The 113,251-nt window shown below is 45.3% G+C and overlaps 1 protein-coding gene across 4 annotated transcripts; it reads left to right on the forward strand.

Moving 5' to 3' along the window:
- The first annotated feature begins 14,497 nt into the window (after nucleotides 1–14,497).
- LOC147103430 (sestrin-2-like) lies at nucleotides 14,498–88,580 on the forward strand. Of its 4 annotated transcripts, none has more exons than XM_085963014.1 (11): nucleotides 14,498–14,520; nucleotides 14,892–15,227; nucleotides 70,354–70,419; nucleotides 74,226–74,423; nucleotides 75,476–75,658; nucleotides 76,110–76,328; nucleotides 82,276–82,423; nucleotides 82,499–82,617; nucleotides 84,315–84,505; nucleotides 84,600–84,744; nucleotides 85,278–88,580. In XM_085963014.1, the coding sequence occupies exons 2-11, from the start codon at nucleotides 14,925–14,927 to the stop codon at nucleotides 85,362–85,364; spliced, it is 1,659 nt and encodes a 552-aa protein (XP_085819140.1). In that variant the 5' UTR covers nucleotides 14,498–14,520; nucleotides 14,892–14,924; the 3' UTR covers nucleotides 85,365–88,580. The 4 variants fall into 4 exon arrangements, with proteins under 4 accessions (XP_085819140.1, XP_085819138.1, XP_085819139.1 ...); XM_085963012.1 differs by having other exon boundaries at nucleotides 14,511–14,554; XM_085963013.1 differs by having other exon boundaries at nucleotides 14,511–14,554; nucleotides 82,502–82,617.
- The last annotated feature ends 24,671 nt before the right edge of the window (nucleotides 88,581–113,251 follow it).

The following is a 113,251-nucleotide window of genomic DNA, read 5'->3' on the forward strand; positions in this document are numbered from 1 at the left end:
AAAAAAAGGGCAAAAGCAGGAACTAAGTGTCACAAAACATCTTTGAAAGTTCTCTATCTGAATGCACGTAGCATTCGTAACAAAATAGATGAGTTAATGGCACAAATAACTACATATGGGTATGATCTTGTGGCCATTACAGAAACACGGCTGCAGGGTGACAATGCCTGGGAATTAAACATACCAGGTTATTTAACGATCTGGAAGGACAGGCAGGAAGGAAGGGGAGGTGGGGTGGCTATGTTAATAAAGGAAGGAATCACTGTAATACAGAGAAATGATATTGGGTCATAAGATCAGGATAATGAAACAGTTTGGGTGGAGGTAAGGAATAATAAGGGGAAAAAAACACTAGTGGGCGTAGTCTATAGGCCTCCGAACAATTGCAACTATGTTGGACGGAGTATCAATCAGGAAATAGTTGAGGCTTGTAATAAGGGAACATCTATAATTATGGGGGATTTTAACTATCATATTAATTGGACAAATCAAATTGGGCAGGGCTGCCTTGAGGATGAGTTCATTGAGTGTATTAGGGATCGGTTTCTTGAGCAGTATGTAACTGAACCGACCAGGGGGCAAGCAACTTTAGATCTGGTCCTGTGTAACGAGACAGGATTATTTAAAAATGTCCTAGTAAAGGATCCCCTTGGAATGAGTGACCATAACATGGTTGAATTCCATATTCAATTAGAGGGTGAGAAGGTTGGATCTCAAACAAGCGTGCTAAGCTTGAATAAAGGAGACTATGAAGGTATGAGAGCAGAATTGAGTAGAGTGGATTGGGAAAATAGATTAAAGGGTAAGACGATACATGATCAGTGGTGTACATTTAAGGAGTTATTTTACAACTTCCAAAAAATATATATTCCACTGAGAAGAAAAGGGTGTAAAAGAAAAGACAGCCATCCGTGGCTAAGTAAAGAAATTAAGGATAGTATTCGACTAAAAACAAGGGCATATAAGGTAGCCAAATCTAGTGGGAGGATAGAGGATTGGGAAAACTTTAAAAGACAGCAAAAAATAACAAAAAGATTGATTAAGAAAGGGAAGATAGATTATGAAAGTAAATTAGCAAAAAATATAAAAACAGATAGTAAGAGTTTTTATAGTTATATAAAAACAAAAAGGGTGGCTAAAGTAAATGTTGGTCCCTTAGAGGATGGGACTGGGAAATTAATGGTGGGAAATATGGAGATGGCAAAAACACTGAATGAATATTTTGTATCAGTCTTTACAGTAGAGGACACTAAGAATATCCCAACACTGGACAAACAGGGGGCTATGGGGGGGAGGAGCTAAACACGATCAAAATCACTAAGAAAGTGATACTCGGTAAAATAATGGGACTCAAGGCGGATAAATCACCTGGACCTGATGGCTTACATCCTAGGGTCTTGAGGGAAGTGGCGGTAGGGATTGTGGATGCATTGGTAATAATTTTCCAAAACTCCCTGGACTCAGCAAAGGTCCCGGCAGACTGGAAAACAGCTAACGTAACACCCTTATTTAAAAAGGGCAGTAGACAGAAGGCTGGAAACTATAGCCTAACATCTGTGGTAGGTAAAATTTTGGAGTCCATTATTAAGGAGACAGTAACAGGACATTTGGATAATCATATTTAATAGGACAAAGTCAGCATGGTTTTATGAAGGGGAAGTCATGTTTGACAAATTTGCTGGAGTTCTTTGAGGAAGTAACATATAGGGTGGATAAAGGGGAACCAGTGGACGTAGTGTATTTAGACTTCCAAAAGGCATTTGACAAGGTGCCACACAAAAGATTATTGCTTAAGATAAAAAATCACAGGATTGGGGGTAATATTCTGGCATGGATAGAGGATTGGCTATCTAACAGAAGGCAGAGAGTTGGGATAAATGGTTCATTCTCAGACTGGCAATCAGTAACTAGTGGTGTTCCGCAGGGGTCAGTGCTGGGTCCCCAACTCTTTACAATCTATATTAACGATTTGGAGGAGGGGACCGAGTGTAACATATCAAAGTTTGCAGATGATACTAAGATGGGAGGGAAAGTAGTGAGTGAGGAGGACATAAAAAACCTGCAAGGGGACATCGACAGGCTAAGTAAGTGGGCAGAGATTTGGCAGATGGAATACAATACTGGAAAGTGTGAGGTTATGCACTTTGGCAGGAAAAATCGTAGAGCAAGTTATTATCTTAATGGCAAGAAACTGGAAAGTACTGAAGTACAAAGGGATCTGGGGGTCCTGGTGCACGAAACTCAAAAGGTTAGTATGCAGGTGCAGCAAGTGATTAAGAAGGCCAATGGAATGTTGGCTTTCATTGCTAGGGGGATAGAATATAAAAATAGGGAGGTATTGCTTCAGTTGTACAAGATATTGGTGAGACCGCACCTGGAATACTGCATACAGTTTTGGTGTCCATACTTAAGAAAAGACATACTTGCTCTCGAGTCAGTACAAAAAGGTTCACTCGATTAATCCCGGGGATGAGGGGATGGACATATGAGGAGAGGTTGAGTAGATTGGGACTCTACTCATTGGAGTTCAGAAGAATGAGAGGCGATCTTATTGAAACATATAAGATTGTGAAGGGGTTGGATCGGGTGGATGCGGGGAGGATGTTCCCGATGATGGGTGAAACTAGAACTAGGGGGCATAATCTTAGAATAAGGGGCTGCTCTTTCAAAACTGAGATGAGGAGGAACTACTTCACTCAGAGGGTGGTAGGTCCATGGAATATGCTGCCCCAAAAAGCTGTAGAAGCTACATCATTACATAAATTTAAAACAGAAATAGACAGTTTCCTAGAAGTAAAGGGAATTAAGGGTTACGGGGAGCGGGCAGGAATTTGGACATGAGTCTAGGTTCGGATTGGACATGGCCCTGTGGGTAGCGGAGCGGGCCCAGGGGCCGTGTAGCCTGATCCTGCTCCTATTTCATGTGTCTAATTCTGTTAGATTCAGGAGATGGTTCTGTGATAGTAGATTGGCGGTTAGGATCAGATCAGCCATGATCTTATTGAATGGCGGAGCAGGCTCGAGGGGCCGATTGGCCTACTCCTGCTCCTATTTCTTATGTTCTTATGTTCTTATTAGCCATCTCAACGCAGGTCAAGGATGAAAGCAGGGATCTTCCTCGTCTTTGACCCAGTACCACAGAACATGATCAATTGATCTACAGCTGTTGGGGGAAGCTAGTAGTTCCAAATGTTTCTAATTCAATTCTGAAACTCCTTGCCCTCAGAAGTTTGCAGAATTTTAGTATTTCTGATATTGCATGAAACAGGAGGAGGGTGGTTTGAAAGCAATTCGCTCCTCACAAGTCTTTTTCTTGTGAAAATGCATTACAAAAGACAATGGCCTGGAATTTGTGGTCCGCAGCGTCCGTCGTCATTCTCACTTTGAACCTGACCCGCAACTTCGGGATTTGGCGCACGTACAGGCAGAAATCTTGAAGTTGCAGTCTGTCATTCACAGCTCCGACACAGGCTGTGCTGTGCAGCCACTACCCCCCTCCCCCCACCCCGCACCCCCCCCCCCTCCGCCACCCACAGAACTGGCAATCAGTGAAATCTCTCAAATCAGGGAAACTGGTGAAAACTTTGGCTCTTCTGCAGTAGTTACACTGTTAAAATCCCCATTAAAGGTTAGACACAAGGGGATTAGGTATAACTGGGGTTTTAACAGTGTATTGACTGCTAAACAAATGTTCAGGGCCTGGAAATCTAATTTAAATTTTGTACAGTTTCAAATTTATCCATTTTAATAAAAATGAAATTTTTTACATAACCTTGTCCATCTTTATTTCAGGTTTGCCTTTTCCCCATGTGAGAGCCCCAATCTTTGTTTTGCTCTCTCTAACATTTTTAAAAAGTTGGAATTTTAAGAGCTTACTCACTTCCTGGTTTGCTGTCGGTGAGAATTCTCCCCTTTGATTGGCTGCTTAGACAGCCTATTGAGATCGCAGCAGCTCGCGCTAGGGGATCCCCACTACACTCCGTTCATTTCAACTACGCGTCGTCGGAAAACCTGAAATGCTCGACACAGAAATCGCGAGATCTTTGTGCGAAGCTTACTTCGGGGCCAATGGTGAGCGCCTTCGCTTCGCCGCTGACTGCAAATTCCGGGCCAATGTCCAAAGCAAGTGCAACAAAGACAGAAGTCTCAGGAATTTGACCCTTTTTAGGTGGCTGAAGCACAGAAAGAATTTCCCACCGCCTATTGCAAGGGTCAGCAATGACACTTCAAGTCATGGTTAACTCTAAATGATTACTTGTGCTTATTTAATGCAATCACACTAGATGTGCAAACTCATCTCTTTTTTGGCTGACACTCCAGTGCAGTGCTGAGGGAGTGCTGCACTGTCGGAGGTGCCGTCTTTCGGATGAGACGTTAAACCGAGGCCCCGTCTGCTCTCTCAGGTGGATGTAAAAGATCCCATGACACTATTTCAAAGAAGAGCAGGGGAGTTCTCCCCGGTGTCCTGGGCCAATATTTATCCCTCAATTAACATCACTAAAAACAGATTATTTGGCCATTTATCACATTGCTGTTTGTGGGAGCTTGCTGTGCGCAAATTGGCTGCCGCGTTTCCTAAATTACAACAGTGACTGCACTTCAAAAAGTACCTCATTGGCTGTAAAGCACTTTGGGACATCCTGAGGTCATTAATAGGTGCTATATAAATGCAAGTCTTTCTTTCTTTTCTCAACCAGTCTTGTCCATTTCCCTGTTCCATGCTCTCCAATCCGAAAATTTTGGGAATAAGGTGTTATTTTTCTGTCACGGGTTTCCTTTACCTCCACTGATAAACAGTCACCTGATGTAAATTCACCATCCTCAGTCCCAGAAGGAAGAATAACCCAGAAGGTATTATCTATATGGGAACACATGATACATCCTTGACACCTCCAGGGGTGTAAGGGTCAGCAATTAGCCTTCAAGTGCTGGTTAAAATCATAGAATCATAGAATGGTTACAGCACGGAAGGAGGCCATTTGGCCCATCGAGTCCATGCCGGCTCTCTGCAGGAGCATTTCAGCTAGTCCCACTCCCCGCCCTTTCCCCATAGACCTGCAACTTTTTTCCCCTCAGGTATTTATCCAATTCCCTTTTGAAAGCCACGATTGAATCTGCCTCCACCATCCTCTCAGGCAGCACATTCCAGATCCTAACCACTCGCTGCGTAAAAAGTTTTTCCTCATGTCGCCATTGGTTCTTCTGCCAATCACCTTAAATCTGTGTCCTCTGGTTCTCGACCCTTCTGCCAATGGGAACAGTTTCTCTCTCTCTACACTGTCCAGACCCCTCGTGATTTTGAACACCTCCATCAAATCTCTTCTCAACCTTCTCTGCTCTAAGGAGAACAACCCCAGCTTCTCCAGTCTATCCACATCACTGAAGTCCCTCATCTCTGGAACCATTCTTGTAAATCTTTTCTGCACCCTCCCTAAGGCCTTTACATCCTTCCTAAAGTGTGGTGCCCAGAATTGGACACAATACTCCAGTTGAGGCCGAACCAGTATTTTATACAGGTTCATCATAACTTCCTTGCTTTTGTACTCCATGCCTCTATTTATGAAGCCCAGGATTCCGTAAGCTTTTTTAACTGCTTTCTCAACCTGCCCTGCCACCTTCAACGATTTGTGGCCAGAACACAGCGCAGACCTGAGCGGAGGCGGCGGCGGCACAAAGAGAGCTGAGAGGAGACTTAAAAAAACCCCAAAAAACAAGGAGTGACATCACAGGACAGCAGGAGGCGGAGGATAAATCGAGCAGGAGGCCCAGAGAGAGCGCGGACTGGAGCAGCAGCAGCAGCGAGGAGGCGGAGGATAAATCGAGCAGGGGCCCAGAGAGAGCACAGACTGGAGCAGCGGCGGCAGCGAGGAGGCGGAGGATAAATCGAGCAGGGGCCCAGAGAGAGAACAGACTGGAGCAGCGGCAGTGAGGAGGCAGAGTATAAATCGAGCGGGAGGCCCAGAGAGAGCGCAGACTGGAGCAGCGGCGGCAGCGATGAGGCGGAGGATAAATCGAGCAGGGGCCCAGAGAGAGCGCAGACTGGAGCAGCGGCAATGAGGAGGCGCAGGATAAATCGAGCGGGAGGCCCAGAGAGAGCACAGACTGGAGCAGCGGCGGCAGCGATGAGGCGGAGGATAAATCGAGCAGGGGCCCAGAGAGAGCGCAGACTGGAGCAGCGGCAATGAGGAGGCGGAGGATAAATCGAGCGGGGCCCAGAGAGAGCACAGACTGGAGCAGCGGCGGCAGCGATGAGGCGGAGGATAAATCGAGCAGGGGCCCAGAGAGAGCGCAGACTGGAGCAGCGGCAGTGAGGAGGCGGAGTATAAATCGAGCAGGAGGCCCAGAGAGAGTGCGGGCTGGAGTAGCGGCGGCAGCGAGGAGGCGGAGGATAAATCGAGCAGGGGCCCAGAGAGAGCGCAGACTGGAGCAGCGGCAGTGAGGAGGCAGAGGATAAATCGAGCAGGGGCCCAGAGAGAGCGCAGACTGGAGCAGCGGCAGTGAGGAGGAGGAGGATAAATCGAGCAGGAGGCCCAGAGAGAGCGCGGACTGGAGTAGCGGCGGCAGCGAGGAGGCGGAGGATAAATCGAGCAGGGGCCCAGAGAGAGCGCAGACTGGAGCAGCGGCGGCAGTGAGGAGGCGGAGTATAAATCAAGCAGGAGGCCAAGAGAGAGCATGGACTGGAGCAGCGGCGGCAGCGAGGAGGCGGAGGATAAATCGAGCGGGGCCCAGAGAGAGCACAGACTGGAGCAGCGGCAGTGAGGAGGAGGAGGAGGACCTCCCACGAAAACAAAAAAAGCAACAACTGCAAAACAGCTAAAGTGACATCACAACCAAGGAAGGAGCTGATTGGTGAGTAGCTGGTAAGATCTAGTTAATAGTCTATTCCGGTTCCCGTGTGCAGGAAGTGTCGTCAGCTGGAGGAGCTCGAGCTCTGGGTTTTGGAGCTTGAGCAGCAGCTGGCGTCACTGCGGTGTATCCGTGAGGCTGAGAGCTTCGTGGATAGCACGTTTCAGGAGGTGGTGACCCTGTAGATAAAGAGTGTGCCGGCAGAAGATGGGAATGAGTGACGACCAGACAAGAGGAGGACCAGTCAAGTAGTGCAGGAGTCCCTTAAGTCCATCTCGCTCTCGGTAGTTCGGGGAGCAGACAGGCGTTTCTGCGACTGCAGACGTGACTCCAGGATGGTATGTTGCCTCCCTGGTGCCAGATTCAAGAATGTCACTGAGCGGCTGCAGAACAGTCTGAGGCGGGAGGTTGAACAGCCAGAGACCGTGGTCCAAATTGGTACCAACGACATAGGTAGAAAGAGGGATGGGGTCCTGCTGGCAGATTTCAGGGAGCTAGGAAAGAGATTACAAAGCAGGACCTCAAAGATAGTAATCTCTGGATTACTCCCAGTGCCATGCGCTAGTGAGTATAGAAATAGGAGGATAGAGCAAATGAATGCCTGGCTGGAGAGATGGTGCAGGAGGGAGGGCTTTAGATTCCTGGGGCTTTGGGACCGGTTCTGGGGGAGGTGGGACCTGTACAGAATGGACAGGTTGCACCTCAACAGGGCCGGAACCAATATCCTCGCGGGGAGGTTTGCTGGTGCTGTTGGGGAGGGTTTAACCTAATTTGGCAGGGGGGTGGGCACCAGGATGTAACATTAGAAAGGGGAAATAAAGTGCTCAAATGATTGGGAGAGGCAGAGAGCACTAAAGTAAGGAATGGTAAGGTATTAGGTCAAACTAAGAGAGAATACAGGATGGTCTAAGATGGGTTTACAGTGTATGTATGTGAACGCACGAAGCGTAGTGAACAAGGTCAGTGAGCTGCAGGCACAAATAGCCACATGGGAATATGATGTTGTGGCAATAACTGAGACCTGGCTCAAAAAAGGGCAAGATTGGGTATTAAATATTCCTGGTTATAAGGTGTTCAGGAAAGATAGGGAAGGAAAGATAGGAGGTGGGGTGGCAGTATTGGTCAAGGAGAATGTTACCGTGCTGGAGAGGGAGGATGTCCTGGAGGGGTCAAGGACAGAATCTATGTGGCTAGAGTTAAGAAATAACAGAGGTGCCATTACACTACTAGGTGTGTTCTATAGACCACCAACTAGTGGGAAAGATATGGAGGAGAAAATTTGCAGAGAAATTACAGAGAGGTGCAAGAACTATAGAGTAATAATGGGGGACTTCAACTATCCTAATATAGACTGGGATTGTAATAGTGTAAAGGGCAGAGAAGGGGAAGAATTTCTGAAGTGTGTCCAGGAGAACTTTCTTGATCAGTATGTTTCCGGCCCGACGAGGGAGGAGGCATTGCTGGATCTGGTTCTGGGGAAAGAGGTGGGTCAAGTGTCAGTAGGTGAACATTTAGGGAACAGTGATCATAGTATCATAAGGTTTAGATTAGCTATGGAAAAGGACAGGGAGCAATCTAGAGTAAAAATGTTTAACTGGGGGAGGGATCGGGCCCAGGTACATTGTAATAAGAACATAAGCAATAGGAGCAGGAGTCGATCATTTGGCCCTTCGCACCTGCTCCGCCATTCAATAAAATCATGGCTGATCATCGACCTCATCTCCACTTTCCCACACTATCCCCATATCCCTTGATTCCCCTAGAATCCAAAAATCTATCGATCTCAGCCTTGAATATACTCAACCACTGAGCCCCCACAGCCCTCTGGGGTAGAGAATTCCAAAGATTCACAACCCTCTGAGTGAAGAAATTTCTTCTCATCTCAGTCCCAAATGGCCGACCCCTTAGCCTGAGACTGTGACCCCTGGTTCTAGACTCCCCAGCCAGGAGAAAGAACCTCCCTGCATCTACCCGTCAATCCCTGTAAGAATTTTGTAAGTTGAATCAAAGATTGGCAGGCAAAACTGTAATGGAACAATGAGCTGCCTTTAAAGAGGAAATAGTTCAGGTACAGTTGAGGTACTTTCCCACTAAGGGGAAAGGCAGGGCAACTAAGGTCAGGGCTCCCTGGATGACGAAAGAGATTGAGAATATGATGAAGCAGAAAAAGAGCGCGTATGACAGATGTCAGGTTGCAAATACATCTGAGAATCAGGCTAAATATAGAAAGGTCAGAGGAGAAGTGAAAAAGTAAATAAAAGGGGCAAAGAGAGGGTATGAGAATAGAATGGCAGGCAACATAAAAGGTAATCCAAAAGTCTTTTATAGGCATATAAATAGTAAAAGGGTAGTAAGAGGAGGGGTGGGGCCGATTAGGGACCAAAAAGGAGACCTATGCATGGAGGCAGAGGGTATGGCTGAGGTACTAAATGAGTACTTTGCATCTGTCTTCACCAAGGAAGAAGATGCTGCCATAGACATAGTGAAGGAGGGGGAGGTAGTGGAGACACTTGATAGGATAAAAATTGATAAAGAGGAGGTATTAGAAAGGCTGGCTGTACTTAAAGTAGATAACTCACCAAGAGCGGATGGGATGCACCCTAGGATGCTGAGGGAATTGAGGGAGGAGATCGCGGAGTTACTGGCCATAATATTCCAATCCTCCTTAGATACGGGGGTGGTGCCAGAGGACTGGAGAATTGCAAATGTTACACCATTGTTCAAAAAAGCGTGTAAAGATAAACCCAGCAGCTACAGTCCAGCCAGTTTGACCTCGGTAGTGGGGAAGCTTTTAGAAACAGTAATCAAGGACAAAATTAACAGTTACTTGCACAAGCACGGATGAATTAAGGAAAGCCAGCACGGATTTGTTAAAGGCAAATCGTGTTTAACTAACTTGATTGAGTTTTTTGATGAGGTAACAGAGAGGGTCGATAAGGGTAATGCAGTTGGTGTATTGTACATGGATTTCCAAAAGGTGTTCGACAAAGCACCACATAATAGGCTTGCCAGCAAAGTTGAAGCCCATGGAATAAAAGGGACAGTGGCAGCATGGATACTGAATTGGCTAAGTGACAGGAAACAGAGAGAAGTGGTGAACGGTTGTTTTTTGGACTGGAGGAAGGCATACATAAGAACATAAGAAATAGGAGCAGGAGTCGGCCATTCGGCCCCTCGAGCCTGCTCCGCCATTCAATAAGATCATGGCTGATCTGATCTTGGCCTCAACTCCACTTTCCTGCCCGCTCCCCATAACCCTCGACGCCCCTGCAGTTCAAATATCTGTCAATCTCAGCCTTGAATATATTCAATGACTCCGCCTCCACAGCTCTCTGGGGTAGAGAATTCCAAAGAGTCACGACCCTCTGAGAGGAGAAATTCCTCCTCAAATCCGTCTTAAATGGGTGCCCCCTTATTCTGAAACTATGCCCCCTAGTTCTAGATTCCCCCACGAGGGGAAACATCCTCTCAGCATCTACCCTGTCGAGCCCCCTCAGAATCTTATATGTTTCAATACGATCAGCTCTCATTCTTCTAAACTCCAATGAGTATAAGCTCAACCTGCTCAACCTTTCCTCATAGGACAACCCCATCATCCTAGGAATCAACCTCGTGAACCTTCTCTGAACTGCCTCCAATGCAAGTATATCCTTCCTTAAATAAGGAAACCAAAACTGTACGCAGTACTCCAGGTGTGGTCTCACCAACGTCCTGTACAGTTGTAGCAGGACTTCCCTACTTTTATACTCCATCCCCCTTGCAATAAAGGCCAACATTCCATTTGCCTTCCTAATTACTTGCTGTACCTGCATGCTAACTTTTTAAGAACATAAGAAATAGGAGCAGGAGTAGGCCAATCGGCCCCTCGAGCCTGCTTCACCATTCAATAAGATCATGGTTGATCTGATCCTAACCTCAAATCTTCTATCACTCTCCATCCACCCGAACCCATGTGATCTCCCGGGAGAGGCGAAAAACCAGATAAAAGACCCAATTTTTGTGCTTCATGTACGAAGACACCCAGATCCCTCTGTGCCGCAGCATTCTGTAGTCTCTCTCCATTTAAATAATATTTTGTTTTTCTATTCTTCCTACCAAAGTGGATAATCTCACATTTTCCCATATTATACTCCATCGCCAAATACAGTGGTGTTCCCCAGGGGTCGGTTCTAGGACCGCTGCTTTTCTTGATATATATTAATGACTTGGACGTGGGTGTACAGGGCACAATTTCACTCGTTCTTCCTACCAAAATGTTTCGCTTCGCACTTTTCTGCGTTAAATTTCATCTGCCACGTGTCCGCCCATTCCACCAGCCTGTCTTATGTCTTAGAAACATAGAAAAATAGGAGCAGGAGTAGGCCATTCGGCCCTTCGAGCCTGCTCCGCCATTCAATATGATCATGGCTGATCCTCTATCTCAATACCATATTCCCGCTCTCTCCCCATGCCCCTTGGTGCCTTTTGGGTCTAGAAATCTATCTATCTCCTTCTTAAATATATTCAGTGACTTGGCCTCCACAGCCTTCTGTGGTAGAGAATTCCACAGGTTCACCACCCTCTGAGTGAAGGAATTTCTCCTCATCTCAGTCCTAAATGTCCTACCCCATATCCTGAGACTGTGACTCCTCATTCTAGACCCCCCCCAGCTAGGGGAAACATCCTCCCTGTGTCCAGTCTGTCTAGCCCTGTCAGAATTTTATACATTTCAATGAGATCCCCTCTCATTCTTCTAAACTCCAGTGAATACAGGCCTAGTCGACCCAATCTCTCCTCATACGACAGTCCTGCCATCCCAGGAATAAGTCTGGTGAACCTTCGCTGCACTCCCTCTATGGCAAGTATATCCTTTCTTAGGTAAGGAGACCAAAACTGCACACAGTACTCCAGGTGTGGTCTCACCAAGGCCCTGTATAACTGTAGTAAGACATCCTTGCTCCTGTACTCAAATCCTCTTGCAATGAAGGCCAACATACCATTTGCCTTCCTAACTGCTTGCTGCACCTGCATGTTTGGTTTCAGTGACTGGTATACAAGGACACCCAGGTCCTTTTGTACATCAACATTTCCCAATCTATCACCATTTAAATAATACTCTACCTTTCTGTTTTTCCTATCGAAGTGGATAACTTCACATCTACCCACGTTATACTGCATCTGCCATGTATTTGCCCACTCATTCATCTTGTGTAAATCGCCTTGAAGCCTCTTTGCATCCACCTCACAACTCACAATCCCACCTAGTTTTGTGTCATCAGCAAACTTGGAAATATTACATTTGGTTCCCTCATCCAAATCACTGATATATATTGTGAATAGCTGGGGCCCAAGCACTGATCCCCCACTAGTCACCGCCTGCCACCCCGAAAAAGACCCATTTATTCCTACTCTCTGTTTCCTGTCTGTTAACCAATTTTCAATCTATGCCAGTATATTGTCCCCAATCCCATGTGCTTTAATTTTGCACACTAGCTCTTATGTGGGGCTTTATCAAAGGCTTTCTAAAAATCCAAATACACCACATCCACTGGTTCTCCCTTATCTATTCTACCAGTTACATCCTCAAAAAACTCCAGTAGGTTTGTCAAACACGATTTCCCTTTCATAAATCCATGTTGACTTTGTCTAATCCCGTTGATATTTTCTAAGTGTTTTATCATCACATCCTTTATAATAGTCTCTAGCATTTCCTGAAGACTATTACTCTCCTCCTTGCTCCCAAGTTTTGTATCATAGAAAACAAAAAAAAAAACTATAGCACCTTTCACGACACCGGATGTCATACGTCACCGGATGACGTCTGAGGAGAGATTGGGTCGATTGGGCTTATACTCGCTGGAGTTTAGAAGAATGGGAGGGGATCTCATTGAAACTTATAAAATTCTAACAGGACTAGACAGACTAGATGCAGGAAGGATGTTCCTGATGGCCGGGGAGTCCAGAACCAGGGGTCACAGTCTAAGGATAAGGAGTAAGCCATTTAGGACAGAGATGAGGAGGAATTTCTTCACCCAGAGAGTGGTGAACCTGTGGAATTCTCTACCACAGAAGGCAGTTGAGGCCAATTCATTAAATATATTCAAGAAGAAGTTAGATATATTTCTTAAGGCTAAAGGGATCAAGGGATATGGAGAGAAAGCAGGGACCGGGTACTGAGTTTGGATGATCAGCCATGATCTCATTAAATGGTGGAGCAGGCTCGAGGGGCCGAATGGCCTACTCCTGCTCCTATCTTCTATGTTTCTATGTTTCAATGCCCTTCACAGCCAATTAACTAATTTTGAAGTGTAGTCACTGTTGTAATGTGGGAAACGCAGCAGCCAATTTGCGCACAGCAAGCTCCCACAAATAGCAATGTGCCAATGACCAGATAATCTGATTTAGTGATGTTGGTTGAGGGATAAATATTGGCCCCAGGACACCGGGGAGAACTCCCCTGCTCTTCTTCGAAATAGTGCCATGGGATCTTTTACACCCACCTGAGAGAGCAGAAGGGGTCTCGGTTTAATGTCTCATTCGAAAGACGGCACCGCCGACATTGCAGTGCTCCCTCAGCACTGCAGTGGAGTGTCAGCTGAGCTTTCTGTGCTCAAGTCTCTGGAGTGGGACTTGAACCCACAACCTCTGACTCAGAGATGAGAGAGAGCGACCAACTGAACCACAGCTGACACTGCAAATTCTGTTAACTCTAAATATAGAAACATAGAAGATAGGAGCAGGAGTCGGCCATTCAGCCCCTCGAGCCTGCTCCGCCATTCAATGCGATCATGGCTGATCATCCAAATTCAGTACCCTGTCCCTGCCTTCTCCCCATATCCCTTGATCCCTTTAGCCTTAAGAAATATATCTAACTCCTTCTTGAATATATTTAATGAATTGGCCTCTACTGCCTTCTGTGGTAGAGAATTCCACAGGTTCACCACTCTCTGGGTGAAGAAATTCCTCCTCATCTCTGTCCTAAATGGCTTACCCCTTATCCTTAGACTGTGACCCCTGGTTCTGGACTCCCCGACCATTGGGAACATCCTTCCTGCATCTAGTCTGTCTAGTCCTGTTAGAATTTTATAAGTTTCAATGAGATCCCCTCTCATTCTTCTAAACTCCAGTGAGTATAAGCCTAATCGACCCAATCTCTCCTCATACGTCATTCCTGCCATCCCAGGTATCAGTCTGGTGAATCTTCGCTGCACTCCTTCCATGGCAAGAACATCCTTCCTCAGATAAGGCGACCAAAACTGCACACAATACTCACTGATTGCTTGTGCTTATTTAATGCAATCAGACTGGATGTGCAGAAGATATTTTTTTGTGCAATCTCATCCCTTTTATTTTGTCTGATGAGGGGGTGGTTGCTCTGACCTGCCTCTATCTTTAATCCCAGCAAAATAGACTGGGGGCGAAGGGGGCGGGGCGCAACCACCAGCTTCCTTGATTGCCGGAAGGGCGCTGATTGGTCGCTCGGGCGGCCGGTGGGCGGGGCGGCCAGGTAGCGCGGCGCGGTGCGCGCCGGGGGCTGTAGTTCGGCGCGGCGGCCGGAGGCTGGAGCCGGGCGGCGGCGCAAACTACAACTCCCAGCGGGCGCCGCGCCCCGCCGGGCATGCGCAGCACCGACCGTCCAGGCTTTATTAGATTCAGGCTCAAACAAAGTTGCATCAGCTGGGCTGAATAATTCTGGTGAATGAATGCTTTTTGTTTAATGCAAAAAAAAGTAGGAGAATTAGTGAAGCGTATTATATGAAGATGCAGATAGATAATTGTTTTTAAATGTTGTTTATTCTAAAACAAGTGGGAACATTAGTGCAGCATTTAATATATAATTGTTTTTATGCAGTTTTTGTTCCAAACAAGTGGGGAAAGTTTAAGATATATAATTGTTTTTAAATGTTGTCTTAATGCACTTTGGTTGTTGTAGACAGTGCTTACATATTAGAGGATTTGCAGTGTTTATAGTTGTGTTTAAGGGTGCAGGCACTGCTACTGAAGGGGAAGTAATGTCATTTTAAGCCTAAATGCAAAATTCAAAAGTGTTGATGTTTCCGCCGCAGTTCGCCGATGAAGCAGTGACTGAGCGACTCGCAATGTCGCTGGGGCAGGGGGCTGCGCCCGTGGAACAGAGCCAGGGTTGCTGTGACATCCGCAAGTGGAGCGATCTGATGCGGAGCCGGGAGCAGCGGAGCCGGGCGGCGGCGATGGAGGGCTCCGCCTGCGCTGTCCACGGCTGCCTGGATAAGCACCGGCTGGACAGTGGCCAGGAGCCGCCGGCCCTGCAGGAGCCGCCGGCCGAGGTTCGTCACTTGCTGCTGCTTCTCCTCCGGCTCTCGGAAAGCTGCCCCTTTGAAGACATCCGCGAGAAAAGCGCTCAGGTCCTCCAAACTGTGCTGGTAAGTGGCAAAACCTTGGCTCTCCTGTGTGTTTTGTGTGTGTGTGTGTCTCTCGCTGGCTGTGCAGTTTTAATGCATGTCCTTGCATTGAGTCTCCAAACAAATTCTCCCTTCCTTTGCCATTTAGGACAGAATGAGGAGGAATTTCTTCACCCAGAGAGTGGTGAACCTGTGGAATTCTCTACCACAGAAGGCAGTAGCGGCCAATTCATTAAATATATTCAAGAAGGAGTTGGGTATATTTTTTAAGGCTAAAGGGATCAAGGGATATGGTGAGAAAGCAGGGACAGGGTACTGAATTTGGATGATCAGCCATGATCTCATTGAATGGCGGAGCAGGCTCGAAGGGCCAAATGGCCTACTCCTGCTCCTATCCTATCTTCTATCTCATCGGAGCACCTCGGACATGAAAATAGCCTCCTGGTCTGTCTGGCTCAGTACCAAACCAGATGGTCAACTTAACTGACTCACTATTAGCAGAAGTAGGCTATTTGGCCCTTTGAACCTGCTCTGCCATTCAATAAGGTCATGGTTGATCTTCTACCTCATCTCCACCTTAAGGCTAAAGGGATCAAGGGATATGGGGAGAAAGCAGGGACAGGGTACTGAATTTGGATGATCAGCCATGATCTCATTAAATGGCGGAGCAGGCTCGAGGGGCCGAATGGCCTACTCCTACTCCTGCTCCTATCTTCGATGTTTCTAAAAGTTGTATCTGGCAAGGTTGTGATATGGAGCAAATCTTCCATGGACCACCAGGGTTGCTTAACCTGCCCCATTACCACCACCACTCGCCTTGAATATCTGTTTCTTAATCTCTCCTGCTTTCTATTCTATTACTGACCTCCCCCTTTTCCCAGCCCCTAAACCTGCTTTCCATTTCCTGCTTTTCTTCCAGTTCTGACGAAGGGTCTTCGACCTGAAACATTAACTGTTTCTCTCTCTATGGATGCTGCCCTGGCTTGCTGAGTTTTTCCAGCATTTTCTGTTATACCAGGGTTGCTTGTAGTGCAAGAAAGATGCTTTACAAATACTACAACAGTGACTACACTTCAAGTACTTCATTGGCTGTAAAGCGCTATGAGACGTCTGCTGGTCATGAAAGGCGCTATAGAAATGCAAGTCTTTTCTTTTTAGTAACTTTCAGTCTGCTCTTTAAAGGTCCAGTGTCTGCTGTCGCTCAGTGGGTAGCTTCCCGCCTCTGAGTCAGAAGGTCGTGGGTTGACGTCCCACTCCAGTGACTTGCGCACATAAATCTAGGCTGACACTCCCAGTGCAGTGCTGAGGGAGCGCTGCACTGTCAGAGGTGCCGTGTTTCAGATGAGGCATTAAACCGAGGCCCTGTCTGTGCTCTCCGGTGGATGTAAAAGATCCCGCGGCCACTATTTCGAAGAAGAGCATGGGCGTTATCCCTGGTGTCTTGGGCCAATATTTATATCTCAATCAGCATAAAAACAGATTATTTGGTCATTATCATGTTGCTGTTTGTGGGAGCTTGCTGTGCACAAATTGGCTGCTGCTAATTACATTGTTGGATGGACAGTTTGCTACTAGTCTTTGGGCTTGTGTGAAGGGGGTGCCCTATTAAATTGTTGGATGGAAAGTTGTACAAATGTTCAAAAGCTGGCTATGTAATGGAGGATGGGGGGAGAAATCTAAAATTAGATGCAAGGTTGAATTGCAATGTGATACAATGACAGCAGATTGAATGTTGGTGATTATGCTGTCCCTGAACAATCCAGGCAGCTAGGGAGGATTTTCAAGAATCTAGCAACCCTTGCATCTGCTGCTATGGTTTCTCTGCAACTTGTTCACGAAGTTATCAGCTGAGATAGGGAAGGACTCTGTTGCATTGGCCCCTCAATAATTTATTATTCTAGTGGAGGGAAACTAGCAAATAATTCCAGTCGGGCCAAAAATGAGGACTGGCCCAGAACCACAGTTTGTTCATTCAGTTGCTGGTGTAACATTGTACCACCTTGCATTTGGTGGCCTTTTGTATCCTCGTAGCTATTATCCTATTAAAGGGAAAGCCTTTATCTATTTAGTGTTTTTAAACTTTTTTTTTTTTTTTTTTTTTTAACGTCCATTAATTCTCAGTTGTGTTTTGTTTAGCTGTTAACTAAAGGTAGATGGGCACAGATATTGTGTATCAAATTCAACTCCAGAATTATCAGAGGCGTGCTGATGCCCACCACTCCATTGGAGTGGAACCTCGTGTCTCAATTGGGGCACGCCATACAAAATGTCTGCTCCTTGGGTGCGTTCAGGTGTTCTAAAGCATTCTAATAAAGATATGACTGAAAGGCAATGGTATTTGTGCATCTCTTTTTTTTTTTTTTTAAATGTATGTATAACTTGGCTAGAATGAATGTTTCGATTGAAATAAAACACTGGTTTGGCCTCAACTGGAGTATTGTCCAATTCTGGGCACTGCACTTTAGGAAGGATGTGAAGGCCTTAGAGGGTGCAAAAAAGATTTGAGTGGCTTCAGGGATGGTGGACTTCAGTTATGTGGATAGACTGGGGTGGTTCTCCTTTAGCAGAGAAGGTTGAGAGGAGATTTGATCGAGGTGTTCAAAATCATGTGGTCTCTAGACAGAGTAGATAGAGAAACTGTCCCCATTGGCAGAAGGGCCGAGAACTAGAGGACACAGATTTAAGGTGATTGGCAGAAGAACCAAAGGCGACCTGAGGAAATACATTTTTATGCGGCGAGTGGTTAGGATCTGGAATGCGCTGCCTGAAAGGGTGGTGGAGGCAGATTCAATCGTGGCTTTCAAAAGGGAATTGGAGAAGTATCTTCAGAGGAAAATATTTGCAGGGCTATTGGGGGAGTGGGACTAGCTGAAGTGCTCTTGCAGAGAGCCGGCATGGGCTCAATGGGCCGAATGGCTGCCTTCTGTGCTGTAACCATTCTATGATTCTAAATGTATTTTTTTAAGACCTGTTTTCCACAGCCCATTCTGGGCTTTACCATAAGCTGTTTGATAATCCAATATCTTGTTTCTATTCATGTCTGGGTATTGCAGCAATGGATCTTTGTCGATACTTTATTATCTTGGTGTTCATTTAATTGATTGTGGAGGCTGGAGGGGGAAGGGAGAGGACCATGTTTGTCAATCAGTGGTATATCATGGAATTCTGCCATTTCACCCTAGAAATGTATCTCTATAATCAAGTTTCCTTATTCAATTTTTCTCCCTTCCTCCTAATGGTTATGTGGAAATGTTCATTGGTCAATAACCGCTTTGTACCTTAGTCAAGTAGTTATCCTTTGTGCGTAATTGAGTATTGGCAGGATAGACAACCAAGGGTATCCCCGCCCCAGCTCCGTCTTGTCTTCACACATGCGCTTTCTTGCTAAGGTCATTAACTAACTAGCAATGGCCAGTGGAAACTAGGACTGATTTCTTCCCATTGCCCTCCCCATCCAGCATCATAAGCACAAGTGTCGAGGCCAGTCATGATCGCTGTCCCCAGTTGCCATTGCATAATCTGGGAAGCAAGATTGATGATATCAATGTTGTGCATGTCTGTGGCCATACAGATATGAGCAACTTGAACCAAGTCACAAGAAGTATGGTCGGAGGCAGGAACTACATTCTAGGTAGCTTGGGTTTTTAATCTTAACCTATCTCCCTGAAGGAGAATACCCTACAAGAATGGCACTATTGAGCAGAAATGCAATTTTTTATTTCTGCTTGGGGGCTTTGTAATGTTCTGACAAGATAGTTTGGAATTTTGTAACACAGCGAATCCTGGTGTCTTAGTGTCACAAAATGGAGTGTGTAGGTTTCTGATGTGTTTTGGTCAAGACCATATGAATCAACTAACTCTTGCCATGGCATCCAGGCAGGGATGTGTTGACCTTCATGGCATCCATATTCAATGAGGATGGAAATAAGCTGCTAATGTGGTCAGTGATTTATTGAGCAGGCACTGAGCCATTTCCTCATTCAGCATTGGTTGATCATTACTGCAGAGACTGCTTGACGACGAGAACTATTTCTAGATTATTTGCCAATTCAGTCAACAATGCAAGACTAAAGGCAAATTGTACTGTTCAGTCCAATAAAACCATCCGCCTCCTGTAGAGCAGAAGGAAAATGTCCAAACTGATGTTTTTGGGCTGGACTCTGCTTACAGTGCTGGTTTATGACTCAATTTGTTATTGTAGTGTCAGCACTAGCTCAGTGGTAGCACTCAGTCAGGAGGTCCTGGGCTCCAACCCCACTCTAGCACTTGAACGTATAATCCAGTCTGATGCATCAGTGCAGGACTGAGGGAGTGCTGTGCTGTCTTTAAGATGAGATGTTAAATCAAGACCCTGTCTGTCTTTCCCCCCCCCCCCCCCCCCCCCCTCCTCAGGTGGACTTAAAAGATCCTGTGGCACTATTCAAAGAAGGATAGGGAAGCTCTCAACCAACTTCACTTAAAAACAGATTATCTGGTCACTTATCTTATTGCTGTTTATGGGACCTTGCTGTGTGCAAATTGACTGCCATGTTTCCCTACGTTGCAACAGTGACTACACTTAGTGTTTAAATGGCTGGAGGGCTTTCAGGTGTCTGGAGATTGTAAAATAAATGCATGTTCATTCAGTTATAGGACGTTAAAAAAAAAAAAAAAAAAAAAAAACACATTGTGTAGCTACTAAATACTTTTTTCCAAATTCATCTATCAGTAAGTCCTAGTTGTAAACTGTCTTTGCAGCTACAAGGAGGCTCTGTTGGCAGGACTAGAAGCTGTTGACTTGATATCTGGCAATAGGAGCAGCCTCCAAAGGAATTGGAAGATGTCTGCCAGGCATTGTGAGCATCGCAGCTTTTTTATTTTTATTTTTATTTTTTTTATTTATTTTTTCTTGAGATATGGGTGTCACTAGCGAGGCTGGCATTTATTGCCCTTGTGGTGGTGGGCTGCCTTGCATTGCTGCAGTCCATGTGGTGAAGGTACTCTATCGTGACTTTTGGTAGGGAGTTCCAGGATTTTGATTTAGCGACAAAGAAATGGTGATAATGTCAAAGTTGGGATGATGTGTGACCTCTGAGGGGAACTTGGAGGTGGTGGTATTTCCCTGTACTTGCTGCTCTCCTAGGTAATGAACATTGCTTCTGAAGAAGCCTTGGTTAGTTGCTGTGATGCATACTGTAGATAGTACACACTGTAGCCCCGGTATGACTGTGGCAGGAGTGCATGTTTAAGATGGTGTGGGTGCCAGTCAAGCAGACTGCTTTGCCCTTGATGGTGTTGAGCTTCTTGTGTTGCAGCTGCACTCATCTAGGCAAGTGGAGAGTACCGGCGAAGGCTCCACCATCGCTGAGGTTTGGGATATTCATGGTGCAGCCTCCCTCCCCCTGTTGCTTAATTGTCCACCACCATTCTTGACTGGATGTGGCAGGACTGTAGAGCTTTGACCTGAGCTTTTGGTTGTGGGATTGATGAGTTCTGTCTATAGCATTTCCACTGTTTAGCATGCACTAGGTTTTCATCTCATGTTCAGGTATCTTCTCGGCATGCTCTTTGAACCAGGGCTGGTCATCTGGCTTGATGGTGATGGAGGAGTGAGGGATGTGCCAAGCCATGACATTGTAGATTGTGGTGGAATACACTTCTGGTGGCCCACAGTGCCTCATGGATGTCATGATTTGAGCTACTAGATATGTTCTTAATCTATCCCAATTTACACAAGAGTGATGCAGGATTGTGCAGTGGTCACTCATACCAATACTGTCATGGACCGATGTATCTGACTAGATTGCTGCAGACCCAGTCTGGCAGCATGTCCTTCAGGGCTTGGTCAGTGGTCCTATTGAACCACTCTTGGTGATGGATGTTGAAGTCCCCCACCCAAAGTATATTCTGTGCTTCCTCAAAGTTGTGTTCAATATGGAGGAGTACTGATTCATCAGCTGAGGGATCATTAGCTGGTAATCAGCAGGAGGTTTCCTTGCCCATGTTTGACCTAATGGCAAGAAACCTCATTCATGGGGTCCAGGGTCAATGTTGAGAGCAAGGCCACTGCACCTTGGTTGAGTATGTTCTGCTGATGGGACAGGACATACCCAGGGACGGTGATGGGAGTCTTGGATATTGGATTCTGTGACTGACTGACTGTCTGGCTGTTGCTTGACCAGTCTGTGGGACAGCACTCTCCTTTGGCACCAGTCTCCAGGTGTTGGCATTTTGGCCTTGCTGGGTGTGCCTTTGTGTCCTAATTTGGTGCCTTGGTTGCAGGCTGGTGGTCCTGCCAGTTTGATCTTTAATATGGCATTGTCCTATGCTGTGCCAATGATTCTTTCAACTGACTTTTTAAATGTTCAAAGATTTCTGAATGTATACTGCATGCATGGTTGGTCTCCAGTTATTTTAAGGATGGGCAATAAATGCTGGCCTTGCTAGTGATGCCCAGATTCCCATAAGTGAATATATTCAGTCATGTAATAGGTTTCCATATTCACACCTCTGAAATGTTTCTGCTAATAGCATGACAATCATTTGGAATGCCTTGCTATCATTGATATTCCTGGTCAAGCTGCCCATTGTTGTTTCTCTGCATGTTATTAAGATAGGTCCACAAGGGATGGGACATAACCTTTTTTAGTTTATAAAAAAAAAAAAAAAATCCACTGCTGCTACCAAAACCTCAATTTAATTCCAATGCTAAATATTTACTGACTGAAATGTGCCTATCTATTCAACTTTATTCATGAACACTAATTATTCAGTTTGTACCCTTTGCCTTACTAAAATAATTTAGAATTTCCCTTTTTTTTTTAAATTCTGGTTAGCTCCTATTTCATGCAACTCCAAATTGCTTCCCTATGTAACTAGCCAATAGAATTCTATGACCTTAAATAAATGCCCTTAACAGAGCACAAAGGTCCTGGGCTTATCCTGGGTGTTTGCTAACTGATCTTGGCAGTTACAGTAAAATGGGCCTCAATGTTCCCAGCTTGGATGAGGAAATATCTGCCTAGGTTCTTGTTCATGATCCGTCTCGGTATCTAAGGTGGTATATCTGATGGAAAGTCTGTGTGGGCATTGAATGGGGACCGAATCAGGCTTGGCTGTGATTCCTTATCAAATAGGTTGTTGACCCTATTGAGAATAATAACCATTTGGGTGAGGTACTAGCAGCTGTCTAGAACCATGGAACAATAGCCCTACATGATTCAGTGTCTTTGCTAAATTGGCTTATGTTACAAACATAAATCTTGTACATGTATATAGTCGGGTAAGAAATACAAATGTTCTCCAAATGACAATGTGACAAACCAAACAAATGCCAGAATTATCAAGTTACATTCAGCTCTTTCCTGTCCTGAAGGTGCTGACTCATGCTGGGGTATGATTTCTTTGGTGCCCACCAGTACCTAATCCAAGCTGTGATTTCTCAGTAGGCTATATGATGGTAGAGGGCACTGCATTGCCATGACTTTGGATGATCTACCCCACCTCTGCACTTTCCACCAATAGTTGGGAGCAAGAATCTTGGCTGTTTCTCTCTTCCGGAGCCCAAGCATATTGAGGTCAGTTGTGCTGCCCCAACCGTTCTCCTGGCTGACATCAGTTCAATGCTCCGATAGATCTCATCGGAGCACCTCATTGAAAATAGCCTCCTGGTCTGTGTGGCTCTGTACCAAACCAGATGGTCAACTTAACTGAAGCCGTTAGTGAATTTAATTTTTACAGGTGCAGTGGAACAAAGTCTATCAGTTTTAAGAATTTGAAAGATATGGGACTTGCTTTTGGAGTGTGGGGGAGGCTCATATTGATTTCTGTCTCCTGCTAATTTTGAAAACAAGAAAGAAAGACTTGCATTTCTGTAGTGCCTTTCAGAATGTCCCAAAGTGCTTTACAGCCAATGAAGTACTTTTGAAGTGTAGTCACTCTTGTAGAACATAAGATGTAGTGTACAACTCTGCTGATGACTTGATGGCTAATGCACCATCTGTGGTACTGAGTCGTACAACAAGGAAATGTCCCGGTTCAGTCTCTAGTTTGAATTGAATGACCTGATCGTGATTGGTATAGCAGTGTGCCTGTTACAGTTGGATATGATGTGAGGGATCAAAACAGCCTGGGTTCCCACTCCTAACTTCAATTACCCCTACCTCTGGCAACTATACAATAGTTATTGGATAACTCTTGTATGGTTGCCAAGGGTAGGGCAGAATTGAGCACACCTCATTCTGGTCAACTCTTGAGATTGAAAAATATTAACGACAGTATTGCACACGACTTTTTTAGCTATGTTGTGTACTGCTACAGTAAGGGAGGCTAAAGTTCAGAGATTGGGGCCTATACTCCAGTTTAGAAGAATGAGAGGTGAGCTCATTGAAACATAAGATTCTGAGGGGGATTGACAGGGTAGATGCTGAGAGGTTGTTTCCCCCCCTGGCTGGAGAGTCTAGAACTAGGGGGCACAGTCTCAGGATAAGGGGTCGGCCATTTAAGACTGAGATGAGGAGGAATTTCTTCACTGAGGGTTGTGAATCTTTGGAATTCTCTGCCCCAGAGGGCTGTGGAGGCTGAACCATGGAGTATATTCACGGCTGAGATGTTTTTTTGGACTCTATGGGGATCGGGCGGGAAAGTGGAGTTAAGGTTCAGCCATGATCTTATTGAATGGCGGAGCAGGCTCGAGGGGCCGTGTGGCTGACTCCTGCTCCTAATTCTCTTTATATTCTGAATGCTGATACTTGGGACTGAAATGTATAGCTACATTTACACACCATTAGTAAAATTTTCACTGGTAACTATTGTGTCCATGAATGATTGAGACACAGACAGCAGGAGTTGAACAAAACAAGTCTTTACTGATGGAAGTCAATAGTGAAACTGAAACAGAGGCTCACTAGCACCTTTTTATACAGGGGTGGTCACTGCTGGTACTGCAGTCTGAGACCAGTTATTCTCTTAAAGGTACATACACAACAATTCCTCCCCTTTTTAGATAAACAGTACATAACATTCATTTAACAACTAAATGATAACTAATTACAATCACAATTATGGTTGCTAGATACACTGGTTAAGTTTAAGCAATTATAAGTTCAGTCTTTGAGGAGGCTTCCTGATTCTGTCTGGATAACGCCTCTGGGGTATCCGGTTCTTCTGGCAAGGTTGAGTCGGGATCAATGTCGTTGTTTGGTTCATCTTCCAATATTACCGGTTCTGCAGTAGCTGCAATTGGTATGTTGATTTCATTACCAGGTGTATCAGATCGTGGTGTGGAGTTGACATTTTCCAGTGACACTAGAATCTGGCCAGCATGGTGTCTTACAATGCTCTCTCCAACGTCCATGGTATACATGAGGTCCTTGCCGTGTACAAATTGTTCCTGGCTGCCATTTCTCAGTGCGGTAGTCCTGGGCCAAAACTGGTTGACCTATCTTAAAACTCCTGGTCGGCCTTTCATTCATATTCTGAAACTGCCTGTTCTCCACATCTCTTCTGACGTTTGGCTTAACCAAATCCAAGCGGCATCATAGTCTTCGATTGAAGAACATCATGGCTGGAGTTTGGTTGGTAACCGCATGTGTCGCATTCCGGTAGGCAAACAAGAAGTTGTCCACCTTGTGTTGTAGGGGTATATCTTCATTACACATTGCCTTGATAGCCTTCTTGAATGTTTGGACAAACCTCTCGGCCAATCCATTAGTGGCTGGATGATATGGGGCAGATGTGTAATGCTTAACGCCATTGTTCTTTAAGAACCTCGAACTCTTCAGACACAAACTGTGGTCCATTGTCAGAGCAAATCTGTTCAGGCAGCCCATTCCTGGCGAATATGGTTTGTAAAACTGAGTTTTTTCCGTGGTGGTTGAGGACATTTTTATTACCTCTGGCCACTTTGTGCATCCACTGCAATTAAAAACATCGAGTCCATGAAGGGACCAGCAAAATCAATGTGCACCCTTTGCCATGGAGATGAGGGCCACTCCCATGGATGCAGAGGAGCTTGTGGTGGGGTGTTTTGGACCTTCTGGCATCCTGCACAGCTCTTGGTCATCTCTTCGATTTCTCTATCGATTCCCGGCCACCATACAAACGCTCTGGCTAAGTTCTTCATTTTTACCCCACCCAGATGACCCTCATGAAGCTCATTGAGCACTCTATCCGTCAACTTAGGTGGGATTACTACTCTGGATCCACACATCAAGGTTCCTCTGCACACTGACAGCTGTTCTCTTCTCGGCGAGAATGCTGGCAGCAGTGGTTCGCCATGTGCTGGCCATCCCTTCACCGTTAAATCATAGACCCGTGATAGTGTCAGGTCATTACGTGTTTCCTTTTCTATGTTTGCATTCGTCACGGAGACATTCGACTATGGTTGAGTGGAATAACTCCATTGGATCCACTGCAAGGTCGTCGTCTTCCACCGTCGGCAACGGTAGGCGTGACAATCCATCAGCATTCCCATGCTGTTTAGTTCCTTTGTACTCGATGTCATATTGGTGTGCCCCTAGGAAAAGGGACCACCTCTGCAGCCGTTGTGCTGTCATTATCGGTACGCCCTTCTGAGGGTTGAATACGGAGACAAGAGGTTGATGATCGGTTAGTAGAGTAAATTTTTCACCGTGCAGGTAGTGATTGAACTTCTTCACCCCCCACACTAGGCTGAGTGCCTCTGTCAATCTGAGCGTAGTTACGCTTGGCAGACGTTAACGAGCGTGACGCAAAAGCTATTGGCCTCTCTGAACCATCAAGGGATTTATGTGACAGTACCGCTCCAATGCTGTAGGGAGACGCATCACACGCCAGTCTGATCAGCAGTGCTGGGTTGTAGTGAGCCAATACTTCCCTTGAAGTGATTAAGTCCTTACTCTTCTGAAAAGCCCGCTTACAATCATTGCTCCATTCCCATGCTACACCCGTTCGTAGCAAGGCGTTCAGTGGGTGCAGAATTGTCGACAAATTCGGCAAAAACTTATGGTAGTAATTCACCAATCCGAGGAATGACCTCGGTTGCGACACATTTTCAGGCGCTGGGGCCTTAACAGCCACTTCAATTTTGTCAGGGGACTTGCGTAACCCCTCTTCATCAATCATGTGGCCACAATACGATATCTGTTTCTTAAAAAACTTGCACTTGGGGCAGTTGGCTCGCAGCCCATGTTCCTGTAGTCTAGTGAGCACCTGTTCTAGGTTAAGGTGTTCACTGTCATCTTCACCTGTCACAAGGATGTCGTCCAAGTAGCACTGAGTCCCCGGAATCCCTTGCAGGACTTGTTCCATCGCTCTTTGCCATATCGCCGGAGCCGATGCTACTCCGAATACCAATCGATGATACTGGTAAAGACCTTTGTGTGTTTATCATGAGATACTTCCTAGAGGACTCTTCAACCTCCATCTGCAAATATGCTTGTGCTAGGTCAACTTTTGTAAAACGCTTCCCTCCAGACAGTGAGGCGAAGATGTCTTCTATCCTTGGAAGAGGATATTGTACTGTGTGAAGGACTGGGTTCACCGTCACCTTGAAATCCCCACAGATGCGAATCTTCCTTGGCTCCCCAGACTTATTGCTTAATGTTTTCTTCATGACTGGAACGATGGGTGTCGCCCACTCGCTCCAGTCGACCTTAGACAACACACCTGCCTTCTCCAGATTCTCCAGCTCTGCCTTGACGGCTGGGCGAATTGCATATGGTACCGGTCTTGCTTTGAAAAACTTGGGAACTGCATTCTCTTTTTTTTATCGAGGCGGTTACGCCTTTAAGCGTGCCCAGTTCTTGTTGAAATACCTCTTTGGCGTTAGCTAAGATTGTTGACCGTCCAGGAGTGATGTCTTCATCTTTTTTACCGTCCACCGTCATTGCATGAATGGAGTGCCAATCTAAGTTTATCTTCCTGATCCATTCACGTCCCAATAACGGTGGTCCACCATTTGGCAGTATGTAGAGACACAATTTCCGTATTTTCTTGCCGTTGTATTCGACAGGCACCCTTATTTTTTCCTCTGGGGTATACTTTTTGCCCCGTATACGTCGTCAAGACAATGGATGTCTCTCTCAAGGATATGTGTGAGAATAGCCTCTCGTAGTCTCGTCGATTCATGACGGTTAGCGCTGATCCTATATCCAATTCCATTTTAACTTGGGACCCTGCTATCGCGAGGGTGACCCAAATGGTTTGGTGATCCTCTTTTGCGATTACATTGTGAAGTTTGAGACAGCTTAGTCTCCTGTTCCCGGATTCACTATTGCTCATCTGGTCTTCGGAACTAATGTCCGTCATCTTTTGTACTTTCTTGTACGGTTCCTTAGTAGCCTTTTTGTTGTCGCTGGTCTTCTTCCCAGACCTGCAAACTCGTGCAATGTGTCCATCTTCCTGCATATTTTGTATTTGGACCAGCAGTCCTTCTGGTCATGGTTAGTTCTGCCGCAGCGATAACATTTTGCAAATCCCCATGTCATTTTGTGGGCACTGTATTCCTGTGGTTTTTGTTGAATTTCTGCAGCTCCCCTGGCTGCTGCTGCATACGATACTGCCACGCTGAAAGCCTTATCTAGCGTCGGCTCTTTTTCTGCGAGTAACTTCTTCTGTGTTCCTTCACTCGGGAGTCCACAGACAAATTTGTCCCGTAGGGTATCTGCCAGTCCTGCTCCGAACTGGCAGTGCTTTGATAGCTTGCGTAGTTCCGTAAGGTACTCAGCATTGCTCTCTTTATGCTGAGTTCTCCTGTGGAATTTAAATCTTTCTGCTATCAACAGCAGTGCAGGGTTTAGGTGTTGCTGTAGGACAGCAACAATTTCGTTAAAACTCTTCGCCTTCGGTTTGGCTGGAGTAATCAGGTCCCGCAATAGGCCGTACGTTCTAGCGCCCATTAAGTTTAGCAATATCGATGCCTTTTTCTCAGCTATTTCGTTTGCCTTGAAATATACCTCGACTCTTTCCACATACGTGGTCCAGTCCTCTTGTATTATCAAAAGCAGTGATACAGCCAGTCTTCGGCATCTTGCAAATCTAAAATGGCGCCTCCCGCGCTTTGCCTTCTTCCCCCGCTGTTGCTAGCGCTGCTTTCCGCGGTTCCCGTTGCAACCTGCAGCTCCTCGCGGTTTCTTGCACGTTTAATTTTTTATTATTTTTCCAGTCGTGGGACAACCCTGTGGGACTCTTGCCTCCCTCTTCTCGGGTCTATACGCAGCCCGGCTTCGTAGCACCGGCTGCGCCGTGTGCTCCACCCTCTCCTTCCCGACAACGCTGCTCGGCCCCGTTGCAAACCACCCGCTCGAGTTTGCGACCACCGCAGCCCAGGAAGGATCCGTGCACTACCTGCCACCAGCCTGATTAGCTGAAGCACCGTCAACTGGAACCAGGCCCCGCTTCCGACAGCTTCTCCAGCAATCTTCAACTCCGCTAACACGGGCGGATGCCCACGGTCGACGCCCGTTTCTACTGCCTCTCTCTCCTTTCTGGCCTCGACCTCTGCTCACTTCGCTGTAGGAATGGATCCCAGGAGGTGGTGCAGACTGTAGGTAGGTTCGTATCTGCTCGTCGCCAGTATTACGTCCGTGAATGATTGAGACACAGACAGCAGGAGTGGAACAAAACAAGTCTTTACTGATGGAAGTCAATAGTGAAACTGAAACAAGAGGCTCACTAGTGCCTTTTATACAGGGGTGGTCACTGCCGGTACTGCAGTCTGAGACCAGTTATTCTCTTAAAGGTACATACACAACAGTAACAATGTCAATGAAATGACTTGCAGCGCCAGCTGATTTTCCCCCCTCCGAGCTAACAATACTTTGTGTTGACTGGTTACAAGTTACCTTGAATATTGAGGTACTGGCCCAGACACACAGGTTTTTCAAGTAAGGAAGGCATAAGTGGATTACTTGCATAAAAAGTTAGTCACAAAATGGCTAACCTCCCTGGGAGATTTAACCAGTATGATTAAATTAGAAGTATCGTACTGGTTAAATCTCCCAGGAAGGTTAACTAACTCTTATGACTGTAACATTTTTTTTGCAAGTTTCAAATCCTGTACAATAGGAAAGTAATATACTGAACTATAAAACACTCCACTGTTCCCTACTGCTTAATCTACAAACTTTCCCTTTTTTTTTTTTTTTTTTTTCCCCCCCCCCCCTCCAATTTTCTTCCCTTTTTTTGCTAAATGTGGAGGTTCTTGGTGGATTTCAAGGATGCATGTAGCTCTCCCAATTGGCTATTTGTGAAATGTGTGTTGGTAGGTTATTCACAATGAAGCCTGACCCTGCCTGTCTGCCATGTGCACGCTTTCTAACCGGGTACGATCAGCAGTGGGTGTCCGCTTCACCTTTTCTGACTTGGAATCCTCTTGTAGTCAACTTGGCTGAGAGCAACATTTTTTTTCCCATTACTCCTTGTGAATCGGTCTTGCTGCTGGTTGCTATAATTCCAAGTTCCTGCTGGTGGCAGTGTTGAGCTTGTTGGTGATCCCAACACTGCACCATCAGCTGGCTCTCCATTGCAGTGCAGTGTTAAACAATGACATTCTCCATGGCACTCCTCTTTTGATGCTTGCCTATTGGAAGGTTACAAGGGGACCTAAAAATGTTTGTGGCAAAAGTAAGTACAAAGATATTAACAGAACTAAATGTTAGTTTACTTATGCATCTGAGCAAATCCTCAAGGATTGATGATTGGGGGTGGGGAGGAGGAGGAGAGGTAGTCAACAAGGGTGCGCAAAACAATGGCCCAGAAATTCGGGTCCCAACGTGTGAGTATGCACTGGGTACTCGCGCGTAGGCCCAACAAAAGTGCCGGTCTTGTGTATGCCATGTGCATGTGCGGGAAACCGGCACTTCCATTCCCCTGAAAGAAGGGGTTCAGTGGTCAAACTCGTGCGTCGAAGAGGCAGTGCGTGCGCATCAAACTTTTTTTTGCAGGTTTCTCCGGGAGGGTAAGTCTCCAGGAGTTGCACTTTTTTAAAAAGCAGGCACAAGGCCTGCTTTTAACAAGATAAGTGGTGAATTAATTAAAATTAAAACACACTTTTTCTACAGGTTTATTTTTAAATACTTTAAAGAAAAGTAAGTTTTATTTTTAGCCCTTAGAAAATTTAATTTTTTTCAAGAATTTAAATTATTTAAGTTATTTCATGTAATTTGGTTATTTTAAGTGATTTTTAAAATTTATTTGAAGATTGTGATGTTTTGGGGCTTATAGTATTTATAGGTTTGACAGGTCTTCCTGTCAAACTTATGAATGAAGCATTCCCTGCTACCATTGGCTCTCCATAGCCCACGTGATCCCAGGGGACGCTTCGAACTAACTGCGCCCCTGGGATACGCAAGCACTGCGCGCCGGCAGTTGGAGGAGGCCCAGGATCGGAATCCCACGCGGGCCCACAGCTCAACGGCTGGCGCGCAAGGTAAGTGCAGGTCGGGGGCTTGCACCCGCGGGAAACCCCTGACCCAAATTTTTAGGCCAATATAAATGATGGCATGACCCAGTGATCAATCGGGAATACCTCAGTAAGAAGGAAAGAACTTGCATTTTATATAGGGCCTTTCACGTCCCAAAGCGCTACAGCCATTAATGCTCTTGCCGTGTAGTCCCTTGTGTAGGGAAATGCAGCAGTCAGCTTGCACACAAGCCATAAGGTCAGTAACCTGTTCTGGTGTTGGTTGTGGGGTGAATTCTGCCTTTGATGCTGGAGCTCTCCTGTTCCACTTTAAACAGTGCCATGGGAGCTTGTACATCCAACTGAAGAAGCAGCCAGGTCCTGTTTGAACATCTCATCCAAAATATGGTTATATAACAGTGCAGAATTCCATAGTTACACTAATTAATTAAATATTAGCTCAGGTCTTGGAGTGGGGCCTGAAAGCATGGTTTTCTGACCTGAGGTGAGAATGCTACCACTGAGCCAGGGCTGACACCAGAATAACTAATCTACTACAGGTGTGGTCCTGCTCCAATACATCTGATTGGACTTTCCCTTCTGCTCTACGATGTTCAGTACTGAAACAATGTATACCTTTTTATTGTTTATGAATCGGCAAATGAGTGGGTAGCACCCTCGCTTGTTGAGTCAGAAGGTTGTGGGTTCAAGTCCCACTCGCGACTGGAGCTCCAGTCTAGGCTGACGCTCCAGTGCAGTACTGAGGGAGCGCTGCACTCGGGTACTGTCTTTCGGATGAGAAGTTAAACCTAGGCACTGTCTGCGCTCGGGTGGATGTAAAAGATCCTATGACACTATTTTGAAGAAGAGCAGGGGAGTTCTCCCTGGTGTCCTAGGGCCAATATTTATCCCTCAATCAACATCACTGAAACAGATTCTCTGGCCATTCTTTGTTTGTGGGAGCTTGCTCTTTGGCCCTGGTAGATGGGGAAATTAAACTGACTTTTTTAAAACACTGGGATGGCGTGAGTTGGATGCCAGAGTTCTGCACATGCAGGGCGCTTGAGTATTGCGTTAGTTTGTTACTCATTGAATGAAATGCAGGTGGCACAAGTTAGGGTTTTTTTTTGGATTCATTGTTATAATGAGAGGAAAAATTTGTGAGGTGTATTTGTTTAAACATTGACCAGTTTGGCAGTAGCGTGGAGCTGGTTTGTATTAGTTGCAATTGTCATTCTTATTTTCATTTACAAATATTGCGTAATGAAGGTTTGGTTGCAGCTGATGCGAACCAGCCCATTCTTGTCGAATGTAACTAGGGCATGGGTACTTCAGTCTGTAGTTCATTGTTATAAACTCTGCTGAATAAGGATTCTAGATAGGAATGCAAAAGAAACTGTCTTTTTTTTGAAAAAAAAAAAAATTAGTGCCTTTTATTTGTGTGAACTATGCTTATTCCTTCAGCATATACTATATGTAATGTAACCTATTAGTTGTCCTGTGGTAAAAGTATCTGATCTCCAGATTAATCGTGGGATATGGCAACTTGGGTGCTGGCCAGTTCTCTATCTCCAGTGGCCATTTTTCATGTTTGAAAATAAACAGGCCATTCAACCATGGCAGGCACCACAGTTGAACTGTCCACACAAACTTTCCAGTGGGAATCTCCAAAGGTTGGGGGTTCAAAAGACTTACTGAGCACAAAAATCTAGGCTGAGACTCCAGTGTAGTACTGGGAGTGCTGCACTGACCAAGGTGCTGTCTTTTGGAAGAAGATTGAGGGGAATTGACCGGGTAGATGCTGAGGTTGTTTCCCCCTGGCTGGAGAGCCTAGAACTAGGGGGCACAGTCTCCGCATTAGGGGTCGGCCATTTAAGACCGAGATGAGGAATTTCTTCACTCGGAGGGTTCAATTTTCTCTACCCCAGAGGGCTGTGAATGCTGAGTCGTGAGTATATTCAAGGCTGAGATTTGTTGCACTCTAGAAGAATTAAGAGATCGGGCAGGAAAGTGGAGTTGAGGTGTAAGATCAGCCATGATCTTATTGAATGGCGGAGCAGGCTCGAGGGGCCGTATGGCTGAATCCTCCTCCTAATTATGTTCTTATGAGATGTTAAACTGAGGCGCTGTCTGGTCTCTTGTGGCATGGGAGCTTTTATGGCCACTATTTTGAAGAGCAGGGGCATTCTCCCCGGTGCCCTGGGCCAATATTTATCCCTCAATTAACTAAAACAGATTTTGGTCATTATTGTATTGCTGTGTGCAAATTGGCTGCTGCCTTTCCTACATTACAACAGTGACTACACTTCAAAAAGTACTTCATTGGCTGTAAAGTGCTTTGGGATGTCAGACGGTTGTGGAAGGTGCTGTAGAAATTGGTCTTTGTGTATACAGCTTACATGGGGGCAATGCAGTTAGCAGCTGATCCTTCAAGAGAATGTCTTGACTTCAAAATAAAATTATAAATGAACACCAGAGATTTTATTTAACAAACATTAAAGGAAGAAAGATTTGGAAAGACCAGAATGTCAATCTTTGATACATTGTTGACACAGTAGGCTTTTATTTATAATTATACAGAGACAACCTCCACAAACACTAACTCAGGAGCAGGGTTGATGTAGGAGGGGAAGACTTGAAGGAACATGATATTCTTTAACCTGCTGTTGGAAGGTCATGATATGAAACTTAGTTTACTTCAACATGTTTTTTGAATTGCAGTTTCTCCAGTAGTTTAAATGCATTTCATGTAGAGATAACTGAGGATCCTGGGTTTGATTGGATCTGCTGGTCCCAGTTAGGCTGTTGGATTTTGATTAGGACACTGGGGGCAGTACAGTTGGCTTTAGTATCTCAATGATGCAAGAGTGTGAATGATGTTTGATGAAATGGTTTATTTCTTGAAACTCCTTTAAGGCCACTATTGCATATGGTGGATTTTTGTGTTCTGATATGTAGCTGTTCACGGCTACAAGATATTGTAGGGAAATTTATGTTTGATGCTTTTTCGGACCGGGAGGCTGCATTCAGGCATTTCGTCATCTTGATTATATTAGCTGGTAAGTTCTTGTGCGCACACACACTCGTTCAAGAAGACCACATGTAGGTTGTCATCAGCTCCCCATAAAGAACCAACATCTCATCACTGACCCAACAGCAGAGGTCCCTGACTTTGACCTCCTGTGGACAGTGCCCTGTATGGATTTGGTTATGCAGCCACCTGCTCCACCAGTGCAAGAGGAGGGATTCCCTGAAGTGAAACTCTGGCCATGAGTCCCAGACCATGGAACATATCCACCTGCCCACTCAGATCTGTGGCGGGAGGCACCTCACTTCTCCACTCTGCATCTCGGGAGGCTGTCAAATGGATAGTCAAACTAGACATCCCATCATACAAAACCAGGAAATTTTATTTAAAATTTGAAAATGCATTTGATCCATTTCCTGGCATTTATTGATGAGCTGCTATTACCAATATTGAAAGTCCCAGGGCCTACCTAGCACCAAAATCCTTTTGTCCTGTTACTTTCAATCAGATGTTTCCCAACCAAAGCCTTGTATGTCACCAGGTGATTGGGTATCTTCCCTGATGTGTAATTATTTGAATCTGATCCTTTTGAAATTGAAGAACCAAAGCTAATCGATATTTGGCTCTAGGCCATGTTGCTAGAGGAAAAAGTCAGATGAGCTCATAGGACTGGGCCTGGCCAAGGTGGCCATTAACAGATCCAGGCAACGAAGGGTTGTTTGGCCCAACGGCCTGCCTCTTCTGCGGCTATGTTTGGGCCCGGGTGTCCCTGGAGATGGCGCACATGGAAGACCTTGAGCGTGCCAGTGGACACAAGGCCAGTGGACACAAGACCAGTGAGCACCAGACTGACTGACAGAACTATTTTGGGAATAGTGATGTTTTGTACCTTCAAACCAGTATAGCTGTTGCTTAGATAACCTCCAGCCCTTTCATTCTGTTCCACTCCCTGCACTTCTAGTGTCTTTTTCTATCGTTTCACTACCATACATACAAATATCCATTTGTGTCCTGTGTGCACTGCCCAGTCCTTCAACTCCTCTTGCTCCCCAATTTGCCCCATTGTCTTTCATTTGTCTCTTTTTTCTAATGAGCTCTGGTGTATTGAAGTGTTTGCTGCTTTTTAGTGTTCTTTTTGACCAGAGCCCAGTTCATTTTGTCTCTGCAGTCTGCTGCCTCTGTCTTGTTTCCTGGTCTCTGTTCCCTGTGCAGCACACCACTCTTGCTCTGTTCCTACACGCTGCTCCTAACACTGGTTTCATGACGGCTGTTTTTCATGTACTGAACAGAAGCAAAAGTACAACAACCTCTTGTATTTATATATAGCACCTTTTTAACGTAGTAAAATGTCCCAAGGCTCTTCACAGGAGTGTTTATCTAGCAAAATTTGACAGCTACATAAGGGAAAAATTAGGGCAGATAACCAAAAGCTTGGTTGGAGGTTTTAAGGAGCATCTTAGAGTCACCAGTTTAGGGAGGGAATTCCAGAGCTTGGGACTTTGGCAGCTGAAGGCACGGCCGCCGATGGAGCGATTTAAAATCGGGGATGCTCAAGAGGCCAGAATTGGAGAAGTGCAGATATCTCGAGGGTTGTGAGGTTGGAGATATTCGAAAACCAAGATGGGAATTTTAAAATTGAGGCCTTGCTTAACTAGGAGCCGATGTTGGTCACAAGATTGTACCGCAACTTTAAAACCCCACAGTAACTTTTTCAACAATGCAGTTCATGTTTACACATCCACTGCAGGTTGACCAGATGATGCAGTTGGGATTGAACTTTTGGTTAGCCTGGCAATGTGTATTTGCTGTCTCAAATGTTCTTGCCAATTTGCTTACATGTAAATAAGAGATTCCTCAAGCTAGAAATGTTACTGCAGAATTGTGTATAGTTGTACTGTTGGTAATAAAAACAATTCCAAAGCCTGCTTTGGGTTGTTGCAGACATGTCTGCTCTTGATGGGCTTCAACATGCAGTGTAGACCAGGATAGATTCCTGTACATGTCTGAATTTGCAGAGACGAGCAGCTGGTCCCCCCTGACCACTTCCTGGAGAAGATGCTGCTGAGACAGGCCGAATACTTCCAGCCCAGCGAGCTCAGCAAATTTCTCTCACCCAAGCTCATCGTGCTGCGCTCGGGTGACTGATGAGGCATGGCCAGGTTGGCGTTGAGTTCCCAGAGCAGCAATCTGTTGGCCAAGAATGATCCTTGCACTGAGGTAGCAGAGAAGAGATCACTGGGGGTTTATAACCTTCAGTTACTGGGGCTCCTACACCTTGGAGCCTGGCACTCTACTGGACAAGGTGGTGGAAGCTATTTCCATAAATAGTTTTAAAAGGGAGTTGGACAGGTACTTGAAGATGAGGAACTTGCAGGATTATGGATAAAATGCAATGGTATGGGACAATGTTCCCTCTAATTTTGTTTGCCATGCGGCCCCTTTAAGGGACTGCATGAACCATTCAAAATAGTGCACAGCAAAGCAAAGCCGGCTGCGTAGGTTCCCTGGAGTGCTGTGCAGTTTACCGGGAAAATTAGTGTGGGACTAAGCATGATTGCTCGCAGAGCCAGCTTGGGCACAATGGACCAAATGATCTTGTGTGGCAAGATTCTAGATGTACAGTTCGTGTGTGGGGCTTGTGGTCTGTGGTAGGTCACTGGCTGCACTGCTCCTCACTAGCCGCTGTGCTCGCTGCAGTCTATTCTAATTAGAAATGCAGGAAAGTATGGAGTTTATTGGCGTGCTAGACAACAGTTCAGTGTACATTGCTGATCTCTGCTTTTTCTGGAAAATCTGAGCCATTGTTTCAAACCACTAAGTTAGTGAGCAGCAGGGTGGGCCCTATTACATCCGTGAATAATTGAGACACGGACAGCAGGAGTGGAACAAAATAAGTCTTTACTGATGGAAGTCAATAGTGAACCTGAAACAGAGGCTCACTAGTGCCTTTTATACAGGGGTGGTTACTGCAGTCTGAGACCAGTTATTCTCTTAAAGGTACATACACAACAATTCCTCCCCTTTTTAGATAAACAGTACATAACATTCATTTAACAACTAAATGATAACTAATTACAATCACAATTACGGTTGCTAGATACATTGGTTAAGTTTAAGCAATTATAAGTTCAGTCTTTGAGGAGGCTTCCTGATTCTGTCTGGATAACGCCTCTTTGGGGTATCCGGTTCTTCTGGCAAGGTTGAGTCCGGATCAATGTTGTTTGGTTCATCTGCTTCCGATATTACAGTTCTGTGGTAGCTGCAATTGGTATGTTGATTTCATTACCAGGTGTATCAGATCGTGGTGTGGAGTTGACGTGTTTTCCTGTGACTGTAGAATCTGGTCAGCATAGCGTCTTACAATGCTCTCCCCAACGTCCACGGTATACATGAGGTCCTTGTCGTGTACAAATCGTTCCTGGCTGCCATTTCTCAGTGCGGTAGTCCCGGGCCAAAACTGGTTGCCCTATCTTAAAACTCCTGGTCGGCCTTTCATTCATATTCTGAAACTGCCTGTTCTCCACATCTCTTCTGACGTTTGGCTTAAACAAATCCAAGCGGCATCGTAGTCTTCGATTGAAGAACATCATGGCTGGAGTTTGGTTGGTAACCGCATGTGTCGCATTCCGGTAGGCAAACAAGAAGTTGTCCACCTTGTGTTGTAGGGGTATATCTTCGTTACACATTGCCTTGATAGCCTTCTTGAATGTTTGGACAAACCTCTCGGCCAATCCATTAGTGGCTGGATGATATGGGGCAGATGTGTAATGCTTAACACCATTGTTCTTTAAGAACCTCCGGAATTCTTCAGACACAAACTGTGGTCCATTGTCAGAGCAAATCTGTTCAGGCAGCCCATTCCTGGCGAATATGATTCGTAAAACTGTGATAGTTTTTTCCGTGGTGGTTGAGGACGTTTTTATTACCTCTGGCCACTTTGAGCATCCACCGCAATTAAAAACATCGAGTCCATGAAGGGACCAGCAAAATCAATGTGCACCCTTTGCCATGGAGATGAGGGCCACTCCCATGGATGCAGAGGAGCTTGTGGTGGGGCGTTTTGGACCTTCTGGCATCCTGCACAGCTCTTGGTCATCTCTTCGATTTCTCTATCGATTCCCAGCCACCATACAAACGCTCTGGCTAAGTTCTTCATTTTTACCCCACCCAGATGACCCTCATGAAGCTCATTGAGCACTCTATCCGTCAACTTAGGTGGAATTACTACTCTGGATCCACACATCAAGGTTCCTCTGCACACTGACAGCTGTTCTCTTCTCGGCGAGAATGCTGGCAGCAGTGGTTCGCCATGTGCTGGCCATCCCTTCACCGTTAAATCATAGACCCGTGATAGTGTCGGGTCATTCCATGTTTCCTTTTCTATGTTTGCATTCGTCACAGGGAGACATTCGACTATGGTCGAGTGGAATAACTCCATTGGATCCACTGCAAGGTCGTCATCTTCCACTGTCGGCAACGGTAGGCGTGACAATCCATCAGCATTTCCATGCTGTTTAGTTCCTTTGTACTCGGTCATATTGGTGTGCCCCTAGGAAAAGGGACCATCTCTGCAGCCGTTGTGCTGTCATTATCGGTACGCCCTTCTGAGGGTTGAAAATGGAGACGAGAGGTTGATGATCGATTAGTAGAGTAAATTTTTGACTGCAGGTAGTGATTGAACTTCTTCACCCCCCACACTAGGCTGAGGGCCTCTGTCAATCTGGGCGTAGTTACGCTCGGCTGAAGTTAACGAGCGTGACGCAAAAGCTATCGGCCTCTCTAAACTATCAAGGAATTTGTGACAGTACCGCCCCAATGCCGTAGGGAGACTCATCACACGCCAGTCTGATCGGCAGTGCTGGGTTGTAGTGAGCCAATACTTCCCTTGAAGTGATTAAGTCCTTATTCTTCTGAGAGGCACGCTTACAATCATCGCTTCATTTCCATGCTACCCCCATTTGTAGCAGGGCGTGCAGAATTGTCGACAAATTCAGCAAAAACTTAGTAATTCACCAATCCGAGGAATGACCTCAGTTGCGACACATTTTCAGGCGCTGGGGCCTTAACCGCTTCAATTTTGTCAGGGGACTTATGTAACCCCTCTTCATCAATCACATGGCCACAATACGATATCTGTTGCTTAAATTTGCACTTGGGGCGGTTGGCTCACAGCCCATGTTCCTGTAGTCTAGTGAGCACCTGTTCTAGGTTGTTAAGGTGTTCACTGTCATCTTCACCTGTCACAAGGATGTCGTCCAAGTAGCACTGAGTCCCCGGAATCCCTTGCAGGACTTGTTCCATCGCTCTTTGCCATGTCGCCGGAGCCGATGCTACTCCGAATACCAATCGATGATACTGGTAAAGACCTTTGTGTGTTTATCATGAGATACTTCCTAGAGGACTCTTCAACCTCCATCTGCAAATATGCTTGTGCTAGGTCAATTTTTGTAAAACGCTTCCCTCCAGACAGTGAGGCGAAGATGTCTTCTATCCTTGGAAGAGGATATTGTACTGTGTGTGAAGGACAGGGTTCACTGTCACCTTGAAATCCCCACAGATGCGAATCTTCCTTGGCTCTCCGGGCTTATTGCTTAACGTTTTCTTCATGACGGGGACGATGGGTGTCGCCCACTCGCTCCAGTCGACCTTAGACAACACGCCCGCCTTCTCCAGATTCTCCAGCTCTGCCTCGACGGCTGGGCGAATTGCATATGGTACCGGTCTTGCTTTGAAAAACTTGGGAACTGCATTCTCTCCTATTTTTTTATCGAGGCGGTTACGCCTTTAAGCGTGCCCAGTTCTTGTTGAAATACCTCTTTGGCGTTAGTTAAGATTGTTGACAATCGTCCAGGAGTGACGTCTTTATCTTTTTTACCGTCCACCGTCATTGCATGAATGGAGTGCCAATCTAAGCTTATCTTCCTGATCCATTCCTGTCCCAATAACGGTGGTCCACCATTTGGCAATATGTAGAGATACAATTTCCGTATTTTCTTGCCGTTGTATTCGACAGGCACCCTTATTTTTCCTCTGGGGTATACTTTTTGCCCCGTATACGTCGTCAAGACGATGGATATGTCTCAAGGGTATGTGTGAAAATAGCCGCTCGTAGTCTCGTCGATTCATGACGGTTAGCGCTGATCCTGTATCCAATTCCATTTTAACTTGGGACCCTGTTATCGTGAGGGTGAACCAAATGGCTTGGTGATCCTCTTTTGCGATTACATTGTGAAGTTTGAGACAGCTTAGTCTCCTGTTCCCGGATTCACTATCGCTCATCTGGTCTTCGGAACTAATGTACGTCATCTTTTGTACTTTCTTGTACGGTTCCTTAGTAGCCTTTTCGTTGTCGCTGGTCTTCTTCCCAGACCTGCAAACTCGTGCAATGTGTCCCATCTTCCCGCATTGCCTGCATATTTTATCTTTGGACCAGCAGTCCTTCTGGTCATGGTTAGTTCTGCCGCAGCGATAACCTTTTGCAAATCCCCGTGTCATTTCGCGGGTGCCGTATTCCTGTGGTTTTTGTTGAATTTCTGCAGCTCCCCTGGCTGCTGCTTCATACGATACTGCCACGCTGAAAGCCTTATCTAGCGTCGGCTCTTTTTCTGAGTAACTTCTGTGTTCCTTCACTCCGGAGTCCACAGACAAATTTGTCCCGTAGGGTATCTGCCAGTCCTGCTCTGAACTGGCAGTGCTTTGATAGCTTGCGTAGTTCCGTAAGGTACTCGGCATTGCTCTCATCTTTATGCTAAGTTCTCCTGTGGAATTTAAATCTTTCTGCTATCAACAGCGGTGCAGGGTTTAGGTGTTCCTATAGGACAGCAACAATTTCGTTAAAACTCTTCGCCATCGGGTCCTGCAATAGGCCGTACGTTCTAGCGCCCATTAAGTTTAGCAATATCGATGCTTTTTTCTCCTCCGCTATTTTGTTTGCCTCGAAATATACCTCGACTCTTTCCACATACGTGGTCCAGTCCTATCAAAAGCAGTGATACAGCCAGTTTTCGGCATTTTGCAAATCTAAAATGGCGCCTTCCCCGCTGTTAGCGCTGCTTTCCGCGGTTTCTTGCGCGTTTAATATTTTTAAATTATTTTCCCGTCGTGGAACAACCCTGTGGGGCTCTTGCCTCCCTCTTCGCGGGTCTATACGCAGCCCGGCTTCGTAGCACCGGCCGTGCCCGGTGTGCTCCACCCTCTTCCCAACAATGCTGCTCGGCCCCGTTGCAAACCACCCGCTCGAGTTCGCGACCGCCGCAGCCCAGGAAGGATCCGTGCACTACCTGCCACCAGCCCGATTAGCTGAAGCACCGTCGACAGGAACCAGGCCCCGCTTCCGACAGCTTCTCCAGCAATCTTCAACTCCGCAACACAGGGCGGATGCCCACGGTCGACGCCCATTTCTACTGCTTTCTTTTCTTTCTGGCCTCGACCTCTGCTCACTTCGCTGTAGGAATGGATCCCAGGAGGTGGTGCAGACTGTAGGTAGGTTCGTATCTGCTCGTCGCCAGTATTACGTCCGTGAATAATTGAGACACGGACAGCAGGAGTGGAACAAAATAAGTCTTTACTGATGGACGTCAGTAGTGAAACTGAAAGAGGCTCACTAGTGCCTTTTATACAAGGGTGGTCACTGCCGGTACTGCAGTCTGAGACCAGTTATTCTCTTAAAGGTACATACACAACAGGCCCTTGGGTCAGTCCCAATATGTTAGGTAGCCAATGTTGGTTTTAAAACCACACAACCCAGTGAGAAAACCATAGCTGATGCTGGACCGAAAGGTGCACCTATTCAACAGAAGAGAATTCTTAAAACACAAAACTTGCATTTATTTAGCTCCTTTTCATGACCTCGGGATGTTTACAGCCAATGAAATACTGTCACTCTTGTAATGTAGGAAACACAGCAGCCAATTTGCACACAGCAAGCTCCCACAAACGGCAATGTGATAGTGACCAGATAAATTGTTTTCGATGTTGATTTTGAGGGCTAAATATTGGCCAGGATCCCTCACTCACACTCACACTCTCACTCTCACTCACACTCACTCACACTCACACTCACACTCACACTCACTCACTCACTCCTGGAGTGTCTGCCGAGATATTTGAGTCAGAAGGTTGCCAGACTGATGGCAGGAATGACTTATGAGAGATTGAGTCGATTGGGCTTACACTCACTGGAGTTTAGAAGAATGAGAGGGGATCTCATTGAAACTTATAAAATTCTGACAGACTAGATGCAGGAAGGATGTTCCCAATGGCAGGGGAGTCCAGAACCAGGGGTCACAGTCTAAGGATAAGGGGTAAGCCATTTAGGACAGATGAGGAATTTCTTCACCCAGAGAGTGGTGAACCTGTGGAATTCTTTACCACAGAAGGCAGTAGAGGCCAATTCATTAAATATATTCAAGAAGGAGTTAGATTTATTTCTTAAGGCTAAAGGGATATGGGGAGAAAGCAGGGACAGGGTACTGAGTTTGGATGATCAGCCATGATCTCATTGAATGGCGGAGCAGGCTCGAGGGGCCAAATGGCCTACTCCTGCTCCTATCTTCTATGTTGTTGGTTCAAGTCCCATTCCAGAGACTTGAGCAGAGGGTGCTACCAGCTGAGCCATATTCAAAGGATTGAAAGATTAGATCTACAAAGAAATAGTAAGCAAAAGGGGGTGGGGGAAGAGATTATGCCTTGTTTGCAACATTTGTTTGGATTTGAATTTTTTTTTAAAAAGGTGTCTGCATAACCCAGCCCGTTAGTAACGCACAGTAGGCTGTGGGTTCAAGCCTCAATCTAGGATTTGAGTTGATCATCTGCCATTTCGGTGAATTACTGAGTCCGATTGGAGGTGCCATCTTTTGGCTGAAGCATGAAACTGGGGCCTCCATTTGTTTGCCCAGGATGAAATCATCCCATAGATTCAGAAGTGAGCGCTGAGTTCTCTGGTGTCCAACTCTGCGCCAAAAAAAAAACAGTAACTGGGAATTTGTCTTATTTGCTATTCATAGGAACTTGCTGTGTGCAAATTGGTTGTTACTGACCTATCTACAGTGGCTCTACTTTTTTAAACTAATTATTTGGTTTGCTTTTGGGTGTCCAGAGGATGTGAAAGGTGCTATCTAAATTCAGATTTGTTTTTCCTTTCCTTCCATGCTAGTGGTTTGCCGCAAGATCTGTCTGATGTGCAATTATATATACAGTCTTGCATTTCTCTTCTCCCTTGCATTCCTATAGTGCACTTGCACGTGTGTGTGTGTGTGAGGCGCAACAGGCTATTGAACTTTTTTTCTGGGGGGTGGAGGTGAAGAAAAATTCAAAAACCGAACATTCACCACACCTCCCCCACCACCCATGCACAAAGTATTTAATGTGATGCCATGATTTACTGTTAACCACAACACAAGCCAGCTATTACCGAATGCCTGAATTAACACTGCAGATTAAAGCGCAAATGCCTGTAGCATGCAAATTGCCATGTTAAAGTTTTCTTTTAAAGTCAATCATTACCCAGGCTGGTAAACTTGTCTACACTTGCAGGCAAGCTTATCCATCAAAGTATGTGTTTGAAGTGGCTGTGTATTCGCACCCAGAGTACAACCCCCCCCTCCAGCTGTAGTGACAAATATTCAACGCTGTTTACAATGATCCTTAAAACAATGGCCTGGAGTTTGCCATCATTACCCTTCAAACCGACTGCAACTTCAGGATGTAGCGTTGGCTCATCTAAAGGTGGAAATCCTGAAGTTGCGGTCAGTCACTCTGCTCCGACACGGGCTGTGCTGTTGGACCCCCTCCCCCCCCCCCCCCATAACTGGAAATCAGTAGAGCTGATAAACTGGAGCTTTTCTGTGCTAATATTGCTGTTAAACACCCATTAAATAAACAGGATGCGGGCATTGTTTTGAGATTTGGTATGTGTATTTATCAAAGTGTCAGCATGGTTCAGTGAGCAGTACTCCTCTGATTCAGAAGGTCGAGGGTTCAGGCCCCACTCAAGACATGAGCACATCTGAAATGGCCTCATAAGCCACTCCATTGTGCCCAACTGCTACGACAGTCACTGGGAGCACCTTCACCACACTGACTTCAGTGGTTCAGGAAGTGGCTCGCCACCACCTTCTTGAGGGCAATTGGCGATGGGCAATAAATGCCAACCTAGTCAGCAACACCCATATCCCATGAATGAATTTTAAAAAAAAGTACTGAGCAAATAGCGCATTGTCAGAACAGTTGTATTTTTGATGAGGTGCTACAGACCTCCTCTGCATGCTTGGGTGGACTTAAATGATTCAATGAAGACCTGGGAAATTTCCCCTGTGCCCTGACCAATGTTTATCCCTCAACCAACACTAGAGCAGATTAACTGATCACTCTCGCTGCTGTTTGTGGGACTTTGCTGTGTGTGCAAACTGGACATTAACTTTTCCTACCCATCAGTAACACTGCTTCAAAAGTTCTTCATGCTGTTACATGCTTTGGGATATGTGAAGTTATATATATTTTTTGGGGGTCGAGCAGTACAGCATTGTTCTTTTGCCCAAATCTCCCATGAGTGGGCTTGAACCAATTGCAATTTACAGTTAGGATCAACAATGTTTTATTTTGTTCCTTCCTGAGAGCACTAATTCCTGCTCGGCTGCCGTTCCACAGACTGGTCACCCTCTGGTACTGAACACGAGTGGGCCCTGACGAGTGTCTGTCTGCATCCCAGTCGACTTGTTGCCCTCCATCCCCCACATGGGTAGACCCTGAATAACAACCAAGAGCTTGGAATCTCTGCCTTCCCCAGGACGTGGAGGCTAATTATGCAGCCCCTATTACTGTCCTAACTCATCAACGAAGTCTGCAGTGACCCAGGATCAAACATGGGGCGTTTTGTGCTGTTTTTGTTTGGCTTGGCACTCACTGGATGGCTTCTCTGCCTACTTATTCTCATGAAATACCCTGGGACTTGAAGTTTAAAGACGCAAGCAAGCTGTTGGCAAAGAGTTGGAATAAACGGGTCGCTTTCCGAGTGGCAGGCAGTGACTAGTGGGGTACCGCAAGGATCGGTCCTAGGACCCCAGCTGTTCACTATATATTAATGATCTGGGCGAGGGAATTGGATGTAATATCTCCAAGTTTGCAGATGACACAAAGCTGGGTGGGAGGGTATGCTGTGAGGAGGATGTTGTGAAACTCCAGTACGATTTGGACAGGTTGGGTGATTGGGCAGAAACATGGCAAATGCACTATAATGTGGATAAATGTGAGGTTATCCACTTTGGTGGCAAAAACAGGAAGGCAGATTATTATTTGAATGGCAATAGATTGGGAGAAGGGGAAGTGCAGAGAGACCTGGGTGTTCTTGTGCACAAGTCACTGAAGGTAAGCATGCAGGTGCAGCAGGCGGTTAAGGCGGCAAATGGTATGTTGGCCTTCGTAGCAAGAGGGTTCGAGTACAGGAGCAAGGATGTCTTGCTGCAGTTGTACAGGGCCTTGGTGAGACCACACCTTGAGTATTGTGTGCAGTTTTGGTCGCCTTATCTGAGGAAGGATGTTCTTGCCATGGAAGGAGTGCAGCGAAGATTCACCAGGCTGGTACCTGGGATGGCAGGAATGACGTATGAGGAGAGATTGTGTTGATTGGGCTTATACTCACTGGAGTTTAGAAGATTGAGGGGATCTCATCGAAACTTATAAAATTCTAACAGGACTAGACAGACTAGATGCATGAAGGATGTTCCCGATGGCCGGGGAGTCCAGAACCAGGGGTCACTGTCTAAGGATAAGGGGTAAGCCATTTAGGACTGATGAGGAGGAGTTTCTTCACAGAGTGGTGAACCTGTGGCATTCTCTGCCACAGAGGGCGGTGGAGGCCAGCTCATTAAATATATTCAAGGAGTTGGATATATTTCTTAAGGCTAAAGGGATATGGGGAGAAGGCAGGAACAGGGTACTGAATTTGGATGATCAGCCATGATCTCATTGGCTGAGCAGGCTCGAGGGGCTGAATGGCCTGCTCCTATCTTCTATGTTTCTATGTTGCTTGTGCCTTTACCTACTGTGCCAATGTGCGAGATCCTTTGCTCAGTGTGCAGAAACCTAAATTGAAAGGGTGCAGGTAATTGAGTTCTTAATCTTGGCTGCACCCCTGAGTTCCACTTACTTAAATTTCCAAGAGGAGGGGGGGAACTGGAATAACATTGGCTATCTGGCTACAGTTCCACTCCTGACACAAGCGATCTGAAGAATGCAGTTAGTGGAAATCAGAGGTCAAACATGCCACCCAGTCTGTCTTTAATAATAATCATACATTACAGAAAATGGTCCTCTTCATTGATGGTTTTTAGTTTTATCATTTAATTACTTCCATTGCTGTTAATTTAGTGAAGGGGTGGGGGTTCCTGGCCACCAGTTATTCTCCTCTGCCTTTTCATTCCACGACTCAAATTATTAAAAGGTTTTTGACTAGTCAAAGGTGGTTTTTTTTGTACTTATGCACTAGATTTGTGTACATGAACACCCTTTGCTCATCCACAGATCCTAGTCTCCAGATTTGTCTTTCTCTGATCCAAAGTGGAGGCCCTTGTGCTTGCCCCAGATTGAAATCCTTCTGCCACCATCTTGCCCAGTCAGTCTGTGTCCCTTTAACTTCCTCCTCCCTCTCTCTCCCCCACAATTTGCTGTCTCTAAGGTTGCTTATGCAATTCTCTCTTCCTTCACCCAAGGATATGGAAGGGCATAGATTTTAAAGTAATTGGTAGAAGGATTAGAGGGGAGTTGAGAATTTTTTTTTTTTTTTTTTTTTTTTTTTAAATAGAGGGTGGTGAGGGTCTTGCTCACTGCCTGGAAGGGTGGTAGAGGCAGAAACCCTCATCGCATTTTTAAAAGTACTTGGATAGGCACTTGAAGTGCCGTAACCCACAGGGCTACGGACCAACAGCTGGAAAGTGGGATTAGGCTGGAGAGCTCTCTTGGCCGACAGACACGATGGGCCGAATGGCCTCCTGTGTTGTAAATTTCTGATTCTATGATTTTTAACTGATCTACTTTAACATTGAAAAGCATGTACTGTTTTGTCCTTTAATATCAAATGTAAAAGTGGGTCAGAAGTTTTAATACTGTTCCTTAAAACTGATTTGTTGACCATCTTTTGTGTGGAGCTACTTTGTAAAATTACAGTCCTTGGCTAACTGTTATATTCAGTCTTGCTGACTAGCTAGCTATTTTTTATATAAAATTGTATTGCATATTTCTGTAGGGGTTTTTTGTATCTGTTGTAATTAACTTGTGAAAATGGCCTTTGACAGCATTTTATAATGTAAAGGTTTGTGCTTGCTCAAATAAGGTGATGTTTTTTTTTGTCAAGACAGCCAGATCTGGGTGCTCGTTCCTCGGTTTAATTTGCAACGGGTTTGCATCTGTAGCTGACATAGTTCTGGAAGGTCTAGTCCAGTTAGTGATCTGAGGTGTACGCTGCGACAGACTTTAGAATTCTATCAACTGGAGATCCTGCTTCCATTCACTTCCATAAGTCTTTGCATTCATGACCAGTCTAGAGTCTTTTTTATAACTTTACATTTAAAAAAAAAAAAAAAAAAAAATCTAGGTCTGCTGGAAACCAGCCTCCAGTCCAATATTCAATGCATAACCATAGCTTGAATATGTCCTTGGTCTTCGATCTGTGGTTTGATCTTTGGCCTGTGCTGAGTGAGCTCAGCTCTAACAGTAGGGGTGTTTGCACATAACCTCAGTGCTTGAGCTAGAGAGAGCTCAATCGGCCAGTGTTCTACACCCTCCAATGGCCATTCTTCTATCTCAAAGTTGGGTCCAAGGTACCAACAGAGAACTGCGTTCGTATCCTTTTATGTTGATGTATTTGGCAGTGGGAATACTGTGCTTCGGTGACCACCCGCAGATTATCACCTATAAAAAAGTACTTCGGTGAACCAGCTTGGATTTTTGGGTACTCGCTGACCCCCTAAACAACTGTGTACTCCAATCTTTTGCAGAGGAACTTTAGGCTGGCAATCAGTGTAACCAGTGAAACTGATAACAACTTGAGCTTTCCTGCAGTAATATCGCTGTTAAATACCCCATTAAATGTTGAGCCTTGTTGGATCAGGTGTAACTGGGGTTTTAACTTATTGTCTGGTAAACAGCCATTCTGGCCCTGAGAAACTCATATATTTTTATATATGGCACGTCAAATTTCTCCATTTATGAATTACAATTTTTAAATTTTTCATATTTCAGCTTCTAACCCAATCTTTGTTTTGCACGCTCTAACATTTTTAAAGTCTGGATAAAAGCAGCTTTTCATTTCCTGGTTTGTTTGAGAATTCTTCAATGTGATTGGCTGCTTAGCTTGTTGATGTCACAGCTCACACTAGGGGATCCTCACTATATACTGCACTGAAATCACATGCACGTCAAAAAAGGCAAAATTCTCACCACCATGATCTCGAGAATCTCTGGGCAGCTTTCTTTGGAACGGCAAACTCCTTCGCTTCACCGCCGACTGCAAATTACGAGCCATTTGCATTCGACTGTCACTGGACAGTTACCAGGAGCAGCTTCCTAGTCCTAGGGTGCAGAAGCTACGATCAGGTAACTCGGCACAGACCAGGAATCCAAACCGGGACCTTTGGTCAGTATGGCTCCGTTCCATACTGCCTTTACCACATGAAGTCTGGTTGAACCCACCAGTGCAAATGTTTTGGCGCATTTGATGCAATATCTTCAGCCCCTCCCATTGTAAATGTTTGTTTGTGGTGACTAAGCTCATCCACCACAAATGGGGGCACTCTGGTGATTCAGCACCAGCATTTCTTTATTTTGAGCTGGGATTTAAATAAAGGGGGGGGGGGGGGAAATTCAGTTGATTGCGCCTTAAGAGGGTGCTAATGGGGCGCAAAGCAACTAGCGCCCTGGCGCAGCGATGTTTGTTTGTGTCGCTCGTGAAATTAACTAGGCATTTTGCGGCGGCGCTAAACTACCGCCACGATCTCCTGCGCCGGCAGATCATGACATCAGTCAAGTGTGCAGCGCCCCGACCAGATATTGAGTGGCGCCCCCCGCCTTACCGCCTGCCGCTAGCAACAAGTTGAGGGGAGCGCTATGCTGTCAAAGGGACTAGGGATCGCTATTTAAAGGCAACCGCTTCCTGCCTCTGAGATTTTTGCACCACGCTTTGAGACACTTCTGGAGAGATTCAACGCTGTGTGAAGGAGTTTTGAGTACTGAGCAGCACTTTGCAGGTTTATTTTGATTTGCCCTTCCTTGCTTTGCTAGCGCTCTGAGGTAGCGCCTCGCTCCTCGGCCTTTGCACCTTAAGACAGGTGTCAAGTGCCTGATTTTAGTGCTCCAATCCCCTCCAGGGGCGATAAAAGCCAAGTTTGCTGTCGGAGGCAAGAATTAGCGCCAGGCGCTAAACTTTGCGCACGGCCGATGATGGCACCCCAAATCGGGCGATACTGAATTTTTTTTTCCCCCCCCCCCCCCCAAAGTCTCTAATTGGGGCCATAAAACAGCCAGTGGTAGCTTGTACAATTGAAGATGGTCAGTTTCACACACAACCACTTTCAAGTTAGAAATAATAATCTGTAACTATAGCTCTTGGCTGCAAATTCTATAACATTGGGGATCAGGCTGAACAATTAAGTGGTGTGCACTAATGTGTTTGGTGCTGCTGGCTTGCACTCGAACAAGTTTATACTGGTGTATACACCTCATTCAAACAATCCCCATCCATGCAGCATTGCATCATTTACAGTAATATCAATCAACTTGCATTTATATAGCGCCTTTAACGAAGTGAAACATCCCAAGGTGTTTCACGGGAGCTTTATCAAACAAAATTTGACGCTGAGCTATTGGGGCAGATATCAGAGGTAGGTTTCAAGGAGGAAATGTTTAGAAGGGAGTCATAGCCGCCAATGGTGGAGCGATTTTTAAAATCTGATGCTCGAGGCCAAAACTGGAGGAACGCGGGGGGTTTGTGGGGCTGGTGGAGATTGGAGTTGGAGAGGGGCAAGGCCATAGAGGGATTTAAAAACAAAGCTGAGAATTTTAAAATCAGTGTTTAACCAGGAGCCAATGTAGGTCAGCGAGCACACATTCTGTGTACTTTAGTTTAAATGCTGATAAGGTTTTGTTTCTGAATATTCTGATAATCTTTGAAGGATTATTATGTAACTTTTTGAGATTGGCGAACTACAACCTCTTATTCCCAGGTCACTAGTAGCTGGGAGAGCAACTAGTCGGCCTCTGGTGCTCTAAGCTGGCTGGTAGGCGAACAGAGATTGGCTAACCAGGCTTTGCTGGAGCATGTTATATTCTCCCTGGCTGCCTGTTCCACGTAGCGTGGCTAAGATTGGCTTCTCTGTACCAGAGTGAAGTTAAGCCAGCATTCACCCTATGCCACTATATGCCTTTAAATCACTTGAAACCAATGCAGTCGTGCAGTAATTTGCAAGGTCTCACAGGCAGGCCACCAGCTTTTACATTAGATGATTTCTGTGCATGTGCAGTATTTACAAAGTGACCATGCATTAAATGAAACTGGCCCTGCAGGGAATATTGCTTGAAACTTTTTTTTTAATCTTAAACTTCATGCAGGTTGATGCACTTTATAAAATTCAACTAATCCTGACAACCAGTGTGCACTTTTTCCAAATGTGTAGTGATGATGAGAGAGTGTATCAGTAACCACTATCCTGTATAATGTGCTCCTGTAGGAAGGTGAGGCTATAAAACATAGGATTACACCACCACCGTTCCTTTTAGCTTCAAATTTAAAAAGCTGGTCCTAGCAAATGGTTTTTCTACTGCGTTACATTTGAAATTGTGGATACTTAACTGCTGCGTTGCTCAGTCTCTTGACTGGCTTCTGCCTGTTCAAGGATCTGAGTCTGTGGAAGAGGAGATTGTCATGAGTGGTGGGTGTAGAGTCCTGGGTCTAACAAACTGTCATCTGCAGGTCCAAGATACATGGGATCCATGGGGACGGTCTCTCCAACTGCATGCCACTCTTCCGAGATTGTGCTTGCCTGGCCGACATTGACCAGTATGTTGAAACCTTCCCTGACCGGTGCAAACACTGCTGAACACTCTTATGATGGAAGTGGATCATGATCTAATTCCACGTACAATTTTTAGATTGGTGGTGCCCTCCTTAGTGGTGTTTGTGGACTAGCTCAATACCACCAGGACCAGTGTCCTCCACAATTGATAAGCCTGCTGGCCCTTGCTGTCAAGACTCGTACATGTTCCACAATGGGAGGGAGAGCATGCAGGATAGTCACTCCATGAGCGAGTTACTGGAGTGCAACCAAATCGCAGCAGAGTTGATGGCGTCCAAGAGGAGGTGAAGGAAATGGGGATGAGAAATAATGGATGCAAAATTGAACTTTTATTTCCCCCCCCCCCCCCCCCCATTTGTTTTACTGATTCCAGCCTTTGCCACTTACTCTTATCTGTCTTTCCTGAATTCTGTATAGCGCTCGTTGCCACTGTTTCTCGTGGCTTATCTTTCCAGTTGCAACATTTGCAGCTGCTATATAGCTTTCTTGCATATCATCTCTTGTCTCTGCAGACTCCCACTCCCTCACATGCCTTTGCTTTTCTCCAACACTCTGCAGCTGCACAGTCCCTGCACTTCAGACACCCGCATTTTTGTCTCACCAGATATATTAAAGTACATGCGCTCGTGCTCTCTCTCTCTCGCGCCTCTGGCTGAATGATTTGCTGAAAATAAGAGCCTGTTGTGTATTTCATATCTCTCACTTCATGCTTGAGGCATATTACAACGTTAAATAGTAAACCCTTTTCCTGTTTTCTTCCATTTGCTGTGTCATGCCTGGGTATTTTCCCACCATTCCAGAAGTTGTCTGAAATCTTACCCAAGTAGCTATTGCTCAAGAGGGAGAAATTATTTTACGCAGCGAGTTATGATCTGCAACGCACTACCTGAGGGGGTGGGGGAAGCCAATTCAGTAGTAACTTTTAAAAAAAGGAATTGCAGATACTGTGTACTTGCTGTGCTGTGGGACTAATTGGAGAGCTCTTTCAAAGTCAGCACAGGCACAATGGGCTGAATGGCCTCCTCTCCTGAGTCAATAGCGAGTGCATTTTCCACCTTGAGTGCATCATTGAGCCCAATCCTGCGCGCACTTTTTCTTTCTATCCAGACTCTCCGAATAGATATTTCCAGGTGTGAAATTCAACTCTGGCAGGGGCACAAAGTGGGCGATAGAGGATTGGCTGCCCATTATACAGCTCCTGATTTCCCAATCTCTGTAAAGGTGTAGAATGGGCAGCTACCACCTTATTTCCACCTCTGCCAGAAGTTGAATTTAATCTTCAAGGTGTGGTAACTGTCTTTTTTTTGTTTTTTTTTCTCTCTCTCTCTCTTTTCCACCCCACCCCAACAATTCTCTGGAGCCTGGTTGGGGGCTGTCTGTGGCCAGTTAAACACACAACCCTGGTTTGTATGATTTTTAATCTATAAAACCAATGGGCACTTAAATTACTTTTTTTTAATTTTCAGAATGTAGTTCGAAGACTAAACTTTGGGTAATGTCCCTTTTTTTATGAAATGTAAAGCTTTCCAAAAAAAACCCACAGAAAATGCTGGAAATAAACAACTTCCATACATGGCACATTTAATGTCACAAAATGCCCCAAGCTTTCCCAGAGGCGCAGTCAAAAAATTAAAGTGGATCCAAAGACTGCAAATATTAAATATTGGTAAATCAGCTTCTCCAATCCATTGGAACCTCTGACCCCAGCAAGCTAATGAGAAAATGGCCATAAAGCACATTGTTTTTGAAAGAATTGGGGGGAAAAAAAGAATGTGGGGTTTGTGCATTATGGCCATTTTCTCATTATATAGCTTGCTGGGGTCTGAGGTTCCCAATGGTTGGTGAAGCTGATGTGCCAATATTTAAAGAAGGCAATAAATCCGGTCCATTAGTTTGACTCTGGTCATATGCAACTTGGGGTCGCGGAGATGCACTGTACAGCCACTTGGGAAGGTGAAGGGGGTTGTTGAGTAATCTCGGCATGGCTTAAGTCCAGTTTCACAAACTTGGTTACATTTTTGAGAAAGTTAATGGATAATGGAAGCCTGGTTGACATTGTGTATGTTGACTTTCCAAAAAAAACATTGAGTGCTGCACAAAAGGTTACTAAGCATTTGTCTTGTGGGATTGGATGGCAGATTCTGAGCTGGATAAGGAACTGGCTGTATTCCTATAGACAAATGGTTATTAATGGTGGTTCTGCATGGGGGCTGGGCACTAATGGAGTCCTGAAGGGATTGATGTTTGGGTCGTTGCTCTTTGCCACCTTTTATCAATGTCCAAGTTGAAGGCGTTGATGCGATCTGTAAGTTCATGGATGATATGTGGGTGTTCAAGGTTCTGTAAAGGGCAACAAGTTTGATCATTAATTTAAGAACCTTCTGCTATCGTGATAAGTTAACAAAGCTGGGGCTTTTTACTGAGATTTAATTGAGTAATTTAAAATGAGAGGATGGGACTTGATCAAATGGATAGGCTATTTGAGATGTATAGATTAGGGGATACTGGTGTAAGTTACAATAGCAAAGAACTAGGCTCAATGTTAGGTACTTTTGCAAAGAGTAGTTGATTACTGGCATAAATTGCCAGTAAGTGCAGTTTCCAGAACCTGACAGTTTCCACCCCAGGGTATTGAGAGTGAGAACATTTTTGATTTGTTAGTCATCATCTTCAAAGTCATTCAGGAATTGTCCTCTTGGATTGGAAAACTGCCAATCTCAATCCATTATTTAAGAAGGCTAGGAGAGACTATGAAATTCTAGGCCTACAGGTCTAATGTCAGTTGTGGGAAAGTTAATAGAATTGTATGGATAGTAACTGAGCATTTGGACAGAGAAGCCATGAGTTTGTAAAAGGCAAGACCTGTCTGAAACTAGTTGTTTTTTGAGGAGGTAACTAATGTGGTAGATAAGGGAGTGTCTATATGGATGGTATATGGACTTCCAGAAGGCATTTGACAAGATTCCACATAAGAGACTTTTCAAAAATGAGTGCATGGACTAGGAGGCAACCTATTGGCTTAAATAGGAAATTGTTTAGGAGGTAGACAGAGTAGGGATAATGGGTGTGTTCTCGCTCAGGCCAACATCCCCAGCATTAGAGCGTGGTCAGAGCTTCATCAGCTCTGATGGATGGGCCACATCGTCCGCATGCCCAATACGAGACTCTCAAAACAAGCACTCTGACACGGCAAGAGAGCCCTGGGTGGGCAGAGGAAACGCTTCAAGGACACCCACTTTCTTTCTCTTCTCTCCCCACCCCCCCCCCCCCCCCCCCCACAGACTTTAACATCCCCACCGACACCTGGGAATCCCCGGCCCAAAACCACGCAAAGTGGAGGAGGAGCATCTGGGAAGGTGCTGAACACCTCGAGTCTCTTCGCTGGGAGCAAGCGCAAGGAGCGCACGTCAACCCAAGCACCCCACCCCTTCAACCACCATCTGCCCTACTTGTGTTCGACTGTAGGTCCCGCATTAGACTCATCGGTCACCTGAACTCTTTTTATTGCAGAAGCAAGTCCTCCTTGGTTCCGAGGGACTGCTGAAGAATGGATCTGTACTCGGGCCTCTGCTTTTCACTATAAATGACTGAAGGAATAGAGTTGTATATCTAAGCTTACTGGTGATGCTAAATTGGGTGGCACTGTAAATAGTGTAGGTGGGAGCAGGAAGTTGCAAAGGGATATTGATGGATCAGGTAAGTGGACGAAACTGTGGCAGATGGAGTTTAATGTGGGAAAGTGAGATGGAGGACCAAGTACAGAAATCGCTAAGCTAGTGGACAGGTAACATAATTAAAAAGGCTGATGGAATGTTGGCCTTGCTCAAGTGCTGGAATAAAATGGGGTGGCATTTATTTTGGCTGTACAGAGCTCTGGTTAGACCCCATCTGGAGCACTGCATTCAGTCCTGGTCACTGCCCCTCAGGAAGGATATCTTGGCCTTGAAGGGGGTTTGTGGAAGGTGGCCATGATTAGCTTGAGGAAATTGCACTTTATCCAAGACTGTCCAGCAAGCATTCTAAAGTCAGACTCTGGAGGAGCTGAGAAATGATGGAGGCAAAGCTGCATGTCATTAGCATATCTGTACAAGTTAACCCCATATCTGCCGATATCCCCAAAGGGCATTGTGTGGAAGATGGGCTCCTTGGGTGACTCCTGAAGTGACTGGGGGGGTGGTGGGGAAGAGAAACCATTGCTAGAGCTGCTCTGTCTAGTCTTGGATAGGTAAGAGTGGAACCAAGTGAAGGCAGTCTTGCCAAAATTGGAAACCAGAGGAAAGGTGTTGGAGGAGGATGATGTGGTTGACCATTGTGGGCTAGAGGGGGCCAAGAGGGATAATACACTGCAGTGTTTGTGACTGCACCACCATCTGTGTTTGGGTTAGGGCTGGGGGGTGTGGGGGGAGAAAGAATGCAAGCAGAGCTGTGACAGATTTGGAAGGCAACCTGTTCAAGAACTGGAGGAAGGAGTTCAAGATGGGATGATGGTTTGCAAGACCAAAGGGTTTGTGGGTAGGCTCTTTTTTTTTTTGAAGAGGGCCTGATGAATGTTGAAAGAAGGGAACAGTGAGGGGCGAGGGAACCATTTGCAATGTCAAAGCGTGGGAACCAGGAGTGAAAGTTGGGTAGTCTGCAGTGAGAATGGGAGGTGGGTGTGATGAGCTCAGAAGGTATGGGAGAGAAACTAGAGACATTGGGTGGGGGGGCGGCCTGGCTGGAGGTTTGCCTTGGTGGGCAAAAGAAGGTGGGGGAAGCAGCAGAGGCAGCTGAACCGATCGTCTCTATCTTGCTAACTAAATCCACAAGCTCCTTGTACTTGTTGGGATGTGAGGGTGAGGCAGGGGAGAGGGGTTTAAGGTGGTTGGTAATGGCCAAGAAGCCAGGAGTAACTTTGCCTGCCAGGATAATCTTATAGTAGTGAGCAGTTTTGGCTTTTGAATGAGGCCTGGTAGAGCTTGATGTGGTCCAGCTAGATCTACTGGCTGATGGCTAAGCTAGTTGTGTGCCAGATATACTCAAGTCTGCACCTCCTTGACTTGAGGAAGCAAAGATGAGGGTCATACTTGGGTGGGGGAACTGGGACAAGAGTCTGATTTTTGTTCAGGCCAGGATGAAGGTGAGGAATTGGTTGAGCATCGACAGTCTGATATTGTGTGTGGAGTGCCAAAGGGGTCTGTGGGTGTCTGTTTCAGATGAAGACCCAATCTGTCTTTACTCTTTAAAATGTGTATTGATCTGAGTGTTTCCCATACTGTCTCATTTCTGCCAATTTCTCCCCTTCCCTTGTCCCTTGCGAAAGGTGTTGACCTCTTGCTGGGGTAACTTGCTCCAAGACTGAGGGGGGCATCCCAATCCTACCCTTGGTCAGTCGGTGGATAGCGCACTCCTGAGTCAGAAGGTTGTGGGTTCAAGTTCCACTTGAGCACAAATATCCAGGCTGACACTAGAGTGCTGCACTATCTGAGGTGCTGTCTTTCAGATGAGACGTTAGTGAGGCCCTGTCTGCTCTCCAAGTGGACATAACAATCCCATGGTGCTATTTGGAATAAGAGCAGGGGGGGGTTATCCCTGGGGCCAATATTTATCCCTCAATCAACATCACTTAAAACATTATCTGGTCATTATCACATTGCTGTTTGTGGGAGCTTGCTGTGTGCAAATTGGCTGCTGTGTTTCCTACATTACAACAGTGACTACACTTCAAAAAGTACTTCATTGGCTGTGAAGAGCTTTGGGGTGTCTGGTGGTCACGACAGGCGATGTACAAATGCAAGTCATAAAGGAAGCGACCAATTGTGTCTCCCACTGAGATCAGTATATGCAGATCCTAGGACTGGCTGGTCTGTGTGGAAACAGGAGCTGTCTTTTATCCATGGGGAACAAGCAGTTCTTGTTCAGTGTTGTTGCCAGCGGGACATTATTGGCTTAGGACCGCGCCAATAAAAAGCCTGAAGCTGGCCTTGGCCATTCGGATGGTCGAGTCCGCTTGGATACAAAGTGTCAGCACGACGATACTTTGTATCTGCTGTATCCATGCTGCGTCCCCAGCCCTGGCTCCCCCGCTGTGCCCCCCACCCCCGGCTCAATCACCCGCCCCCTTTCTCCCCAACCCCGGCTCAATCACCTGCCCCGCCCTCTTTCTTCTCCTCCCCCCCCCCCCCCCAGTCCCAGCGCAATCACCTGCCCCCCCCCCCCCCCCCCCAGCCCAATCACCCGCAAACTCCTATTGGCAGCGGCTGAACTGCTCTTATCCAATTAGTGTCAGAAGCTGTAAATAGAGGCTTGTTGCTTGGTTGAAATTTTAACCCTGTCTGTCTTTTTTTGGTCTTTGGGGAAGCTATGTACACAAATTCCATGCCCCCCCTGCACTATTTGCAATAAGATATCAAAAGTACATATTTTTAAACTAGGGTTGGAATTGGAGTTTGCTTTTTAAAAAATAAAAAAGTAAGCCTTGCATTTTAAATTGCACGTATGCTTGTATGCAATTGAATAAGAATACAGTGCATTAAATGTAAAAGGTTTGAAATGGTTGCTGGGTGATTCTGATCAGTTTACAGACTGAAGCTCAAGGCAGTGTGTGGGTTTTATTCGCTCTCCTATCGGATGCTGTGAAGTGACAGTGCACAGAAAACAGCAGCAACCTTCGCTTCAGCGGATTGCGATGGATTGATTTAGGTTGAGCCAAATGTTTACTGTAGGGGGAACTGAGCTGAAGGGTTGTGACGCACGTTCTCAATTTTGTATCTTTTTTTTCGAACCTAACTAAAATATTGGCTGAAGTTTTAGCAAATTGGATTGTGCAACTTTTTTTTGTTGCAAATTCTTCTGGAAACATGAGAAAATAACAAACATTTCAGTGTGCACGATGAATGAATGCAAAGTGCGCATAACGGACCCGGTCTTGAAATGTCGCGTCCTCGCCACCCCCCTTTCAGAATGTCCGGAGTTTTATTTTGTATTGTGTGGAGCAGAGCCCCGGGCAGAGGCTGCAGGAGGGACATTGTGTGGAGCAGAGCCCCGGGCAGAGGCTGCAGGAGGGACATTGTGTTGCTGCGGGCGGGGCCAGGGAGAGCCGCGCGCCCATTGGTCGCCGGGGGAGGGGGCGGGGCCGGCGCGGGCTATAAGTTGTGAATGGTCGCCCCGCCCGCTCCCTGTGCGGAGTGTCTCCGAGTATCCGCGCTCCGGGATGAGAGTCGCCGCTCCGCCCAGCAACAGCGCCCGGGCCAGGGAACGCCTCGCCTGTGGGCAGCTCACCTGTGGCCGCTTCACCTGTGGCCACCTCGCCTGTGGGCAGCTCACCTGTGGCTGCCCCACCTCTGGCCACCTCGCCTGTGGGCAGCTCACCTGTGGCTGCCCCACTTCTGGCCACCTCGCCTCTGGCCACCTCTCCTCTGGCTGCCTCACCTGTGGGACTCGCATTAAGGTAGGGAGAAATCAGGAAAGTTCTCATTTTTTGAGACAGACACTGTCTATACATTTTTCTCATCTCAACTTTCTCTCCCCTCTTGCTCCAATTTTTTTCCTCTTGTTCTCCTTTCAATTTTCTTTTTCTCCTCTGAGCTTGTACTGTGCCAAATTTTATATATGTCAGTTCTGTGTAATTGAGAATTGCTCTGATATTTATTGTGTTAGCCGAGTGAAGCAGTAACATTGATGAAGTGAGCTGTCAGTGGTGAGGATTGTGTGAATGTTTAAGGTGGTTTGCTTCAAAAACAGACATTTTTTTTGGAATCGACTGTCCTTGGCGAATAAGCCCAGTCTCTCTTTAAAAAAACAAAAACAAAAAAAACCTCCTGCGCATTTACTTCTCCAGCCCGTACATAGAATAGAATATATTGTAATATAGAGAAGTTTTCTTTGTGGTTTTTTAAACACCGTTTCATTGTTTGAGGTTATTCCCCATTTCTTTGTATTGTAATGTGCAACTGAGGAGCATTTTTTAATAAAGTGACCTCTAACCTCACAACCTGGCCTTTATTGAGTGTCCCTCAAAGTTGTTTCATGCAAGAGTTTTGGGTTCCCGGCGGTACTATTCCAGCACATTTCACCACCTGTGATGGATAGAAATTAATTGTAAGATTATGGCGCATCTGAGTGCAAGTGACCTGGGTTATAGCTCCTTCCCCCTTCCTTCTGTCCTGCAACCATGTCTTTTAATTTGCAAAATACTGTAGATGCTAGGTTTTTAATTTTTTTTTTAATCTAAAATGTTGGGGGAACTTAGTTGATGGAGCTAATTTTACTTTCAAAATGCCAGATCTAGCACCGGAGCATTCCCTTTATTTGTTTTGAGATGACCAGAGGATCCCAGAAGTATCATTCCTTGGTCTTCTGTACTGCTGAGTGCTGGACAGCTGTTACAACTCAATAATGTAGTTGATTTTATTACCATATACCAAAGTTGCCTGAGCAAGAGGAGAGGCACTTGGCTACTTTTGCAGCAGTACAGTTTGAACTTTCACTGACTCTGACGCAATGATTTTAGTTTTAGCACTTGGTCTGAACAATGCTCCTCTTTATTGTGTTTGTTTATATGTTGAGGCAATGACTTTGTGTCCCAGTGCTTCACAATGCACTGCCTCATATTTTTCTCTGCTTCCTTTTCAGTGACTTATTGAATTTGTCAACTCTGCACCTTTTTTTTGTCTCCCTGCTGAATCATAGAAACTTATGGCACAGAAGGAGGCCATTCGGCCCATGGTGTCTGCTGGCAAAAGATCTCTCCAGCCTAATCCCACTTTCCAGCTCTTGGTCTGTAGCCTTATAGGTTACGGCACTTCAAGTGCATATCCAAGTACTTTTTAAATGTGATGAGGGTTTCTGCCTCTACCATCCTTTCAGACATATGAAGCAGGAGTAGGCCAATCGGCCCCTTGAGCCTGCTCTGCAGTGAGTTCCAGATCCCCCGCCACCCTCTGGGTGGAAAAAAGTTCTCCAACTCTCTAATCCTTTGACCAATTACTTTAAATCTATGCCCACTGATTATTGACCCCTCTGCTAAGGGAAATAGGTCCTTATAATTTTATGCACCTCAATTAAGTCTCCACTCAGCCTCCTGTTCCAAAGAAAGCAACCCCAGCCTATCCAATCTTTCCTCATAGCTAAAATTCTCCAGCCCTGGCAACATCCTCGTAAATCTCCTCTGCACCCTCTCTAGTGCAATCACATCTTTCCGATAATGTGGTGACCAGAACTGTACGCAGTCCAAATTGAGACTAATGCAGGGGTTAGCAGGCTGAATGTAAAGAGAATCAATTTTGACACTACTTTCTTCAGCCAACTTGACTTGTAGGAGTTGGCTGATGGTCTTTGGTATATTCAGTGCAGTTACAATGGAGACTGGAAAGTAAAAGCAATTAAATTATCTCTTTTGGAAATGATAAACTAAGATGTGCACTGAAGTGCTGGTACACTTGAAGGGACAATTGGTTCTGATGCTCCTCCAGTCTCTTACCTATATATCTACTACAGTGGAGAGTGTTGGTAGGTTTTGGGAGTCTTACAGCTGAGTCATACCTGTGATAATTACATAGTGAAAGTGTGTGTATAGTTCTTGGGTACCAGTCAGCAGTAGGAATGGTACTGCTCCCTTTTCAGGGTAACATTGAATTTGCCAGCTCAGCATCTTTTTGTCTTTTTTTTAGCTGAATGTTTGTTTGTTTGGATTTAGTCATTGGGCAGGGGTTAGCAGAGTAGTACCTTTTTTGAAATGAATGGGACTAAAGACTAATTTGATTTATACTTCCACTTTTTTTATTCATTCCTTCTGCCCCCCCCCCCCCCCCCCCCCCATCTAATCTAATCTAATCTAATTGTAGTGTTCCTACCGCTGCTCTTCTGAGACCAGCTACTTCAACACACCAGTGATTGGACCTGGGACCTTCCTGGACTCTGCACTGTCTGGGCTAATGCTGCTCTGTTTACCTTTTTTTATATCTGGATAGCTTCGGAGAAGTTTGTGAAGGGGAATGCATTGTAAGCAAGAAGTGTCTGTGTAAAAAGTTTCATAATGTGGGGGGGGGGGAACTTAAGATGTCCTTTTTTAAATGTTACAGCACACATGCATTGAGAACTTATCTGGGCATGTTTCCAAATCTGACTTGTGTCTGCAATAAATAAGGAAACTGTAACAGGCAGTAGAAATACTACTTTTTGTTTTTGTTTTGCTGAGCTTTGGAAACCGGAATAGCTCCTGCAGTCCAAGCTGGTGGTCCCATAACCAGGTCCGGCTTCTCGATGTGATCGGAACCACTTTCTCACTGAGCTACATTCTTTGATCTTCTGCTGAAATCTGCCATAAAGCATGGAACCATTACAGCACGGTCCGAGGCCATTTGGCCTGTTGAGCCTGTGCTGTCTCTCCAAGAGCACTTCAGCTAGTTCCACTTCCCTTTCCCTGTCGTCCTGCCATTCCTTCAGGTACTTATCCAATTCCCTTTTGAAAGCCACGATTGAATCTGCCTCCACCGCCCTTTTCAGGCAGTGCATTCCAGATCATAACCCCTCGCTGCGTTTATATATTAAACGTTTTTTTCCTCGTCTCCTTTGGATCTTCTGCCAATCACCTTAAATCTGTGTCTTCTGGTTCTTGACCCTCCCCTGAATGGGAAGAGCAGTCTGACTTCTGTGCATGTAACCTATATTCAGAGACACTTTTTTTGTTTGTTTTCTCATTAGTAGATTTAACTCCAGAAGCTCTTGCTACTTTTTTTGGCACGGTAATACAGGAAACCCTCATTTAAACGGCACCTATCCGGAATTCTCTCTCAACCGGCAAAATTCATACTCCGAAAACAACACCTCAATAATCGGCAATGTGTCCGAGTCTCCCGCGGTGACCGAGTTAGTCAGTGGGGGTAGTTCTCCAAACTGCCACTACTCGGCGGCTTGGTGCTGTCGGGAGTCCAATTACTGTATACTGCACATTTCTAGATTTTTAAAACTTTTTTTTTGTTAAATAGCCTCGGTAGATAACCCCCTCCGTCATCTGGAATTTGTAATCACCCAGCACCATGTCGGTGCCGGATACCAAAGTTTCCTGTACACTTTTTTCAATTTCATTATAAACCTGATAAGAGCCTGCTCTTGAGAGAAAGTAACCTTCAATAAAGTTTTTTTACAACATTTGAGGGACCTGAAGACCATATATAAAAATGCATCACTTTGAAGGGCAATTGCCTATGTAGATCTCAAATGAATGACTAGTTAATCAATTTTAGTGGTTTGAGGGTAGAATCTGGTAGGTGAGAAACTGAACCACCAGCACTGGCTGATGAGGACTTGACATTTCTGGCACCGCGCCTATGACATTGCAGCACTCGCTCAGTACTGCACTGAATCTGTTGGCCTAGATTGTTTGCTGCAATCCTGCAGTGGAGTTAGAACCCATGACCTGATTACTTTTGAGGCAAGAGTTCTAACTGAGCCGTACTGATGTGATGAAATTATTAAACCGGTGTTTTCAAAGTTTACTCTGCATCAGTGAATCTTTTTTCAGTTGACACAGACACTGGAAGTGGCTGTATAACGCCATTGTTCATTACAACACTAAAGCCAAGTGGCCATGGGCCTACTGCTCGAGCTCAACACAGACTTCAGTATAATTCCAGCCTGGTGCACTGATTCCTGGGATGGAAGGATTGTCCTAATGAGATTGAGTAGACCAGGCCTATATTCCCTAGTTTAGAAGTTTGAGGTGATCTCATTGGAAATGTCTAAAATTCTAAAGGAGCTTGACCGGGTAGATACTGATGACTCCCCTGGCTGAAGTGTCTAGAACGAGGGGTCACAGTCTCAGGATAAGGGGTCAGCCATTTAGGACTGGGGTGAGGAGGAATTTCTTCACTCAGGGTTGTGAGTCTTTGGAATTCTCTACCCCAGAGGGCTGTGGATGCTGAGTCATTGAGCATATTCAAGGCTGAGATCGATGGATCTGGGGATGGTGTGGGAAAGTGGAGTTGCAGTCAAAGATCAGCCATGATCTTATTGAATGGTGGAGCAGCCTCAAAGGACCAAATGGCCGACTCCTATTTCTTCTTGTCTTGTGTAAAACCACATTGTTCAAGTTCTTGTGGACCATTTGAGGGGCTACCTTCCTAGAGCTTGTGCTGTTGGAGGAAGGAGTCCACTTCCAGTTGCTGGCCAATGTAAATGGGGCAAGTTGGGCCTTTTTTAATTTGTATTTTTTTGCTTGAATCAAATACACTTGATTTTCAGCAAGAGAATTGGGGGTGGGGGAAGGAAGAGATGTAGAAATAAATATTGCCTTCCTAATTTAATCTGGGGGGATTTGAAATAATACCAAAGCCACTTGGACAATAAAAATTTTAAATGTTGAACGTTTAATGAAACTGAAAGATGTCAGTTGTACAGAATACAAAGCCTGAATGTTTCAAGATAAAAATCTTTTAACAATCCAGTACAACACCCACTCACTGCCATTTAAAGTTTCTGATCAAGCAGTAAACTCGCAGATTGTTTCCAAGCTATATTTGAAACCTCTGCACTGTTTGATATATTAAGTTCTCGTTGATGGAGTACGAAACTGCCTTTGGGTTTAATGTTTGCAAATGCAATTTCTGCAGAGTTGACGAGTGAAATTTCTTGGCATTGATTCTTGAATTTGACCGTCTGCCTTCCTGTCTAAGATTATCTGCCTGATAGTCAGTGCCTGCATTGTGGCTTTTTTTGAGTTAGGAAGTTAATCTACCAGTAATTCCTGAACTTTCCTCTCCTTCCTCAGCCACCATGGGGTCCATTGATGACAGACCTGCCAAGTGATGCTGAGCATTTTTGGACTAGTGTCCTGTTGCTGTGTTAAAACACTCGCTTTTTGAAATGTGTAAGTACACATCCCTGGCATGGTTCCAGATTTGGGGCAGCACTTGCAAGGTTTCTACTTGTCTGTCTGAGTAATATAAAGATTTGACCATTGCAAGCTGGCATCTCCAAACCCATTCCATAAGTCCAATTGTAGCATGATACTTTTTTGGAGTCAACCTTCTGTTGATCAATCCATCTCCCAAAGCTACTGTTCCTTGATGGATTAGTGAGTAAAGATGCAGTGCAAAGAAAGACCTGCATTTCTATAGCACCTTTTACAACCACGGGACTTCCCAAGCACTTTACAGCCAATGAGGTACTTTTTGAAGTGTAGTCACTGTTGTAATGTAGGAATTGTGGCAGCCAGTTTGCACACAGCAAGCTCCCACAAACAGCAAGGTGATAATGACCAGATAATCTTGGTTTTTAGTGATGTTGGTTGAGGGATAAATCTTGGCCAGGACACCAGGGAGAACTCTCCTGCTCTTTGCAATAGTGGCCATGGGATCTTCTATGTCCACCTGAGAGCAGACAGAACCTCGGTTTAACGTCTCATCTGAAAGACGGTACCTCTGACTGTGCAGCCCTCCCTCTACAGTGTCGGGCTAGATTTTTGTGCCTCCGTCTCGAGTGGGGCTTGAACCCACAACCTTCAGACTCGAGGGGTGAGTGCTGCCTACTGAGCCACGGCTGGCAAGGCAGAGTAGGCCTGGATAATTTAGTCCAATCCTTGGGCCATACTGAACTGGCCATCTCTCTCTGCAATTGTGGCTTTATACTTGGCCTCTCTGACCCTTTTTGATGTGGTGGTGATTTGGGTGGGGGTTGTGGAAATCGACCAGGATGTTCACACTCTCTCTCTCGTTTGCTCTCCAAGGACCACTGCTAGAAAGACTTGTGTATCGAGTGGGTTTAACTCTCTCTTGTTGACCTCCACTGTTGATTGAATTGCAAGGCTCGTGCATGAAGAATGGCCACTTGGGTGAGCTACAGGAGGGTGGCCAGTGCCTGTGAACTGTATCCCAGTGTGAGCCGCTGATTCAAAGAGAATGGGGGAGGGAGCAGACAAAGAATCCACAACCTGCATTTATATAGCGCCTTTAACTTGGTAAAATGTCCCACAGTGCTCCACAGGCACATAATCAAACAAAATTTGACAGACATATCAGGGCAGATGACCAAAAGCTTGGTCAAAGGTAGGTTTTAAGGAGCATCTTAAAGGAGGAGAGAGGCAGAGAGGTTTAGGGAGGGAATTCCAGAGCTGCGGGCCTTGGCAGCTGAAGGCACGGCAGTATAACTTGGATTGGCTCCCTGTGCTGGCATTACTAAAACCAGCACCTTTACCACCGTGACTGAATCCTAGACTTCCATGGGTGTCGGATATTGGCAGCTACTGGAGGCCAGTCAAATGGTGCGAGAATCTCCTAGTCGCCTGCCTTCCTATAGTGTAAAAGTACCTGAAGACCGTTTTGTGTCATGGGTAAATTCTCCAGTTTGCACATTGAGACCATATTTATTCAACCTTGGGGTCGACTTGGTCTTCAGTTCTTCTGTTCAGTCACTGGGCAATGGAGTCCCAATGGTGCGGGTTGCCTTTACTCCAACTTGGCAAGAAACCCATTTTTAAGGTCAACACAAACGTTCCCTGCAGGTTGCACTCTGTTCTGCGTGGTCCCTTTTTAAATTTCTGCGCACTTGCGGCGGTATTTCCAATGTAAAAGCTTACGACGGCCTGTGCGGGAACTTGGCAGATTACTGCACGGGCCGTGCATGCATGCCGCTCGGCGGGAGCGTTGGTGCGCATTCCCAGTCGTCCCCTACGAAAAGGCACAGTAAATTAACCCAACTTTGGACTAGAGTAGTTGTGGCATTGCCTACTTTTTTTTTTTTGCATTTGGACTCGGCATGTTCAGGAAAAGCTGAAGGTGGTTATTGAAACAACTTGCAGGAACTATTTCCGCCCCTTGTCCTACTGCCTCTGTCCTCGCAAAAAAAATTGCTGCATTTACAGATCGGTCACTGTCCGCTTTGTACAAAACCGATCACATACACCGCTTCAGTAAAGGGAGGGAAAGAACAGTTTCGTTTCCCCCCTCTAGTTGCTGATCTGTTTCCAACATTTTCTGTTTTTTTATTTATCATGTTTTAAAAGTTCATTTATGCAGCTTCAATAAATGTTTCTGCAGAACAATGTTTGCCCCAAGTGTCTGCCTATACAGTTTTTTAAAGCAGCTGCTTCATTTGCCTACTAACAACTGGAGATTACCAGTGCATAGGGTGATTGAAGCAAATGCTCCCGAGATGTGCAAGCTGTCTGGCACCAAACTAAAAAGCAGGCATGATATTTTGCTCATTAATTTTGCACTTCTGTCGCAGTTGGGTGTTGGATAAATGTTGATGCTGCTTTTTGTGCAAAGCTGCATTGCCCAATTCCAGGGGCGAGAGGGGAACTTTTTCACTCAATATTCATGTGTTAGTTGTGCTCGGTTGTGGCTCTGGGTATCACTCATTTGAGTCAGAAGGTTGTGGGTTCAAGTCCCCCCTCTAGGGACTTGAGCACAAAAATCCAGGCCGACACTCCCAGTGCGGTGCTGAGGGAGTGCTGCACTGTCAGAGATGCCGTCTTTTGGATGAGATATTAAACGGAGGCCCCGTCTGTCCCCCTCAGGTGGACATAAGAGATCCCACGGCACTATTTCAAAGAACACGGGAGATCTCCCTGGTGTCATGGCCAAGATTTATCCCTCAGTCAACATCACTAACATTATCTGGTCATTATCACATCGCTGTTTGTGGGAGCTTGCTGTGCTCAAATTGGCTGCATTTCCTACATTACAACCGTGACTATACTTCAAAAAAGTACTTCATTGGCTGTAAAGCGCTTTGGGACGTCCAGTGGTCGTGAAAGGCGCTGTAGAAATATGTCGTCTTTCATAATGACTAGATTCAAACTTCAGAAGTCATTGATTTTCGCACAGTTCCTTTGTTTAAGGCAGAGTGTGGTGGAGAAAAGTACTTGGAGACTAGGAGCTAACCCAGATTATAACTGCCCTTGGTGTTCAGTGGTGACGATGCAATTACAGGTAGACTACCCTTTATCCGAACTTCCGAAAGCCGAAACCCTCTAAAAACCGAAGGTTTTTTCGGTCAGCGTAAGTCGTGCGCACGACCCCCCCCCGACACACTTCCAAAGGCTCGAGAGCTCTGAGCCCACGGCAGTGCCGGCCCCTGTTCCGACCGAGCACGACGACCTGTTGGTGGAAATGCGGAACTTCATTGCATTCCAGGCTAGCAGCGACGGACAAGCCACGACTGCGGACCCCCGCGGACCCAAAATTTTCCGAAAACCGAAACACGGCTGGTCCCGAGGTTTTCGGATAAAGGATAGTCTACCTGTACTGTGATGAGGCCGTTAGAATGGCTTAATTGCTTTGGTAACATTTAAAGTGGAGCTCTTATACTCGTGCTTTCTTTTCATTGCTATTTACCTTTTTGTACTTTGACCCTAAATTTTTCAAATGCTGACTCCATTTTCATTATTTTTATTTAAAGGTTCTTTTTTTTCTCATTCTGTATTCTTCTGTTGCTGTGTTGTCTAGTTCTGTCAGCTCTGCTTGAATTTCACTATCACCTGATCTTTGAGAGACGCTCTGGAACATCGAGGTGTAGAAGCAAATGAGGGCTCCGGTCTTGAAACCACTGAGTGGGTTCCATGTAGTTACCCCTCTGCCCACAGTGAAGACCCACTTCAGCACCAGATGATGAGACTTCCACCTCCTGGCAAAGCTTCAAACATGGCAGTGTGCATAGAAGTGCAAGTTCTTTCTACAGGAAACTTTGGTTTATCCAGAGGTTGTATGTCCGGAATACTCTATCTAATGGCAAAAATCCAGAGCCGTTTTCTGAGTTTTTTTTAGATTTTTTTCCCCAGTCAGCCACTGCAAGGTCTGTAGCTATAGCAACAGCTTCAGCTACAGATGCTTGCAGCTGCCTCTTTAGAAGCTGTTGCTAAGCAACAGTTTGTCAGATACGGAGATGAAAACCTCCATATGCTTCAACATTAACTTTGTATGTCCGGCAGTTTTGATAGATCGGTAACAGCTTGGTCCTGTCAGTGCCGGATATCAAAGTTTCCTGTAATACACTCTCTCCCGAGGATGACTTGCTTCCACATTAAAAATGAGTTCTCAGCTGACTGAGTCCAATGCGGGACCTACAGTCTCTGTCACAGGTGGGGTGCTTGGGTTGACGTGCGCTGCCTGCACTTGGCTTCCGCTTGCTCCCGGCGAGAGTCTCGGTGTTCTACGCCTTCCCAGATGCTTCTCCTCCACTTTGTGCGGTCTTGGGCCAGGGATTCCCAGGTGTCGGTGGGGATGTTACACTTTTTCAAGGAGGTTTTGAGGGTGTCCTTTAAGCATTTCCTCTGCCCACCTGGGGCTCTCTTGCCGTGCTGGAGCTCCGAGTAGAGCGCTTGTTTTGGGAGTCTCTTATCGGGCATGCGGACAATGTGACCCGTCCATCGGAGCTGATTGAGCGTGGTCAGAGCTTCGATGTTGGCCTGAGCAAGAACACTGACGTTGGTGCACCTATCCTGCCAATGGATTTGCAGGATCTTGCGGAGGCAGCGTTGGTGCCTCTCCAGTGCTTTGAGGTGCCTGCTGTACATGGTCCATGTCTGAGGCATACAGCAGGGCAGGTATCACTGCTGCCCTGTAGACCATGAGCTTAGTGCCGGGATTCTTTAGCGCAGTCAAGACCATCTACGGCCCAAGCACCCAAGGCCCTTCCCCACTGCAGGCCAAGAACGGAGAGGTACTCATCAAGGACAGGGAAGTAGTCACTGCCCGCTGGAAGGAGCACTTCGAAGATCTCCTTAACCACGACTTTGTCTTCAACACGAGTGTCCTCGACTCCATCCCACAGCATGCTACCCGCCACCATCTCAGCACAACCCCAGCCTGGCATGAGGTTGAAAAGGCCATCCGACAACTGAAGAACAAGGCCTCGGGAGCAGATGGAATCCCCGCCGAGGCACTAAAGCATAGCGGAGAAGCACTGCTGGCGCGAATTCATGAACTCACATTTCTCTTATCTGGGAGGAGGAGAGCATGCCAGGGGATCTCAGACGCCGTAATTGTGACCGTCTTCAAGAAAGGTGACTAGTCCGATTTCTAATATAGCGCCTTTCATAATTTCAGGATGTCCCAAAGCACTTTACAGTCAATGATGTACTTTATTGCAGTGTAGTCACTATTGTAATGTGGGAAACGCAACCAGCAATTTGCACACAACAAGCTCCCACAAACAGCAATGTGATAATGACCAGATAATCTGTGTTGTGATGTTGATTGAGGGATTAAATATTGGCCCCGGGAGAACTCCCCTGCTCTTCAAAATAGTGCCCTGGGATCTTTTATGTCCACCTGAGGGCAGATGGGGGACCTCAGTTTAGCATCTCATCCAACAAAGAATTGAGAATTTTATTTTCCAACTGAGTAATTGGGAGGAACTTGCGTTCAGTCCGTAAGGGTGACCCCGAGCTTCCGGTCGCCTGTCATTGCAATTCACCATTCCATTCCCACTCGGACCTCACCGTCCGCGGCCTCTTGCATTGTTCCACGGAAGCTCACCGTAAACTCTGAACAGCACCTCATCCGATTAGGCACTTTACAGCCTTCCGGACTCGAGTTCAACAACTTCAGATCATAACCTCTGCCCCAATTATATTTTTTATCCACACTTTTGTGACTTTTTTCTCTCTCCCACACGGCAGCTGTCTCTCTCTCTGCCAGCGCATTTCACACTTCATCTAGAGCCATTGTCTGTTTCTTTACCTGTCCTATTACTGTCTCGTCTCACCTTGAATATCTCTTAATGTCTCTTCTTTCATCCCCTCCCCCATTTCCCAGCCCCCAAACTGCCTTTTGTTTCATTTCCTGCCTTTCTCTCAGTCCTGACTAAGGGTTTCGACCTGAAACATTGACTCTTTCTCTCCACGGATGTTGTCTGGCCTGCTTGAGTTTTTCCAACATTTTCTGTTGTTAATTGGGAGGAACTGTTCTGATGTATTTAAATTTACTGTCTGGCCAAACAGGCATTTTATTCAAATATCCCTACACACTGAAATCTTACAATGGAGCCATGTTTCCTTTTTTTAAAAAAAAAAAAAAAGTGCTGTCTCGAATACTTAACTGAATGATTCTGTGATGGAATGCAAGGGCATGTTACAATTAGTTTTTTTTCCAGTGTATTAGCACTGGTGAGACAGAGGCGAGGCATCCTGCCTGATGTAATAAACAGGAAGATTGATGCATGCATCTGGGTGTGAGCTGGTGAGCAATCACTTGCTGCTCAGCAAGTGAATTCTGTTCTTGGAAGGCAGTCGAATCTGATGGAATACTGTGTGCTTCAGAAGCTATTCCTTCCTTTCTGTTCACTTTCTGAACGGTGATTGGCATCTGCTGAAGATGGTGAGTTGTTGGTGTGCATGTGTTTGAGTGTACCGGCATACCTCTGTATCCATGTACCTTGTGTATGATAACATAGAAACATACAGGACATGTAGAGACCAGTTGGTCCATTGAGCCTGTGCTGTAATACCTATTGTAAGAATACAGTTCTAACAAGACTTCTCATCTAGAACATTTTTAAAGACTTGTATTTTAAATGTTTCAAGTTGAAGATCCTTCGTCAAGACTCTTCGACCTGAAACATTGACTCTCCTTTCTCTCTCCGGATGTTGCCTGGCCTGAGTGTTTCCAGCGTTTTCTGTTTCGGATTTCCAGCATCCGCAGTATTTTGCTATTGTAAATGTGCTCACTTAACTGAATGATGTGGTACAAGCTCTAACCGCGCCTTGTATTTTTTTAGGATCGAAGAGTTAAAATACCTCGCCCATTAGGTCAGGGGCCGAGTTCCTTCATTCCCGTCAAAGAGGTATGTGAATTCTTGAATTTGAGTTTAACCTGAGATTTGTGATTTTATTGAAAAGCTGATTGTGGTTGTCAGTGCAATAATGTTTCTTTATTAATTTTGTTCTAATTTATAGTACACGTCGTTGACTTTTTCTGTTTTTAAGAACCAAGCTTATTTTTGTTAACTTCTGCTTTTATAAACCATACTGCTCTCCTAGTTGAGAATTTACTGCAAGTTATTTTGTAGGGCAGTGAGGAAGTTGAATTAACATATGATTTAATTCCGTCTTTATTTCAAAAGGAAGTTTTCAGCTAAGTTCAGAGTTGCTCAAGACTCTTCTCTATTGCATAGAAATTGCATCATGGAAGCAGGTTGTTCGGCCCAACCAGTTTGTATTGATGTTTAACTTTATCAGCATAATTTGAATCCACGTACCTTTCTGTTCCCTCATTTGTCGCAGACACTTGTCAACATTTAAGAACAGATTAGATATGGCCTGTGCTTCAATCATAAACTCTGCTAGTGCATCCCACACCCTCAACCCTGTGTCAGACACCTCTACAAGTTGTACATTTACCTGCCTGAGCCAATCTATGCAGCCCCACATTCAAAGGCAACACCCCCCCCCCCCCCCCCCCCAAAACCGGGTAGAGGTTTCGCTTGGTACCTCCAGCTGAAACTGCCTAGGCTGTCACTTCTAAACCACTTACACCAAGATTTGTTGGGTTGCTGTTTGAGGCTGGCCATTGGTGGACTAGCCGCCTCTGCCTGCCCATAACTGGCCTCAACGTGCTTCCAACGTTGTTGAGCTTTGCTGACTTCGTCATGACACCAGGAATGATCTTGGCCAGACCGGCAGCATTAACTGCATGTGTGCGATTTTTGTACTGTCGCCGAACTTATTTTGCAGAATAAATGAGTAGATTCAGCACTGTGGAAACGGCCACCTAAATTGAAGGTCTTGAGCTACTGAGGTTTTGCCTGGTGGTCCTTGGGCAGGGGAGGGTACTGATTGCATTGGAAATAGAAGGCACACAGTAGTATTTGCACTCTAGCAAATTCACCACCAGATTTCAAGATAAACAGGGGAATCCATCATCAGATTGAAGCGCTGTGGATCAGACCATCCAGAAACTCTTTCCAATCACTTCCCAAAATATGTTCAGTGCTCTTGTTAAAATCCCAAACTTCCTTTTTTATTTAATCATTTGTTAAATGGCTGCACTTGCAGCTTTGGAGAGGGAGGGAGGAATTCAAGAGTGGGGAGATTATTGCAGCCAGCAAAATCATGATTTAATTAGGAGATAAAAGCTGAAAATATTATGCTGCCAGTTTTGCATATCAAACGTGCATCTAAGTGGAAATTTGGGCCCGAGTTACTTGCAGTTCTTTCCTGAGCGGAGCGTTCCTGTGCAGCATCTAAATAACAGACACACCGGGGCTTTCTGTTCCCTTTTTTGTAAATTCTCATCTCTGCAAGTTGTTCAGAAAATTCTATATCCAACATGTGTTGCACAGCCGAGAAACTTCAGTAAACAAGTGATCTAATCGTAGCTCAGCATTGCATCAGCTGAGGAGTTGTTTACATTCAGCCCTTGTTTAATATTTGCATATCATTGGACACCACCTAGGAGTTCAGTCCAGCCTTAGTTTAAGAATATATACTTTTATTTGCTCTATGCACCTGCACACCACCCCCCCCCCCCCCCCCCCCCCCAGAATCCTTGTTCTGTTCCCAGTAGGACACATGAGCTTTCTGAGCTGGAGAAGGAGGAAGTCCATAATCACTTATTTTCCCCAATGGCATCCATGTCCATTTTTATTTAAGTATGGGCTGTGGCAAAAATGTAATAAATTTTGTATTACATTTGAAGTGAATTGTTGGGGATACTGACAGCAAAACTCTCTTTTACATCCTGCATGTGAGATGAACAGCACTTGTATTGAAGCAGTGGCAGATACTAAAAGAGACTTGTGTTTTATATAGCGCTTTACAGCCAATGAAGTACTTTTTGCAGTGTAGTTGCTATTTTAATGTAGGAAACGTGGCAGCCAATTTGCGCACAGCAAGCTCCCACAAGCCGCAATGTGATAATGACCAGGTAATCTGTTTGTGATTGAGATAAAAATATTGGCCAGGACACTGGGGATAACCCTCCTGCTCTTTGTAAAAGATCCTATGGCACTTTTTCGTCCACCTGAGAGCAGACGGGGCCTCGGTTTAACATCTCATGTGAAAGACTGCTCCTCTGACGGTGCAGCGCTCCCTCAGCATTGCACAGGAGTGTCAGCCTAGATTTTTGTGCTCCAGTCCCTAGAGGTGGGACTTGAACCCACAACCTTCTGACTTGGAGTGCTGCCCACTGAACCAGCAAGGTCAAGGCATGGTGATCAGGAGGGTCACCCTTCCTAGCTCAGTACTGAGATCAACTGTAGTGTCCTAACTCATTGCAGACTAGGACTGTGGATAGCTTCTGATCTCTCAATTCTTGATTTGTTTTGCTTATGTCTTCTAACTCCTACAGTTTGGTGTCTGTTCATTTTCATGGGGATATTGTTTACTTATCCTGCTTAGTGAGAATGAAGCAGTTATGGTAGTAGCAGTCATGGTTTTTTTTATTCATTCATGGATGCGTGTAGCTGGCAAGACCAGCATTTATTGCCCTTGAACCGCTGCAGTCCGTGTGGTGAAGGTGCTCCCACTGTGCTGTTAGGGAGGGAGTTCCAGGATTTTGACCCAGCAACGATGAAGGAACGGCCCGATATATTTCCAAGTTAGGATGGTGTGTGACTTGCAGGGGAACTTGGAGGTGGTGGTGTTCCCATGTGCCTGCTGCCCTTGTCCTTCTAGGTGGTTAGAGGTTGTGGGTTTAGGAGGTGCTGCCGAAGAAGCCTTGGCGAGTTGCTGCAGTGCATCTTGTAGATGGTGCATAATCAGTCTATGATTTAATTTCAGTGAGATTTTAAATGTGCAACTGCATACTTTATATAATAGAATGAGTAATAGTTGATTAGTTGGGAATATGCAGCGACCCAAATGTGCAGTTGTCTAAGTTTTACAGCTGGCTTCATGCTTAATTTGGAAATTATCAAGTTGGTTCTATCGCTCGTCTGGCATACTATTCAGCATGACCCATGTTCAGAATTCACCTTTTTTAAGTATTGTACATAATACATTATATAGCAGAATTTGAACAAATGCCCAGGATCTTGCCAGCAACACCCACCACCCGAGTGAATTTTTTTTCATGTAGGTTTCAAATATCCAGTTGCTGATATGGTTGTTGAAATCCCACACACATGCGACTGAACTCTATGCTGCCAAACCAGGGTCATCGGGTTCAGCTTCTCTCCGATGGATAGAGGACGTTTCTGTGTCCGATATTGGAGACCTGACCGCTGCAAAAACCAACATTGTCTCTGCCAAGATCTGTCTGGGATACTATATACAGAATGTGTTTACTGTTGGAAATTTTGGTTTTCAAAACTGAAGGGCTTTTTCTTAAAACACACAATTAACTGGCTTAATTGCCTGTCAGAAAACCAAGACTCAAAATAGAAAGATCATTTGCAGCAGCAACAACTCTGATGCAACCCCATTATTATGGAATGGCCTTTTTAAACTGGATTATTCAAGATTTGGCACTAACGCAGAATGACCAGAAAACTGGACGACTCGTAGTTCTTTACCAGTCTACTCTTTATAATGCGCACTGACACACTTTTCAACTATCTTAAAGCCGAGATGCCAATGTTAGGTGCCTAGTAAGAGGGCTTTTTATAATCAGTGGCAACTGGCAGGTATTAAAATATTTTTTGTTTTACAGATTCTCCAGGAAGGTCTCGAAGATGCCGAAAGACAGCTCTTTATTGAAGCCTTTGTGTCCACTGGTCGTGTGGACAATGTTACCATGGTGATGGGCTTGCACCCACAGTATCTTGAAAGCTTTTGGAAAACTCAGTACTATCTCTTGCAGATGGATGGTCCTCTGCCATATCCCTACAGGCATTACATTGCTCTAATGGTGAGTTGCTCTTTCCTGTCTGTAATGTTTTCCCTTAAAGGAAACTGAACTAAATTGATGGAACAGCACAGCAAAGATCGTGGTCGTGAATGACCGAATCGGGAAGGAACAAAGCACCAGTGCTCAAATTAATTTGAATCTTTGAGTCTTTTGCAAAATGAATTGAGTTCTTTCTTTGAATGTTCCCTTTTTTGGGGGTGTGGCCTCTTTTTAAGGGGCTGTGTGGCCCATTCAAAATGCTGCACCTGCGTGGTTTTTCCTCTTTAAAAGCCAGTGAGCTAGCTGTGCAGCTTAAAAGGAAGATTGCTTGTTTCCCTCCTTCCCTGTGCCAATGGTTAAGCAGCCAACCCGCTCCTAATGAGACTCGTAAACTAGCCATTAAAAATCGTATGTCTTTTTTGATAAAGATTCGTCTGGGTTATCAAAGGCAGTACGGCGAAAGCGAGCAAGTACAGGAAACTGTTATCCGGAGGCTAAATGTCCGGCAAGCTCAAGCCACCGGCAAAAATCAGGAGCCGTTTCGTTAGGTTTTTTCTTTTCGTAGGTTTTTTTTTTCTTTTCGTTGCTTTTTTCTCAACAGTCAAGGTCTGTAGCTAAGCAACAGCTTCAGCTAGAGACACTACAGAGAAGCTTGCCGACTGTTTAGAAGCACAGGGTTTGTCGATTCACCGGAGCTGAAAATCTCCGTATGTTTCAACATCAGTGCTGGTGTGTCCGGCAGTTTTGAGGGACCGGCAACAGCTCGGTCCCGTCTGTACCGGATAGCACTGTTTCCTGTAGTTGCATTGCTGTTGCCGTGCAGTTGAAGTATTGCCGAGCCCACTGCTTTCAAGTTATCTGATTTTTATGTATTTGGGAGTACAGAGGACATTTCAATATTTTGGGATTGGTTTTAATGAGGTGATGAGCTTGAAGTGTTTTTGTTCTGAGGCTAGAGTTCAGGAAACATTTATCAATTGTTTGCAAAACTTTGGCAGTGTTTTCCCAGTCTCTTGTATAATTGATCAGAGTGAAATCTGAGTGCCTGATTGATTTACATCATCTTGTTTCAGGCTGCAGCTCGACATCAGTGTTCATACCTCGTCCGCCTCCATATTAATGAATTTCTCCAAGTTGGTGGAAATCCTGAGTGGTTAAGCGGCTTAAACTTTGTACCTCAGAAAATGAAGAATCTCAATGAAATCAACAAAATCTTAGCCCATAGACCATGGCTCATCACAAAAGAACATATCGAGGTAATTTGTTGGGAGTATCAATCAGTGATCAGCTTAAAATGGAACTTTTTTACTGAATATTTGATATAGTCCAATTTAAATTGCCAGTTTAGTAATTAGCATGTGGAGTATCCACTTTTAGATTCAGCATTTGCTGGAGCCGCTTGCTGTATTTGAAATTTGAGGCACGATCATTATTCTCATCTTACAAGTACATGCTCGTCAAGCTGCCTTGCGTTGGTCTATTATTTACCAAATGGTAATGCAGTCAAATTTCTTGTCAGCATTAAGTATGCATTCCTTTATTTTATGCTTCATCACATTAAAAAAAACATGCAGCGCACTCCATAGATTCTCCCTGTACATTAAAAAAAAGTGCTATTATTGCAACTTGAGCATCTGTACTTGATGATTTTTTTTTTCCTGAGCCCCTTTTTTTGGCTTATCTGATTTACTTTTTTGTTTGTTGTAGAATCTGCTGAAGACTGGTGAACATTGCTGGTCACTAGCCGAGCTCATTCACGCCGTCGTCCTCCTCACACATTACCATTCCCTGGCCTCCTTCGTTTTAGGCTGCAGTATTCGGCCCGAACTTGATCAGGATGGTGGCTTCACATTCAGACCCCCCTCTCCACGCAGTGGTGACTCGGACAGTGCGAGTGGCTCCGAGGAGGTTCTTGATGGCAGTGCAGTAAGTAAACTTTTTCTTAAATGTGCAAGTTAGAAATATTTCTGTAGTGAGCATTGTATAGACAAGGTTCTTCATTTTAGGGGGTGGGGGCGTGTAAAATAAAATAACAGACACTTGCCAGCCTGGGTGATTTGTCAATGCTCAGGTTTTTCTGAATTTGCAATTTGTCCCATGAGCTTTGCTCTGCATACAGACATAACCTCAGGTCTGTTCTGCAACAAAAGTTTTTTATCTTAAATAGTCTACAAATTTTTTGCTTAATTTTTTTAAATATTTATGCAAAAAATTGTATGGTACATTTCCTCCTCTACTGAATTCTCCCTCCCACCCAAACCTGGGTTTAAATTTTATAATGAAATATTCTGGGGGTTAAGGAAAGAGGGGGGGGGGGGGGGGGGAAAGGAGAGAGAGAGAGAGAAAGAAATGTTGCTTGAAATGAAGAACTCTCTAGAGAGTTGTGTTCTCTCCCCTATACCCAGGAAATTGTAAGCCACTTCAGTGCTTGGTTTCTGGCTCTTGCTTTATGATGGTGAGAATCAAATTTAAGAACACTTGCTGTTGGTCTGCAAATTTATTTGAGATTAAGTGGTGCTGATGGGGTAGATTGAAACTATTTCTGCTGGTTGGGGAATCTAGGACTAGGGGATGTAGCCTAAAACTTAGAGCCAGGCCTTTCAGAATTGAAGTTAGGAAACACTTGAGGGTGCGGAGGAGATTTACCAGAATGGTTCCGGGGATGGGGGATCTTGGCAACAAGGACAGGTTGGAGAAGCTGGATTTGTTTCATTAGAGCAAAGGAGGTTGAGGGATGATTTGATACAAGTGTACAAGATTGACTGGTTTGGATAGGCTAGATGGGGAAAGGCTGTTCCCACTAGTTGATAGTACAAGGACTAGGACACAGATTTAAGGTTTTGGGCAAGAAATATTTTAAGAATACCTGCCAGTTGCCACTTTCGCTGATTATAAAAAGCCCTCTTACTAGGCTCCTAACATTGGCATCTCTGCTTTAAAATAGTTGAAAAAAAATTCAGTGCGCATTATAAAGAATAGACTAGTAAAGAACTACGAGTCGTCCAGTTTTCTTGTCATTCTGCGTTTAGTGCCAAATCTTGAATAATCCAATTTAAAAAGGCCATTTCATAATAATGGTCGCATCGGAGTTGTTGCTGCTGCAAATGATCTTTCTATTTTGAGTCTTGGTTTTCTGACGGGCAATTAAACCAGTTAATTGAGTTTTAAGAAAAAGCCCTTCAGTTTTAAAAACCAAAATTTCCAACAGTAAACACATTCTGTATATAGTATCCCAGACAGATCTTGGCAGAGACAATGTTGGTTTTTGCAGCGGTCAGGTCTCCAATATCGGACACAAACGCCCTCTATCCATCGGAGAGAAGCTGAACCCGATGACCCTGGTTTGGCAGCGTAGAGTTCAGTCGCATGTCTGTGGGATTTCAACAACCATATCAGCAACTGGATATTTGAAACCTACATTAAAATAATTCACTCGGGTGGTGGGTGTTGCTAGCAAGATCCTGGGCATTTGTTCAAATTCTTGCTACGAAGGCCAACATACCATTTGCCGCCTTAACTGCCTGCATGCTTGCCTTCAGCGACTGGTGCACAAGAACACCCAGGTCTCTCTGCACTTCCCCTTCTCCCAATCTATTGCCATTCAAATAACCTGCCTTCCTGTTTTTGCCACCAAAGTGGATAACCTCACGTTTATATTGCATCTGCCATGTTTCTGCCCAATCACCCAACCTGTCCAAATCGTACTGGAGTTTCACGACATCCTCCTCACAGCTTACCCTCCCGCCCAGCTTTGTGTCGTCTGCAAATTTGGAGATATTACATCCAATTCCCTCGTCCAGATCATTAATATATATTGTGAACAGCTGGGGTCCTAGGACCGATCCTTGCGGTACCCCACTAGTCACTGCCTGCCACTCGGAAAACGACCCGTTTATTCCAACTCTTTGCTTTCTGTCTGCCAACCAGTTCTGTATCCAAATCAATACCTTGCCCCCAATCCCATGTGCCTTAATTTTGCACGCTAATCTCTTATGCGGGACCTTATCGAAAGCCTTCTGAAAGTCCAAATACACCACATCCACTGGTTCTCCCTTATCTATTTTACCAGTTACATCCTCAAATTCCAGTAGATTAGTCAAGCATGATTTACCTTTTGTAAATCCATGTTGACTTTGTCCGATCTTGTCACTGCTTTCCAAGTGCTCTGCTATTACATCTTTTATAATGGACTCTAGCATTTTCCCCACTACCGATGTCAGGCTTACCGGTCTATAATTCCCTGCTTTTTCTCTACCACCCTTTTTTGAATAGTGGGGTAACATTAGCTACCCTCCAATCCATGGGTACTGTTCCAGAGTCTATCGAGTTCTGGAAGATGACCAGCAATGCACCTACTATTTCTAGGGCCACTTCCTTAAGTACCCTGGGATGTAGATTATCAGGCCCTGGGGATTTATCGGCCTTCAGTCCCATCAATTTTCCTAACACCATTTCCCTACAAATACTGATTTCTTTCAATTCCTCCCTTTCATCAGACCCTATGTTCCCCGATATCTCTGGGAGGTTATTTGTGTCCTCCTTTGTGAAGACCAAACCAAAATATGTATTTAGTTGGTCTGCCATTTCTTTGTTCCCCATTATAAATTCCCCTGATTCTGACTGCAAGGGACCTACGCTTGACTTCACCAATCTTTTTCTCTTCACATATCTAAAAGCTTTTACAGTCAGTTTTTATGTTCCCTGCAAGCTTACTCTCATATTCTATTTTCCCTTAATTAATCCCTTTGTCCTCCTTTGAATCCTAAACTGCTCCCAATCCTCAGGATTATTGCTTTTTCTGGCCAATTTATATGTCCTCTCCTTGAATCTTACGCTATCCCTAATTTCCCTTCTTAGCCACGTAGTCACTTTTTAAAATTTTTTATGCCTAACTGGGATGAACAAATTCTGTAGCTCATCCATTCGGTCTTTGAATGTTTGCCATTGCCTATCCACCGTCAACCCTTTGAGTGCCATTCCCCAATCAATCCTACCCAACTTGCTCCTCAGACCGTCGTAGTTTCCTTTATTTAAATTGAGGACCCTAGTCTCTGAGTCAACGACTTCATTCTCCATCTTAATGAAGAATTCGATCATATTATGATCACTCCTGTGGAAGGATGTTCTTGCCATGGAAGGAGTTCAGCGAAGATTCACAAGGCGGATGGCAGGAGTGACGTATGAGGAGAGATTGGGTCGATTGGGCTTGTACTCGCTGGAGTTTAGAAGAATGAGCGGGGCTCTCATTGAAACTTATAAAATTCTGACAGGACTAGACAGACTAGATGCAGGAAGGATGTTCCTGATGGTCGGGGTGTCCAGAACCAGGGGTCACAGTCTAAAGATAAGGGATAAGCTATTTAGGACTGATGAGGAATTTCTTCACCCAGAGAGTGGTGAACCTGTGGAATTCTCTACCACAGAAAGCAGTAGAGGCCAATTCATTAAATATATTCAAGGAGTTGGATATATTTCTTAAGGCTAAAGGGATCAAGGGGTATGGGGAGAAGGCAGGGACAGGGTACTGAATTTGGATGATCGGCAATGATCTCATTGAATGGCGGAGCAGGCTCGAGGGGCCGAATGGCCTGCTCCTATCTTTTTGTTTCTAGGTTTGATGTCCTATTTTGAGTGGCTGCTTTCTCTTTAAATCACAGCACTTAACACAAAGCAGGTTGTACACTTATTTATGTGGAAAGAACTTGTTCTATGGTATTTAATAAAATAGTACTAATGGATCTCCCATAGTGGTGTTGATGGACCATCTAGAGCCCATTTGCAGTTCACCAGACTGGTTCCTGGGATGGGGGGGGGGGGGGGGGGGATTGTCTGAGGAGGTTGAGTAGACTCGGCCTATATTCTCTGGAGTTTAGAAGAGAGGTGATCTCATTGAAACATACAAAATTCTTACAGTGCTTGGCAGGGTAGATGCAGGGAGGATGTTTTCCCTGGCTGGGGAATCTAGAACTAGGGGGTCACAGTCTCTGAATAAGGAGTCTGCCATTTAGGGCTCAATTTCTTCACTCAAAGGGGTTGTGATTCTGGAATAAAAACAGAAAATGCTGGATGTACTCGGTCAGGCAGCATCTGTGGAGAGAAACCGTTAACGTTTTAGGTTGCTGACCTTTCGTCAGAACCTTTGGAATTCTCTACCCCAGAGAGCTGTGGATGCTGAGTTGAGTATATTCAAGGCAGGGATATAGGGTTTTTTGGACTCTAGGGGAATCGGGGGATCAGGCAGGAAAAGAGTTTGGTAGAACGTCAGCCGTGAACTTATTGAATGGCGGAGCAGGCGCGAAGGGCTGAGTGGTCTGCTCCTAATTCTTGTGCAGTGTTTAATCTGGTCTGTCCCATTAGGCCTTTTCAAGTATTACTTGCAAGGATGTGGCCTCAATTGGTCCTGTAGTCAATTTGAAGCTAATTACTGAAGTGAAGACTGACTGCTTGGCTTCTCGGCCGGCTCCCATTTGGAAAAATACCAGGGATAACTGGAATACTGTTGGTCAGTTCTGATTTGGTATTGGACTATGACCATCACCCTCAACATGTATAGGAGATAGATAATTACAAGTGAACTTTTCAATTGTACAATCGTCCTAGATGGATTAAATCATATCGTGGAAAGATTGTCTCTTTTTCTGAAGCTAACAGCATCTTAGTCTGGTTACTCTGATGTGGAAAGCATTTTGGTATAAATATGGCATCACTTGGGGCACACTCCAAAGATGGATGTTAATTAAAATAAAGTTGATCCACCACCGGAGATTCCTGCTGTAGCCCAGTTCAAACCTTGTGTAGCTTTTGGTTCACTGACCTCTTTGGCTGTCATGTATGGGCTGGTTGAAGGAATCGTACTTCTGTGTGCGGATTGTTTCTGAATTGGCACGTTTCCAAGCTTCAGTTACTGTGGGGCAGGAAGACCAAGGAGAGGAAGTAGCTGTGGTTGCATCAAGGTTCGGACCAGGGAAGAAAAGGCAGTGCAAGGATGTTTTTTAATGTTAAAGGCACTATATAAATGCAATTCACTGGCCTGTAATTTCTGATATGAGGCCTCCGCACGCAGGAAGCCTCCTAATCAGGGAAAAATCTACGCACTTACCGGAGTGCTCCTGAGATCCAGACACTGCCTCTCCACAGTCAATGTGCAGGGCCCACGGTTCACAAGTGCCCCTGGGGTGAGCCAATGAAAGAAGGGAATCCCCTGTCGTACTTCTGACAGACAGACCTGGCAAAGGTATGAATGGGGATCACTGAAAAAAGACACGCATAAACAAATTACATTTTTTTACGGGGCTAAAAATAAACTTGCCTTTTTAAAACTTTTATGCTGGTAAAAGCAGGCCTTGTGCTTTCACCAGATTTTTAAATGTTTTCAGCCGGCAGAGGTTGTGCAGATAGCGGAACTCTCTGCCCGCAGAGGCCCCCCTTCCGGGCAGGCGGAGGATCTGTCAAGAGGATTCCCAACAGATCGGAAATGCCGGTTGAAACTGTCACTTCTGATGTCCACCCGTAGGCATTGGAAAATACAGGCCATTGCGTTTTCACCTCTGTCGGCTTTGAGAGCTGGCCTTGTTATAAACGAGCAGTTTTTTGGATTCCTCAGGTGCAAGGCTGTCATTTGAAAGAATCATAGCTAATTTGCAAGTGAACCTACCTGAGCTTGCGTATTTGTCTTCAGTGTTCCCTCTAAGCTGTGCTGCTGTTGTCGTTGTCTGCTGGACCTGTGCAGTCTAGGCACTGCTTTTCCAAAGTGAAATTTTGTGCATTTGCAAAACTTTGAATGGGCTTTGCGTGCGCCCCCCCCCCCCCCCCAAAATAAATTAGGGGGAACATTGTCTGTCATTTATCGAAAAACAATTCTTCTGTCTTTCAGAGCAGAGATGACTTGCACGAGTTGGAGGTTCTATTGGAGAAAATGAAACTGCTCCAGGAAGGCAGACGGGAAGAGGAAGCAAGCCAAGAGGAGATGGCAACACGTTTCGAAAAGGAGAAGAGGGAAAGTTTGCTTGTAGCACCTGCAGGTAAAACATCCCGGTGGCTTCAGGTGATGCAAAGAAATTGAGTTGTTTTTACTGAACACGCTTATCCTTTCTCAGTAGATGATAGTGAGTCACTGTCGCCCACCAATTTATCCTGCTTTGTTGAAGATGCGGATTTTGGGTACAAAGATTTCAGTCGGCGTGGGGAGCAGACACCACCAACGTTCCGGGCCCAGGTAATTTCACGTTCAATCTGAAATAATGGACTCTGATCCCATTCTGAACAGCGACGATCAAAGGTCGTAAATGGGTGGAGGGGTGTGTCTGCTGAAAGCTTCCCCGACCTTGCAATTGCAAATTGTTTATTGAGGTTAATTAGTTCAGAAGATAAACTCTGTTGAAATTTGGATCAAACCAAAGTGGGTTATAGCTTCTTCACTTGCTTAATTGGTAAAGACAATGGCCCACAAATTCGGGTCGGGGGCTTCCCGCGGGTGCAAGCCTCCGACCTGCACTTGCCTAGCGTGCCGGCCATTGAGCTGTGGGCCCGCGTGGGATTCCGATCCTGGGCCTCCAACTGTCGGCGCGCAGTGCTTGCTTATCCCAGGGGCGCCATTAGTTCGATGCGTCCCCTGCAATCACGTGGGCCATGGAGAACCAATGGTAGCAGGGAATGCTTCATTCATAAGTTTGACAAAGAGCTGGCAAACCTATATAAATACTATAAGCTCCAAAAAATCACAAACTTCAATTTTTTTTTAAATCACATTTTTAAAATAACTAAATTACATGAAATAACTATTAAACAATTTAAATTTTTGAAAATTAATTACATTTTTTAACAGGACTAAAAATAAACTTACCTTTTAAAGTATTTAAAAAATAATAAACCTGTGGGGGGGAAAAATGTTTTAATTTTAATTAATTCACCACTTGTTAAAAGCAGGTCTTGCGCCTGCTTTTTAAAAGTGTAACTGCTGGAGACTTTTTTTTGCAGTTTCTCCGGGAGGGTAAGTTCAATGCGCATGCGCTGCCTCTCCGGCGCACGCGTTCCACCTCTGTACCCCTTTCAGGGAACGGAAGTGCCGGTACACTCTCGTTGGGACCCAAATTTCTGGGCCAATGTCACTAAGCAGTGTAGACCCAAAGATACCAGATATATGATTTGTACTCTAGTCAGATGATCTTGGTTTGGCAGCAATTAGACAACACTAGGATTGACTAGCTCTTCTGGACTAGGGGAAAATAAATCTCCCAGCATTTCAACCCTGGTGTGTCCACTGTGGCTCAGTGGGCAGCACTCTCGCCTCTGTCAGAAGGTTGTGGGTTCAAATTCCACTTGAGACTTGAGCACAAAAAGCTAGGCTGACACTCCACTGCCGAGGGAGTGCTGCACTGTGAGGTGCCATCTTTCGGATGAGGTGTTGAACTGAGGCCCCGTCTGCACTCTCGGGTGGACATGACTGACCCCATGGCACTATTTCGAAGAACCAGAGTTGTCCCTGGTGTCCTGGACAATATTTATCCCTCAATCAACATCACTAAGAAACAGGTTATTATCACATTGCTGTTTGTGGGAGCTTGCTGTGTGCAGTTTGGCTGCTGCATTTCCTACATTACAACAGTGACCACACTTCAAAAATGACTTAATTGGCTGTAAAGTACTTTGGGACATCCTGAGGTGACGAAAGGTGCCGTAGAAATTCAAATCCTTTTTCTTTTCACATGAAGAATAGCCACTTGGGTGAAATAGTGGCATGGTGTTCTGAAAGGGTTAACTCCCCCAAAAAAAAAAAAAAGCAAGCAGAAATTGGAAGGGTGGGGTTTTGTTACATTACTGTCCATAGTCTAGCCAGTAGGACACACACAATTATGGGCATTAACTTGTTTTGTCATGTTTGATTTGCATTCAAACTTTGTGCCTGTGCTCTAGGATTACTCGTGGGAGGATCATGGCTACTCCCTGATAAACCGACTCTACCCTGAGGTTGGCCAGCTCTTGGATGAGAAATTTCAAGTTGTGTACAATCTAACGTACAACACCATGGCCATGCACTGCGATGTTGATACCTCCATGTTGAGAAGGGCCATTTGGAATTACATTCACTGTGTGTTTGGCATAAAGTACGTTGCATTACAATTTCAGCTGGTTTTCCCCAAGTTTGAAACAAAATATTCTAGCATCAGTTTTAATGTTTGATTTTTTTTTTTGAATCAGATATGATGACTATGACTATGGAGAGGTCAATCAGCTTCTAGAGCGTAGCTTAAAAGTCTATATGAAAACTGTTGCCTGCTATCCAGAGAAAACGACCAAGAGAATGTATGCAAACTTCTGGAGATATTTTAGGCATTCGGAAAAGGTACCTCCCACTTAGGAAATATTGTCATCCATGTTTGAGATTCGATACGCACGGGTTTTGTGTTCAGGTGCTATATGAAGTCACTTCAAGCTGCCCAGTGAAACACTCTTGTTAAAGACGCCAACAATGTACTGCATTGTGAAAGCTAGCTTCTCGTGCGCAGCAGTTAAAGGTTAATTCTAACATCCTAATGACTGCCGGATTGCCCTCTAATCTAATGCAAAACCGCCTGATGCTTTACAATATTTAATAAAGTTGTCGTCGTGCTTATCACCACCTTGAATCTATCATAGTGCCATTGTGTTTGTCAGCTGAGGGCTAATAAATATTGTCGTCCTGGCCCTACAACTGTTACTCCAGCAGCTGGACTCCAAGATGTATCCAGGAGAGCCCGAGGTTGATGCTCTTGATTTTCCATTCCTACTATTTCATTTTAATCTTGCGCGCGCGTGCTCTCCCCTCCATTTTATTCTGTACAAATATTACAGTTGAAACCTCTGTCCTAAACATTTCTTTTCCTACTTTTTTTTTAGGTGCATATAAACCTGCTCCTTCTGGAAGCCCGAATGCAAGCTGCACTACTCTATGCATTGAGGGCCATTACGCGATACATGACATGATTGTCAAACTGTTATGAGGACTGAGCGGCTCCATTGGATTGCATATTCTACTGACTCGCTTCACTGAAGTGAGCAGCCATGTGTGATTTGGCAGATTCCTAATATTTGAAATTCATATTTTATAGAATAAAATTTCCTAATGCATTTTTGGGGGACAACTTCAGTATTCCTTTTGCTGTGTTCAGTACATGGTGAATTATCTAAGGTTTGAGCTCAAACCTGATGCATCTAAACTCTAGGGTGGCACTCCTAGAGAAGTGAATGTATTGTATAGAATTTAAACTGTGAAACCTGCCTGTCAAAGCACAGGCTACTTTTGTGTATCAATACTTCTCGCTGGTCTTGTATTTATTCATGTTGTCAAGATTTTTTGCATTGTATCCTTTGGCGCATACATGAGCCTTGTAGCACATTACCAAAGCTGACTTTTTAAACTAAAGTGTAATAGTGTCTTATTCGGCAGAGACATCAAAAATGGGCAGTTTCTTTTTGGAAAGAGGATAATCGCATTCCAAGTTTGAAAATCTTGTAAATTTAAAATCGGCCCAGTTTTAAATCTTTTCCTGAAACACTTCCAAAAGATAGGCTGCTGCTTTTGCTAGCTGATTGATACAATGCCATTGTAGCCCAAGACACAAGTTACATGTGAACAACTTTGCAATATTTGACAAGTTATGGAATACCAAAGTTATTGGAGCAACCATCTGGATTGACAGCTTGGCATTGCCTAATTATTATACTGTGAAAGTGACACATTAATTTTTCATTAAAGCAGAGATGGGAGTGGGTAATGTGATGCAGTTAAACTTGTCACTGCTTTCAATATTGCCTGCCTTCAGGTAAAGTTTTATGGTGTACCTGAGTATATTAAAACACAATCTCCTGCATTTATATTTGGCGCACTGGATTTTCCTTCAATGAATGAACATTTTTTTTGCTCCAATAGGTTAGAACATGTTGAGAAATACAGATCCTTGTAAAGATATGTTGATGCCTTGATTTGCACATGCCATCCTTCTGAAACACTTGTTTCTAGTTTTTGCACATAGTAACCATGTACTGAGTGCCTGGATGGGTATTGTTACTGCACTGACCAGTATTTCTGCTGTTAACATATTTTCTTTTGTACATTTAGTTTAAACAAGATTTTTTTTTTTTGTGGGTAGAATTTATTTCTTGCAAGCCAACACCAACATAAGGGTTTTTTCCCTTTTTAAAGATTTTGTACCATATTTGGGGGAAATCTTGTTGCTCGGGTGCAATACCGAATAAAGTTTTTTGCCCCATAGTATACTGCATCCTTGCTCGGTGCAGGTAGATCTAGGACTGTTCTAAAATTTGTCTCGTATCTGCTCAAGATGGATTCCTTGGATCTTTGTTCTCAATGAGTCCACTTGGTGAGCAGCCTGTAGAGTTTATGCTGTCTTTTTTTTTGTAAAGTGAAATGCCCCAGAAATTGGGAACCGCATTGCTTCAACGATTACAGTACAAACCAGGTGGAAGATCGCTTGGCATACAGTGTAATGGTAAATGGCAATGCAGACCTCTTAACCCCACCTCATGTTAACATCGGACTAGTGTGGGATCACCTGGTTTACATGGAAATATTCTGCATTGTTGAGACTTGGGTTGAATTTATACTATGGGATGTTATTTAAATGATGGCCAACAAATTAGATGGTTTGAAAGGTTTGGGCTGTGTTTAAAATCTATTTTTGGTGGGTATTTATACACCAGTAATTTAACACTAAGGTTATTAGCTGGCTCAGTAACCCTTTAGACGTGAATTTGTTCAAAAGTTTCCTATTGCACACTGGTTAATTTCAGCATCTCCTTGGGCAGACTTGTGGAGAGGGAAAGGCGGCACTGAGATTGCCAGTTCAGTATTTTGAGTGCACCAGTTTGCCTCAGAATTCAGAGAGCGAAGCCAGCAAACTGCTCTCCACCTCTTAGCTGAAGGGTTGTGTGAAAAGCTGGGTCAAAGGAGAAAGAAGTGAAGACTTGCTGATGTGTAGTATGTTTGGTGTAAAATGTATCTTCAGTGCAATTTCTATGAACCTTACAATCTCAGTTAAAATGAACAAATTCCTCTTCTCTCCCCCCCCCCCCCCCCCCCCCCCCCCGAAAAGTTTGCTTTTAAGAAATAACTGCTAACTTTTAAGTGGCAGTCTGACTTCAAGCAGCAAGTTTGAATCCTTGAGCTTTGCTTTTTAAAGCGAAGCTTTTTTCCCCTCCTCTGAAGGTGCACCTTTTTTCTGGGGGTAGAGGCGATCGAGAGGTTTGTGATGGACCTTGCATCTGTTGGTTAGGTTCCCAACTTAAGCTGTACGAGGAGGACATGCCCATTCAAGTTTGTTACTCGGTTGTGTGAAGTTGCAAATTGCTGCCTTTTTATCTTCACCCTTAAAGTCAAATGTACAAATCGCCTCCTATTTGTGACACCCCATTTAATGTGTCTTTTGTAAAGATGATGTCTGAGAATGCACTGGGCTTTAATGCACTCCTTTTTATTGATGAGATATTAAAGCTGCTTTAAGTAAGATGTGGGTAAAATCACTCTATGGAAGTGTCTGCATTGAGACCGACTCGACACTGATGCACTGAACTGTTTAACTTCACTAGATTGTAAAGTAAATCACTTGATGCAGTTGCTGATTTCCTCTACCTGGTTCTCCCTCGAACTGTGCAATGTATTTAATTCTTTCCCCTTTTTCCCCCCCCCCCCCCCCCCATCTTCCAGTCTCCTGCTGGTTTTGAACTTGAGTTGTACGCCACTTAAATTTGTGAGCAATAAATCGCCTTTTTTTAAATTTAAAAAAAAAAAAAAAAAATAGCTGAGAACCTGAGCATTTGCAATATGTTAAACTTGTACAACAGATTGACCCAATTTTTGGAAACATTTCCACAAGATTCCCAATGAGCATGTTAAATTTGGGGACGTGATTTAAGTTTAGCCTGGTATTGTACATCAATGACTAGTGTGGGGTATGTTTATTCTGCTAACATCCTCTGCTTTTTCCCCCCATGCCATACGTTTCCCCGTTCCTGGATGTTCTAGGTAAATGAGACTTCAGAAACTTGCATTGAACTTTTACTGAACTGTTTATTGACTTAATTTCATCTGTTTTTGTGGGAGCTTTAGAAGTTGTAAACTACTGTTGACTTTGTTGATTTCTTTAAAAACAAAAATAAAGATACTTTTTTCAGAAACTGGTACTTTCCTTTGTGTAGTTGTGGCTGATTTTGTGCTCTACTGATTATAGAAAGAACTTTGTGTACTTTCTTGAGGTGGCAGAATGCTTCATAGCCAACTCTTGAAGTGGTGTGACTGCTGTGTAGGCAGACATGGGAGCCAAGTTCCACAGACAGCAATGAGCTGCAGGAAGGCCAATGGTATGTTGGCCTTTATTACAAAGATTGAAGTACAAGAGTAAAGAAGTCTGATCTCGCCAGGCATTTATAATGAAAGATGGCGTTTGGATTAAGCATTTTGTTTCTATAAACCTGCTGGATGATTGTAATTATGTGCAAATGGACTTTGCACACGCTTATTAAAGTGTAATTGGCTGACCTTGTACTTCTGTTTCCTGGCCATTATTGCTCGGGTTCCTGGCCAAGACTAGGATGGGTAGGTACATTTGACATGGGCAGTGTAAAAGTTAAAGGGATTCTGCTGTAATATTTTACTGTCTTTCCATACAGAAAAGTACAAGGTTACTGTATGAATTGAGTTTAATTACCAGAGTACATGCCACTGCATACAATTTATTTTCCTGACTGTCAATCGAGCTTTAAAACGTTTATTTGTTTAAACCAGAGCCAGACGTTAACCTTGCTGACCTCTTCATTCAAACATTCACAATTGGGAATCCGTCTGCTATCTATCTGCCACTTGCTGATTTTTTTTTCCCCTAGAAGGTGAACAGATGGTGTTCTTGTCATATCCTCAATGAGTCAGTGCGTCTCCATCAAAGTCCGCTGCAGTTTAGCTGTTTTAATATGTCAAGTTAGAAAGTCTACAGCACAAACGGGCTGTGTTTAGACTCCACACGAGCCTTTCTCTTCCCCGCCCCCATCTATCTTCTAGCCCTATAAGCATACATCTGTTCCTTTCCCCCTCGTGCTTATCTAGCTTCCCTTTAAATTTATCTGTTCTAGTGGCTTCAAACCACTCCATGGTAGCGAGTTCCACATTCTCTCCACTCCTTTGGGTAAATAACTAACTTTCTCTTGAATTCCCTGTTGGATTTATTAGTAACTATTTTATATTTATGGCCTCTAGTTTTGGGGTGTCCCTACCAGCCTCCAAACAAAACAAGTGGAAACATATCTCTACAGCTACACAAACCCTTTCATTATCTTAAAGACCTCTATCAAGTCACCTTGGCTTTCGCTTAGAGAAAAGGGCCCCAGCCTGTTCAGTCTTTCCTGACTGTTATAACCTTGCAGCTCTGCTATCATCCTTGTGATTTTTTTTTTTGTGCCTTCTCCAGTGTCTCCATATCCTTTTTATAATATGGTGACCAGAACAGTGCACAGTACTCCCAGTGTGGTCTAACCAAGGTTCTATACAAGTTTAACAACGCTTCTGCTTTTCAATTCTATCCCTCTCGGAAGGAACCCCAGTACTTGGTTTGCATTTTTTTTTATGGTGCTACTTTGTGATTTGTGACACTGCACCCACTAGATACCGGTGTTCCTCTACCCCATTTTGACCCTATTCAAGCAGTATGCCTCCTTCTGACCAAAATGCATCACCTCAATTACCTATATTGAAATCAATTACATGCTCATTCTGCAAGTAATGTTTTCAATGTTCTTTATTACCCATTTGCATCCAACATTTTCCATGACTTGTGCATTGCTCACTTTCCATTTGAATATAAATATTTTTTCTGCACTGTCTATTTATCAGTGGAAAAAATACCATGTCTAACTTTCTCCCAACCCATGCCTAGGCTCTGTGCCTAGGTCTCCCTCAATTTAATTAAAAAAAAAAAAAAAAATCTATATCCACTTGGCTTTAGTGTAGGAGACACGGGAGTAAAGAATAATTCTAAAAGGACTAAGTTTAAATTTTTTTTTTTTTTTTTAAAAAGCCTGAAGGCTTCGTGTCTTAAAGCGAGGAGCATTCGTAATAAGGTGGATGAATTAGCTGCGCAAAGCGACGTAAACAGATATGATATAATTGGGATTACGGAGACATGGCTCCAGGGTGACGAAGGCTGGGAATTCAATATTCAGGAAGGACAGGCAAAAAGAAAAAGGAGGTGGGGTAGCATTGCTGGTTAAAGAGGAGATTAGCACAATAGTAAGGAAGAAGAATAATCGCTCTGATTATGTGGAATCTGTATGGGTAGAGCAGAGAAATACCATAGGGCAGAAAACATTGGGGGTCTGTATACAACTCCCACTAAACAGTAATGCTGAGGTTGGGGATGGCATTAAATGGGAAATTAGACACATGCAATAAGGGCACAGCAGTTATCATGGGTGACTTTAATCTACATAGAGATTGGGCTAACCAAATTAGTAACAATACTGTGGCGGATGAGTTCCTAGAGTATATGGGATGGTTTCTAGGACCAATATGTTGAGGAACCAAGTAGAGATCAGGCCATCTTAGACTGGGTATTATGTAATGAGAGGGGATTAATTAGCAATCTTGTGAGGCCCCTTAGGGAGGAGCAATCATAATATGATAGAATTCTTCATTAAGATGGAGAGTGAAGTAGTTGACTCCGACTAGGGTCCTGAATTTAAATAAAGGAAACTACGATGGTATGAGGCGCGAGTTGGCTAGGATGGATTGGAGAATGTTACTTAAAGGGTTGAGGGATAGGCAATGGCAAATGTTTAAAGATTGCATGGATGAACTACAGAATTTATTCATCCCTGTTTGGTATAAAAATAAAACAAAAAGGTGACTCAACTGTGGCTAACGAGGGAAATTAGGGATAGCATAAGATCCAAGGAGAGGACATATAAATTGGCCAGAAAAAGCAGCAAACCTGAGGATTGGGAGCAGTTTAGGATTCAGCAAAGGAGGACAAAGAGGTTAAGAAGGGGAAAATCAAATCTGAGAGTAAGCTTGCAGGGGACATAAAAACTGACTCAAAGCTTCTATAGATATGTGAAGAGAAAAAGACTGAAGTCAAGCGTAGGTCCCTTGCAGTCCGAATCGGGAATTTATAATGGGGAACAAAGAAATGGCAGACGAATTAAATACATACTTTGGTTCTGTCTTCACAGCTATTCACAATTATATATTAATGATCTAGACGAGGGAACTAGATGTAATATCTCCAAGTTTGCAGACGACACAAAGCTGGGTGGGCGTGTGTGCTGTGAGGAGGATGCCGAGAAACTCTAGTATGATTTGGACAGGTTGGGTGATTGGGCAGATGCAGTATAATGTGGATAAATGCGAGGTTATCCACTTTGGTGGCAAAGACAGGAAGGCAGATTATTATCTGAGTGGCAATAGATTGGGAAAAGGGGAAGTGCAACGAGACCTGGATGTCCTTGTGCACCAGCCGCTGAAGGTAAGCATGCAGGTGCAGCAGGCGGTTAAGAAGGCAAATGATACGTTGGCCTTTGTAGTGAGAGGATTCGAGTACAGGAACAAGGATGTCTTGCTGCAGTTGTACAGGGCCTTGGTGAGACCACACCTTGAGTATTGTGTGCAGTTTTGGTCACCTTATCTGAGGAAGGATGTTCTTGCCATGGAGGGAGTGCAGCGAAGATTCACCAGACTGATACCTGGGATGGCAGGAATGATGTATGAAGAGAGTTTGGGTCAATTAGGCTTATATTCGCTAGAGTTTAGAAGAATGAGCGGGGATCTCATTGAAACTTATAACAGGACTAGATCCTGGAAGGATGTTCCCGATGGCGGGAGAGTCCAGAACCAGGGGTCACAGTCTAAGGATAAGGGGTAAGCCATTTAGTACTGAGACGAGGAGGAATTTCTTCACCGAGAGAGTGGTGAACCTGTGGAATTCTTTACCACAGAAGGCAGTTGAGGCCAATTCATTTAATATATTCAAGAAGGAGTTAGATATATTCCTTAAGGCTAAAGGGATCAAGGGATATGGGGAGAAAGCAGGGACCGGGTACTGAACTTGGATGATCAGCCATGATCTCATTGAATGGTGGAGCAGGCTCAAGGGGCTGAATGGCCAACTCCCGCTCCTATCTTCTATGTCATGTAAAAGAAGGAACTTGCATTTACGTAGCCTCTTATTTCACCATCGGGCTGCTCCCCAAGCAGTTTACAAGATAATGAGTCACTCTTGTAGTGCCGTCACTGTTGACTTAGGCAAAGATCGCAGCCAATTTTGAGCATAGCAGTGTCTGGCCAAAATAAAAGTATGACCGTATAATGTTACTTTGAGAGATTGTTGAGCAGGTCACCCAGGAGAATGTCCTGCTCTTTCTGTAGTATGTCGCTCTGAAAGGGTTTTGTACAGCGTAGAATGGTGCCTGTTTTCCTCTGGCTTAAAATGGTCATGGTGAAGTGCTCCCACAGCCTCTGACACTGTTTGCTTTTGTGATTTTATCTGGACTTCTTTTGATTGGAGTACTGCCTTGAAATTCATTGCGAGGTATCCATTATTCTCTGTATTCAATGAGTGAATTGCTGTGCACTTCACATGCAGTGTTTGTAACTCAAATTTGATTAACCCCCCCGCTTATATTTTTTAACTTGCCTTTAATAGTTTTGAGATGTGTTACATTCAAAAGAGGAAAAAGTGAACGTAACTTCACTGACAGTACTTGTGAAGTTCGTTGGCCACTTTTATATTTTCTAGGAAAATCCCTCCAAACCTAGTAACCTCCATAGATGGCGACCGGAACAGGTCCTTCTTTTGCATGACTCGCTCCAGGAAGCTTGCTCACCCGTCTCCCACACTAAAGACAAATGGATTTTTTTTTTTAATTGAGGGATAATTAGGTGAAGAGCCTCGGCATGAGAGGGGAGAAAGTTAAAGACAGATGGTATTTTTTCCACTGATGAAAATTGACTGCAGAAAAGATATTTATATTCAAAGGAAAGTGAACAATACACAAGTCATGAAAAATGTTGGATTCAAATGAGTAACCTGTATGCAAAACGCATTTATTATAAAGATATCTGTCATTACTGAGCACTAATCCCTAAGATGCCAAGCGCACATTTATACAAAAATTAAGCTTAAAAAAAAAATCATCAACTGCTGTTGATTTACAGTATCTCTTTAGAAATACAAGTCGCAAGTGAGCACAACCCCACGATGAACATAGGTCATGGTGGCCTGGTCCCGAGTGGAATAGTTATTGTATCCATCACAGTAACGTCAGAAGTTGCTGTATTCCTGCTTCGTATTGAGAACTTCCTTCCGAGCACTTGCTGTACAGTCCAGAGAGTCGTTGGGTGCACATGGTTGCTGTGGGGTGTTGTTGCTTTGAAAGCCATTATATTTGTGATGAAAGTTGGAATTTTGCCAGATTATGGTTGTGTATATATTTTTGTTTAAGTCTCATCTAAACAGTGAAAAGTGACAAAGGACTGGAGCATAGCAAATGTTACTTCCCCTGCTCCAGAATGAGGAATGGGAAAAGCCATTGGGGATTGACCGGGTCGATGCTGAGAAGTTGTTTCCCCTCTGGCTGGAGAGTCTAGAACCAGGGGTCACAGTCTCAGGATAAGGGGTCGGCCATTTGGGACTGAGGTGAGGAGGAATTTCTTCACTCGGAGGGTTGTGAATCTTTGTAATTCTCTACCCCAGGGGGCTGTGGATGCTGAATCATTGAGTATATTCAAGGCTGAGATCGATAGATTTTTGGACTCATGGGGAATCAAGGGATATGGAGATCAGGCGGGAAAGTGGAGTTGTGATCGAAGGTCAGCCATGATCTTATTGAATGGCGGAGCAGGCTCGAGGGGCCGTATGGCCGACTCCTGCTCCTAATTCTTACATTCATAAGCCAGGAAATTATAGATCCTTTGCTCTTGCCTCAGTAACGTGTAAACACCAAGAGTTCTTAATACAGGATTAAATTGGTGAACACTTAGAAAGGCATAGACTAATAAGGGATAGTCAGCATGGATTTGTAAAGGGCAGGTTGTGCTTGACTAATTTAATCAAATTCTTTGGGGGAAATCCTAATGTTTAGATAAAGAGAATGAGGTGGTTGTTGTATAAATGGATTTTCAGAAGGCATTTGATTTTGTGTCACAGGAGAAAGTAATTAAGAAAAATTAAGGCACATAATATAAGTATTGCAGCCACATGGGTAGAGATGCAGCCAGGAACCAAAAGCAGAGAAAGTGTGTTTTTTCCCGATTGGCTGGCGGTAGGTAGTGCTGCACCCAAGAGACCTTTGCTGGTACCTCTTCTACATAAGAAATAGGAGCAAGAGTAGGCCATTCGGCCCTTCAAGCTTGCTACGCCATTCAATGAGATCTTGGCTGATCTTCGACCTCAACTCTACCATCTCCATATCCCTTGATTCCCTTACTGTCCAGAAATCTATCGCTCTCTGTCTTGAATATACTCAACAACTGAGCCTCCACAGCCCTCTGGGGTAGAGAATTCCAAAGATTCACAACCCTCTGAGTGCTGTTTTTGATATATGTAAATGATAGGCACAAGAACTGTTACATGAAACCTTGCTAAAGAAACACATTAAAGGGCATGATGACCTCTGCCGGATTGCTGGAGAACAGAGATAGGTTAGCAGAGTTGGCAGATGCGGTACATTTTGGGAAATAGAACAGTGAGAAGAGCTGCAGATACACGCCTGGAATTTCCATTGGGGTTCTTCCGATCTCCTGCTTCAACATCACTAGAAGCCCCAACTCTTCACGCTGTTTCTCTGGAGTTTCCACCGACCTTCTGACGAAGTTATGATGGGAGACGAGAGAATCCCCGTGGAAATTCAGTCCCACAGTGTCCGCCTTGTATCACCTGCCCTCCTTTTGAAACACTACATTTGTTTGAGGAGACTCATTAAAAAGGCTTAACTCCAAGATACAGCCATGGACCTGCCTTACAGAACCAAGAAGCATGAATGGGGCAGATCCACTTAATGAAAGCATTGAGTTACACAGCGAGGAAGGGAGAATTATATGAAGATAACACATTTCTTTTTAGAATGAAGTAATTGTATGATGAGCGTTTCCAGTCACAAATTCTAGTCAGTCATAAACTAAAGGGTACAATTCTAAAGGGGGTGCAGCAACAGAGGGACCTGGGGGTGTATGTGCACAAATCGTTGACGGTGGTAGGGCAGGTTAGAGAAAGCGGTTAAAAAAGCATACGGGATCCTGGGCTTCATAAATAGAGTTGACGTAATAAAACTCACTACTCACTTAGTTTGAGTATAAAGCAAGGTTTTAATCAACTTGTTTCAGAACATGGAGGTCTAGTTGTACTTCACTAGTCCCTTGTCTTACAAAATGTCCTTGGAAAGCTGGGCCCACGCCCGAGTATTTATACTCCTTGGACGGCGCCACCAGCTGGCCGTCCAGCATTATTTCACGATGAATGATGAGATTTATAACAAGAGTCATAGAATACAAAAGCAAGGAAGGTTTGATGAGCATTTATAAAACACTGGTTCGGCCTCAACTGGGGTATTGTGTCCAATTCTGGGCACCGCACTTTAGGGAAGATGTGGAGGCCTTCGAGAGGTTGCAGAAAAGATTTACAAGAATGGTTCCAGGGATGAGGGACTTCAGTTACTGGAGAAGCTGGGGTTGTTCTTAGAGCAGAGAAGGTTGAGAGGAGATTTGATCGAGGTGTTCAAATACTTGAGGGGTCTAGACAGAGTAGATAAAGAAAAACTGTTCCCATTGGCGGAAGGGTCAAGAACCAGAGGACACAGAATTAAGGTGACTGGCAGAAGAACCAAAGGCAACATGAGGAAAAATGTTTTTATGCAGTGTGTGTTTAGAATCTGGAATGCACTGCCTGAAAGGGTGGTGGGGGCAAATTCAATCGTGGCTTTCAAAAGGGAATTGGATAAGTACCTGAAGGAAAAAATTTGCAGGGCTACGGGGAAAGGGCGGGGGGAGTGGGACTAGCTGAAGTGCTCTTGCAGAGAGCCGGCACGGGCTCGACGGACCGAATGGCCTCCTTCTGTGCTGTAACCATTCTATGAAATTCTATTTACATGGGGATATTGTTTTGACTATTTCATACCGTACAATGTTAAAGTAACCTTAAAGTTGTGTCAGCCGTGGCTCAGTGGGCAGCGCTCTCGCCTCTGAGTCAGAAGGTCATGGGTTCAAGTCCCACTCCAGAGACTTGAGCACAAAAAACCTAGGCTGACACTCCCAGTGCAGTGCTGAGGGAGTGCCGCACTGTCGGAGGTGCCGTCTTTCAAATGAGATGTTAAACCAAAGCTCTGTCTGCTCTCAGGTGGACATAAAAGATCCCACAGCACTATTTTGAAGAAGAGCAGGAGAGTTCTCCCCGGTGTCCTGGCCAATATTTATCCTTTGATCAACATCACCAAAACAGATGATCCGGTCATTATCACATAGCTGTTTGTGGGAGCTTGCTGTGCGCAAAGTGGCTGCCACGTTTCCCACATTACAACAGTGACTGTACTTCATTGGCTGTAAAGCGCATTGGGACGTCCTGAGGTTGTGAAAGGCGCTATAGAAATTCAAGTTTTTTTCTTTCATCTAGAAACGCACCATTTCTCTGTGACCTTTCCTTTGCTTACTTTCTTCAATATGTTAAATTTGAATTGAACTTTAAAACTTAGTCAAAGGAGATAACAAGACACCGGTACAAAGTACTTCTGGGAATTTTTCTAATTTAGGCTTTGGACCTTGAAATGTTGAAATAAAAAAGAAAGCAAGAAGAGGCTGGTTAGCCCATCATGTTTGTTCCTTCCATAGATCACAAACAACTTGCATTTATATACCATTCATGTAGCAAAACTCCCCAAGGCACTTCACATAGACATGAGGGAAAAATGGACAATGAGCCAGAGAAATAAACATTCGGAGGAATGACCCAAAGCTTGGTCATGGAGTTGAGTTTTAAGGAAGGTCTCAAAGGAAGACCTAGGCAGTTGAGGGCACAATTTGAGGTTTGGTGAGACCACACCTGGAGTACTGTGCACAGTTCTGGTCTCCTTATTTAAGGAAGGATATACTTGCCTTGGAGACGGTGCAACGAAGGTTCACTGGATTGATTCCTGGGATGAGAGGGTTGTCCTATGAGGAGAGATTGAGTAGATTGGGCCGATACTCTCTGGAGTTTAGAAGAATGAGAGGTGATCTCATTGAAACATCTAAGATTCTGAGGGGGATTGACAGGGTAGATGCTGAGAGATTGTTTCCCCCTGGCTGGAGAGTCTAGAACTCAGGGGCATAGTCTCAGGATAAGGGGTCGGCCATTTAGGACTGAGATGAGGAGGAGTTTCTTCACTCAGAGGGTTGTGAATCTTTGGAATTCTCTACCCCAGAGGGCTGTGGATGCTCAGTCGTTGAGTATATTCAAGGCTGAGATCGATAGATTTTTGGATCCAGATGAATTAAGGGATATGGGGATCGGGCAGGAAAGTGGAGTTGAGATCGAAGATCAGCCAAAATCTTATTGAATGGCGGAGCGGGCTCGAGGGGCCGTGTGGCGGAGCGGGCTCGAGGGGCCGTGTGGCGGAGCGGGCTCGAGGGGCCGTGTGGCGGAGCGGGCTCGAGGGGCCGTGTGGCGGAGCGGGCTCGAGGGGCCGTGTGGCGGAGCGGGCTCGAGGGGCCGTGTGGCGGAGCGGGCTCGAGGGGCCGTGTGGCGGAGCGGGCTCGAGGGGCCGAATGGCCGACTCCTGCTCCTAATTCTTATCTTCTTATGTTCTTATGTTCAATTGCTAATGGTCCAGCAAAAAAAGGGTGGGGAGGAATGAAAGTCGGCAAATCAGCCTGCCCTCATCACTGGGATAGAGCTGATGCATATCCTAATGTGCAACTTCTCCAGTCTATCCACGCAACTGTGCTCCCTCATCCCTGGAACCATTCTTGTAAACCTTTTCTGCACCCTCTCTAAGGCCTTCACATCCTTGCTAAAGTGCGGTGCCCAGATGGGCCAAATGGCCTCCTTCTGTGCTATATCATTCTACTATTATTATAGAGGTGTGGACACAGATTCTCCAGGCTGGGGATTATGGAATGATTCTCTGGAACACAAGCAATGGGTGAAAAATCAAACTGGGAGAAGGGTGCTGTAAGATAATGTGCGTCACACTGTGATATCCAGAGAGAATACAAATGACCTGATGTAACCCTATTGTCTGATTTATTTTTTAAAAGTTAGCTTCGGTGTGCCTTTTAAATCATTTTGTTGCAGATTTTGTTCCTTTACATCAGAGTCGCATCTTTTTCTCTCTCTAACAGTTTCTTTTGTTGCAGTGCATCAGAAATTTAGCTGATAAAAGGGAAGGCAAAAATCCACAGATCACTGGCACCCGCTGCGATATCTGAGTCAATTCATTGGCCGTGCAGTCTACTGCTGATAAATCCAAGTTGTTTAATTTTTTAATTTTTACAGGCCCGGATTTTGCGGTCAGTGGCGAAGTGACGGTGTTTGCCGTTGACCTCGAAGAAAGCCTCCCACAAAGATCCAGCCATCTCCGCGACATCGATTTCACCTCTCCCGACATTAGTATGAATCTGACGCCGAGTCTAGGGGATCTCCAGCGTCCAGCAACAGTGATGTCGTCAAGCTGGCTAAGCAGCCAATCACATTGAGGAATTCTCACAGACAGCAAACCAGGAAGTAAAATGCACTGATTTCCTTTCACTTTTTAATCGTTTCACAGAGAGCAAAATAAAGATTGGGACATACGCATCAATAACAACAACTTGTATTTATATAGTGGCCTAGAAATTCGGTGGGCTGCGCCACCAGTTAGCGCCTAAAGAGGGCACTCAGTGGCTTTAGCGCCACTGGCCACGCCTCCCGCGATACTTAGCGGGGCGCTAATGGCGGCGTTAGTCTGTAGCGCTGCACCGCCACCGATAACGTCATCGGTGTGCGCAGCGCCCCGCTACCGCTCCGATCACAATATTTGGTAGCGCCCGCCTCTGTAATGCCGTTCGCAAATCGCGCCCGGTTTACGGGGCCTACCTGTGGCGGTGGTGGCGCAAATTAAGGTGGAGGTGCGGGGCGGTCATTTTTTCGGTGGCCGCCTGCCAGCACCTCCGTCCCCGGCCTCCTGATCCCCCCCCTGGGCAGTGCCGGCTGTGTCCTGAGAGCCCGGCACTTCTCCTCGGTGCCAGGCTCTTTTGCCGGCACTCGCGATCGGTCATCGCGCTGGTGCAGGCCCCTCCCCCTTAAGAAGGGGAGGAAGGCCTGCAGTACTGCAGCGCACTGTGCCACAGCGTGTGGCGCTGCGGCACGTTGCACTGCGATATTCAGTTTCAGCGCCCCAAGAGGGACGCGGGGCGCCTCGAGCAGCGCCCCGCGTCCCTCTTGGGGCGCTCAAGCTGAATTTCTGGCGGGCGCAACGGCTCCGATCGCAGCGGTAATTCCAGCATCCAGGCGAGCTTGGCGCCCCGTTTGGGCCTCCACCGAATTTCTAGGCCAGTGCCTTCAGCGTAGTAAAACATCCCAAGGCATTTCACAGGAGCGTTAACAAACAAAATTTGAAACCGAGCTATATAAGGGCAGATGACCAAAAGCTTGGTCAAAGAGATAGGTTGTAAGGAGCGTCTTAAAGAAGGAAAGAGAGGTAGCGAGATGGAGGTTTAGGGAGAGAATTCCAGAGCTTCGGGCCTAGGCGGCTGAAGGCACGGCCGCCAATGGTGGAGCGATTAAAATCAGAGATGCTCAAGAGGGCAGAATTAGAGGAGCTCAGATATCTCGGAGGGTTGTGGGGCTGCAGGAGATTACAGAGATAGTTTGGTGCGAGGCCACGGAGGGATTTGAAAACAAGGATGAGAATTTTGAAATCGAGGCGCTGCTTAAGCGGGAGCCGATGTAGGTCAGCGAGCACAGGGGTGATGGGTGAACGGGACTTGGTGTGAGTTAGGACACAGGCAGCCCTCAAGTTTACGTAGGGTAGAATGTGGGAGGCCAGCCAGGAGTGCGTTGGAATAGTCAAGTCTAGAGGTAACAAAGGCATGGATGAGGGTTTCAGCAGCGGATGAGCTGAGGCAAGGGCGGAGACGGGCAGTGTTACGGAGGTGGAAGTAAGCGGTCTTTGTTATGCTGCAGGATATGTGGCCGGAAGCTCATTTCAGGGTCAAATATGACACCAAGGTTGCGAACAGTGTGGTTCAGCCTCAGACAGATGTTAGGGAGAGGGATGGAGTCAGTGGCTAGGGAATGGAGTTTGTGGCAGGGACTGAAAACAATGGCTTCGGTCTTCCCAATATTTCATTGGAGAAAATTTCTGCTCATCCAGAACTGAATGTCGGACAAGCAGTCTGACAATTTAGAGACCGTGGAGGGGTTGAGAGAAGTGGTGGTGAGGTGGAGCTGGGTGTCGTCAGCGTCCATGTGGAAACTGATGCCATTTTTTCGGATGATGTCACCAAGGGTCAACATGTAGATGAGAAATAGGAGGGGGCCAAGGATCGATCCTTGGGGGACACCAGAGGTAACGATGCGGGAGCGGGAAGAGAAGCCGTTGCAGGTGATTTTCTGACTACGATTAGAGAGATAAGAATGGAACCAGGCGAGTGCAGTCCCACCCAGCTGGATGACGGTGGAGAGGTGTTGGAGAAGGATGGAGTGGTCAAACATGTCAAAGGCTGCAGACAGACCGAGAAGGATGAGGAGGGATAGCTTACCTTTGTCACAGTCACAAAGGATGTTATTTGTAACTTTGATGAGAGCTGTTTCGGTACTGTGGCTGGGGTGGAAACCTGATTGGAGGGATTCAAACATGGAATTGCAGGAAAGATTGGCATGGATTTGGGAAGCGACAACATGTTCAAGGACTTTGGAGAGGAAAGGGAGGTTGGAGATGGGGCGGTAGTTTGCAAGGATGGAGGGTCAAGGGTTGGTTTTTTGAGGAGAGGGGTGATGACGGCAGATTTGAGGGAGAGGGGGACAGTACTTGAGGAGAGAGAACCGTTAACAATGTCAACTAACATGGGAGCCAGAAAAGGAAGTTGGGTGGTCAGCAGTTTGGTGGGAATAGAGTCGAGGGAGCAGGAGGTGGGTCTCATGGACAAGATGAGCGTAGAGAGGTCATGAGGGGAGATCGGAGAAAAACTGGAGAAAGATGTGAGTTCAGGGCTCGGGCAGGGGGGAACCTTAGAGGAAGTTTGGCCCGGTGGGCTAGGAGAAGGAAGGGAAGTGGCAGAGGCAGCTGAACGGATGGTCTCAATCTTAGAGACAAAGAAGTCCATGAGCTCCTCACACTTGTTGTCGGAGGTGAGGGTGGAGGAGACATTAATACTTTACCAAACATAAATATGAATCACCAACACCACTCATCCCACCAAATAAAGGGATATAAATTTAGAGAGGAGCGAGGATTTTTCCACTGCTCCCTAAGGTATTACAGTTCCTCGGATATCTGCCATTTTTATGCTCACAATCATTTAATAGAATTAATGATATAAATGCCTCTATTTCAGTTCTATGTAAATATCTATTTTAGTGAACATACGAACAATGACGGACGGGAAAAGACCCACTGGTCCATCCAGCCTTTCCCACATAACTGTGACACCTTGTGCATCACAGTATACACATCGCACCCCACCCGAAAGCCATATAATCTCCTGGGAGAGGCGAAAAACCCAGGCCAAAACAAAGGTCTTTGAGAAGGTACGACATAGTAGAATAATGAACAAGGTTAGAGAATGCGGAGCCAGGGGACAGGTAGCAGAATGGATAGCTAGCTGGCTTCAAGACAGAAAGCAGAGAGTGGGGGTAAAGGGTAGCTATTCACAGTGGCAGAAGGTGGGAAGTGGTGTTCCACTAGGATCAGTGCTGGGACCACGGTTGTTCACAATTTACATTAATGTTTTAGACTTTGGAATCAAAAACACAATTTCTAAATTTGTGGACGACACCAATTTGGGGGGATAGTCAATACTGAGGAGGACTGCAACAAATTACAAGAAGACATTAATAAACTTGCAGAATGGGCAAATAATCGGCAAATGAATTTCAACAAAGATAAGTCTGAGGTATTACATTTTGTTAAGAAAAATAAGGAAGTCACATAGTACTTAGAAAATAAGAATCTAAATGGGGTAGAGGAGCAAAGGGATCTGGGAGCACAAATCACTAAAAGTTGTGACACAGGTTAGCAAGGCCATAACCCAAAGCAAACCAAGCACTAGGGTTTATTTCTAGAGGGATAGAATTGAAAAGTAGCGAAGTTATGCTAAACCTGTATCGAACCTTGGTTAGACCACACTTGGAGTACTGCGTACAGTTCTGGTCGCCATATTATAAAAAGGATATAGAGGCACTGGAGAGGGTGCAGAGAAGATTTATAAGGATGATACCAGAACTGCGAGATTATACCTATCAAGGAAGGAAAAACAGGCTGGGTCTCTTTTCTCTTGAAAAAAGAAGGCTGAGGGGTGACCTAATAGAGGTCTTTAAAATTATGAAAGGCTTTGATGGAGTGGATACAGAGAGAATGTTTCCACTTGTGGGGAAGAGCAAAGCTAGAGGCCATCAATATAAGATAGTCACCAAGAAATCCAATAGGGAATTCAGAGGAAACTTCTTTACCCAGAGAGTGGTGAGAATGTGGAACTCGCTCCCACAGGGAGTGGTTGAAGCGAATGGTATCGATGCATTTAAGGGGAGACTGGACAAGCATGAGGGAGAAGGGAATAGAGGGTTACGCTGATAGATTTAGATGAGGAAAGACGGGAGGAGGCTCGAGTGGAGCATGAACACCGGCATGGCCTGGTTGGGCCGAATGGCCTGTTCCTGTGCTGTAAATTCTATGTAACTAGGGAGACAAAATTCTGGAAAATTCCTTCCCGACCCCCCTTAGACGATCAAGACTAGATTGAAACAAAATCACCATATAGCTCTCTGCGAACATGTCGTTCTTACAGCTGCCCATAAAACACTGCGCTAAAACTAATATTTTAATACTTTATTCCGGTGCCTATGAGTCTGGCTAAATAGACCAACATTATAAATTTTAATGCAGTCACTAAACATTGACGGGGAATGAGCAGATTAACTGCAATCTGAATCTTGGGTCAGCGGCATGTTACATTTTTAACACAAACTATTGGAGCATGCTCCTTAGTGACTGTAACCGTGCCAGAGTTTGCCTGATGTATTGTGTCGGGCAGAGATCCACGAGCAAAAACATTTGGGCTGATGAACCAAGGACACAGACACAGTGACGGCACTCTCCACCGGACAGCTGGAGATAAACGTTATCAAAGTTAGAGCACATTGAAAGAAAGGAGAGTTTATATCCAACAATTTTTCCCTCCAGGAAAATTTGAAGGGATATTAGTCATGTCTGATTGTAGAATGTACTTTTCAAACTTTAAAAAGAAGCATACCTAACAACAACAACAACAACTTGTATTTATATAGCGCCTTTAATGTAGTAAAACGTCCCAAGGCGCTGCACAGGAATATTGTAAGACAAAAAATTTGACACCGAGCCACATAAGGATAAATTCGGGCAGGTGACCAAAAGCTTGGCCAAAGAGGTCGGTTTTAAGGAGCGTCTTAAAGGAGGAGAGAGAGGTGGAGAGGCGGAGAGGTTTAGGGAGGGAATTCCAGAGCTCAGTGCCCAGGCAACACTGTGAAAGTGTGGAACTATCTCTGTTGTGTTAGTTTAAGAACAGGTAATTGGGTTTAAGGGAATGGTAGCAGAATGGTTGTGTTGCGGAGCTAATAATCCAGCAGGCCTGGACTAACAATCACGGCGACATGTGTTCATAATCCCACCACTGATTCAGCTAATTAAATAAATCTGGAATAAAAAGCTCGTACCAGTAATGGTGACTGTGTAACTACTGGATAGTTGTAAAAGACTATCTGGTTCACTAATGTCCTTTAGGAATGGAAATCTCCTGTCACTATATGTGACTCCAGACCCACAGCAATGTGGTTGACACTGAACATGACCTAGCAAGCCACTCAGTTGTCAAGAAGGTGGCTCGCCACCACCTTCTCAAGAGTAATTAGGGATTGGCACCCCATCCACCACCTTAAACATACACTCCCTCCACCACCGGCGTACCGTGGCTGCAGTGTGTACCATCTACAAGATGCACTGCAGCAACTCGCCAAGGCATCTTCGGCAGCACCTCCCAAACCCGCAACCTCTTCCACCTAGAAGGACAAGGGCAGCAGGCGCACGGGGAACACCACCACCTCCAAGTTCCCCTCCAAGTCACACACCATCCTGACTTGGAAATATATCGGCCGTTCCTTCATCGTCGCTGGGTCAAAATCCTGGAACTCCCTCCCTAACAGCACTGTGGGAGCACCTTCACCACACGGACTGCACCGGTTCAAGAGGGCGGCTCACCACCACCTTCTCGAGGGCAATTAGGGATGGGCAATAAATGCTGGCCTTGCCAGCAACACCCACATCCCACAAATGAATTTTTAAAAATGTGGAACAATACCCTGCATCTGCAGGCAGGGCTGTTGTTAGAAGCAGCAACACAGAACATCACCTCGCAAGATGCCTTCAATTCCTGCCTCTGGAGGCAAAACAACCAGGAGTAGTTGGAGACATGACGTGTGGGGAGTGCAGCGTGCTCGGGAGGAACAGGTGACTCTGGACCTGTGGTTCCCAAAGCTTTCCACCACTGGGAGTTTTCCTCGCCTCATGTCTGGGTCTGTTGTAGACTCACTGATTGAGATCGATTGCTGTGATTGGTCAACAACTCCTTTATCGTCGGATCGTGCGGCTCCCAGGCTGGTAGAAGGCGAACGTGATGGGCCTGGGTCTTATTTTATCCAGCAGTTCCGATGTTCCTCACCACGGCTGACAAACAAAAACGGTTGCTCGCTGCCTCTTTTGTTTGGGCAAAAACTGACTTCTCAACCCACCTGCACAAGCCAGGAATGTGATTTTCTAGCCGACCTGTACAAACTTTCTTTTGGCATTGGGGACGGTTCACGGTCAGAGATGTAAAGTTGCAAGCAGTGACTTCTGAATCGTTGCTGCTGGTGTTGTGGCAGCAGGCAGCTCCCTCCGGCAGTGGTTCTGTAATATTAATGATGTAATAAGGTGAGGATAACCAACAAATTCCCCTTCGTGCAATCATCGAAGCTCAGCAGTGTGAGCTGTGGTTCAGTCCAACCTCGGAGTCAGAAGGTCGTGGGTTCAAGTCCCACTCCAGAAATCTAGTCTGTCACACCCAGTGCAGTGCTGAGGGAGTGCCGTACTGCCGGAGGTGCCGTCTTTCAGAGGAAACGTTAAACCGAGGCCACGTCTGCCCTCTCAGGGTGGATGTAAAAGATCACCATGGCACAATTTAGGGGAAGAGCAGGGGAGTTAACCTGGCCGATATTTAACAAAAAACAGATTAACTGGTCATTATCACATTGCTGTTTGTGGGAGCTTGCTGTGCGCAAATTGACAGCCGCGTTTCCTACATTACAACAGTGACTGCACTTCAAAAGTACGTCATTGGCTGCAAAGCACTTTGGGAGGTCCTGAGGCCATGAAAGGCGCTATATAAATGCAAGTCTTTCTTTTCCTAATTAGCTTTCCACTAGCTGCTGCTATCTTTATTTGAGAATATTCACACTTGACCTTGATGAGAGAGATAACAGTGGTTACAAGCTCAAAATCAGCAGGTCCGGTTATGAGCAACAAGTTAGAAAGCAAAGCGTGTGGAAGACTTCCCAACTCATAAATCTCATTCTCTGTTGGGTTATTTCTCCACTTGACAGGCTGATGTGAGCCTTAAAGTGTGTTTACCTTTTTGGTATTGTGAGTATTCGGTGCGGCTTAGATATATCGCCGCAGAGTGTAAGCTTCACTAATCCTTACGTCATCCTTCTGAAGGCCAAGGCAACCAGCCTGTGATAGAATCCCAGTGAGAAGTGATAAGGTATCTTTCAACTGTGCAACATTCTGCATCAGAACCATTCAGGAAAACATCCTTCGGCAAAATTAACTGAGCTTATCAGTAAAACTGAGGAAGGCGGAGAGTTCCAAGGTCACTGACTTTAAGGACGCTTTACGACAGCAAAATACTGCGGATGCTGGAAATCCAAAAGAACAACAGAAAATGCTGGAAAAACTCAGTAGGCCAGGGCAACATCCGGATGCTGCCTGGCCTGCTGAGTTTTTCCCGCGTTTTCTGTCGTTATTTAAGGACTCGTTAGTTTTGACCTGGACCCCCCTCCACCCGGTGTGTCAGCTATGTTCTATCTAATAATCAGTTTTTACACCCCCATCCATTTAGTGACACCTCCTGAAATACATTTCATGCAGATTCTTAAAAGCAGAATTACTTTAGAGAAAGGCAGACTGGCATTTCTCCAGCGCCTTTCACGACCACCGGACGTCCCAAAGCACTTTACAGCCAATGAAGTACTTTTTTGAAGTGTAGTCACTGTTGTAATGTAGGAAACACGGCAGCCAATTTGCGCACAGCAAGCTCCCACAAACAGCAATGTGAAAATGACCAGATCATCAGTTTTTTTTAGTGATGTTGATGGAGGGATAAATATTGGCCCCAGGACCCCGGGGAGAACTCCCCTGCTCTTCTTCGAAATAGTGCCGCGGGATCTTTTCCGTCCAACTGAGAGAGCAGACGGGGCCGTGACCATTCCTATTCTGAGCAGTATAGCGCATCCATATAAATTTCACATCCTGGAATCTATAACACAAACACCAGTTGCCTTTAAGTTGCAATAGAGAATCACATATTTGGAGGTGCAACATTGCCCTTGTGCTTATCTGTGCGTCCCGCTGGTGGTATTCCTGTAGCTCCTTCCATGGTATATCCTTGTATTTTTCCCCTGGGAATTGGCAATGATGGTGCTGCTGGGATTTTGCATGGACCCGTCAAAATATACATGGGCATCTTAAACAGCATGAATATGAATGACAAGCAAATGCATCGTTGTCCCTCCTCGTCAGTGTCAGCTGCAGTTCAGTTGGTAGCACAGAAGTTGAAAAGGTCCGGGCTTTACCTCGGAGAGCTTGCAACAAAGCCTCCCCGCACCCCACTCACCTTTCACCCCGAGTTAAAATCGGGTCTTCTATGTGCATTCACTGCATTTTGTTTAAAAGGACAGGCTACCCTGACAATACATGCAGTTTAATACTGACTTCAGTTAGGTAAAATATAAACAGAAAATGTTGGAAATACTCAGCAGGTCAGGCAGCATTGTGTGGACTTGTTTCTCTCTCCACAGATACTGCCTGACTCGCTGAGTACTTCCAGCAAATGGTTGGTTGGTGAGTATTTCTCTTTTTTAAACTTTAACTCTGTAGTTTATCGTTACTAGGGTCTTTTCTGGTGTAGCAGGTACTGTTGGTAGACTATACAAGAGCCTTAGAGATATCTTTAATTGGTGATAGTAAATTAATTAAGGGGAAAGTCATGCCAGGAGAGCCCAGCCCCGTGATGTGCTCCTCCTGCTCCATGTGGGAATTCAGGGACACTGCCCCTGGTGACTACGTGTGCAGGAAATGCATCCATCTGCAGCTATTAGCAGACCGCATTGAGGAGCTGGAGCTGCGGGTGGATGGGTTGTGGAGCATTCACGAGGCTGAGAAGTTCGTGGATAGCACGTTTACTGAGTTGGTCACACCGCAGGGAAGGGCTGCACAGGAAGAAAGGAAATGGGTGACCACCAGGCGGAGCAATAGAAGTAGGCAGGTAGTGCAGAAAACCCCTGTGACCATTCCCCTCTCAAACAAGTATACCATTTTGGATACTGTTGGGGGGAATGACTCACCAGGGGAAGGCAGCAGCAGCCAGCTTCCTGGCACTGGGGGCGCTCCTGCTGCCCAGGAGGGGAGGAAAAAGAGTGGGAGAGCAATAGTCGTAGGGGATTCTATAGTAAGGGGAACAGATAGGCGTTTCTGTGGCCGTAGACGTGAATCCAGGATGGTTTGTTGCCTCCCTGGTGCCAGGGTCAAGGATGTCACTGAGCGGCTGCAGGGCATTCTGGAGGGGGAGGGTGAACAGCCAGAGGTCGTGGTCTACATTGGTACCAACGACATAGGTAGAAAGAGGGATGAGGTCCTGCAGCAAGAATTTAGGGAGCTAGGGGCAAGATTAAGGAGCAGGACCTCAAAGGTTGTAATCTCTGGATTACTCCCGGTGCCATGTGCTAGTGAGTATAGGAATAGGAGGATAGAACAGATGAATGCGTGGCTAAAGGGATGGTGCAGGAGGGAGGGCTTTAGTTTCCTGGATCACTGGGTCTGCTTCTGGGACAGGTGGGACTTGTACAAGTCGGACGGTTTACACCTGAACCAGAGGGGAACCAATATCCTTGCGGGGAGGTTTGCTAGCACTGCTGGGGGGGGTTTAAACTAATTCGGCAGGGGGATGGGATACAGAGTGGAGCTATAGTAGGGGGTGATGTACAGCCAAATAAGGAGGAAAAAACAAGTCAGCAGGGAAGGCAGAGCAAAGATGTGAAGGCAAAAGGGAATATGGCAGGGCTGGAAGGCATTTATTTTAATGCAAGGAGTCTTGCAAATAAGGTGGATGAACTGAAGTTGTTGTTGAACACATGGGAGTACGATATTGTTGCTATCACGGAGACATGGTTGAGGGAGGGTCAGGACTGGCAGCTAAATATTCCGGGGTATAGAATCTTCAGGCGAGACAGAGGGGGGTGTAAAAGGGGAGGGGGTGTTGCAATATTAATTAAGGAGTCTATTACTGCTGTAAGGAGGGATGATATATTAGCGGGTTCCTCTAATGAGGCCATATGGGTAGAACTTAAAAACAAAAAGGGGTCAAGCACCTTGCTGGGAGTGTACTATAGGCCCCCAAACAGTCAGGGGGAGATAGAGGAACAGATATGCAGGCAGATATCAGAAAAGTGTGAAAATAATAGGGTAGTAATAGTGGGGGATTTCAACTTCCCCAATATAAATTGGGATAGTCAGAGTGTGAAAGGCTTGGAGGGAGCAGAATTCTTAAAGTGCATCCAGGAAAGCTTTTTGAGCCAACATGTAGAAAGTCCTACAAGAGAGGGGGCGGTACTGGACCTAATTCTAGGGAATGTAGCCGGGCAGGTGGTGGAAGTGTCTGTAGGAGAGCATTTTGGCGATAGTGACCACAATTCGGTGAGATTTAAGGTGGTCATGGAAAAAGACAAAGACGGCCCGGAAATCAGGGTTCTAAATTGGGGGAAGGCCGATTTTAATAAGATAAGACAGGATCTGGCAAAAGTGGACTGGGAGCAGCTACTTATAGGAAAATCCACATCAAAACAGTGGGAGGCTTTCAGAAGGGAAATAGAGAGAGTACAACACCAACATGTTCCTGTAAAGGTCAAGGGTGGGACCAACAAGCAAAGGGAACCTTGGATGACAAAGGATATACAAAAATGCATTAGGAAAAAAAGGGGGGCTTTTGGCAGTTACAAAAGACAAAAGACGGTGGAAGCCCTAGAGGAGTATAAGAGGTGCAGGAGCATACTTAAAAAGGAAATTAGGAGGGCGAGGAGGGGCCATGAAATAACACTGGCGAGCAAAATAAAGGAAAATCCTAAGATGTTTTATAAGTATATTAAGGGCAAGAGGATAACCAGGGAAAGGGTAGGGCCCATTAGGGACCAAAGTGGCAAGCTGTGTGTAGAGCCAGATGAAGTAGGTGGGGTTTTAAATGAATTTTTTGCCTCAGTGTTCACTATGGAGAAAGATGATGTAGACATAGAAGTCGGGCAAGGGGACTGTGACATACTTGAACATATTAGCATCGAGAGGGAGGAGGTACTAGCGGTTTTAGCAGGCCAAAAAGTGGATAAATCCCCAGGCCCAGACGAGATGTATCCCAGGCTGTTGTGTGAGGCAAAGGAGGAGATTGCAGGGGCTCTGACACAAATTTTCAGAACCCCTCTGGCCACAGGGGATGTACCAGAGGACTGGAGAACAGCTAATGTAGTACCATTATTCAAGAAGGGTAGCAGGGATAAACCAGGGAATTACAGGCCAGTGAGCCTAACATCTGTGGTAGGGAAATTATTGGAAAAAATTCTGAGGGACAAAATTAGTCTCCACTTGGAGAGGCAAGGATTAATCGGGGATAGTCAGCATGGCTTTGTCAAGGGTAAATCATGTCTGACCAATCTGATTGAATTTTTCGAGGGGGTGACTAGGTGTGTGGATGAGGGAAATGCTGTGGATGTGGTTTACATGGACTTCAGTAAAGCTTTTGACAAGGTCCCGCATAGGAGACTGGTCAAGAAGGTAAGAGCCCATGGGATCCAGGGGGCCTTGGCACGTTGGATCCTAAACTGGCTGAGTGGCAGGAGGCAGAGGGTGATGGTCGAAGGTTGCTTTTGTGACTGGAAGCCTGTGTCCAGTGGGGTACCTCAGGGATCGGTGCTGGGTCCCTTGCTGTTTGTGATCTACATTAATGATTTGGATGAGAATGTAAAGGGTATGATCAGTAAGTTCGCGGATGACACGAAAATTGGTGGGGTGGTAAATTGCGAGGAGGAAAGCCTCAGGCGACAGGACAATATTAACGGGTTGGTCAGATGGGCGGAAAAGTGGCAAATGGAATTTAACCCGGAAAAGTGCGAGGTGATGCATTTTGGACGGACAAATAAGGCAAGGGAATACACAATGAGTGGTAGGACCCTAGGAAGTACAGAGGGTCAGAGGGACCTTGGTGTACATGTACATAGATCCCTGAAGGCAACGGAACAGGTAGATAAGGTGGTTAAAAAGGCTTATGGGATACTTGCCTTCATTAGCAGAGGCATAGAATATAAGAGCAGGGAGGTTATGATGGAGCTGTACAAAACGCTGGTGAGGCCACAGCTGGAGTACTGTGTGCAGTTCTGGTCGCCTCACTATAGGAAGGATGTGATTGCTTTGGAGAGGGTGCAGAGAAGATTCAGCAGGATGTTACCTGGGATGGAGCGCCTCAGCTATGAAGAAAGACTCAACAGGCTGGGGTTGTTTTCCTTGGAGCAAAGGAGGCTGAGGGGGGACCTGATTGAGGTGTACAAAATGATGAGGGGCATAGATAGGGTAGATAAAGAGGAACTTTTCCCCTTAGTAGGGGGGTCAATAACAAGGGGGCACAGATTCAGGGTAAGGGGCAGGAGATTTAGGGGGGATTTGAGGAGGAACTTTTTCACCCAGAGGGTGGTTGGAAGCTGGAACTCACTGCCTGAAAGGGTGGTAGAGGCAGGAACCCTCACAACATTCAAGAAGCATTTAGATGAGCACTTGAAATGCCATTGCATACAAGGCTACGGACCAAATGCTGGAAAATGGGATTAGACTGGACAGGGAGGGATGGGCGGCACAGACACGATGGGCCGAAGGGCCTCTTTCTGTGCTGTAAAACTCTATGACTCTATGACTCTATGACTCTAAATGCTGTTTATATTTCAGATTTCCAGCATCCGCAGTGTTTTGCCGATGTAAAATATAAAGATGGCCTCCCTGCTGGCTCTTTGGTGAAATGCACCATAGGTTGTTGTGCTGAGCCATAAGGACCAGAAAGACCCTGGTTACATCTCCGTTCTGCCCTGACTTAGCAGAGCTCGGTCAGAATGCTATTAACAGCGCTGCACCTGGGCTCAAAGTCCCTGAGCTGCAGAAGGGAAAATTAACAAGGGCTCCTGCACATGACCACTGACCAATGGCCTCCACCTATAAAGTGGGCAATTGTGGCTAGGACCATTCTTGACTCTGTTGTCACTCTCAGTTAAGTCGCCAGCTGACATTCATTGTCAAGGTCACACAGGACGAATGGCCTCTTCGGTAGGTCACTGGAGAGCTGCTAGCGTCTGCAAACCTCTATCTCAGCATCGGGTTACAGTCTATAGAAAAGGCAGGAATTGGGAGTAAAATAGAAAGATAATTCAAAAGGGGAATTAGCATCTAGTTTATAAACTTCATTGCAAAAGTTAGCAGCACAGCAGACGCACCAAATTCATCGGAGTGGTCAATGCGGAGGCCTTTGAACTGGCTTTTCGGAATGAGCTGTTCCTGGCTGTGCTGCTTGCTCCTGGGATGGCAGGAATGATGTATGAGGAGAGATTGGGTCGATTGGGCTTATACTCGCTGGAGTTTAGAAGAATGAGAGGGGGGTCTCATTGAAACTTATAAAATTCTAACAGGACTGGACAGACCAGATGCAGGAAGGATGTTCCCGATGGCTGGGGAGTCCAGAACCAGGGGTCACAGTCTAAAGATAAGGGGTAAGCCATTTAGGACAGAGATGAGGAGGAATTTCTTCACCGAGAGAGTAGTGAACCTGTGGAATTCTCTACCACAGAAGGCAGTGGAGGCCAATTCATTAAATATATTCAAAAAGGAGTTAGATATATTTCTTAGGGCTGAAGGGATCAAGGGTATGGGGAGAAGGCAGGGACAGGGTGACGTAAGAACACTACTAGGCACTTGGTCTAAGCATTAAACAAAGCTTTAATCAACTGTTTTACAACATGGAGGTCTAGTTGTGTCCTTCACTAGTCCCTGTTAAGAATGTCCTGCGCAAGCTGGGCCCGTGTCCAAGTATTTATACTCTCCCTGGACAGCGCCACCCATAGGCCACTCAGTATTATTTCATAAGTCTTTCTTTCATGAATGACTGATTCATGTCACAGGGTATTGAATTTGGATGATCAGCCATGATCTCATTGAATGGCAGAAGAGGCTTGAGGGGCCGAATGGCCTACTCCTGCTCCTATCTTCTATGTTTCTATGTTTCAGTGTGCGATGGTGGTGAGCAATGTTCACTTTCTTTTTTGGGTGCGCTGCCC

The sequence above is a fragment of the Somniosus microcephalus genome, chromosome 20 (assembly GCF_052327205.1).
Source record: "Somniosus microcephalus isolate GS21.2 chromosome 20, FLI_Smic_1.0, whole genome shotgun sequence".
NCBI classification, from domain to species: domain Eukaryota; kingdom Metazoa; phylum Chordata; class Chondrichthyes; order Squaliformes; family Somniosidae; genus Somniosus; species Somniosus microcephalus.

What these genes read in the sequence shown, in the direction of transcription:
- LOC147103430 (XM_085963012.1), top strand. Translation starts at nt 14,525, where the DNA reads ATGAATGCTTTTTGTTTAATGCAAAAAAAA. An exon ending in TTTGTTTAATGCAAAAAAAA is followed by an intron (nt 14,555 to 14,891) that starts GTAGGAGAATTA and finishes TTTCCGCCGCAG; the next exon opens with TTCGCCGATGAAGCAGTGAC. An exon ending in GGCATTACATTGCTCTAATG is followed by an intron (nt 74,424 to 75,475) that starts GTGAGTTGCTCT and finishes ATCTTGTTTCAG; the next exon opens with GCTGCAGCTCGACATCAGTG.